This window comes from Hibiscus syriacus, unplaced genomic scaffold (assembly GCF_006381635.1).
Source record: "Hibiscus syriacus cultivar Baekdansim isolate YM2019G1 unplaced genomic scaffold, ASM638163v2 tig00110253_pilon, whole genome shotgun sequence".
NCBI classification, from domain to species: domain Eukaryota; kingdom Viridiplantae; phylum Streptophyta; class Magnoliopsida; order Malvales; family Malvaceae; genus Hibiscus; species Hibiscus syriacus.
Window position 1 is genome coordinate 452289 of NW_024062646.1, and position 144179 is coordinate 596467.

Below are 144179 nucleotides of genomic sequence, written 5' to 3' on the forward strand. Positions count from 1 at the left end.
TATCTTCACATCTGATATAATCAGATTTTTGCTTGAAGACGTAGGATCCACTTGTTGATTTTCATTTGGTTTGGTCTCTTGAAGTGCCGATGTGCGAGCATGGATTTACACAGGTGTGATGCTAGAATGATAAACTGGTTCCGGCGTGAAACCTAAAGGATACATAGTTCCTGGTCGAAAGGTACAGATTTTCATGAATTTTCCAATGGTAGCTTGCTTCCTGAGCATATCCTCTATTTTCTGCATCATACTCTCTTGTGAATTAACAATGCTGGATTTAATTTTCTCTAACTTCATTCTCATTTCTGCTTGTTCTTTATTATGTTGTTCCTCGAGACGTTGTATTTTATCCTCCATTTTCTTAGTAGCTTTTCTAGTACCGTAGTGATGTTGAATTTCTCATTTGGCCAGAGTAAATGCGATTGAAAATCCTTTTCATATTATTTTTCAAATTTTATTTAATGAATGTTTATCGTAATGTAAAATAAAAATTATACATAAAGAAAATAATGTAATGAATAATGAATATATGCAAAATGTATGTATACAAAAGGTATTGATCCAAAAAAGTTAACTGTCATAGAACAACTTCCATTGGCATACAAAAGTTTCTTTATAATAGTTCATAACTACAGATACGTCTTAGCTTTCCTATTAAGCTCTATGATTTCTTTCATCAGCCTTGTCATCTTCTTTCCATACTTAGAAACTGGATCGATGTGATGCTCAATAATCTTTGCTTCACAGCTAACTCCCCAACACATCTGGCAACTTTGCTTATTTGTACCATGGCCTCGAATACCATACTACCTCTTTCTTCAAAAAAAATAATAGATTTTTTCTATTGTTCATTAGTTCCTTCGAGAGTCTGCTCTAATTCAGTGATTCTGACTTGACAACATGCAGAGTTTTTTCAAGATCTCAGATTTGTCTTCGTAGTGAAGCGTTCTCCTCATAACTCTCTTTAAGATCACTAGGTCCTAGAAGAACCTTCTCTTGGAATAATGATTTTTAAGTTATAAGATGTAAGCATTAAACTCTGAGTTTTTGTTTCTAGATTGATCTAGATCCTCTTCAAGTTTTGTTCTTGCTTATTGTGTTCTTTGACTGTTTTTTTGGATTTGTACATTCTTGTTTCTACATCGTTGCATCCAAGTGTTGGCCACTTCTTGCTCTACTTCAAGTCTGGTGTTGAAATTCTTCCTCTCCAACTCCCATATTTCCTTTTCAACATCGAACTCTTCAATCCTTTGGCCCCTGACTTCAAGTTCGACAATCAGATTGTTCATTTCAGATTCAAATCCCTTGAACATGGTATTTTTCTCATCCTCAAATCTCTCAAACATACCGTTCTTCATCTCTTCTAATTCTTTAGCTCGATCTCTTTCTTTCTGAATTTCATTCATAATCTCGCGATTTTTAGCTTTGTGCTTTATAATTCGCTCCCTTTTGTCAACCTCGAGATCTTCCATTTTCTGTTTTTCTTTCTCAAGGCTTTTGAGCAAGCGACTATTTTTTCCTTTCAAATCTTTAACTCGGCCTTTCTCGATGTTCAACTCTTTGGTCATTGATCCTGATGCTCTTCAGGATTTGTGTAGTTCATGGTAATTCTTCTTTAACGTTCTGAACTCATCATCAACTTTTTCTTTGTTTTCCCTCAGCATTGCACATTGTGCTGAATGAAAGTCAACGTCGACGCCCACCATAGCTTTATCTCATCTCATTTGTTCTAACTCTTTTGACCAACCTTCTTTTTCTGCTTCAAACTCAGCTTTTAGGGTTTCGATCTCTGATGGAACTACCCGAATGCAATCTTTCATAGAGATATCCTCATTTTGATCTGGTAGAGGAATATTTTTATTTTTCCTGACAGACCTCCATTCCTCATAATCAGGAGTTAACATTACCTTCACTGCTTTAGCTCAAATACAGAAAGTTATTTTCCAAGCTGTAACGACATCCATGATGTTTCTTTTGTAATTTTTTCTATGAAAAGCAAACTCAGACGAATGTAATCCAATAGTAACAGGAACAAATTGACGACCCTCGTACTACCTTATAACCAGAAGTGGTGCATATCCAATTCCTCCCCACAAACCAAGCAACATCACCCAGTTGTAATCACCACATTTGTAAAAGAATTCCCTTTGAATTTGTCTTGGGGCACGCCAAACGATATCATCGATTTGTAGATTTTGAAGAGCATTGATCCATATCTTTCGTGACTTCTTTTAGCCATTCTTGCTCCAGAAACTCTTTCAACGGTGAGTAGTCCGTACTAAAACGATGGTATGAAACCTTTTCTGTCCTCCAAAAATGGCTACAGATCCATACATAAAACAAGGGTGCACATCCCGAAAATCGTCCACCTCCTAGCCTTCTGCAAGCGCTTAACGATCGAAAAGTCTCTGCTAGAATTGCAGAAGCAGGATTGACCCTTTTTGGTAGCTGCTCGAACAAATCTGGTACTGCAGCCTCAATGTATCCCAATACTTTTGGGAAGATGACCATACCATATATACTCAGGGCAAAAAGATCAAATCTTACTTTATCATTGGATGACTCTGAATAATTTCTTTGATGTTGGTCCAAGCAATGCCTTCACCTTCACCCTTTTGTTTCGTGCGGGCTACTACCCATTCCTCTCGTACTCCTGCAATCTTTGCTAATTTAACTTGGAAAGGTTGAGTTTTAACTGACCTTGAATAAATTCGATTCTCCAAAGCCCCTTCTATATGTAGAAAGTTGTATACTCTTCAATAGTAGGAACCAAATCCTCCTTATTGAAAGTGAAGCAATTATAACCGGGATTCCAGAATTGAATCAGGGCTCGAAGAAGTCATCATCAACTTCGACATAAGCAAATATGGGATGTCCCCGTAAGACTGGTAGAACTGCAGCTTTCTATTTGAATCCCAACTCTCCCAAATGCCTCGTAAATCTTGCATATCATTTCTTTTTAGCGAATCCGGAGCATAACTTGTCAACTCGGGTACATAATCATCCTGCAGATTGTCTCCCCCTTGTCTCTGTAAGTCCTCAGCCCACTGTCTTACTTCTGAGTTTGGAAATATTTGATTTGAACACTTTTTATCCATAGATGAGGTTTTCCAATGAGACGATTAACTCAAAGATCAATACCTTTAATCTTGTATGATGCTATGCAAATAGAAAAAATAAAAGAAAACATAAAAAGAAATGAATTAGTTCAAATAATGAAGAAGGAAAAAAATTAATTTAATAATATCTACGCAAATATTTTTATTTAAACATGCTTTCTACATAGCATACTTTAAATATTTAAATTCACATGTAATTTATTTAACAGAGAAATAAATAAATAAAGGAAAAAGTTAGAATTCATTTCTCCTTTGTGTACACCTATTTTGGACAAAATTTCGGCATGGCTTCAGATTGGAAGAGTTTCTAGGGTTTACTATATGCAGAGTTTCAGTTCTAAGAGTAAAGGTACACATTTCTCTATGCCTGACACGAAGAATAAATTCTCACGAAGACATAGAGCATATAAACCCCGAAAATTAATTGCTAGGTCTAACACGGAGAATAAATTCTCACGAAGACGTCGCTTTCACTCCCACTTAAAAGGGACAAACTTGATTATAAAGCTTATGTTATGCAATGCACGTATTGTGTGTGAGGAGAAATGTTCAAACCTCTGACAAACAAATAAATAATGAAATTTAATACTTGAAAATAAGATAATATACATATAAATATTTTGAAAATAATAAGTATATATAAAAAGTTTGAAAATAAAGAATTATAAATTAAATATATGAATTTTAATTTTAATTAATAGAGACAATTTATAATTGATTTTAAAGTTTGACCAGGTCCCCAGCGGAGTCGCCAAGCTGTCGTAACCGGTTTTCGCTCGGGCACGAAATTTTTACTTGGCGGGAAAAGTGATGTGTGAATAAATGGTTTTTTAAAAATGTTTTGGGAGTTGCCATCGGCCTTTTGGATCAGGTATGTCGAATACTTAAAAATTATCTTTTAAAAGAGTTTTAAGAAAACATCAGTTAAAAAATAAACTGGTCTGCGTTTTAACCAAAAATTCATTCTTTTTAATAATAAAAAGGGATTCGTGGTCGATTACGTTTGGGGAAGGATTAGCACCCCCACAACGCCCAAAATTGGTACTTATTAATTATAAATTGTCTCTATTATTAGAAATTTAAATATTCAAAGATGTATTTAATTTATAATCTGTTATTTCAAAATAATTTTATTTTTATAAATAAGATATTTATTTAGAAATACCAGAAAAAGACTTCTAGGTGCTTTAAGACAGCTCTTTTCTTAGTATTAAAAAATAAATAAATATTAATAAAACATTTATCTAAAAATAAAAAATAGATTAATATATATAATTTATAAAAGTATAATATTTATTTATTTAAAAATATAAAAAAATGGACATCCAGTTGCTTTAAGACTGTCCTTTCTTAATATTGAAAAATAAATATATATTAAAATATTTTTAAAAAAAAGTAATTTATAAAATTAAATTTATAAGTAGAATTTTAATAAAAAAATAAAATAAATAAATGAATATGACTAAATAATAATAATAACAATAATGATTAAAGTAATAATTTAAACATATTGAAATTGAAATGATAATAATATAAATTAAATTGCAATTAAACATATAAATAAATAAAACAATGACAAAATAAAGAAAACTAAAATTATAGGATTAAAATATAAGATATATAAATTAATAGACAAAATGAAAATTATAAAAAAAACATTGACAAATATATAAAATATAAAACCTAAAGATCCTAGTTTGAATTATTAAAAAAGATATGTACTAACAGTGTAATTTAGCCTCAATATTAATTATCCGGGTTAAAATAAATTTTATTAAAATTACCAGGGACTAAATAAAGTATTTACCATAAATATGTAAGTATAATAATAGTGACTAAATTATAAATTAAATAAAACTATAAAGCCAAATTGAAATAATTAGAAGTTGATTTTAGTGATTGAAATAGAAAGTTACAAAACTAGGATGGTTACACGCGTGATTCTTCCCAGGTGGAAATTACACAGAAATCCCTCCCCAAAACGATAGTTTTAGGAGGGTATAATAGACCTTAAATAGCCTAAAATTTTCAAAATTCCTCATTTCTTCATTTTCCTTCTCTCTAAAGAGAGAGAAGCTCTCAATTCTCTCTAAACTTAGCCACCGGTCGGCCACCGGCCGGTCACTATTCGATATCGTCGATCACTATTCTGGCCATCGGCCACTATTCACGGTGGCCGAAAAATATAAAAATACCCCCAAATCGTAGATCGAAACACCCTAAAGCCGAATCCGGCCTCCGTAAACTCCTAGAATTTTCTAGATCTAAATTTATACCTTCGATATTTTGGTTTTCCGATGACGTGGTAAGCTCTCTCATTTTTTTCCTTTCGGATTTTTACTGCTGGTAGTAGATTGGTTCTCTTGCTTCTTTTTTTTTATTTGCATGTTAAATGGCCTTTTATAGGCCTTCAAAACCCTGTTTGTTCGGTGAGTCACCGGATCTACGATGGTGACTCACTTTAGCTTCAATATGTGTGCGACCTTCTTCATCTCTTCTGGAATCTTCATTGCAGCTGTGGTAATGTGGCAACAACTGATTGGGGAACATGACGGCGGAGCAGTTGGAGTAGAGGCGATGGAGCAGTTGGAGTAGAGGCGGCGGAGAAGATGCTAAAAATCCTAGATGGATGTTGGGTCGGGTCTAGATCTGGGCTTTCGGGTTTTGGATCTGGGCCTTCGGGTTCTAGATCTGAGCCTATAAAATTAATTGTAATTTTTATTATTTTTTAATAATAATAATAATAAATGGGACAAAAACTTAGTGTTTACACCTAATTTTTGTCATGTTTATTTTTTTTCAAAGTCAGAATATTTTTATTAAAGTTGATTTTGAAGCTCAATACATCAGTCAATTTACAACGATTTTTTGGACAAGATCCAAACATTTTTAAGGCATGAAATCTTCTTGAAATTGAATTGTCTTTCAATTAGTTTTATAACACATTTTGAAACGCATCAATCAAATATCGAAAACTCAAGATATACTTATTTGAGCGAATACAACGCATGTATAAAATTGGATATAGGCGCAATAGGAGGATTTTAATTTATTACGAATTTTTAGTTATTTTATTGAATATTTATAATTAAATTTAACTTTATATTTTTCATAGTTTATTTAGGGTAATTTAGGATTTTTTTTATAATTACTTTTATTTTATTTAAGATATCTAACATTAATGAAGAGAGATTAAGGTTTTTTGTTTTTAGGGTTTTTGGGAGCCTATAAATAGACCTTCTTATTTTATAATTAGACATATAGAGATACAGAAAAAGAAAGAGAGGAAAAAAGGAGGAAAGAATAGATAAAAGAATCACTTATTGTAGTTCGAAGAACAAATACAATAAAGGTGAGTTTTTTTAAGTTTATTTATGGTTATTCTTTTTTTAATTTTATTATTATCTTCATTGTTTTGATTGACTTTGTTCTTTTTTTCCCTTAAAAACTCATCGAATGAGAGAAAACCGATAAACAAGGAAAAGACTCTTGAATAGATTTCCCTAAATATAGTATTCCTTGAGGTTTCTCAGTGAAAATCGATGATTTTCCCTTTTATATTTTTTATTACTTTTATGTTTATTGCTTCGACCTTAATTTTGTTTGAAAATCTCATCAAATGAGAGAACCAATGAATAAGGAAAAACTTTCAATTAGATCTTCATAAATCAAGCATTCCTTGAGGTTTCTTAATGAAAATCGGTAGTGTGTCTTGAATGAAAATTTTTTATATTTATTTTGATTTAATTTTAGAATTTTTTAAATTTTATATTTGAATTAATGATGTAATGACCCGATTTGAATCCCTATGTGTTCCACATATTTTATGCGGATATGAGATAATTACAATTGTCATTCTTATTATTCTTTTTAAATTTATTTTATTCTCTATCCTATACTTTCATTCTTAATTTATTAGTTTTTTTCATTTCATATTTAATTTTTCTTTTAAATTTGATTTCCGTTAATTGCTCTTTAATATTATTATTTTTAGACTAACATGTTATTTTCTCATTAAATTTAATTTCATATTTTCATTTTATTTGGATTTTTTACCTTATATTTTCTTAGTTTTTCTTTCCTTTTTTTCTTTTAATTTACTTGATATGGGTACTTAACCTTTTCTTTTGAATTTTTTATTTACTTCTAAATTTTTGGATATTCTTTCTTTTTATTTAATGTAATAAAAATTCTTTTTTATTTTAAATTAATTTTATTTTATTCATTTGCTTTTTCAAATCATTGTATTTATTTTTATTGTTTATATTTATTGTATGCATCTTTTAAGTTTTGTACATTAATACTAATTCTATTTAATTTTTTATGTATGTTTCTTTTATATTAGTATTCGTGATCCTTTTTATTTCATGTTTACAAATTAAACCAAATTTTTATTTTTTTCTTAAACCCTAATTTATTATGTTTTATGGTATCAAATCTCAATGGTAAATAATTTGGATATTTTCTTTAAGTTTTGGCTCTAACTTCAATTTTCACTATTAAGACAACTTGTAACCGTGTTGGTATTGAAAGGGCAATATGAGGTGCTCATCTTCTTACATATAATCGACTCCCGAACCATTCCAAGTGAATCTCTGGTAAAACGTAAATCTAGTAAAAAGGTAACTCTAAGTATCCGAAAACCCAAAAGATTGATGACGACTCTAAACAACTGAATATACACTTTAAGTCGAAATATGATCTTTGGAAAGGACCGTTGCGACACTTGTCAGCAACACTATTTACTTATTGCAAAACATGCTGGAATCGGACCTCCCAATGATGATTAATTAAACCATAAATATGGTCCATAATAGTTAACGACCTGCTTATCTTTTGATGATCACGAATTAAGCGAATAGCGTATAAGTTATCCGTCTCAACAATCACTTTTCGCATACCCGTATTCCAGGCACAGTGGACCAACGTAAACTCCCAAAGCTCTGCTTCCAGAACCGAACAAATACCAAGGAGTTTTTTAAATCCATCATCCATACTCCTTCATGATCCCAACAACACCTCCACAAGAAGCCATGCTAGAACTCCCTTCTTGATCGTCTATGTTAACCTTAACCCACAACTCCGGCGGTGGACTCCAACCAGTAGCTCCCATTGTCGTTCTAGGTTGCCTTGCATGAGGACTGTTCCCTTGCTCAATAATTCCAATGTTGTCTTCCAATGGATTACCAAAAGCAATGGCATTCCGATAGCGCCAAATATTCCATTAGATCGAACCAAAACAGGGATCCAATCTTACTCTCCTTTGCAAAGTAGTACATGTTCATTAGATTGACATGAATCCAATTCCTAATATCCAACGACATAAATTCAACAAATTTATCTTCTTTAATCAGAAGCACCCAAATTGGAAAAACAACCAAACATTTGCGAAGCACATGATCAACATCTTCCATTGGATCAGCACATAACGGACAGCTTCCATTATCTGTAAAATGACGTTTAACACGCTCAGCATTCGTTATAATTTACCCCAGCAGACCAACCAAAGAAAATTCTTCACACGTTGAAGCCCCTTGTACTTATCTATCGCTTTCCAAACTGGGTCTTTCACATCAGTTTTAGAAATTGTTCGAACCTCATACGCCGTTTTAATGGTAAATCGTAAGTCATCACACCTCGCCCAGCCAAAAGTATCATCCGCTCCGCCTTGGCATGGACCTTTAGTAGCAGCCAGCCTTAGGAGCACATGCATAGGCAAAAGATTTTCAAACAGCGGCCACTTCCAATTACCAGCAGTATCGACCAATATCCATCGAAACGTTCATGCACCTTCTCACATTGTGTGTATTAATGTAATTGATCAACGACTCCAAATCTGGAATCCATTAGTCCCTCCAAAAATCAACATCATTCCATGCCCCACAACAAGAGTAAGATTATTATAAACATCTTGCCACACAATACTAAGTCCTTTCCAGAATCTCGAACAATTATGAGCACGAAGGTTCATCAGTAACTCATCATGCCATTTATACTTTACTCGGAGAAATCGAACCCTAACGCATCATTCTTAGTAATCATATTGAAAGCCATCTTCATAAAAAAGCCTCGTTTGACAATTCCTAAATTCGAGCCCCCATAGTCCACGGCTGACACACGTCCCAACGGGACTAACGGGATACTCCTTCCAAAATCTCTACCCATACGAAAGATCTAATCAATCGTTCCAACTCTAAACAAATATTCTTAGGGAGGACCGTTGTTTGCATAGTATAAGTAGGGATAGCTGCAGGAACAGTTTTAGCGAGGGTGACATGCCCAGTAGTAGAAAGAGTCTTCGCCTTCCATCCACTCAACTTATTCTGAACCATTTGCCAGATAATGATAGGAAGCAGAAGTAACTCGAGTATGCTACAAAGGAACTCCCTCACTAATATTATTATTATGAAGATTCACAGGGACATTCTTTGAAAAGAAAATTGTAGATTTGGCCAAGCTAATTTTATGCCCTAACACATTGCAAAAACGATCATGGACATTTCGAATAACATCAAGCTACTTGAGAGAAGCCTCCGCAAAAAGAATCATATCATCCGCAAAAAAACAAACATGAGAAATTCCGAGACTACCTCTACCAGTCTGAAAGGGTATCTAACGGCCATTCTCAATTTCAATCTGGATCACTTGAGCGAGCCGCTCCATGCAAAGCACAAAAATATAAGGAGAAAAGGAGTCCGTCATAGACCCATTGCAAAGAATTTGAGTCGAAACAGAAGAAATACATTGTATAAAAAGATGCGAAAGATTATAGGAATACCACAATCCAAGTATCATCAATAAAGTCCCACTCCAATCTGTCTAAGCTTTTTTCAAGGTAAATTTAATCGTCATCCATCCATGTTTATCATACTTTTTTACGCATAGAGTGAATCACATCCTGGGTAATAATAATGTCATTAGTTATACACCGACCAGGAACAAAACTAGTCTGGTTATCAGAGACCAAGGCAGATAACAAAGGCTTTAATCGATTCACAATAATTTTATATAAAATAGTACATAGACTGATAGGACGAAATTGATGCATCCCCTTAGGATTGGGAACTTTAGGTAATAAAACCAGAAGAGTGCGATCGATATACTCAGGTAACTGCCCTTGCACTAATATCTGTCGAATTAACGAACAGACTGAATCACCGAAAATACTCCAATTTCGTTGATAAAAGATCGCATGAAGTCCATTAACACCCGACGCCTTTAAAGCTCCCATATCAAAGATCGCCTTATGAATTTCTTCATTCGACACCATAAGAAAGAGACTATTAATAACATGAATGTCCTATGTGGAAACTTCCCACGAACCTCATAACTCTATGATTTGTTCCCTGCTTCGTAAATAAATTCATAAAAACCGAGAGAGCCAAATCCATAAACTCTTTTTGATCCGTGGTCCAAGCACCATCAGTGTAAAACCCCTAACCCGTATCCGACCCAAATATGAGTCCGATGTCTCACATTGACTTTTCAAACTTTGACAATTAAAGAAAAACAGGAAAATTTTAAACTTTCATTAAAACCAAATATGTTAATTTACATAAGAGAGATCACGAAATACAAATTGATCAGAGCATCGTAATTTCATATAAACACAATCATTCCATTATTCCACATACCTGGATTGTTTCTCTTGTAATGGCGTTCGTTCATAATATCAAATTAAAGAATAATAAATTATGCATGATATCACTATAACAATAATATATGTATGCATGTACATGAGTATAAAATCATGAATTCAACTATCAGAGATAGACTTATCACAAGTCTTGTCTATATACACTTTAACTATAAAATACACTCACCTTAGCCTTGTTTTGATTCAATTCTAGTCCTTTGATTGTTCCGGAACAAGATTATGTTCTATATACATAGTAATACATTGATACATATCAGAATACTAATTGATATATTATAAACTATTACTCCTTAGGCTAAAAAGGAAGTTATTTTCATCTTTTAATGAAGGTATGCATCGATGCACTCTACAGTGTATCGATGCATCCCTTAACGGGTGCATCGATGCACTACCTGTGCATCGGTACACAAATCCCATTCGATGTTTGAATATTAAGGGGTGCATCGATGCACTACTTGTGTATCGATACACTAATGACATTCGATGTTTTTATTTTAAAGGAGTGCACAATTTCTGTAATTTTATCCTTGATGTATCGGTACACAATGGATGTGTATCGATGCACTATGCCCAGAATTAACTTCTTGAACCCGAAAACTTATCCATTTTATCTTAAATCCTTCATCTTTTATTCCCTTTATATTCTTAAATCCAGTACACATACTTAAACCAATCTATACTCATTTATTCATCTTAAACTTAAAATCTATCCTCCTTATGAAATTCAAGAATTATACCAACTTTGCAACATGATTTAATTCCACTTCTAACACTTAATATGTCTTAACTAGATTGATGACAAGTCAAATTTAACTTCCAATTCTAGATATGAACTATATTCCAAGATTTCATTCAAGAACCTTTAATCTTTAATCTCTTCTAACTTTATCATCCTTTGATTTTAAGATAACTTAAGCTTTCCTTAAGCTTAGTTATCATCTAATAATCAAAACTCAATCTTAAATTTAACAAGAAACTCAATAATCAGAAAACTCACCTTTGTTTTGCTTTACTCGTATAAGGAAGAAAGAAGAAGAAAAAAACTCTGGAAGCCTTTGTGTTCCCCTCTTCAACCCACGTGGATTATAACCTTCCTTCTTATTTCTTGTAAATGACTCTTTGCCCTTCCATTTCTTCTTTCAATTCAATTCTATACAATAATTTACAAATAAATCTTTATACTATTCAATCATTCTATTTTAAATCACCAAATTATAAGACTTTACAATTTACTCACTAACCTGGTATTGAGGATGTTACAAATCTTTCTCCTTTAAGAAAATTTGTCCTCGAATTTTCATTACGCAAATAGGTGGGGGTACTTAATCCTCACGTCCTCTTCATGCTTCCATGTTGCTTCCTCTACTTTGTGATTCCTCCACAAGACTTTAACCAATGGAATCGTCTTGTTCCTTAGTTGTTTAACCTCATGAGCTAAGATTTTAATCAGTTCCTCTTCATAAGTCAGATCTGGTTGAATATCTCTCTTCTGGAGTCATAATGTGGGAAGGATCAGATTTATACTTTTGAAGCATTGAAACATGAAAGACATTGTGAATTTTCTCCATTTCAGATGGCAAAGCTAACTGATATGCTACTGGTCCTACTCTCTTAATAATCTCGTAGGGTCCAATGAACCGAGGACTCAATTTTCCTTTACGTCTAAACCTCATAACCTTCTTCCAAGAAGAAACTTTAAGAAACACTTTGTCTCCAACTTGATATTCTATTTCCTTTCTCTTTAAATCTGCATACGATTTCTGTCTATCAGCTGCTGTTTTGATGTTACTCTGAATCACTTGAACTTTTTCTTCCATTTCCTGAATCAACTCGGGACCAATAACTTCTCTATCATTAATCTCAAACCAATTTAAGGGCGTATAACATCTTCTCCCGTATAAAGCTTTATAGGGAGCCATTTGAGCTTGACTGATAACTTATTATATGCAAATTCAGCAAGTGGCAAATACCTTTCTTATGATCCTTTGAATTCAATTACACAAGCTCTAAGCATATCCTCCAGAATTTGGATAGTTCGCTCGGATTTTCCATCTGTCTGAGGATGAAATGATGTACTAAAGTTCAACCGAGTTCCCAATGCTCCATGTAATGATTTCCAAAATCGTGATGTGAATCTAGGATCCCGATCAGAATTATAGAAATAGGTAACCTGCAAGCGTATAATTTCTAACATATTGCTCGACATACTTATCCAGGAGAAATCAGTTTGCACCGGTATAAAATGGCTGATTTAATCAAAATATCTATAATCACCCAGATTAAATCCCTTTTGTTCGGAGTTAAAGAAAACCCAATCATAAAAAAATGGGCTGATTTAATCAAAATATCTATAATCACCCAGATTAAATCCCTTTTGTTCGGAGTTAAAGAAAACCCAATCATAAAATCCATTGTTACATTCTCCATTCCACTGAGGAATTGATACTGATTGTAACAATCCCGACGGAACTGATGCTCAGCTTGACTTGTTGACAAGTCAACACTTTGCTTCTTCCAAGAAGAAACTTTAAGAAACACTTTGTCTCCAACTTGATATTCTACTTCCTTCTCTTTAAATCTGCATACGATTTCTGTCTATCAGCTGTTGTTTTGATGTTTCTCTGAATCACTTAAACCTTTTCTTCCATTTCCTGAATCAACTCGGGACCAATAACTTCTCTATCATTAATCTCAAACCAATTTAAGGGCGTACAACTCTTCTCCCGTATAAAGCTTCATAGGGAGCCATTTGATGCTTGACTGATAACTATTATTATATGCAAATTCAGCAAGTGACAAATACCTTTCTTATGATCCTTTGAATTCAATTACACAAGATCTAAGCATATCCTCCAGAATTTGGATAGTTCGCTCGGATTTTCCATCTGTCTGAGGATGAAATGATGTACTAAAGTTCAACCGAGTTCCCAATGCTCCATGTAATGATTTCCAAAATCGTGATGTGAATCTAGGATCCCGATTAGAAATTATAGAATAGGTATACCATGCAAGCATATAATTTCTCTAACATATTGCTCGACATACTTATCCATGGAGAAATCAGTTTGCACCGGTATAAAATGGGCTGATTTAATCAAAATATCTATAATCACCCAGATTAATCCCTTTGTTCGGAGTTAAAGGAAACCCAGTCATAAAATCCATTGTTACATTCTCCCATTTCCACTGAGGAATTGATACTGATTGTAACAATCCCGACGGAACCTGTTGCTCAGCTTTGACTTGTTGACAAGTCAAACACTTTGATACAAATACCGTAATGTCTTTCTTTATTCCAGGCCACCAATATTAACTCTTGAGGTCTATATACATTTTGTTTCCTCCTGGGTGCATCGTTAATGGACTACAATGAGCTTCCATTAATAAATCATTCTTTAACTCATCATCATTTGGAATCACCAATCTCCCTTGATAATACAAGTTCCCATCCAACTTGATTTCATAATCATTTAGCTCTTCATTCTAAATTGTTGCAATTTCTTCAAACACATTTAATCTTTTCTTTGCAATTCCTTAATTCGATCCAGCCATGATGGCTTGATAGTCAATTCCGCACAAATTGCATCATCTCTGCCAAATGATAGTTTTGCATCCAAAGCTCATAAGGCTGCAAATGTCTCTCTACTTAAGGCATCCACTACCACATTTGCTTTTCTGGGATGAAAATCAATCACAACATCATAATCCTTGAGAAATTCCACCCATCTTCTCTGTCTTAAATTCAACTCTTCTGAGTCATCAAGTACTTTAAACGCTTATGATCTGTATACAAGTAGCACTTTTCACCATACAATAGTGACACCAAATCTTAAGAGCAAACACTACGGCCGCCATCTCCAAATCGTTGTAGGATAGTTCTTTTCGTGTTGTTTTAGTTGCCTCGAAGCATAGGCCACTACTTTGCCCTCTTGCATTAAACACGCATCCTAAATCGTTATGAGAAACATCACTATACACTACAAAGCTGGAGCTTCTGTCAAAATCTTCTTTAATTTTTCTAAACTCTCTTGGCATTCCTGAGTCCAAGCAAATTTTACTTCTTTTCTTAATAACTTAGTTAGAGGTAAAGTTATAATCGAAAAGTTTTTAACGAACCTTCGATAATAACTAGCTAACCCCATAAAACTTTGAACTTCTGACACATTCTTTGGAACTTTCCACTCCAGAATAGCTTAATCTTTTGAGGATCCACTCGAATTCCTTCTGCAGAAAATTACATGTCCAATGAATGCCACTTCATTCAACCAAAATTCACATTTAGAGAATTTAGCATAAAGCCTTTCGTCTAGTAAAATTTGAAAAACCATATTTAAGTGTGAATTATGCTCTTCTTTTGACTTTGAATACACTAAAATATCATCAATGAACACCACCACGAACTGATCCAAATATGATTGGAATATTTAGTTCATTAAATCCATGAAAGCATCTGCGCATTCGTAACTCCAAATGGCATCACGATAAATTCATAGCGACCATACCTAGTTCTAAACGCCGTCTTTGGAATATCTTTCTCTTGAATCTTCAATTGATGGTAACCCGAACATAAATCAATCTTCGAGAAAACTGAAGCTCCCTTTAATTGATCAAATAAATTGTCAATTCGGGGGAGAGGATACTTGTTCTGATGGTCACTTATTGAGCTGTCTGTAGTCGATATAGAGACGTATTGAACCATCTTTATTCTTAACAATATAACTGGAGCTCCCCAAGGTGATACACTTGGTCTAACAAACCCTTTGTCCAGTAGCTCCTGTAATTGAATCTTTAATTCTGCAACTCTTTTGGAGCCATTCTGTATGGTGCCATTGCAATGGGTGTTGTTCCCGGCATTATCTCAATCTGGAATTCTACCTCTCTATCCTGAGGTAAACCTGGCAACTCTACAGGAAAAACATCGAAGAACTCTCTCACTATAGGAATTTCTTCAATTTCTTTGGATCTCTCCAGTAGTGCAGATTCACCGGCTCCCCTGGGACAATCCCGAACAAAATGTCTGGTCTCCCCACATCTAAAGCAAGCTCCTGAAATTATCCTACATATCCCTGAATGTTTCTTTCCATAATATGGGCATTGTCTAACTTGACTCTGATTAGATCTCCCAGCTCTAGATCCCACTAACTGAGTTTGTCTACCTCTCATCTGATTTGATCCTCTTGCGGAGGATGCCACTGACTCTGATCTAGCTTGAGGTTGAGAACCAGCATCTTTGCTCTTTTTTTATGGTGCAGAACTCGAAGAAGCACTCATTCTTTTGACTGTCTGAGCTCTTAAATTTTCAAATCTCTCATTCTGAGCTCTTTACAAAGCTTTAGCACGATTGACTACCTCTTGAAACGAGGATAGATTCAATACAATCATCATTTCCTTCAACTGAGGACGTAATCCTTCTACGCTCACTCATTGAATTCACACTCGTACTCATACAGTGTGATTCATTGCTTCAAATTCATGAACTCTGTTTTATTTTGTCAAACAAATTGATCTCCGATGTACTTATGCTTGAATTCTTCTAAAAATAATGACCAAGTTACTTGATTACTAGACATCCTCAATGTAACATTGGTCCACCAAATCCTTGCTTGTCTTCTTAACAAGGAAATTACTCCATCTAGCTTCTCAACATCGGAACAATGAAGTCCCTCAATCATGACTTTCACGTCATTAAGCCAAAGGTCCGCAGTAACAGGACCTTCCTCAGCTTCCCCTCTAAACTCGGAAGATCCTAAACCCTTTAACTCTTTCACAACATTCATTTTCGAAGTTAAAGTAGTAGAAGATTGGAAACGCGTCAATATCGCATCCAACGTTCTAAAGAATACATCTTGATCATTCACAGGCACTCCAGAGGGTGCCTGTTCTTCACTCTGCCTGGCCAGGGTAGGTGAATTGCTACTTTCAGTGGGTCTATCATCTCCCGCTTCATTTCTAGAACTACCATGTCCGGACATCTATTAAGACACAATAATATCATTCTATTAGCAAAACAACATACTTACTATTCTATCATATAAGAAGTTTTCACTATTTTGTTGGCATGTATACATTATAAGATACTTTAAACTTCAGTTTATACGAGAATCGACTAAACCGTAACTCTGATACCATTAAATGTAACACCCCTAACCCGTATCTGACCCGAATATGAGTCCGAGGTGTCACATTGACTTTTCAAACTTTGACATTTCAAGAAAAACAGGGAAATTTTGAAATTTCATTAAAACAAAATATGTTAATTTACATAAGAGAGACCACAAAATACAAAATTGATCAGAACATTCGTAATTAACAATTTATTACATGCCAACACTCTATGCATAACCCAAAATACCTACTTTGTCAATTACTTCTGATTTGATCTTTTAGTAGTGATGATGTTCTTGTCACTTCTAGTACTGCTCTTCTTGTTTCTTGGTACCTACGTGTAAATCACTTACACGCTAAGTCATAGACTTAGTGAGGCAATAAATGAACATGTAACAATAGATTCATGAATATGCATTATTACCATTTGATCATGACATTTCAATATGCATGTATATATTTCACTATAACATATACAATCATGTCATGCACATATGAAACTTACCTCTTGTATCACTTTCACTTTAATTTATCTTTCAATTACCCATGTACATTATTGAGAACAAAGGTACGTGAGTACATTGAGGTTGTGCACTAACGCTGTCACCACAGCTCGATAAATTCCCACTAGGGGCAGTGAATATTTGTCCCGAAGGACCATTACGTCCCTAAGGACCACTAGATATGTCCCGAAGGACCACTACGTCTTGAAGGACCACTGGATATGTCCCGAAGGACCACTAGATACGTCCTGAAGGACCTCTAGATACATCTCGAAGGATCACTGGATATGTCCCAAAGGATCACTATAAACCTTCGACTCTTGGCATGCCAACTATACCTATAGCTCTCATATCATATAACATGGGCTTAAACATGAATACATTTCTCATTTCATATCTCTTTCATCACTTTTCATATAAACACATATAATCATTTCCATTATTCCACATACCTGGATTGTTTCTCTTGTAATGACGTTCGTTCACATAATACCATATTAAAGCATAATAAATTATGCATGATATCACTATAACAATAATATATGTATGCATGTACATGAGTATAAAATCATGAATTCAACTATCAGAGATTGATTTATCACAAGTCTTGTCTCTATACACTTTAACTATAAAATACACTCACCTTAGCCTTGTTTTGATTCGATTCTAGTCCTTTGATTGTTCCAGAACAAGATTATGTTCTATATCTACATAGTAATACATTGATACATATCAGAATACTAATTTATATATTCTAAACTATTACTCCTTAGGCTAAAAAGGAAGTTATTTTCACCTTTTAATGAAGGTATGCATCGATGCACTATCTGTGCATCGGTACACAAATCTCATTCGATATTTGAATATTAAAGGGTGCATCAATGCACTTTCAACAATTTCTAGAATTTTATCCTTGATGCATCGGTACACAATGGATGTGTATCGATGCACTCTGCCCAGAATTCACTTCTTGAACCCGAAAACTTATCCATTTTAGCTTAAATCCTTCATCTTTCATTCCCTTTATATTCTTAACTCCAATACGCATACTTAAACCAATCTATACTCATTTATTTCATCTTAAACTTCAAAATCCTATCCTCCTCATGAAATTCAAGAATTATACCAACTTTGCAACATGATTTAATTCCAATTCTAACACTTAATATGTCTTAACTAGATTGATGACAAGTCAAATTTAACTTCCAATTCTAGATATGAACTATATTCCAAGACTTCATTCAAGAACCTCTAATCTTTAATCTCTTCTAACTTTATCATCCTTTGATTTTAAGATAACTTAAGCTTTCCTTAAGCTTAGTTATCATCTAATAATCAAAACCCAATCTTAAATTTAACAAGAAACTCAATAATCAGAGAACTCACCTTTGTTTTGCTTCATTCGTACAAGGGAGAAAGAAGAAGAACAAAAACTCTGGAAGCCTTTGTGTTCTCCCCTCTTCAACCCACGTGGATTAATATATAACCCTTCATTTCTTATTTCCTTGTAAATGACCTCTTTGCCCTTCCATTCCTTCTTCTTTTCAATTCAATTCTATACAATAATTTACAAATAAATATTTATACTATTCAATCATTCTATTTTAAATCACCAAATTATAAGACTTTACAATTTAGTCACTAACCCGGTATTGAGGATGTTACAATCAGGTTTCTTCAAAGAATAAATTATATTCGCACGCTGACAAGTAAGGGTTGAAGCCTCTTCTTCTTAGTACCAATGTGCCCAAAAATCTTTGTTTTCCAACTCACAACTTTTCTTTTAAACAAATCAATATTCTTGTCAATATCAACCCTATATTCCCAAACATAATAAAGGAAATCCTGGAACTTTGGGTGCTCTTGCCAAGCATCGAAGAACTTAAAAAGACGGTTGTGGTAGCTATGTTTTCCTTCCCCAACTTAAGAATAATGGGTCTATGATCCGAAGCCTAACCGATCCAAATGTATCACTCGAGAATCATCAAAAACATAAGACCGAGTATTATTCATCAACCAACGATCAAGTCTCTGATGCAGGTTACCCCGAGTCCAAGTAAAAGTCGAGCCAGAGAAACCTAAATCCAATAGACCCGTAGAATGAATGAAGTTTACAAAAGGGTGATTACCATTGAAATTACCATGAGAACCCTCTTACATTCATCCGAATTCATAATCATATTAAAATCACCACCAAGAGCCCAAGAAATAGCATATATCAGATTAAGGGCTTCTAATTGATTCCAAAGTTATTTTCGTTTACTACCATCGGGCTCGCATAAACCATCGTAACGTGTACCCATCACTTAGTCGCCTTATTCCAAATTCTAGCATGAATAAACTGATTTGATATATGAGTGACCTCAAGATCAATCGAATCATCCTATAGGAGCCAAATATCACCACTGAAACCATGAGCTTCCACCCGATAAGAATGTGAAAAACCAAGCTTGGAAATAACTCTATCCACCTTACCACCACTAAGCCAAGCTTCAAATAAAGCCAACAGTCGGCTTATGATCACAAATGAAAGAATGAAAAAAGGTATAAACGTCAGGCTGGCAGCTCCCTGACAATTCCAACACATAAAATAAGTCATTTAAAAACGAAATTAAAGAAGAAAACATAATCTTACTGTTCGGTCTCCGTTGGAGATCCTCCAAACCTCCAACTGTTGCAAAATACAGCTATCGGATAGAGCAAAATCGCAACTGATAATTTGAGAAAATAAAAATAAAGATAAAGAAGACACAAATTTTACGTGAAAACCCCTAAATAATATAGGGTAAAAACCACGAGTAACGATAGAAGAATTTCACTATGAGAAAATAGGAATTACAACTTCTCTCAATCTAACAAGGAGAAAACAATGACAATTCTCTCTTAATAAAAAGGAGAAAACAACTCTCAAGAAACTCTATAAATTTCACTAGTATTGGGAGAAAGCTATAATGATTTGGGATGGTTTTGAAGCTAAATGGGATAGGGTATTTATAGTTAAAGCTTAAGGACTAATCTTGTAAATGCCTTAAATTTTAGGGACTAATTTTTGGTAATTATCCCTAAGCAAATTCAACAAAAATGTCTAAATTTGACCATTTAGCCGCCCTACTTGTTGATTCAGCAACCCATTCCTTGAATTTTCAACAATCTCCCACTTGAAGATTTGATTGGAACAATCATATCCTCATACCACTCTTTCTACCTTGTACCTTCATGTTGCTTACGTCTTTGATAGGCCACAAGAGGATCTACACCAGGTAAATTTATCAGCATTGATTGCTTTCGCCATGAAATCTGCTATGTTGTCTTTGGCAAGGATCTTATGTGTATCTACCGTCAATTATTCCACATTTTCCCGAATGAAGTGGTACTGAACTCATATATGTTTTGTCCTTGAATGAAATTTTGGATTCCTTGCTAGATGCAAGGCACTTTGACTGTCACAAAACAAAGAGACATACTCTTGATTGTGCCCAAGCTCCTCCAATAGCATCTTCAACCAAATTGCTTCTTTACTGGCTTGTGTAGCTGCTACATATTCTACCTCTGTTGTGGATGTAGCCACAACTAACTGTAATTTTGAAACCCAGTTTACAGCTATAACAACAACTTTAAACACATATCTTGTAGTAGATTTGTTTTTATCCAAATCCCCTACATAGTCAGAATCAACATACCCATTGATAAGTAAATTTGATCCTCTGTAATATAATGCAACACTTGAGGTCCCTTTGATGTATCTCAGGATTCTTTTTACTGTATTTCAATGCTCTTTGCCTGGATTTTCCAAATACCAACTAACCACTCCCACTGCTTGTGCAATGTCTGGTCTTGTTCATATCATAACGAATATTAAACTTCCCACTGTTGATGCATACGATACTCGAGACATCTTCATCATCTCTTCTTCACTGCTAGGACTCAAACTGGGGGATAATTTTAAGTTAATAGGAAGAGGTGTAGAAATTGGCTTACAATCTTGCATGTTGAATCGTGACAAGATTTTCTTCAAGTAATTCTTTTGTGAAAGCCAAATCTTCTTATTACTTCTGTCTCATTGAATTTGCATCCCTAGAATCTTGTTTGTTGATCCCAAGTCCTTCATTTCAAATTTCCTAGCCAGTTGTGCCTTCAATTCTTTAATATGATCTTTGTTGGGTCCTGCAACCGACATGTCATCCACATACAACAGCAATATAACAAAATTGTTATCACCAAACCTCTTAAAATAAACACAAGGGTTTGCATTAAGTCTGTTGTATCCAAAGCATATAATGAGTGAATAAAATCTCTTATACCAACACCTCAGTGCCTGCTTTAGACCGTACAGAGATTTGTTCAGCATGCAAACCAAGTTCTTCTTTTATTTTTCTTCAAAACCTTCAGGTTGGAGCATATAAATCTCTTCTTCAAGATTTCTATGAAGAAAAACTGTTTTAACATCTAGTTGCTCTAGATGTAAGTTCAATGTAGCACACATTTCCAAGACTACTCGAACTGTTATTAGTCGAACCACATGAGAAAAGATTTCATTGAAATCAATACCTTCTTTTTGAGCATATCCTTTGACCACCAGTCTTACATGATACCTCTCAACTTGATCGTCATCATTTCGCTTGATTTTGAAGACCCATTTGTTACCAATTGTCTTCCTTCCTTGTGGTAGTGGCACAAGGTCCCATGTATTATTTTTTATGAAGGGCTTCAATTTCTTCTTGCATTGTCATCATCCACAGTGAAGCATCTGAGTTGTTTTTTGCTTCATGGTATGTTGATGGCTCACCGTCCTCTGTTAAAAGGCAGTTTGCAATATTTTCTTCTATAACATAATCTAAGTGCCAATTGGGACGTCTTTTCACACGATCTGATTGACGAGTATTTGGAGCTTCAGAACTCTCTAGTTCTTGTTCATCATGTGATGGTTCTACTTCAGAAGAATCTCCTTGTTCAAACTCCTTTTCCACATGTATATGCGTAGTCTCTAATTTTTCAACGCTATCATCGTCTTCTTTTCTTTGTAGTTTATCTTCTATAAAGATAACATCCCTGGTGATAATCACTTTGTGGGCAGTGGGATTCCATAAGCGATACCCCTTTACACCATCAGCATACCCCAAGAATTTGCATTTCCTAGATTTTGGATCCAACTTTGAAATTTCTTGGGAGTTGTACATTACATACATTCTGCTTCCAAAAATATAGAGGTTTGAATAATCAGCTGATTTACCAGTCTACATCTCAATTGGTATCTTCAGCTCTATTATAGTTGATGGAGCTCGATTCACCAAATAACAGGCGGTATTGATTGCTTCTTCCCATAATGATTTTTCTATGCCTGCATCCCTCAACATTGTTCTTTTTCTTTCTAACAAGGTTCTGTTCATCCGCTCTGCCACTCCATTTTGTTGAGGAGTGTTCGCCATTGTGAACTATCTTTTGATGCCTTCTTTCCTACAAAAGTCATCAAATTCTTCACTTGTGTATTCTCATCCGTTATCTGTTCTGAAATACTTGATCTTATTTCCAAAATCAAGTTCCACCCGCGCTTTGAAGTTTTTGAAAGTTGAAAACACATCTGACTTCTTCTTAATAGGGTACACCAACATCTCCTAGAGTAGTCATCAATAAATGAGACAAAGTATTTTGCTCCACCTAGGGATGTAACTGGTGCTTGTCATACGTCAGAATGAACCAATTCTAGAACACTTTTACCTCTAGAATTTAACGTGTTGAATTTCAACCGGTGCTGCTTACTTGTTATGCAATGCTCACACAAAGTAAGTGATACATTTGTTAAGCCTGGAAGCGGTTTTTGCTCCACAAAGACTTTCATTCCTTGTTCTGACATGTGTCCAAGTTTCTGATGCCATAACATTACAGAATCTGAACTACATGAGGCAACAGAGGCTTCTGCTTCTAGCAAAGTCTCTCCCTTCAGTATTACCAGTTTGCAGCATCGTTTCGCCTTTCATCACCACAAGCGCTCCATTGAACACCTTCATGATTCCTTTCCGTGTTTCAATCTTGCTAGCATTAATATCCAACATTCCGTAGGATAATAAATTTTTCTTCAGGCCTTTCACGTGCCGCACATCTTAAACATATTTAATTTGATGGTCCTCACGCCAACGATCTCTAAGGCATGATCATTGCAACTATACACATATCCTCCTGAGATAGATTCATAATGATGGAACCATTCTCTTCTTGAGGTCATGTGATATGTTGCTCCCGAATAAATGAGTCATATATCTACAAATCATTTTATACCTTCCACGGTTGTTGACGCTTTACAACATAGAGCATCTCCATCATCTGAAGTGTTTGCGGTATTGCCTTATGGATTGGAGTTTTTATTTAGACTCCAACAATCATTCTTCAAGTGACCCTTCTTTCCACAGTTGTAGCACTTTAAATTCTTTTTTCTTCTCAACTTTGATCTACTATGTTTGTGACTGTTGTTTTGGCCACGTTATGTTGATTTCACTCTCATCGTTGTCAACTCTTCTTCTTATTACAAATTTACTTGTCTGTCTTCCTTTTTCTTGCGCCGATTTTTTCTTGTAGAACAGCAGCTGCAACGTCATCGAAGACTAGACTTGTGACATTAAATTTGATGATTAGTTGATCATACGAATCAGGTAGACTTTGAAGTAGAAGTTCTGCACGTTCTTGTTATCCTATTGTACAACTTAAGGATGTAAGCTGAGAAAATAAAGTGTTTAGTGTGTTTAAGTGCTCTGTCACTGAAGTATATTCTGGCATCCGTAGAGTGTATAATTTCCTCTTAAGAAAAATTTTATTGTGCAATGATGTGGCCTTGTACAATTTGGTGAGATGATCCCATATCTCCTTAGCTGTCTTCTTCTCCTCGATGCTTGACAATACTTCATCTGCTAATGCTAGATGAAAGTTTGCCATAACATTCCCGTCTATCTCGTTCCATTTGCTTTCATCTGTGAAATCTATCGGCCTTTCACTGATAGCTGCTAGACAACCGTCTTTCCTTAGGATCGCCTTTATCTTCAATTTCCACAATGAGAAATTTCTCCCATTGAACTTTTCAATATAAAATTTCGTTGCCATAGCTTCTATTACAGATAGCTCTCACTATTTCACTATCGTGAATAGTTCTCTGAAACCTTCAAAGAATGGGTAATACCTTCTTACTTTCTTATGTTGGAGGATCAACCTTTTGGTGGCAACCACAAAGATAATAAGTAACTCTAATATGACTCTTGATACCAATTGTTACGGAATACGACTATCAAATAGAGCAAAATTGCAATTGATAATTTAAAAATGAAGATAAAGAAGACACAAATTTTACGTGGAAAACCCCTAAATAATATAGGGTAAAAACCACGGGCAACGGTAAAAGAATTTCACTATGAGAAAATAGGAATTACAATTTCTCTTGATCTAACAAGGAGAAAATAATTACAATTCTCTCTTGATAAAAAGGAGAAAACAACTCTCAAGAAACTCTCTAAATTCTCTAGTATTGGGATAAAGCTATAATGATTTGGGATGGTTTTAAAGCTAAATGGGATAGGGTATTTATAATTGAAGCTTAAAGACTAATCTTACAAATACCCTAAATTTTGATAATTATCCTTAACCAAATTCAACAAAAATGTCTAAATTTGACCATTTAGCCGCCCCGTTTGTTGATTCAGCCGCTCATGCCTTGAATTTTCAACACCAACCCCATTATCAATAACCATATCCCAAACCACTGTAATATTTCTAACCTTTTGCAGGGACTTAGATGTGCTAGGTTGCCCTACAAACTGCGGTTCCCCATCCGCTTCCAAAGTTAATTGATAAGTGACATTTTGTACCCAATTATTCATCATCGGTCGGTTGAACATTTGAGATTCAGTTTGCTTATTATTTTTAAAGCCCTTAAGAATGTTTTCCTTCCCAAGTTTAACCCCACTCTCACGAGCTTTGGTTACTTTACTACCATGCATATTCTTATCCCCCATATTCGGTTCCTTAATAGATAAAGCAGTGTGCTTCCCACCTCCAGTTCTCATAGCATGTTCCACAACTTCCACAGTTTTTACATTCATCATAGTTCTCACCTACCTTTTTAGTCGTTTTATTTTTCTTTTCCGGATTAAACGCCATGTAGGTCGCATTACGATTAACCACACGTTTTTGAACACCTTGGACTAAATGGCTCGTCTGCTCTACCATTTTAACCTTTTGTGGAACTTATTCATCACTCGATATCAGGGTTTCAAGTCGCGGTCGCGTTTTCGGTTATTTCGAATTTACTGTGATTGCGGCCATCGCAGACGCTATTGCGGCCATCGCGGGTAACTCAGACAGCGGCAAAACCGCTATATCGCGGCCGAAATCGCGGTCGCGGACCGTTTTTTAAAACCCAGCTCAATATAACAACACAAACACTCTTTTCCCTTACTGCCTAGTTCGTATCCCCTACTTCTTCCAAAATAGTAAAACGAGATCCTTTATTACCATTCCTGACTCCCTCGTTGGTTGTCCTTTGCTTAGGTTTTTCAACAATTCTCTTCTTACGACTATCCACCACCATCCAAGGGCCGTATAAACCTTGCTCCACTTCAACAGTCATACTAGACGCCACATGATCTTCGACCACATTATGATTATCGGTCTCTTTTAGATCCTGACCTTCCTTACAATAATTCTTTGTATGACCATAAACACCACAGTGAACACATACCTACTGCAAATTACATTCCTTACAATAATTCTTTGTATGACCATAAACACCACATTGAACACATACCTACTGCAAACCTTCATATTCTATTTTTTGCTTGAAACCATCAATTACACGATTTAAGAGTTTTGTTTAAGTCCACCAAAACCACAAGCCTCGCAAATTTTCCCCTCTCACCCACTTGTGTGTTATAGTCTATCTTAACCACATTACCAACGACAGTAGTAATCAATCTAAATAAAGCCTTTATGTAGTATCTATACGGTAATCCCGGCAAACTGACCCAAACAATAACCTGAGAAGGATGTCACTCAGACGTGGAAAACGCTCTATTCCAAGGTTGGACCATTAAGTAACTCCCATAGATAGTCCATGGCCCTTCAATTAACACCTTGGTGTAATCTCGTTCATCTGCAAATTTAACCAGGAAATAGATATTGTCAAGGTCTGTCAAGTGAATTTCTCCGAGAGGCTTCCAAACCGCACTAATACGGTTCCACAAAGCCTTATATCCTATCATACGACCAAGAAGCCTAACATTATAATGTTCCTCATGTTTTTATCAATCTGCTCATGCACTCTTTCAGAGAATTTAATCGTAGGATAAGCACCAGATCGATCAATAACAAAATCCTAGTCAAGCACAATCACTTCATCATCGTTAATACCACTCTTTAACGTCTTTTGCATCTTGGAAGGATCAACCACCAAACTAGCATATGTAGCCTTTCCACTAGACCCAATTATAGCAGGCTACTTATTTCCTTCCTCTTCCACCGCATCCACATCAATGTCTACCTCACCAGATTCCTCTTCCATGGCTTCAGTATCCATCTCCTCTACTACCGAGGCACTCCTTCCATTACCATCAACCGTGGTATTCTTCACCTTTTCAAAATGCGTTGAGAACCAGGCTTCTTCAAAGTAGACGATAGGTTGAATTGGGTTACCCCCTTACAGTGGTCTGCCGCCGGGATAATAAACGATATTGGGCGGCACATTAGTGTTTTTGTTAGGGTTTTCACGAGCATTATTTTAGTTTATATTACTTTCTCATTTTATTAACTCTACAAAAATTATAATTAAATTATTATAATTAAATTATTATGTGATATAATAAGTTCTTTATTCTTATATGATTTTTAACATATTCGCTTCTTTTTGAAATATTTTTTGAAAACATTAAGAATAAGAAGATAAAATCTTGAATATTTTACAAAAATATTTTTTTTAAAAATATATAATAATTAATTATGAGGGTTTTGATTGATCACATAACATAATTAAGAGATTATTAAATATTTTATTAATCCTTTATGCACACAATATATGGTTTTTAGTAAGAAAGCTTTCTTAGTTATATCTTTACATCATCGAGGGATGAAAGAATATTCGTGCTATAGAAAATTCGGGATGATAAAAATATGTTAATTGCTTCTTATACGTGTGTAGTAACCAATTTTTGGTCCCTACATAGCTTCCATACATTGATGTCCCCCATGCACAACCCATGCCCTGTTGTTCCCCACTAAGTGTCATTTCCAAACCCAACACCTTCCCATACCGTGCAAGTCCCATACCTACCCATCCATCAAACAGTGACATAAACAGATATCAATCAGAAAAATCCCAATAAAATATAAGAGCAAATCAAGTCTAAAATCCCGAGGGATTTATCAAATCTATCAAGCATGCAATAAAAGAAAGGGAATGAGGAGATATCAAGGACATTCGGTGATGGTTAAAAAAAAAGGGAGAAAGAGACGAGGGAGAGCATTCGAAGAGAAAAAAAATACCCATTCGAAAAAGCAGAGAGATTCATAAAAAATCAGAGAGTATAACCATCAAAAATAAAAAGAGTGAGAGGAGACTTACCTTTCCTTCATCGGACAGCAGTTGCGGTTTCCTTGGTCCATCGGAGTCATCCTCGTCAGTTACTGTGTGGGTATGATTCTTTCTCTCTTTCTTTCTTACCTTCATGTCTTGAAAATGGGGAGGTATAGGGAGAGTGAGAGAGCACGGCAGTGGAGGGAAGAGAGAAAGTAAACAGGGAAAAGAGAGAGTTTAAGGTTTTAGAAAAGTTAAATGAAATTTGGGGGGAACCAATTCAGTTTCATTTTAGGGCCATGTGTTTGGTGTGAAATGACACCGTTTTGGGTGTTATGTTTCTCTGGGTCCATCTTGTGGTGTAATCATGAGAATGGGGTTGTATCTTTGTAAAGTTTGTATTTCAGTGCTTTCTTTTGTAAAGCTTTCATTTAGGTCATTGAATGAAATTTATTTCCTTTTATTTCGAGTAGTTATTTATTTGTACTCTTATTTTAATCCTCTTTTATGATAGATACATTATGAAATTATTTAACTTTGGTTATTACATTATATGTGTTTATATTTTAGCCTATGATTGCTTGCATTCATACATATATGGTGTTTGGATTTTGGCCATGGTATTTGCGAGACTTTCATTTTAGTTCTTGAGGTTTGTTTAAAAGATGTGTTTAATTGGTGTTGTAGATCCTAGATTTTAAATTAAATTTGTTTTATACCCTGCTTTTTAATTTCGAACATTAGTGCCATTGAATTTACTGCACATTTTGTTACTTTCTTAGTCAGGTTATTTGACTTTAACTTATTCCTTAATTTAAGCCTTTTATAATTTATTTATTTCATGATTTTTTTTTTTATTTTTTCTTCTGCTTTTTATATATTTAGACTTCTTATTATTGGTTATATATATATGTAAGATGTTATATATATGCAGGTGTATTCGACCCCAATATATATACGTTACAAATTGTGTTTAATTTCATTTTTATTTTAGGTACAAAATATATGTTTGTCAATATTTTTATTACTTGTATCAGATTCCAATATCTTGTAAGTATATTATCTGAATAATTTCAAGAATCGATTTGTAGAATGGACGTGGAAAGTATCACTTGATCGAAGTGGTATAATCCGATACGACGTTCGAACGAAATGGAAACTCGAAATAAATTTAGTTTGTTTTACTAATTAAATTTTATTATTCAAATGATCCAATACGTTTTTTATGTGTAAGTTATTTTATGCAAATATTGATTTTCATTTCAAGTTCGATGCACATATTTATCAATGAGGAGAGAATATTCTTTTACTGATAAGAAATAATCGAATTGGCTTTCCCAACGGAGGATTGTTAATTTGGATATTTCATTTCGAGTTAAAGAATTTTTCCTAATTAATTAATTTAAAGTAAATTAATCAATGTTCAATAAGCGGATCATTTTTTAATTTTATATTTGATTCATCATTTCCATCATTTACGACAACGTGTACGCGACACAGTACCAATTTTGGGCGTTGTGGGGTGCTTCTCCTTCCCTATGCGTAACCGACTCCCGAACCCGTTAAATATGATTTCTGGTAAATGCAGACCATTTTTCTTTAAAATGATTTTTCTTTAAAATTGTTTTAAAAAGGCGTTTTTAGGTATTCGACCTACCTAACCCAAAGGTCGATGGCGACTCCCTTTTCCATTTTATTTCAATCAATTCAAAATCACCGATTTTTCCAAAATAAAGTCATAATCGTTTTTTAAAATAATATTTAATTGTTTTATGAAAAAAAATGGTTATGACAGGTTGGCGACTCCGCTGGGGACTTTTTTTAGAGAGTCAGGCTGTATGTCGTTTACACATTGTCGTCTTAGTGGAAATTATAAGTTTGAGTACATAGTTAACTTATGATCCGTTTATTGAAATTTTTAATTGCTTCATTTTTAATTATCATACTAACATTTTATCTTTTTGCTTTCAGCTCTGTCCAAGTTTTTGTCGAGTTTTTTCTTTTCATTTTGAGTCAAAGGTAGGTATGTTCCTCCTCACACACATCACTCGCATTGGCATAACATAAGCTCTAGACACGAGCTTCGATCCAAATTAGTTGGGGTGAATGCTTCACTCTCGTAAGAATTTATTCTTCGTATGAGTTTTAGCAAATAACCCATGGGATACATACTTTATACCTTCGTAGGGATTTATTCCTCGTACGGGTATAAGACAGTGAATCCCCTCGAATTGAACTCGTTCCGTTTGAAACCTGTAATGGGTGAGGATCGAGGGTCTGGCAGCCCAAGGGGGCACCGACATCAAGGACAATTCGAGTCCCTTTTTTCCGTTAGAGCCGAAACCAAGCATATAGTGAACCGTCGAACGATCACCCTAGGTATAGTCATACCGAACCTTTGTCCGTCAGTAGGTACCCAAAATAGGTGTACACGAAGGAGGAACGACTCTAAACCTTAACCTTTTAAATTTGTAGAATTTTTTTTTCCCGAATAAAGCATGCGAACTAGACACCATGCGGTTAGGACCAATTTCTTGAATGAAAATAGATCATTTTGGGTAGATAGCATGTCCGGGTAGGATTGTTATTTAATTGAAAGCATGTTTGGGTAGATATCATGTCGGGTAGGTGTTATATTCATCTTTGAATAACATTTTTATCCGTATCAATTATTTTACATGTACTAACTTATTTTTCTCTTTTGTTTGTGTATACTAACTTATTTCTTCTCTTTTGTTTGTGTCATTTTGTCATTTGCATTGCATTGCATTGCATCATCATAATGTAAAAGTGTTGATCCGTAAGGGGATATTCGAGAGAAAATTTTCACAAGAAGAGATAAAAGTTTTCAATCAAGCGATCGCATATACAGACATGCATCGAGGGCTAAAAAGAAGTCCAGAGTACAAGAATGAGATTTTCTCGAAGATCGTGCATCATTCGAGACTGATATGATAATCCACTGATCTACGGAGTAATCCAGCAGTAGATTCTCATCCACAATTATTCCATCGTTAACCATCAGGGAGTGAAGCACAAACTTCAGCATAGACGAGGTATTAATGGAGTTAGTTTACAGAGCATTGAGGGGCATCGGTTCCAAGTACAAAGATCCGAGACGAAGCAGTGAGCTCGAAGATCGTGCATCATTCGGTACTGAGATGATGATCCACTGATTCAAGGAGTAATCTAGCAGTGGAGTCTTATCTACAATCATTTCATCGTTAGTTATCAAAGAGCGACACGCCGACCTCACTACCACCGAGGCATTAACGGAGTCAGATTACAGAGCGCTTGAGGGGCATCATTATTGAGGACGAAGATCCGATATGAAGCAGTGATCCATTCCAGGCTCACCATCTAAGCGAAGACATGTCTGTAAAGTGGACTGTCTTGTAATGTGAAATTTTTTATCTCTGGTGGGAATTGTTCTACGGTATTTATCGTTGGGATCAATATTTTTGCATCCGCATTTGTATCATTGCATTTTATTCAACATTCATTTAAGCATTGTTACGTGCATTAATCATACCTTGTGGGAAACGTTGAGGAAGCGCTTCTAACTGTGCAACTGCATTCACACAATATTGAAAATGGATGCAAAATTTGAGGAATTGAAGAAAGAGCTGAACGAGAGTTTGCAAAAGTTGCAAGCAGAGTGGGAGGTTAAAATGGAGCAGATGCAAAAGACCACCGTGGATCGTATCTTGCAAAACCAAAAAGACCTAGTTGACCAAATGGTAGCAAAGATGGCTGAGCTCAACCAAGAAAAAGGCAAAGAAAAGATTTCATTGACCCGTGAAACAGTTAAATGTGTGAAAGCACAGGCTAGTTCGCAACCAATTATCTCGCCCAACAGGATTCCTAGTCACCTAGCGACGAGAAGAGCCAAGAACGAGATCCCAGATAATTTGAAACAGTGGTGCAGAGACATTTTCCATGGAATGAGAGGACAAAACTCTCACAACGGGATGGATGCAACAGAACTAGTACTAGTTCCTAACCTGGTGCTTCCGCCCAAATTCAAGATGCCCGAGTTTGAAAAGTATAGTGGAACCAGTTGCCTTAATGCCCACCTCACGATGTTTATTCGAAGGATGACTGGATACACTAACAATGATCCGATGTTGATCCACTGTTTCCAAGATAGTTTGATTGGACCCGCTTCTAGGGGTATAATCAACTGAGTCATACTCAAGTCCGCTCCTGGAGGGATTTGGCTAGTGCTTTTCTGGGCCAATACAAGCACATGATTGATGTGGCCCCCGATCGAACAATGCTTCAGAATATGAAGATGAAGAATTATGAGAGTTTCCGACAATATGCTCAACGATGGAGGGATGTCGCATCTCAAGTGCATCCACCAATGACTGAAAGAGAGTTCATCACTCTATTCATCGATACATTGAAGTCTCCATATATCGACTACATGATAGGGGTTGCCACTAAGAGTTTTTCTGACATTGTCATGTGTGGAGAAATGATCGAAAGAGCAGTCAAGAATGGCCAGATAGGAGGCACTAGTCATTCCGACAATGAGGAAAGAGATGATATTAACATTGAAGGATCTTATCTAGCTAATCTGGGGACCAAACCTCATAAGGCATTCTGTCGCATCAATCCAATCCCAATGACATATGAGGAATTGCTCCCAATGCTAGTTGAGAGGAACCTTGTGACTCCAGTTCAATCCAAACCAAGAGAGACCCCATATCCTGAAGGCCATGATATTAACACCATATGCAGCTATCATGTTGGGAGCTCGGGGCATACCACTGACAACGGCAAGACACTAAAGCACAAAATCCATAATATGATTTATTCAGGGGTATCCTAATACTAAGCCAGAGAAGTCATTGCATCAACCACTTGCATCCATAGAGATTGTTTTGTTTGAACTCGTTTTTGTTCTTTCTTCAATGTTTGCTTAAATATTTTTAATCTTTGATGACTGAAATGATGCTACCTTCTAAGGTTAAATAATTGAACAAATTTTAATCTTTAGTTCTTTGAATATCGAATGAATTACATATTCTTTTAATTCTTCAAGAATTATAGATTTTTGACATATGGCAAGATTAGACCTATTTTATCCTGTCTAAAACCCAAAATAAAATCTCTCAATTTTTACCCGAAATAATTCCTGGTCACTACCAAATAACCAATTTTTGACATTCTATTTCTTTGAGACCTTGAAATATTCTTTTCGACCTTGAAACATTCCCTCTCTTTGAGACCTTGAAATATTCTTTCTACCTTGAAACATTGCATTTTTTTTTTGAGACACAAAAGTCATACCCATACCTTTCTTTGAGCCAATAAAGTCATCATTGTCTTCTTAGACGTAAAACCAACATTTTCTACCAATAAAACCTACAGACATTGAGTACAAGATGTTCACTTGAACATAAACCTTCCTACAAAGAAGACACAGTGTGGGGCATTTCGCATCAATTTTCTGAAGACGAGTATGAGCAATTGAGACATGTTGAGAGCAAGAAGCGAAGAAAAAATAGAATTCACTCAAAATAATTCTATCATGCATTAATTACTGTTTTCATTTAAATAAAAATTAATCTTGAAAATTAATCCCCTGGGGATACCTCTTCTGCAAGGACTTCTGTGTATGAGATGATGAACGGCTTTCTTTCTTTATCCCTTCACAAAAGGAGAAAATATATCCCTTGTGTCCCCTTTGAGCCTGAATGATATTTTCTTTTGATTCAACCCTAACCAAGGATCACCCTCCACACTGGGGGGCAATGTGAAGGAAATCTAAGTGAAGAAAATTGATCCAAATGAGATACCGAAAGGTGAACCAGACGCAGAGTGCAAAGATCAAACCAAAGAAAAAAACAAAGAGCAAAGAGAAAAATCAAAGCAAAAATCAAAGAAAAAGCAAAGAACAAAAGAGGACAAAGAACACAGACAAAGAGTCTCCTGACTTAAATGACGCATCAAGCTGTAAACTATGAGATGGATTAAGCACAATCATTTCAGAATCACTTCATTTGAAGATCATAGAACATTAAGAGAAAAACACATGTGAGCAGATTCAAATTGAGCAAGACAAAATCGAAGGCATCAGAATGAATTGATCATTGGTTTCAATTACCCGTAAACACTTGTTTGGGCCTTTTATCCATTTCTTTCATAACCCTGAACCATGACCTACATTACGTGCCTTACAAGTCCCTTCTAATCATACATGGATTTCTAAGCGGAAGAGACTATCCTCATATTTCATCCCGCCTATCAGGATTAATATTTTACTTATAAAGATTTTCTAAAATCTTTAATGCATGATAGATAAAAAATAGCAAAGGGGGGTTAAAGACGTAAAATTCTGAGTAACGTCTTGAAACCAAAGGAGGATTCGAGTTGAAAACCTGAAAGGGCGGCTCGAATATGAAGATTATTACATAGGAGACGATTGCTCAAATCCCTTGATGAGGCATCACACAACATGAATGAGAACATGAGAGTTGGGAGTCAGAGAACACTTCCAATAACTGAGTACAGAAGCTACTCCATCAGATCAGAGAACATCAAATAAATGAGAACACTATACTTTTGACCAAAATTAACCACTTGAGACTTTTTATCCTTCCTTACTTAACCATCTCTCAAAGATAGCACTGATCTTGACACTTGTCAAATAGCTATAATTTATTGAAGGATTAAAAGAGTAATTAATTCTTTGATATCCAATGAACTCTTGTTTTATGAGTTGTCAATTGAGAAACCTTGAAAGGAGCAATATTTTCAAAACTTTTGATTAAACATTTTTCAAAACTATTGATATTTTCAGACTTTTGAAAATGAAAGAAGAAGAAAAACATTTTTAAACAAGATAATCTCTCTGGAGGCGTATCTTGGAATTCAAAAAATATATATCTGAAGCTCAAGATCGAAGCTAGGGCAAGAGAAGCTAAATTTTAGGGCAAAATTTGATGGAATAAACAAATGGTCTCAGGTCAAGGTTTGTAAGAGTACACATTGGTGGAAATACAGACAAATTGAATCAATGATAGAGTGAAGACTGCTCTCGCAACAATTCTCCTTCCAGATTGAGAAAACATGCATCAACACATACATACATATATACATACATACACATACATACATGATACATAAATTTGCATCAAACATTTATCATCATGTGTATTAAAGACATTTTTCTCCTCGCTGGAGGACAAATTCAATAAAAAAAATCAAATAAATTTCATCTTGACATCCATCATAACATCCAAGATAGTCAGTCAAAAATACATCATTTTGATCTCTCAGGAAATCAAAGCTCAGAAATGACCAGAAATCCCTAACTTGAAGAAGCAATGATTTGACTTCTTGAAGTCAACAATCAAGACATTTCCTCAACATACAGGAACAAGAAGACTATCTATCATCTTTGAGGTTTTTTATTGAAGTAAAATTCAGTCTCTTGAGACATTTTTCCACAAACTTTGAGATTTTTCTAAAAACAAATTTTGTCTCGCTTGAGACAATTTATTTCAAAACAAATTTCGTCTCATTTGAGACATTTTTCCTTTGAAATCCAAATTTTGAATTTGTTTCACATTAAACAAAGTTGATCTCATTTGAGATCGTATCTATTTCAAAACAAAATTTTTGTCTCACTTGAGATATTTTTCCACAAATTTTGAGAATTTTAAAACAAATTTTTGTCTCGCTTGAGACAATTTCTTTCAAAGCAAATTTTGTCTCGCTTGAGACAGCTTTCTAAAAACAAATTTTGTCTCGTTTGAGACAATTTCTTGAAAAACAAATTCCGTCTCACTGGAGACATTTTTCCTTGAGATACAAATTTCGAATTTGATTCACATTAAACAAAGTTGATCTCACTTGAGATCGTTTTCTCAAATTTTGTTTTGCTTGAGACAATTTCTTTAAAAACAAAGTTTGTATCACTTAAGACAAATTCTCTTAAAACAAACTTCGTCTCGCTTGAGACATTTTTCCTTTGAGATACAAATTTTGAATTTGATTCACTTAAAACAAAATTAATCTCACCTTAGATTGTTGTTTCTTTCAAAACAAATTTCGTCTCGCTTGAGACCTTTTCCCTTTGAGATCCAAATTTCGAATTTGTTTCACATTAAACAAAGTTGATCTCACTTGAGATCGTTTTCTCAAAAACAAACTTTGTCTCGCTTGAGACAATTTCTCTAAAAACAAATTTTGTCTCATTTGAGACTATATCTTAAAGCAAATTTCGTCTCGCTTGAGACATTTTTCCTTTGAGATACTAATTTTGAATTTGTTTCACTTAAAACAAAATCTCACTTGATATTGTTGTTTATTTCGAAACAAATTTCGTTTCGCTTGAGACATTTTTCTCTGAGATACAAATTTAAATTTGTTGTACTTGAAACAAAATTAATATCACTTGAGTTTTTCAAAATCGATTCGTCTCGCGTGAGACAGTTTCCCTTTTAAAAATAAACACCTTTGAGATTGTTTCCCTAGAAACAATATCGACAATCTTTGAATCTTTTTCTCTTAAAACGAATTTTGTCTCTCTGGAGACAGTTTCTCTTGAGATAAATCTTTGAGTCTGTTCCTTTTGAATAAAAATCTTGGAGTTTGTTCCTTTTGAATAAATATCTTTGAGTTGTTTCTTTTGAAAAAATCTTTGAGTCTATTTATTTTGAAACAAAGTTTTGTCTCTCTTGAGACAATTTCGTGAAAAATCTTTGAGTCTGAAACAAAGTGTTGTCTCTCTTGAGACAATTTTGTGAAAAAATCTTTGAGAGTGTTTCTTTTGAAACAAAAATCTTTGAGTTTGTTTCTTTGGAAACAAAATTTTGTCTCTCTTAAGATAATTTCTTTTGAAACAAAAATCTTTGAATCTGTTTCTCTTAAAATGAATTTTGTATCTCTTGAGACCGTTTCTCTTGAAGTAAATCTTTGAATATGTTCATTTTGAAAATCTTTGAGTTTGTTTCTCTTAACAAAATCATCTTTGAGTCTATTTCTTTAAAAACAAATGTTGTCTCTCTTGAGACAGTTTCTAATTAAAAACTAACTTTTGAGATTGTTTCATTTGAAACAATTTGGTCTTACTTAAGATGTAATCCATCTTTGAGTCTATTCTTTTGAAACAAAATTTTATCTCTTAAAGACAATTTCTTTTGAGAAGAAAATCTTTGAGTTTGTTTCCTTTGAAAAAAATTTCTCGAGACAACTTCTTTTGAAAATACCCACCTTTGAGATCGTTTCTATTAAAACAAATTTTGTCTCGCATGAGACAATTTCCTTTCAATGTCATCTTTGAGTCGTTTCCCTTGAAACGAATTTTGTCTCTTGAAACATTTTCTCTTAAAACAAGATCATCTTTGAGTTTGTTTCTCTGGAAACAAGGTTTTATCCCTTAAAACAGTTTTCTTTTGAAGAAAATCTGAGTCTGTTTCTTTGGAAACAAAATTTTGTCTCACTAAGATACAATTTTCTGAAAAACAAAGTTTTGTCTCTTATGACAATGTCTTAAAAAAAATCATTGAATCTCTTTCTTTGGAAACAAAATTTTGTTTCTCTCGAGACAGTTTCTTTGAGAAAAATCTTTGAGTTTGTTTCTTTGGAAACAAATTTTACTATCATTTGAATCTGTTTCCCTTGAAACAAAACAAACAAAGTCTTTGAGTATGTTTTTCTTGAAACAAATCTTTGGGTTTGTTTCTTTTGAAACAAATCTTTAATTTGGTTTCTCTTGAAACCATAACTCCTAAAGATGGCCAGCCGTCCTCATCACGTAGGAACCGTGTTATCACCTTTAGATGGCCATAACTCTTCATCACGTATGAGCCGTGTCATTCCCCAGACCAGATCTCTTCATCACGTATGAGCCGTGTCAACCATAGATAACCAGCCGTCCTCATCACGTAGGAACCGTGTTATCACCTTTAGATGGCCAGAACTCTTCATCACGTATGAGCCGTGTCATTCCTCGACCAGACCTCTTCATCACGTAGGAGCCGTGTCACCCTTAGATAACCAGCCGTCCTCATCACGTAGGAACCGTGTTATCACCTTTAGATGGCCAAGAACTCTTCATCATGTATGAGTAATGTCATCCCCTGACCAGAACTCTTCATCACGTATGAACCGTGTCAACCTCAGATAACCAGCCGTCCGCAGCAGAGTGGAACCGTGTTAGCATCATTCCTAAAGATGGCCAGAACTCTTCATCGCGGATGAGAAGTGTCATCCCTCGGCCAGATGTCCCCAGCAGAGTGGAACCATGTTATCATCTTTCCTAAAGATGGCCAAGATTCTCTTCATCGCGGATGAGCAGTGTCGTCTTCAACATCAAACATACCAGATCTCTTCATCACAAAGGAGCAGTGTCACACTCAGACAATCTGACTTCCTCATCATGAAGGAACAACATCGTAATCGAAAACGACACGATCTAATCATCGCGGATGAGCAGTGTCGTCTTCAGCAACAAATTACCTCCAAAAAGAATGTGTCATCAATAAACAACGATTAATCGAAGAAATGAGAGCCGATCAAAGAAGAGCTTGAGACTTGTTGACAATCCAAAAATTGGTATTTTATGTCTTTGCTCTATTCCTGTTCTCACAGCAATGAGCAAAGAGGGGCAGCTGTAGTAACCAATTTTTGGTCCCTACATAGCTTCCATACATTGATGTCCCCCATGCACAACCCATGCCCTGTTGTTCCCCACTAAGTGTCATTTCCAAACCCAACACCTTCCCATACCGTGCAAGTCCCATACCTACCCATCCATCAAACAGTGACATAAACAGATATCAATCAGAAAAATCCCAATAAAATATAAGAGCAAATCAAGTCTAAAATCCCGAGGGATTTATCAAATCTATCAAGCATGCAATAAAAGAAAGGGAATGAGGAGATATCAAGGACATTCGGTGATGGTTAAAAAAAGGGAGAAAGAGACGAGGGAGAGCATTCGAAGAGAAAAAAAATACCCATTCGAAAAAGCAGAGAGATTCATAAAAAATCAGAGAGTATAACCATCAAAAATAAAAAGAGTGAGAGGAGACTTACCTTTCCTTCATCGGACAGCAGTTGCGGTTTCCTTGGTCCATCGGAGTCATCCTCGTCAGTTACTGTGTGGGTATGATTCTTTCTCTCTTTCTTTCTTACCTTCATGTCTTGAAAATGGGGAGGTATAGGGAGAGTGAGAGAGCACGGCAGTGGAGGGAAGAGAGAAAGTAAACAGGGAAAAGAGAGAGTTTAAGGTTTTAGAAAAGTTAAATGAAATTTGGGGGGAACCAATTCAGTTTCATTTTAGGGCCCTGTGTTTGGTGTGAAATGACACCGTTTTGGGTGTTATGTTTCTCTGGGTCCATCTTGTGGTGTAATCATGAGAATGGGGTTGTATCTTTGTAAAGTTTGTATTTCAGTGCTTTCTTTTGTAAAGCTTTCATTTAGGTCATTGAATGAAATTTATTTCCTTTTATTTCGAGTAGTTATTTATTTGTACTCTTATTTTAATCCTCTTTTATGATAGATACATTTATGAAATTATTTAACTTTGGTTATTACATTTATATGTGTTTATATTTTAGCCTATGATTGCTTGCATTCATACATATATGGTGTTTGGATTTTGGCCATGGTATTTGCGAGACTTTCATTTTAGTTCTTGAGGTTTGTTTAAAAGATGTGTTTAATTGGTGTTGTAGATCCTAGATTTTAAATTAAATTTGTTTTATACCCTGCTTTTTAATTTCGAACATTAGTGCCATTGAATTTACTGCACATTTTGTTACTTTCTTAGTCAGGTTATTTGTCTTTAACTTATTCCTTAATTTAAGCCTTTTATAATTTATTTATTTCATGATTTTTTTTTTATTTTTTCTTCTGCTTTTATATATTTAGACTTCTTATTATTGGTTGTATATAGGTAAGATGTTATATATGCAGGTGTATTCGACCCCAATATATACGTTACAAATTGTGTTTAATTTCATTTTTATTTTAGGTACAAAATATATGTTTGTCAATATTTTATTACTTGTATCAGATTCCAATATCTTGTAAGTATATTATCTGAATAATTTCAAGAATCGATTTGTAGAATGGACGTGGAAAGTATCACTTGATCGAAGTGGTATAATCCGATACGACGTTCGAACGAAATGGAAACTCGAAATAAATTTAGTTTGTTTTACTAATTAAATTTTATTATTCAAATGATCCAATACGTTTTTTATGTGTAAGTTATTTTATGCAAATATTGATTTTCATTTCAAGTTCGATGCACATATTTATCATGAGGAGAGAATATTCTTTTATGATAAGAAATAATCGAATTGGCTTTCCCAACGGAGGATTGTTAATTTGGATATTTCATTTCGAGTTAAAGAATTTTCCTAATTAATTAATTTAAAGTAAATTAATCAATGTTCAATAAGCGGATCATTTTTTAATTTTATATTTGATTCATCATTTCCATCATTTACGACAACGTGTACGCGACACAGTACCAATTTTGGGCGTTGTGGGGTGCTTCTCCTTCCCTATGCGTAACCGACTCCCGAACCCGTTAAATATGATTTCTGGTAAATGCAGACCATTTTTCTTTAAAATGATTTTTCTTTAAAATTGTTTTAAAAAGGCGTTTTTAGGTATTCGACCTACCTAACCCAAAGGTCGATGGCGACTCCCTTTTCCATTTTATTTCAATCAATTCAAAATCACCGATTTTTCCAAAATAAAGTCATAATCGTTTTTTAAAATAATATTTAATTGTTTTATGAAAAAAAATGGTTATGACAACGTGTATTGTATTATTTTGTGTTATGATTGTATTTAAGGGATTATAAATATAAGTTTTGATGTGCAAATAACTTTTATATGTTCATATATATATATATATTAGGTTGATTAATTAAAATTAAGTATCATAGATGTTTATTGTAGGAATGATTCTCTTATTCTAATTTTTTTTAACAATTTTAGAATTTGAACTTTAATATTATTTATGGATTCTAACATTTTAACTGTTAAATTAACTACAATAACTAATTTAAATTAATTGATTAATAGATTAAATATTGATTATTAAAAGAATATATGTTCATATAGGCTAGTTTGAGAATGTGTTATATGATATAGATTACACGTTTCATACAATGATAGATTCAGAAATATTTTTCAAGACTAACACATATGTATTGGTAATAGATATTTTTTATGCAATAGATGGCAATAAAATCTTAGGATGGATACCATTAATAAAATAAATAACAAACATAAAAAGAAAAATTAAATTTCAAAACATGCACGTACTCACCTACACATGCATCCGCCACTAATTCCATACATAGAACATATTATTTTAAGCATGGGTGTACTCTCGTGGGGGCAGGAGTCGCTTTGGCCCAACTAATTTTTTAAGTATTAATTGATATTAATATATATATATATTATATATATATATATTTGAAAAATAAATAAAGAAATTTGTTTACATATAATTTTTTTTATTAAGTTAAAAATAATTATAAAATAATTACCATTACTGGTAATTAAATCCGTGACCTTAAAAAATAACAATAATTTCTTTATCTACTTAGTTAAATTAGTTCGTGCTAACATATAAACTTTAAATTATATACATAACGTATAAACTTGTTTCCAGCTTAAACAACTTTTGACTTTTAACCAGGGTGAAACAGAAAAGAAAAAAAAAAGAAAAATAATTATAAGGTGGCGTTTGGTTCGTTCGAATGTTTATGAGGAAATTAGAATCTGTGAAGAATTGTAATTTATAGGAATTGGAATCAAATTTCATATTATGTTTGGTTCGCAGACATGTCAGATGAATTTGATTTTAGTAATGTAAAATGACAGAATTACCCTTCTTATTTTTTTTGCTTTATTTTAGTTTATTTTACAACTTACATGTAGTAATATATTATAAAAAATAAAAAATATTAAAATTTTATTTTATTGATTAATTATTCGTTTCAATAAATTATAAAAATCATTCTAATAAACATTATAAGTTAAAATCATCTCAATCAAAATATGTTAATAAGTTACCAAAAGATAGAGCAATATTTTGATATATTCAAATCGGAGTATGTTAATTAGTTACCAAAAAATATACCAAAAACTATTTTTATTCAATATATGAATTAGAAACTCGACCCGACACGACTCAAAATAATAAAAAAATATTTTTATTCAATAAAAACATTGACTTAATTGAAGAAAAAAAATATATAGAGGGGTATTATTGTAATTATTCCTAAATATATAAAGTAAAATTATATATATTTTTCGGGTCGGTCCAGTTTTTTTCACCCTAAACCCGAACCCGACCCGACCTGACCCAAATATCACACTTAAAAAAACCCGACCCGACTCAACCCAAATATCACACTTAAAAAACTCGACCCGAACAAAATAAAGTTTCATCCGACCCGAATATATGAATTAGAAATCCGACCCGAAATAATAAAAAATATTTTTATTTAATAAAAACAGTGACTTAATCCGACCCGACCCGAATTATATATATTTTTGGGTCGGTCCGGTTTTTTTCACCGTAAACCCGAACCCGACTCGATCCGAACCGAATATCACATTTAAAAAAACCCGACCGACTCGACCCGAATATCACACTTAAAAAAACCTTACCCGACCCGAACAAAATAAAGTTTCATCCGACCCGACCGAATATATGAATTAGAAATCCGACCCGACCCGACCCGAAATAATAAAAAAATATTTTTATTTAATAAAAACAGTGACTTAATTCGACCCAAATTATATATATTTTCGGGTCGGTCTGATTTTTTTCACCCTAAACCCGAACCCGACCCGAATATCACACTTAAAAAAACTCGATCCGACCCGACCAAAATAAAGTTTCATCCGACCCGACCCTACCCGAATATATGAATTAGAAACCGACCCGACCCGAAATAAAAAAAAAAATTTATTCAATATATGAATAATTTACTAAATGATTGATGATGGTAGTATGGTCAAATTTCAATTCCCTCCAACAAGAGAATTGAATTCTATCCATTTTTTGGATGGAATTCACTTTCCTTCATTTGATGGAATTGAATTCCATCAGATATTCTAATTCACTTGAAAAACTTGAACCAAACATGGGAAAGTGGTGAAATTGGATTCTAATTTTCACCAATTTCAAGGGATTTCATCCGACCAAACGCCACCTAAGAGTCATGTGAATTGTTTTATATTGATGTAGAATTTTTTTTTACTAAACATCTATTGTCTTCTTAATTTTTTTCCTCATTTCATTATTTTTTCCAATATTTTTAAAAGTTTAATTTCATGTTATGCTTTTATTGAAATTATCGTTTCTCAGCTACTTCACACATCGACAAACTCATATTATCATCTTTTTTTTTATTAATTTAAGTTATCTTAAAATCTCTTTAAAACTCAAAAAATTCAACACAAAAATCATAGTAAAATGATTTTGATCTACAAATCTCATGTTTCATTTAATATGGAATCGAGATATATTCTTTATCTTCACCTTCTCTTTTTCCATGTATTCAGATTAGAAAGAATAGATTCAGACTTTGAGAATAAAGGTTTTAAGGACATTTTCACAAAATATAGAAAAAATTGAGGTATGTCAAATTTTAAAAGAATCTTTTGTTGTAATATCGTAAAATAATTTATTAAAAATGATTAAAAGATGAATAATTTTAAAATTAAATAATAAGATTTAAAAATTTAAAAATAAGTGATTATAATAAAAAATAATTAAAATTGAGTGATGAAAGATGTGATTTACCTAATTTTAAAGACTCGAATTTGAGCTCAATCTTTTTTTTTTTTGAGTAATCTAAGGAAAGTAGAAGGTAATATATGTTGAAAGATAATTTTTAACTATATGACATTGAAAGCTCGTATCTTTGGTATTATCGATGCTCGAACCTAAAACCTCAAAAATAATAATAATTTTTTATCACTGAGATCACCTTGGATTAACGTTATTCAAAGGTTAAAAGAAATTCTTACATTTAATTTTTTTTAATTGAGTTCAAATTAATATTTTTGATATAAAAAGTAGTGAAATTTAAGCTTACACAGATGAATTCTAAAAGATTCAACCCAACTCCAATCATTTACAAGCATAAATTATGTTATTTACACGTTAATTAGTACTGAAATCTGCGTTTAATTTATTGGGAAACGAACACGCAAAATTATGCAGTTCGTCCCAAATAACCAAAAAAGAAAAAGAAAAAACAAGAATTCCGTCGTTTTCATTATGCCGAGGGATCTGCCTTCCCTAGGCCATGTCTCTCTCCACCTACAGTCCCTAAATCTCTCTTAAATTAAGCGATTTGACATAATTAATACCCTATAAATTTATAATTCCCTATATAATATTGTTTGATCAATATTTTTTTAACTAACACCTTTTCAGCTAAGTTGGCATAAAGATGCATTTCCGGAATGCAGATTTATTTATGTGGAAATAAGACGCGTTTTTAGGGATGCATTTTTCAATCACGTGTAAAAATCAGGTGTTAATATTATAAATATTTTTAAAATTATGCCTAATATGTAATTAAATTATATTAGGGTGATATTTATGTAAAAACGTCAACTTTATTTATTTATTTTTTTGTTGTGAAAAAAAAAACTTTTTATGTTAAAATCTTTAAATATTCTATTGAAAATTATTTTATAACTCGATAAATTTAAATTTTTACTTGAAATAATATAATACGTGTAATCTATTATAGGAAAACTTTAATGGTAAGTAATTTAAAATATAAATAATTTTATAAAAGTTTTATAACTATTACTTTTTTTACAAAACGATGACAATGAGAAATATTTTATAATTTAAAAAAAATTATAAATTTTATATATTTTAAAAAAATTTATTGACTTTTAAAATTAATTGTTTAAAAATATAAAAAATATTAAAATAAATTTTTAATAATAATTGAGGGATCAAATGAATTATTATTCATTAATTATTAATATTTATTTAATATTTTTTAAAATTAATATTAAAAAGAATATTTTAAATAAAGAAGTGATATTTTAATAATTAATGAATAATAATTCACCTGATCCCTCAATTGTAATTAAAAGTTTATTTTTATATTTTTATATTTTTAAACAATTAATTTTAAAAATCAATAAATTTTTTAAAAATATATAAAATTTATAATTTTTAAATTATAAAATATTTATCGTCATTATTATCATTTTGTAAAAAGAATACTAATTATAAAACTTTTATAAAAATATTCATATTTTAAATTACTTAACCTCAAAATTTTCATATACTAGATTATATGTATTGTGTAATTTTATGCAAAAATCAAAATTTGTCGAGTTATAAAATAATTTGCAATAGAATATTTAAAGATTTTAACGTAAAAAAAATCACAACAAAAAATAAATAAATAAAATTGACGTTTTTACATAAATATTATCCTAATAGAATTTAACTACATATTAAATATCATTTTAAAAATATTTATAATATTAACATTTGATTTTTACATGTAATTGTAAAGCACAATGTGCCTTATGTACTTTGTGCCACCTCAATTAAAAAGATGTTAGTTAGGGAAATATTGTTAAAAAGATGTTATATCATGCATATTAAGTGGTGTTAATTAGCCTCTCTGTTTCGTATAACTTTGTTAATTGATTACACCAGCAACAGAAAAAACCCCATCCCTTTTCCCTTTGATCTCTTGTTTTGAATAACTTCACTCGCAATCTTCAAAGCAATTTCATTTCCCCTTTCTTCCACAAATTCGTTTTTTTTCTGTTCTTAAAGCTTCTCGAATCTGAGAACGGTATAAGAATTTTGGTTTGTTTGTATTTTTATATGCACTGTGGGACTTGAACGTGTGTTTATTTACTTTGCCCGATTTATCAACAGCTACATCGAGAAGCTGGTCAAGTTCGTTGACGAACGAGCCGGGGCTTTGATCGAAGGTACGAAGGTGCTGAAGCTCAACCAGGCTGGGCTCCACTACGTGCAATCGCGGCTCGAGGCGTTGCAGGAGCTCGAGAGACTTCTAGCTGGAACTCCAGTTGACTATCTACGTGCATACGTGTCGGACCTCGGGGATCACCGGGCGCTCGAGCTATTTCTCCGGATTCTGCGGCTCCTGACGACTCTTAAAGTGGTGTCTGCCTTGTCTCCGCCTGCGCGTGACCCAACGCCTCTATCTTTGCTGCCGTTTGTGAGACTGAAGGTTCTTGAACTCAGAGGCTGCGATTTGTCTACTTCAGCATCCAAAGGATTGCTTGAGTTGAGGCATACTTTAGAGAAGATTATTTGTCATAATTCAACTGTGAGTCTCTTTGGATGTTTTGCATTTATTCTAAACTCAGATGAATTAATTACCCTCTTTTAGTAATATTACCAATGGACTCTGCAGAAAAAATCTTCTCCTTAATTTTTATTTGATTAATAGTAGGTGAATCAGTGTTGGAACTTTACAACAATTCCTGAATTATGTTTATCCTTTTAAATTATGTAGGATGCTTTGCGTCATGTGTTTGCCAGTAGAATTGTTGAGATAAAGGGCTCTCCACAGTGGAACCGTTTGTCCTTTGTTTCGTGTGCATGCAATGGCTTGTTGCTAATGGATGAGTCTTTGCAACTTCTTCCTGCTGTTGAAACTCTTGATTTAAGTCGAAACAAGTTTGCAAAGGTGGATAATCTTCTGAAATGTGCCAAGTTGAAGCACTTGGATCTTGGATTCAATCATTTGCGATCCATCTCATCATTTAGTGAGGTAAGTCACTAGGATTATTACTATCAAATTATGATTTTTGGTTTTTATTTGCTGCTGAAAAATTAATAAACGGAGATATATATTTGTCATGGTATTTTCAATTGCCTCTACTGTCTAGTCTTTTTTCACATAGTACAAAAGATGGTGTTATTCAGGGAGTTGCTAATGATAGTATGAAAACAATGTGACCCTAAATGTCAAGTAGTTAACTTTTTCATTTGTTCAGAAAATGATGTTTGCTGCAATGAGATTGTTAAGTTGGATACGTGTGTATGTGAGAAAACATATTAGATCGAAAAAGGTGAGGGTAGTTGTATCACCAATTAAAGTAATGGACTTATCTAAGATGTTTTTTTACATATGAGACAATGGAATAACGGAGATTCTGTTAAGATTAATTTCCCACGTCTAAAGGAAGAGAGAATAAATAAGATGTGGGAGGAAAATTTAAAAAGAGATCTGGTTCTATATAGAAGAGAATGGTCTAATTTGATCCTTGTAGCTGACTTGACAGTTTTGGATTTTTAAATGTTTGTTTACTCGTTTTCTTGTCTACTCCTCCTCCTTGAGAACTTTGGTTGTCCTCTCTTTATTCTTTTCCGTTAACACTTTCTTTCTTTCTCTCTCTTTTTCTTTTTCTTTTTTACTTTTCGCAAGAACAAGTCCTGCATAAAAGAAAGGGGGCTTTTCATTTAGCTAAGGTTCTGTTTAAACATTTACTGGTTTGACATTTATTTAGTTGTTTTGGGCTAACTATTTTTCATTGTTGATGAAAATTGCAGGTCTCCTGTCATGTTGTTAAACTTGTTTTGAGGAACAATGCTCTAACTACATTGCGTGGAATTGAGAATCTGAAGTCTCTTGAAGGGCTTGATGTTTCCTACAATATTATTTCCAACTTTTTAGAGTTAGAGTTCCTTGAGGGGATCCCATCTCTTCGAAGTTTGTCGCTTGAAGGGAATCTGCTATGTTGTGCCCGATGGTACCGTGCACATGTATTCCGCTACTTCAGTCGTCCTGAAAATGTAAGTCTGATAAGTATCTATTTGCAAATGGAGTTTTGGTTATTGAACTTCTATGCTCCTTTGCTAAAACATTTCGTAATTTTAGTTTCTATCTTGTAATCCTGCTAATGGTACAGCTTTCTTTTGTTCTATTATATGGTTTGGTTAGTTGAAATTAGATGACAAAGAAATCAGCACAAAAGAGTACTGGAAGAGGATGATCATTGTTGCCAGCAGACAGAAGCGACCTTCCAGCTTTGGGTTCTACTATCCTGCAAAATATGATGCTGAAGGAGAGGGGTTATCAACAAAAAGAGGGTGCGTAAAGTTTTACCAATTCTCAGTTTTGTATGTGATTTTAACTTTACAGTCATGCATCTTCCCTCTCTCCTTGTGGTGAAATTTTGGCACCCTGGTTAGTCTTTTGGATGCATTTGATGAATTTTGGTTGTTCATGTACTTCATAATATATTATACCCTTGTAGCAGTGCTAATTGGTGATTATCATTTTAACTTCTTGCAGATAAAGGCGTCTCGACAAGAAAGAACACACATTTATTCTGATCTAGATTTTGTGTCATGCGATAATGAAATGCGAAGCAGAGAGGAGAACATCATATCTGAGGATGAAGCTGAAATAGTTGATTTGATGAAAAGAGTAGAACAATTGAAGAAAGAACGTTCTATTCTTTGGTTACGGGAATTCAAGGACTGGATGGATCATCCTTCTGAGAATTTTGCCGATGGTGGGTTTAGTACATCTATGTTACATCATGGGAAAGACAATTATAAGAAAGGTGGGGAAAGTGTGAGGCATCTTAGTGAAAGTTCTAGATATGTTTCAGACTCGGATCAAGCTTCAGGAGATGAAAGTAGCATGAATGTTTTGGAATCTGATAATTCTTTTGCAGATGTGAATGCCAACAGATATTTTGATCATATTTTTCCTCAGGAATTACTGGTGGATTGTCTCTACCAGGCTTGAGGACAATGGATGTGAAACAGGAGCATCAGAAATCTTACTTGCATGATGAGACTTGTAATGGATCCATTTTAGCTGAGAGTTCTCATAGTAATATTTTTTCCCTTGAGGAAACTAATAGAATGGTTGAAAATGCCAGTGTATCACATTTTAATACAATTGATAATATAACAGAGTCTAATTCTTCATCTGCTAACCCTGGATCACCGCCTCATTATAAGGACCTTTTGCATCGTCGCCAGAATTTGGTGGAAGAAATTCTGCAGTTATCAGCAGAGTCTTATTCAGCGGCATCATCTGACAGTGATACAAGCTGCAGTGAAGATGATTACAGTGAAGCTGGGATACCTGCAGAGGAATATCTCAATAGGAGCACCAAAGGGTATTCTCTGGCAAATTTTTTGAGCGTGCTTATTATGAAAATGGAAATAACACTTCACATGGGAGCGAAAATGGCATCTGCATCATGGATTCACACGCTGAACAAGCCCCTAGGACCAACAAATCTGTAAATATGAAACAATCCCTGCAACTGTCCAGTGAGTTGGATACATGTTCTAATGATCTAGAGACATCTTTTGTGAACCAAGAGGTCGATTGGTTTGAAAAGAGAAAGAGAGGAAGTAAACCAAAAAGAAGAGTGATTTCACTGTTGGAAGAGAACAGCTGTTAACAGGTACCACAAGAATCAAACGGTGGCCCAGGGGTTAGTGGGTCTTATGTTAAAGAAATGAAAGGAAAAATCTCTTCAAACGAGAGTGATCTTCAGAATGATTTTGATAGAAACCAGATTAAAAATGCAATTCCAATGCTGACACTTGATGATGGTGTGAGATATTCTCATGCCGAGTTCTCTTCTCAGGGGAAGAATGATTTTATTGAGGACTAATTAAATAAAAATGTTGCGGATTTGAGAGTTCATGAAACTTGTAGATTATATATGTGTTGCAGTTGTATGGTTGGCCAACCTTTTTACAAAGAAAGGTAAGCACTGCAAAAAATTTAGGGAAAAAATGTCCTAATATTTGTTTTGATGAAGTCTTTTCAGTCTCCTGCTAGTGAATCCAAAATCACATTACTGGTAAACATTGACGCTACTTTCGCAATGAGTTTCAATTCACAATAGAATCTAATGTTACTATCTTAATCAGAAATTTTTCATGTGAAGTTGTACCAAATAATTACTGTTTATATTCTTTATGCGTTTGTATTTACCCTTAACATATTTAAATTAATTTATTTCTCTGGGAGAAAATATCTCTTTTTCATATTAATCTTCATGATTTTCTAATGTGTTTTAGGCTAGATGATCACGTTGGGCATTTCTGAAAATCCTTGATCTTGTTTGCTTGATATGGTTTTGTAGTGTTTCATTCTGTGTTTGTAATGATTTGTCATAAACCTGCTCTAACCAGGCTTTTGTTATAAATTGCGGACTTGGTATTTTAAATAATTTCATTTTTCTTGCTTTCCTTACATCTGCAGAGAAGTAGCTCTGGTATTAAGCAGTGAGGAAAAGATGTATGTACTACTTGTTGGCATCACATTTGATGGATCAGGTTGGATAATGAAGTAGCTTTTGCATAAGGCATGAATTTGTTGATAGTCTTTTCAGTGCTGATTTGTTGACAAAATTTCTTGAGTTGGTTATCAAGTTTCGTTAAGGCTTGCACTTTACTGTCTCTGCAGAGAGTACCTTGGATTTATTAGGTTCTCATAGGGTTGAAGATATAAGAGCAGTTTTAGTTGGTCTGAGCCTTCAGGTTGTGAGGTTAGTGATTTGTAACTTCTATTATATTTTAGATACTAATCATTCCTCTTAACTGTTTCTATCTTCTATTGTTGGTTAGGGTGAATGTTGACAGGAGTGTAACGTACTTGTTCATAACAAGGAGCTTCAAGAAATCAATTCAACTACTTTACACGTTGAAACTTTCTGATTTATCTGCACCGATTAATAAATGTTCTTTAAGGAGGTGATTTCAATACCCTTTTATTTAACCACGAAACTTGATGCTTAACATACCATATGTAATTGTCTCTATTTATGTGATATAGACTTATCTGAACATCATAAAATGAATTTCATAATATGAAGCATAAAAACTTGTCAGCGGAGTATCCAAGTGTCGAACACATTGTTCGACACAAACATTGCTCCGATGCGGCAAAATACACTGGAGACGCAATGGTAAGTCGGGAAAAATATCAGACATGGTCAAGACAGAAATGTCTGATCATACTTGGAAGCATGATAATTTTGTGAATACAATAAAGAATAGGAGTAGAAATCAAAGTATTAACCTAAATGTATGGATTGAAAAGCTGGGAAAGAAGTATGAGGTGGTACTAAATGATACAGGTATTAGAGTACGATAATTTAGGACCTTTTGGCCATTTTTTGTTATTTAGTCCTAATGATATTTTAAGGTTCAAGTGGTGTTTTTATTGTAGATTATCTTGTAAAAGTATTTTTTTATTGTTGTCTTGCTGTATTCGTGTCCTAATTTTTCAAAATTTCCCGTGTTACCACTTACCATGTGCGTTCTGTGTTCTACTCGTATTACACATCGTTGTTGCTACTTCCTAGATTTAATATGGTATTGGTTTATTTATCTGTGTTTTCTTTTTCTTCCCTATGTCTCAGTGAATGTGGTTAAAGTTGCATGCACTGACGTCAAATGTAAATTTCTATGTCAAAAAACCACTCTAGATCAACAACTTACATCAAATGGGATGAGGAATTTAATAATAATTAGTTTTGACGTCAATAACTGCCATACAAAGTACATTTCTTTTTCATGATAGGTTGAGGTTTGGAAATTTAAATGGCAGTTTGGAGCAGGTGTGGAGGTTTAAAATTGAGCATTTCCCAATACTCGATGGTGCTTTTTCAGAAAGGCAATGAAGGTATGTTCACTGAATTTTATCTCGTCATGATTTGTTATATTTAATATGTTTGTCATCTATTAGCATGTTTCCTATAATTTTGTGTGCAATGGGGAGGGTGGATACTGTTCCAAGCAAAGTAATGAAAATTGAAAGGCAGAGAAACAAGTGGTGGTGTATTTTAGAGTCAGTTTTGATATGTTCTTGTTCTTTGAAAAGTTTTCCTTTCAGTCCTGATAAATTTTGGTTGTTCTTAATATGCAACTTTAGATGAACATAATTGATTTTTGTAATGGCGCAACTTCTACGTTGTATAAAACTTATTTGCTATTTGTGCTTCTCGGATTGTTTAAAGGGTGCAGAAACAGGTGGTATTTGCCGATGATATTGTTTGTTGCAGAGACTGTTTTTAGCATCTTTTTTTTTTGTCTAGAATCCTTGACTAGTTTGTAGGACATGTCATAATTTTCCTTTTCAGAGGTCTAAAAACTAAAATCGTTCTAGCTTGTCCAGAATATCTTTCAGTTATGCTTCATGAATATCATTAATTTTCTTGCTTGCATGGTATCGTGGTTGTGGATGCTGATGCTTTTGTTCTTGTGCATACATGGATTCAGAGAAAAAGGTGGTCGTATGATATTATATTTAGCAGTTCATATTCTCACTGTAGATTCTATGAAAGCATCTGATTGTTAACAATTCATTCTTGCATTCTTGCACTCCTGCTCGCATGTTAATGCTGAAGCATAGACACATAAACCTTAGACTTGATAATGCTTAATCTTCATGTGAAAACAGAGGAATCATGGCTTTCATGATCACTGTTTGTAATTGGAGGACAAGTGATCGTGTGTGTTGAAGACATTATTGAGTTAAGTTCGATCCTAAATGATGCATGTTCACCTCCATATTTCTCCCTGGATTCATGCTGCAACATTGCAGATATATCTGAGATGGTAACTTTTATGGTGCTTTTGTTTTGCATTCTGCAACTAATATGTTATGTTGTTGGTGAAATCGGTTGCTGTAACAGTCAGAATAGCAGTATATGGCCATATTTTTTAGTTTCTACTTGTTATCCTTGATTTACTTGCTATCAATGTCAAGTTCAAGAAAGATAATTACTGATCTGATTTCCACTCTAGGTTATCGATAACAGAGGGAGACATTGTGTGACATTATCTCTTGAGTGCAGCACATCAAAGGCCTGTTCCTCAACGAAAATGCAAAAGAAGGAAAATAATGTAGCAAGGTTTCGGACGTGGAAACTGAGGTGGTTCTCGGAAAAGAGTCTATCCCAGTTTGTGGCATTGGTGAAGACAATCCATCTAGGGACTACTTCATCTCCTTTGCATGTAAGATTTGAATCATGAGAGGTTTCAGTTTTCGGGTTTGCATGTTTCCATAGTATAGTCATTTCATCCTTTTGATTGGGTGCTTTCTTGTGGTATCCTTTTCCCTTTTTTCAAAATTATTGGATTTTGTTTGGTTATGGTGTGCCGAGTACATAACTTTGTGTCAGTATTCTTTGATTTGTATTCTTTTAGAAGTTAAATTTTAACATGTACAGATCGTACAGTATATAGAATAGCAAAGCAAGTAAGATGTATGGATGTCCAGTCTTTAGTGATCATAAAACTTCTGCAGCTTTTGATCAGAGTAGTCAGATGTATGCATGTCATCCAGATTTTCATGTGTTTAGTGTTAGACTTGATTATCTGTGCATTCATATCATTTTTGTATTATTTTCATGTAACATAATCAATTAAGGTATTTTATTTTTTTATATTAAATTTTACTTGTTAGAAGTCAATGTTACGTAGATTTTGACAGGTGTATCATATCCATATATATTTTCACTTTGTGACGTATTTTGAGTAATTTTTTAAGGGATAATGTCACATATGATACTTGTAGTTTGATAATATGTTTAATGTGATATTTGTATTTTTAAAATATTTAATATGGTAATTGAATTTTAGATGAGATTATAATGTGGTATTTGTATTTTGACTAAATGTTTCATGTTGGGACAATTCATACTTTTAAAATGTCTAATTTAGTACCTTTTTTTGTATAAATGTTTAATGTGGTATTTAGTGGCAAATCCATTGGCGGCTTAGAGTGGGCACGTGCCCTTTCTGAAATATAATTTTATTTGATTAATTATCTATTTTAATTATGATGTCCATTTTGAAATTCAAAATTTCTTCGGTTAATTAAATATTTTACTGACGATGTTTACCTTGAAATTTTATTTGTGTCTATCCCGTTTAAAATGTTGTGTTATTAACATATATGTGACTATCTTCAAAAATATTTTTGGATCTGTCATTGTGGTAGTATTTGAGTTATTATTTCACATAATTATGGTACTTGGAATTAACACCATTAGTTAATGTAAAATTAATAAATGAAGATTGGATAAATTGTTTTGGATATTATTATATTTTAACTTGATATGAATGTACTATTAAAGTTTAATGATCATATTGCTCTATAACTTATTGAGTGGGATTTTAAAGTCTTGAATTCGAGTTATTTTGTGTGTAAAATATATATGCATTGTTAATAGTTAATTTTTTAAAAAAATAAATATTACCATATAATCATCTAGATTATTAAAAAAATATATCCTATTACTCTGTTGAATTATCTACCGACTACATCCTTCATTAAACTTTAAGGTAATGGAAAGATTTGACATACAAAACAATTGCTATTTCGTTTAAACAATTCTGATTAAATGTTGTTTGTTAAAAATAGTATACAAATCTTATAAACTAACTACCATATTTATATACAGAAGAGTTTGCAAGCTAGCAAATACCATATAAAGATTTGACACAACAATTGCTGTCTAAATATTCTCAATTTCTTGTCAGCTTGTGTACCTAAAAATGGAGGATTTATTAATGGTAAATGATTAAGCAATATAATGAACAAGGTTAGGCGAAGAGCCGCAGAGATTCCTATCCAAGACCATGTCCAATCATAGGGTTTGGTGGTGTCGTTTTGTGATGCCTACTTACATTACTCCATCCCTCGCCATGTGCTCACTCATTCAACAATTTGCTATTTTTCCACATTCAACAAAATTACAATCCATATTCTAAACAAACTTGTGAGGGTAAAATGCTAGCTTAAACTTGACATAAAGCATATTTAAAAATATAGTTTAAGTTTTAGATATGTTTGATTATCTGATTAATATATAGTTTGAATTTAATATGTTTAGAAAATTAAGTATATAAAATTTTGTTACGAAATTGAAAAGAAAACGAAGAGTAATAAATAAAATTGTATAGCAAGAACAATAAATTTAATCCACATGTTTCAAATATGTTCAACGTCTCATTCGAATCAAAGGCTATGCTGACAAGAAAACCTAATTTGATAAGTTATTGATACTTTGATGACTTAATTGAAATCAATGTTACAAAGCGATAAATTGATTATAATATTTTAATGATTATTTTGTAATAGTTTGATAAGTTTAATGATTATTTTATAATTATTAAAACTTTAATGGCTAAAAAGATTCTTTTATCATAGTTAAGTGACCTCTTTTATAGCTTTCCACAAAAGAAAAAAAGAAGGCAAAAAGGCCAAAGAGACAAAGGGGCAGTAAAGTATGTTGATGACACTTGTCCCATCAGGTCTCTCAACTCATGAAAATTTGCTTGCATCTTGTTGTCCGATAGTGATATATGTGAGGGAGCTCTAAAAGCAAAAGCAAACATAAATAAATAAATAAATACATATATCCTCCCTTTGATCGCTCAACCACCATCTTTGCATGCTCATATATCATCAATCCCACCATCCCCATTCATTAACTCATGCCAAGCAACGAAGGGAGTCTCTGTTTGATAATGGGGAATGCAGTTTCTTGTGCGCCGTTGATTACTTCAAGTGGCGGAGCAGTAAAAGTGGTGTTCCCAGATGGGAGTTTGCAGATATACACGAAACCAGCGAAAGCAGCCGATGTAATGGTGGAGAATCCAGGCCAATTCGTGTGCGATTCGAGCAGTTTAAAAGTCGGTTCCAGGGTTCATGGATTAACGGCAGATGATGAATTAGAGCGACGCCAGGTTTATTTTCTTCTTCCCATGGACCTGCTTTACTCCGTGTTGACTCAAGAGGAGATGAGTTGGCTCAGTTGCAACGCTAACAAGGCGTTGAAACATGCCAGCTTTAACATCGGGAGGATCTTTCCCGTCGTCTTTACCCATTTTTGTATTTTCCCTTTCGACGCGAAGACGCCGCCGCCGAAGAACTCGGTCGGAAACGGTGCGAAGGATTCCGTCGAGAGGTTCTCGAAGCAGAGATCGTGGAAGCCAGCGTTGGATACCATTCTTGAAACACCCTCCTCGTAGGCAATGTCGACCAACCAATTTTTATATTATTATTATATCTTTGCCTTTGTATATTGTTTTCCTTTTTACATTGTTTGAAATCTTCTCCTAATCATATTAAAAAATCTAATAAATTTAAATTAATGACAGACTGTATGATAGGTCGGCCTCCCTGTTTGCATGATATAATGAGTATTGTTTACATAAATTAATAACAGCTTTCACGGTTTCACCTACTCAAACTTGGCACCTAACTTGTGTGAAATTGTAGTTTAGTAGTATGGTGAATTTCCACTCTGATCCCTGCCTTCGTGTATATCTACAAATTTATTACGAAGATAATGACGAGCAAACAAATAAGATCTTAAAATAAGAATACGGTATACATTTTAAGAAAACACGTAGAAAATTAAATCAAATTATGATCATCCACGCTTGTACATATTTTGTTGATCTTGAAACTGGGAATCAGGGCCACGTTCATTTGTTTCACACAATCAGACACATTTTTTTTAAGACATGATGTAATATCTTAGTATTTGAGATGGACAGTGATCCTCAGCAATGTCTCGACACCATCAGTGACATGTTGACCAGGTGGTATAAGTGGTCGAACCTCGGCAATCCCACAAGCATTCTTAAACTTCCCTGTTCCACTCGTCACAGATACATGCGATACCGTGCTTCCAACTTTGTACACCCCGTAGAAGTTGAGGTTGTCGTTGTATTCCCCGCCTTCGATCATGGCCGTAAACGCCATCATTTGGGTTGTTCCGTCAGCAGAGCTAGCCACATAAACTCCCTGAGCTTTCCCTATCACCTGTGACCCCAAATCAGGGCTAGCAGTGATTATGTCATCGATAACAGTGATCGTCCCGAAGCCTAGTCCCAACCCGTCCGGTCCAAGAGGGACTTGAGGCTGATTGTTTTGGGACGGGTTGCCGGCGAAAGCCGTGCCAGCTAATCCGGTCCCCAACGGGAGACCACTGATGCCATTGATAGTTGGAATAGCACCATTTGCATTGGGTATTGCAACACCACCGGCAGGGGGCAGGAATCCAATTGGCTTAGCAAATGGTACCTGGCCACTATAGATGTTTCCAAGTAAGCCAGTTATTGGCCTTGCTGTGGGACTACTTCCCCCTAGGATATCATGCATGTAGAACTCTAAAATTGGTTCTTCTGCCGCCGCCGCCGAGTTTCCGGCTGCCAAGCATTGGCCCATGTAGACTGTTGCAATTAGCAATGGAATAGTGAAAAATGGAGAGTGCTGCACCAACATTTTTGTAGTTTTTGGTTCTGTGATTAGGGTTTTTGATCAGTATGCCAGACATCATGAAACTTGCTCTTTAAATAGAAAGTATAACATCAGCCTATATATTGGAGTTGTTGAAAGATTATTGGATGGTGAAGTTGTTGGGGTCAACAGTACTTACGTGCACATTTATCTTCTTCGTGCATTAGTTAATATTTTCAATAAGGAGAGGAGAAAATAATATATTTTATTCATTTAATAATATAAACTTAAAATAAAATATTACATGTTAACTATATATATACATCAAAATCTAATCAACAATATATAAATAAAAAATATTTTCATAATTATCTCAAATTAAGTTCAAATTTAAGGGGGGGGGGGAATGACTAAATTTAAATTTTATCGTTAAAACCCGTAGGATATGGATATTTTTGGCATCCCTAGTTTGAGATGTTCCATTTTGGTATAATTTTTCTTGCAGTGAAGCTTTCATGCTATGGGGAGCACTTCGATGATTATGTATTATTTAGTAGGACAATGTTTGAGTCGAAGGAAATGCTTTGGTGTTCCACTAGAGATTGGTTGTCAGTATAGCTAGCATGAAAGCTTCAATGCATGGATTTGGTGGGAATTCAAATGGTGTGGAGTAGTTGGGTGTCGTTAAACCAGTGGAGTGGAGAAGAAAACAGTCACAAACACTGTGTGATAACAATTACTTGCATCAACTGTAAAATTAAAATGCAGTCATGGATTTTGGAATGGAATGGGTTTTCGGATTTATTTGTGAAATGGACCAAGTGATGGATCAGTTTATAAATTATACATTGAGAGAGTAATAAAAAAATGTACGGTGAGCAGAGGAGTCAAAAGGTGTAGGCTTCATCCAACGCCACCGCTACATATCCCCGTGAGCGACACCGGGAATCTACAAAGAGCCCCCGCCGTCGGTGCCTTTTCATCTTCATCATCATCATCACCGGCCGGGGGAATAGCTGCCGAAACAGGAGGCAACACCCTCCCATCGGCAAACAATGACCGTCCATTCCTTGCCTCGTGATGCTGCTCGTCATGCGCTGTCCCCATCACTCCCTCAAGCTCCGCCGCCTCCGCACCGTAAAATGCCCCGTCTCCGAACCTTCTCTCCACCTCTAGAAACTCTCCGAGAGAAGCCGCTTGGAATCCACGTCCCTGCATATCTGCCACCACTTCCTCCGCCTCCTCACTAAACGCTCCGCGCCGAACGCAGCCGTCAGCGCTCTCCTCTTCTTGGGTTTAGATAAGGAAGCCGAACCAGCGTTCGCGGGTTGTGTCTCGAGGTGGTGTCGGGAAGGAGCTCGGAAAGTAACAGCTGGGAAACTCACTCCCATTAAAGTACCCAATGTGGTGCTTCTATCATGGAAAAACGAACCTGTCGACTTCATTCACACACACACACACACAAAGAACAAGGAAAATGCCAAACTGAACATCAAAAGAAAACATGGGGAATTCTTTTATATAATGCATGGTGCAACAAGATTCAACCAGTACAATTATTTAAAAGAAAACTGAAAATGGGTAATGAAAACTTACCTCAGTATCGAGATCGGAGGAGGAGACAGATGAGATGGTGGGGGAGGACGGAGGCAGTGGCAGATCAGAGATCGGATCTAGCATTTTTGTTGTTGAAGATGGGATTTGGATTTTTTAAGAGAAAAGACATTGGTTATGGATCGGCTAAATTGGAGCTAGAACAAGAAGATAGGGCTGAAATGGTGGTGTGATACCGACACATAAAGTGTTGTTTTTTTTTCTCTTTAGCTTTTGAATTTGTGAATTACATCATTATTGTCCACCTATCTTTTGCTTTTCTTTTTTTGTTCCACTTTATTTTAAATTCTCTGAATGGTTTCTATTGTGACCTATCCCTATCAATTTGTCTGAATAGATTGATATCAAACTTTGAATCTATTAAGGCTGTTCATCAAGTCTGGCAGCAATGGGTTATTATCTTCTTCCTAATTGTATTATTGGGAGTTATTATCTTCTTTCAAAAAGATATGTCGGATAGGATATACAGCGTCACCGTTTAATGATTAATTAATATATGTAATCAGCTTATATAACAGGTAATTGCTTCTCTAGATGTTAAGAGTAGCTTTCCCTGGTATTTTTGCTAGTGAGCGATATCAAGCAATATAAATTATCCAATCAATTATAATTGGGTGTGTATATATCCTCTGATTGAGATATAATGAACAGAAATCAGAACATAAAAGGATTTCAACTCCTGAGAACATTATATTCCTTCCCGTGTTGTTATGAATCAGGTAAAAATTGCACAGAAATATATCTAAGATCCAATCAATTTATAATTAAAATACAAGTTTAGAAAACCATACATACAAGTTTCAAACTCAATATAAAAATCAAATATGACCTACATGCCCCCTAATTACACATTATACCGTACTCTGCAAACACAACCGAAGTAACTCCCCAAACTGAAGTTGATATATGCACTGGATCGATTCTTTTAGCCTGAAATGGTGAGTAAAGAATGAGTTTTGGGAAGCTCAGTAATACAAAACTACCACAACAACAACAATAGGCCATCATGATTAGTAAAGCATAAATTTCCTTAGCGGGACAGTCATCATCAGATTCTAACAGTAAATTCAGATTCCAATAGCTAAGTCTTCAGCTACAAACAAGAATTTATGATCTGAAGTAAGTATTCAGAGAGAGACATATTCAGAAGATTGAATTGGGGAGTCTAGTGTGTTCCAACAAAACAAAGAAATGTGTACATAACCTTTAAAAATATTAGTAGTTTAAAATATATTTTAAAACCACAGTAATACCCTCTAACCGAACACCGATATACAGTTCCCCATAACTGCATTCAGAAAGGACTTACCCTAGGCCCATTAGGTGTAGGTGTCAACCTAAGGGAGCACCTTGGGTCCATAAGGTCTTACCCTAGCCGAAGCATAGGTTCCCACCTGAGGGGTATGCCCTCAGGCTCATAAGAACTTACCCAATGCATACAGCAAATAAGCCACCCTAAGGGAGTACCTTAGAGTCCATAAAGTCTTACCTCTAGGCCCATTGGGCCCAGGAGCCCACCCAATGGTCGCCTTAGGTCCATAAGAAATTACCAATTGATCGGTGTTGAACATATATAAGGAATTATCAGCTTGATCATAAATGAACCTGCAATAAGGAATTACCAACTGATCGGTGTTAAACCTATATAAGAAATTACCAGCTTGATCAAAACTGAACCTGTAGAGACTTCATACCAGATCCCAGAGTACCCCGAAGAAAACATTTTTCAGACAGTAACCAGTGGTAGAAAGAAATCAGAGTTCATATATATTTATTTATCAGTAAAACAGTAACCATAGAACACATATCATATAGTCATAGTTCATAAACAGTACATCAATACTTCAGTAAATATGTAATTTTGAAAAAACACATTCTAAAACAGGTAAAACAATTATATGGCACATAAGGAACACACTAGAGGATACAGTTATTTTCCGGAGGTACTTAGCAATTATCAAGCGGGGGAAACACGAAACTTCTGCAAATTGATTGAATTTCATAATGATATCCTTATAGAAAGGAAGTTTAATAGCAAGCGGATTCATCAGTCAATAGGGAAGTGATTTATCAAGATCATATCGTATTCATATATTTTTCGGAGGCACTAAGTGATCAGAAAGGCATTCAGAATCTTTTACATCCGAGTTATTGAAGATCTAGATATAACATGAGTGTTTCTATTATTCAGGCAAATAGGAGTATTTCTGACATTTTAATTTCTGATGGATTATTAGTAACTTAATCCAATAAGGGTAAAACGATAGTTTGCATTATTCCGAATTTATACCGAATTATCTTGATTTCGAGTCAAACCGTACTAATTGATCTCCACCCTGTAAAACTTGTCAATATTTCGAACTGATATACTTCATGAATAATCACTTCTTAATATTTATTACACTGGTTGAACTGGTCACTTTCAGAATCACCACTGAACGGAACTAGAGGAGACGATCATGTATTCTATGGTATTATACATTTTTGTGATGTATTAGTATCAAGAATACTCATCACACTCGAGTTATGCTCTATAACCTTCAAGAACGATACAACTTAAGTTTGTTTCTAGAATTTATCCAAAGACATTCACTTATTCCAAGTTGTTAGAATATTTGGGTCGCTACAACACTCGAGGTTAGTTCGGTCATCTTAGAGTTTAAGGTATTCTAATCCTTTTGGGGTTTAGGGGTATTTCAATCATTTGAATATCGGCTGTTATTTTAGTTATTTCACAACTCGAAGGCATTTCAGTAATTCTTTTCAATCCAAACATATGCACTTTTACCGGTAATTGGTCAAGTATGTCATTTCTAGATTATTTTTCACCTTCAAGGGCAATCTTGGTCTTTTTACAGTGCAAAGACATTTTTATAATTTTACTTCATAGAGCTATTTTTGTAATCTCTTAATCAAGTATTCACCGCATTTAACCTTTAAAGAAATTAATCAGAATTTTGGATCCTGAGGTCAATTTATTTACTACATAATCCATGAACTTAGAATTATTTCCGATCGATTTACCAATTTTTTTTCGAGTTGTCTGAGTTTTCTACAGTGTTCTGCCTTTATTCCATATTCAGTTTGAGTCAAATGATAATTAAATACACCTAATTGACCAATAATTTTCATTCATGCATTTACCAATTATCAATGAGTTTTAAAAAGCATACAAAAAATAGTAGTAGAGTATTACCTCAATTTTTGAGCATCCTCGATTAACCAATTAAACTACATTTGATCACCCTCGAACTTAAATTCTACGTCCCATAATATCTCGGATACATAGACAAACCAATTACATTAGAAACAGAACTTAAACGTAATAAATCGTATTGAATTGGGAGATAAAATACCGAAAAATAGCTTACAAAGTTCGAATTTGGCAAAACATACTTTGGATTCGGACTCAGGACGTCGAAAAACATAACATATTACTTTTAAAAAAATTTAACTTTTTGGTCAAAGTTAACAGTCAAATTCAAAGCCAACGGTCAGGTCAAACTAAACGAGCTGATTCGCCCGAGTTGACTCAGCTTGACCGGTTCGGGTTGACTCGGTTCTGTCCGAGTTGATCAGACATATTCAAATCGGTTCGGGAGCAGGCTTCTTGGAGCGAGGACAAGCCCCACGCGCACGTAGCGATGCGTGAGACGACGAAAACGATTGGGGTGATCGGTAGATTATTCTACGGTCTTCAAAACACCATAACATTGCACTTCAACGCATTAATAGCCAAAACTCACTGAAAAAATAACCGAATAAAATAATTGAAAGCTTACCCACGGCGGACGGCGAGAACGACGACAGTGGACGACGAACCTGAAAAAATTTTGAGAAGAATTTCTTGGGGAACACAACGGTGGCTGTCATGAGGCTAACCGATAGCTGGAGCGATCAAAAAATGAGGGAAACTAAACAGAGAGTTTGGGTTATCGACGAATCATTCAAAAGCTCCTCAATGGCGGACGACGGGGTATTACAATGGGTTACCGACTGGGCTTGCTTCACGACGGCCCAATGCTTCAAATGGTACCGGCGGTGCACCACGACGTCGACCGTGGCAAGTGAATTGTGGTGGCCAGAGTTTGGGGGTTAAGGTAAATATTTTGAGGTTTTTGGGGTTCTATCAAAAACACACTGGGGGGATTTTGTTTTGGGTATATAACCTGAGCCAAAATATAATAAAACATATATTTTATTAATTACATCACATATAGGAACCTAGCCCCCTCAACCACCTTATTCCCATTTTTTAAATTTTCTTCTGACAAAAAAATTAGGTAAATTCAAGACGTTTTTACGCAAAAATCACCCTGACAATAATTAATTATCTGTCAGACACTGTTTCAGAAACTTTTACCGATCTAGCAACCTTTGCAGAAAGGCACGGATCATCATCTGCGTCTTTTCCTGTTGTGGCGCCACATAAGGGATGATCTGTGTCTTTCTGGGAATCTGACACGCGCCTGAAAGGCACAGATCACCATCTGTGCCTTTCAATTAATTTTCAACCATTCACACCTCTCCCATTTATTACTCCATCCGGCCAAACTCATCCCCCCATCCTTATAAATACTCATTTATTTCTTCATTCAAACACACCAAATTCTCAAATCATCTCAAACCATCTCAAAGGCCAAACCCTCTTAAAGCTCAAACTCGGTCAAATTTTATTTAAAAGGTAAAATATTTTAGTGTATTATAATAAATGAATAGTTTAGTATTTTATTAAATTGTATTATATTTACTTTTTATTATTTTTTGTAGTTATAAAATAGAAGGCGGTATGCTTCGTTTAGACGAACATCACATCTCCAGGCATTTTGCTGATATAGTAATAATTTAAATTTTATTTTAATTTTAATTATTGTTAATATTTTATTTATTTAATATTTTAGTATTAGTTAAATATTAATTTCTATAATATTTATTAATAAAGAGACCGAATCTTAGATCCCTTTATCCATAATTTTAAGTTAGAGATATCAACCCGTGTCTGGTCGTATTTAGTCGAGGCTGGATTCGGTTACGTAGCCAGATACGAAGGGCATTATAATGTAGAATCGAACCTGATTTCTGCATTGGTCGAGAGGTGGAGACCAGAGACACATATTTCATCTTCTGTACGAAGAGTGCACAATTACGCTGGAGGATGTTTCTATGCACTTGGGGCTTCCGGTAGATGGAGATGTGTTTTCTGGGGTGGTGCATGGTGATTGGTATTCATTGTGTCATGAGTATCTTGGAGGTGTCCCGCCTAATTTTAACGATGGTTGGATTCCGTTAAATTGGTTGGATGCAACTTTCAAGCGTTTGAGCAGCGACGCCTCGGAGGAGCATGTTAAAATGTATGCATGGGCTTACATACTACAGCTAATAGGAGAGCTCCTAATGTCGGACAAATCGTACAACCAAGTTCATTGTATGTGGTTACGTCACCTCACCGATTTTTATCTGGCTGGCACACTAAGTTGAAACTCGACAGTTTTGACATTTCTCTATAGGGAAATGTGTCGAGCTACTAACTATAGAAAAAATGCTATCGTCGGATGTCTCTTTTTGCTGCAGTCTTGGGCGTGGTATCGCATGCCCTTTTTATGACTGGTTGTAAAGAACTTGTTGGTCTTCCCGCTATTATTGAGGTAATTATAATATTGATTTCATAGATTAATAATTTTATATAGTATATAATTAAATTTATTTCATTGAATAGGTAATCTATTGCAAGGAAAGATCATCGGGGTTTACCTGATGACTTATAATCAATTAGGCTACTCATTGATCAGAAGGTTGGTACATAGATATGTATTTAAATAACAAAATCTATTTTTAATTATCGTTATATAATTATATTATTATTTTGATAAGAATTATATATATTTGTTTTAGTTTGAATGTGTTCCTTATTGTACTAAAGAGATAAGGATTTGTATCCCACACGACTTAATAGATCCATTAGATGTTTGGATGGTGATAGTCCCTCTAATCTGTTATGTGATTGACGAGTGACATCCCATTGATCGCGTGCTCTGCCAATTTGATTTTGTACAATTAATTCCGGAAGCACCTAAAAATCTCGACGATTTGCATAACACCGATCAACGCAACAAAAAAGAAGTGAACTGGCTGCTAAAACATTATGAGTGGGTCATGATATGAGAGGGCCAAAGTGGGCTCCTTCCCCGTACAGAACTCATTTATGTGGACCATTTGACGGTTGCAGATAGTTATTACGAGTGGTTCAACAGGAACGGGAAATCGTTCCTATTTTTCGAGGAAGCACGAGGTGGGAGCATTCATCGACGTCGACAAAGACGTCCACCATCACAACCACATCATCCCCCGACTTGTGGACGGAGAGCAGGCGCTTCCGGTTCGTCCTCAGCTACATCACCGAAACATTCATAGCAGTCACCTTCTACACCGTTTACACTCCGTAACCGTTTCATATTACTCCACAGCCATATCAGATACTGCCACCGTCGCAGAGTTATATGACCCCTCTTGGAGGATATTATGGTTCAATGTTTACATATCCAACTTGGGGTTCATATGCTGGTTTTTTGGCGAGTCCAGCTTCATCACCGATGGCCACCACACAGACATCTCCTGTATAGTTTTCTGACTCATCGATATCGGTCTTCTCTCAGTTTTCCCAGTTTTCTATGAGCGGTGGGATAGTCAGTCATATACCTCTAGGGTCCTTATTCTATAGAGGTGCTACATCGTCATTCGTCCCTCATCAGCAAAATGTATCTACTCCTGATGATGATGATGATGGTGATGATGATGATGATGGCGATGATGATGACAGTGAAGAGTCAGAACAAGTTATACGAAGAAATCTTCCTCGAGACAGACAACTACCGCCCTGCGGAACACATTCAAGATGCAAACATCTATATATTCATATATTAATTTTTTGTATTTATTTTTTTATTTATAAACATTTGTAATTTTTTAATTATTTACCTTTTATTACTTAATTTATTTTATTTATTACTTAATTCAAGCAAATGGTTTTATTATTTTGTTTTTTTCTTCATTACTTAATTCAAGCGAATAGTTTTATTATTTAGTGATTTTTAATCCATTGTTTTGTATCGTTTTATTGTTTTATTAATATGTGATGATCAAATGACATTAACTTAAAATAAATGTAAATTAAATTACAAAAGCATATCTTTCATAAACAACAACTACATTAAGCACAACATCAATGGTTACTTGATGAGAAAAGAGATGAATATTTTTTCTACTGTGTTCTGGGTTTCTACAATGCTCATATCTTTTGTTTTCTCTAGATGTTTCTCGAATATCTATATCACAATGAATTCGAGTGGATTTTGGACGACCACGGTCCCTCAATAAGAACGAATCTAGAATAATCAGAAGTCAATTCTGAACCTCATTTTGGTCTTTGTCATTACCTATGGGGGGAACTCAAATTCATATACCTTAAATACTTGATAGTAGGTATACAAGATCCACAAAACGGTTATAGTCTTGACAGGTATGCGAGCAAACTACTATGACATGAGAGCAATGATACTTCAGAGCTTGAAAAACCCTACAGTCGCACCATCTGTCTCGTAGATTAACTCTTAACGAGTTAGCTTGAATCCCTTAAAGAGGTCGCGGGATCTCTGTCACACAAAACAATTCATGGGTTTTAGAGAAGCTTGTTACAAACATTCCATTGGATGCAACAATTCTTTTTTGTAGATCTATAATTAATCTAGGGTGATAGAAATGACCGTTTTGCATCCATGTTTGAACTTATCCCCCGAACTTGGCGAAATGCGCTCCCAAACGAAAATATGTCATTTTTACCAAAGTCATTACTAGTAAAAGGTGTGTCTTCTTTAAGGTCGAATTGATTGTCTCAGCCAAGTTGGTCGTCATATGTCCATATCGATATTTACCATCATATGCATTTGTACACATTTCTTTATTGATGAGGATGATGTAATTGTATCATTCCTCGTTCTTTCCCGCAACTCTTGAAGCATGGACTCATATATTTGAGGTAGTAGTTCGTAACCTGAGCATCAAATGTATAACTTACTAAATTTGTTTCCATAAAAAATAAAAATGATTGACAAAAAAATAACATTATGACATACCCATGCGCACAAGTAATTGACGTTCATAATTCTTCTTGAACTTTCCATGATAGTTTGCAACAATGTGTCGGATACAGTACCTATGTTGGACATAGGTTGGTTGCCACATTGGACCCAAAAAATTCATTGCTACTTTGATCACAGCTCCGCGATCCGAAATGATATAAATTTTTCCCTCGTGATAACATTTAAGCATAAATTTTGGAGGAAAAAAGACCAAGAATCTATATATTCTCCAACAAGAGCAAAGAAACTGGAAGAATGTTGCGATTATCATCTTGGACAATTGCAAATAGTAAAACTTGCTTATATTTTCCATACAAGTATGTCCCGTCGATTTGGACCACAAGCTTACAGTATTTCATAGCATTAATGCATTATGGGTAAGTAAAAAAAAACGGTATAATTGACATAGATCACGAAGCAGTCGATCATTGTGATATGCATGGCAAGTTTCGAAATCCATAATTATCCCAAGATTCAACATGTGCACCACCCTAAACCAACTTGATAGTTCGTTGCAAGATGCATCACATTCGCCGTGAAGTTTTTTAATGGCATTCTGCTTTGCTTTCCGTGCTTTCTTGTATGAGACAATATACTCATACTGTGATTATATAGCTGAAATCAACACAGCAGTAGTTATATGAGAGTTTGCTTTTACCATGGACATGATGGCTTGACAAATCATGTCGGAGTCCAAGTTGGGATGATCCTGGTTGATACCTCCAGCACAGCATGTGTGAGGACCGTTGTATATCATTAATTCTCATATATTGTTTTTCATCTTCCTCTTTGATACGCGAACCATCCAATTGCATCCGTTATCACGTTGGACACAATGGAATACATACTTTTCGGTAGTAGAGCGATCGACTTTGGACGGAACAAAATTACGAATATTGTAATTCTTAATTGTCATCATCACTTCTTCTTTGCATGAAAACATCATTTTTTATATAACTTACCATCATTAACTGATGAGTTAAATCCATAATCACCAAAATTAGGCATATCCACAAATTTTGGCCCGTATATTGTACCATAATCAGCTTCATACATGTATGTTAGAGGTTCAGTGTGTACCACATTTTTAGGAACTTCATCTACATCATCATCATTATCGGAGTCTATGTTGAACTACGGTGATTCTGGGTGAACGAATAGTCCAGTCTCAGTACCATCCGCACCTGACTCACGAAGAGGTTCTTCTGGTGGAGATGAGGGTTCCTCCACTCTGTTGACATTTAGGTCGAACAAGTTGGTAGTTGCATGCATTCCCCTTGAACTTTAAGGCATCTCGACATTGAGGTCGAAGAAGCTCGCAGTTGAATGTCTCCCCCTGGAGCTTGAAGACATCGTGTCAAATGGGTACTGCACAGATTGTTGCGTCGAAGGTCTCCATATTTAGGTCAAAGAAATTGACAGATAAATGCATTCCCCTTAAACAGAACGCGATGTTGCCATACATATTGTTTGTGAACCCACCTCGGTACAAATAGTAAGGAGATGCTGATGAATGTCTCTCTATTGAACTTGATGAGATGGCACCATGATGCAGATTTCCCATTATAACGTTAAAATCATTACACATTACTATAGTTGGGCTGTCAACTTAATCAACTTGTTGAGCCAGCCCATAGTGGGAGCATAATGACATACCACGAACAGCACACACTTCAACAAATTTCGCATATATCTCTGTATCGACGTCTGAATAATGATTTTGAGAATCAACCATCATTGCAACATCGTCATCGTTCAATAGTTCGAATATTGTATAAGTTAACGGAAGCATCGATGTTGGAAATCTGTACTGAAGCGAGACCAGTCTTCTAGTACTTCCAACATGAATCTTCCTTGAAATCTTCGTTATCAGCTCCTCAAGAGTTATGTTTCTCTTGAAGGATATTTTGACAGAATAATTTGATATGAACACAACGTCGGTTTCATCTTCCCGAATTTCTCTATCATAGTAAACAATAGCTGAAATACGCGTCATTCTGAGAGTTTGGAAGATTGAGAGTCTTATATATGCAAAAAAATAGCTGAAATACGCCTAATTAAATAAATAGTATATGAATTAAAATGTAACCTAATAAAAATATTAAAAATATTAACAATAATTTAAATAATATAATTTTATATTATTACTGTAATGACAATAATGTCTCGATGTATGATCGCAATTTCCAATTTTACAACCGCAAAAAATAATAGAAAATAATTAGTACAATATTTTTTTTTCAAATAATCATATATAAAATAAATATAATATATTAAAAAATTACCTTAAAACGAAATATCGAATGAACTGGTGAAGCAAATATATGAAGAATTGATGGGGTGATGTTTACGATTGAAGGGAGTCTTATTTATAGGCGAGGGGAGAGTTTAAAGACCGAGAAATTTGAAACCAATAATGAAATGTGCGGATGGTGATTCCCAGAAAGTACGTGGCGCCAGCTCGGATAAGACACAAATGATGATCCGCGCCTTTGCTTACGTGGCGCCACATCAAGGATGATCCGCGCCTTTTTGCAAAGAGTTCTAGATCGATAAAATTTTCTGAAACGGTGCCTGAAAGGTAATTAATTCCTGTCAGGGTGATTTTTAGGTAAAAATACTTAAATTCAGGGTTAAGTCCCTAAACTTCCTAGATTTTCAAAACTAGCCCAAAAAGTTCCAAAAACTTATAGTTAAGTCCTTAAAATTAATAAATTTTAATTTGAAAATTGGGGGTGTGACACATACAACCACCTTTTTCTCTGAATGCATGCATACACAAGAACAAAGGCATCAGCGATTCAGCATCCACAACCTTGATACTATGGGAGAAAGAAAACGAATGAAATTCATGCAAGCATAATCAAAAGATGTTGTAACATTGTAAACTATGGACATACTTTCTCACAAAATTAAGGATTTTACTTTTAGCCATCGAGAAAGGAAAATCAAGACATGTCCTACAAAGAAGTCAAGGATTCTGGACAAACAAACATGCACAGAGACTGCAACAAACAATATCATTGGCAAATACAACCTGTTTCTGCATCCTTTAAACATGCCAACAAGCATAAGTGGTAAATGAATTGTGCACTACATAGAAGTCAACTCATCACAAAGATCAATCCCATTTATCTAAAGTTTCAAGCTAAGAACAACCAAAATTTACCAGGAATTGAAAGAACAGAACTTTTCAAAGAATAAGCACAAAAATTGCCACTTGTTTTCCTATGCTAAATAATATATGAACACCAAACCTAACAAGCATTTACGGAGATCATAGAGACATTATAAGCGGTATAAAAACAGTAAGAAAGTAGATACCTTTCGCTGACATAGTTCCTCCAGTTACACAACCAGCAATCACAGTATTTGTGGTGTAATGTTTCGCCCGAGCCTTTAATAACAACAATGAATACACGAGTTCAGTTTCCAATTCCATTTCAATGTGTACGTGTATGCGTGTGAATGTAGTGTGTTTGAATTCTGACTTCTAGCTTCTGTATACTACCTTCTCAACAACACATTCAACAGCAGAAAAACAACGCCCATAACTGCAAATGTTTTTGCAGAACTCCAGCTTCTTGTCCCCATTTGCTTTAAGTTATAAATTAACTGTTGCCTTCCACTCATTTGTTCTTGCATTATAGGATTATCCAATGCACCCAAAAACATCCCCATCATGAATCCCAACCCACCTCCTGCAAATATCATCAAATATATTAAAACCCTAAAACCTTACTTAAACCTCCCAATAAAACCAAGAGAGATTAATGCAAAAGGTAAAATATTTACTACTTTATTCCAATAATTCCACATAAAAACAATTTGAAATCCATCAAATTCAAATATTTAATAAACTGTTCAATTCTTTTCCTCTCTTTTTCTTGATTACCAAACAAATTATCAATCATAAAGATTCTATTTTTTTGCTGAATCAATAAGAACAATTTTATTTTAGCATAGAAACACAAATACAAGCATAGATAAAGATTCTACAACATCAGCACAAAAACATAGAAACCACTATGCCTAAAGCAACTCGTCTGTAAAACTCAGCTAAAGAATTAGCTCCCCTAATCCAATCAAACAACCCTACAGCTGCACTTTGATCGATCAACGCAAAGCTATAAACATCATCCTTTGATTCAATGGCAATTAGCCACTTTATCGCGGCAAATTAAATGAAATAAACCAAAAAAAAGTAAAGATACTAAAGGAATTAAATGAAACCAGAATTTGGGACTTACCCATGACTACACTAGCGACGCTACGAACAGCACAGTTATTCCAAACTTCTTGAGCACGAATCTCCTCCATGTTTGGCATACGAATAGCTTGAATCTGAGACTGCTCTGCTTCATTTGAGCTTGGAACTTGGGTTTTCAAATCGTTTTCAGAATTGGAAGCCGCCATTTTTAAACAAAACTCCAACTCCACAGAATAATACTGAAGAAAAGGAAATGGTGGTGGGTTGAGCCGCCGAACTTGGATGGAAGTTCTCTTCTAATTGTTGAAAAAGGCAACTCCTAGGCCTGGGCTGGAATAACTGTATCGCCAGAAACGTATTTTAGCAGACTTAATTGGACTGGTCCCTTTTCTCTTGGGTTGGTTAACTAACTTTTGGCATCTCTGTCTTGTTGGTAAGAGCGCAAGTTCTTAATCTTGTGGTCGTGAGAGCGAGTCTCATGATGGATAATTCATAATTTGATTGATGGAGGTCTCCCACGAAAGTTGATCTCAACTGATGTTGGGGCATTTACTATCCTACCTCCCCTTATCCCATTACATATGAAATAGGATCAGCTAATTTTCTCTTGTACTCTTGAGATGATCGATTGAAAATCTAGTCCCAAAAAAAATAGTTTATACATTTAAACAAACAAAAAAAACAACAATGCCGAACAATTTACACAATTTTATATAGAGAAAATAACCTCAGTGACCAAAATCCCATATAATATACGATTTTAACCAATTTTTTCCGGATTTGCCAAAATGACCAACAAAATCGCAATGCGATCACTAATTCGCAATGCGATCTCCATTATCGCAAATCAGTTTCTAGATTCGCAATGCGATTTTCCAATTTTGCGTTGCGATTTTCCCAATTCGCAATGCGAATAAGTAAATCGCAATGCGAATTTGGAAAATCGCAATGCGAATTTGGAAAATCGCAATGCGATACTGATTATCGCAACGCATTTTCTAATTCGCATTGCGATTACTAATCGCAATGCGAATTAGGAAAATCGCAATGCGAATACGTAAATCGCAATGCGAATATGACTATCGCAATGCGATTTACATAGCGCCATTCGTATTAACGCGTATTTTTTTTTAAATTCCAAACACGAATGTTTTCTTAATATATTGAAACTGAACCGTCCACAGTAATCGCAACTCATAACCTCAAACCTAAAATCACAACACTCAGTCCATCTCCATCTCTCACTCTCTACGGCGAAATCCATCCCCATCTCCGAAGATTTCCGTCCCCATCGCCGGTGAAATCCCTCACAACCATTCACGGTCAGAAATCCCTCACAATCATTCAGAAATGGAAAATCAACCTCCGAAGGTTAGTTTTTTTAATTATTTTTATTTTGAAATTTTTGCATTATTTTAGGTTTTTCATACTGAAATTGATGATAAGTTTACTGGTAATTTCAATAATAGATTAACCATTTCACTTAGATTTCTTATTAAATTCATTCGATTGCTGCCAATACTGCTAAACTGTTTAGTATTTAACCCTGTGAAGTTAGTATTTGTCTTTGTTTTGTCTTTTGGTTGAAGTAATGCAGAAGAAGAATAGTTTCGAGAATGACAATCGCGGAAATGACTATCGCAACGAGAGAATCGCAACGAGATAATCGCAACGCGAAACCAAAATCGCATTGCGATTTTCATTCCACGTTGCGATTCTCTCGTTGCGATTTTCATTTCGCGTTGCGATTCTCTCGTTGCGATAGTCATTTTTGCGTTGCGATTTTCATTCTCTCGTTGCGGTTTTCATTTCAACCAAAAGACAAAACAGTGTTGCAAATTTTAGTTTCAAGAATAAACTACTATTTATGTTTATTGTTTTTGGTATATCTTCACAGTGTAGTTTTTGGTATATCTAACTTGGTATGTTTATTGTTTTTGTAGAAATTTTTTTCGGCTTCATTGACATTAAGGAATAAAGTTAGCCTAGCCACTACAATTGCTTCGAAGCTTTCACCTGCACAAAGAAAATTGTTTGAGGAAACCTGCTTCGGGCCATGGCTGAGAGTACATCATCCGGATGGAGATGCTAATTTGACCCATTTGTGGCTTCAGACCATGACTAGCGATCTACCCGACAGTATACAACGTGGTGAGGAAGAGATATGGTTTCATTTTCCACCGGCGTATACTTGTTTTGGGCGGAAGGAGTTTTGCTTAATCACTGGTCTACGATTCGAACACGATGATGTAGGCCGTTACACTCGTCATATCACCCGCCCATCATGGTTATCCAGGGTTTTTCTTGATGAGTCAATAGAGAAGCCGAACTTACACGTCGACGACATGAAGAAATTGTTTAATAAGAAAGATGGTTTTACTCAGATGAATGACGTCGATGTTGTCCGAGTATGCCTTCTACTACTTTTGTATGCCGGCTTTTTAGGTAGAGAGGCCAGACAACATATTCCTCAGGAGCTAATATTTTTGGTAGAGGACCTAAATGCATGGAATCTGTTTCCGAGGGGTTCGTATATATGGAAAGCTACCTGGACTAAGTTTTCGTCTGCCTTTGATGACCGCAAAAGTTTGCGGGGCGATGGGTCGAAATACACTTTGTCAGGCTTTGTTTGGGCCTTTAAGGTAAGAATTTCTATATAATGTTTTCAAAATTATAATTAATTATTTAACAATTACTAATATTTGTTATTATATTGTTTATAGATTTGGATATTCGAGGCTTTCCCCAGCATGTGAACATATGCATTAAAAACCTCAAATGATATTCCTAGGGCTATTTCCTGGAAGAGGAAACGTCTATTGGATTGGGAAGACTTAATACCATATGCGACAATAAATAATGTAAGTTAACACAAATACTATCATATATAAATAAGTTATTAATAGTAGACGTTTAACTTTGTTTGAGTTTTTATATTTTTAGGAGGCCAACACTCCATTAATGAGATTGACACCCACGGAGGCTGAGCTTGCCACTGATTGGTGGCAAGCTAGTCAGCGTTTTCTTGATGGCACAAATGATGAGCAGCCTCCACTTCCTCCACTTCAAGAGCCATCACCTCACCCAGAGCCATCACCTGATCGACCCGACTATACACCTCTACAACGAGAGCCATCACCTATCCCGTCACATCATCGAGCCTCTTCTCCACCATTACCTCATGATAGGCAACCGGCAAAGATGCCACGACTTCTATCTCCCTGTTCTCCACCTCCACCTCCACTGGATGAGTCAAGAGAGTTACGTGATGAGGTCAATGCCTTGCATGAGGAGATCGGTACTCTACGCGATAACGATGGTGCATGGCGTGTGGAGGTGTCTACTTTACGTGGTGAGGTTGCCGCTTGAGATGGTAGTATCGTTGCAGAATGAGGTTCATACTCTACGCAACGAGGTAAGTTTAAGATTTTCCATATTTAACTTGATGATAAATTTACTCGTAATTTCACTTAGATTAACCATTTCACTTAGATTGCTTAGTAAATTTATTCGGTTGCTGCCAATACTGCTAAACTGTTTATTAACACTGTGAAGTTAGTATTTGTCTTTTGTTTTGTCTTTTGGTTAAAGTAAATTTATTCGGTTGCTGCCAATTCTGCTAAATTTGTGTATTCTTTAACACTGTAAGTTAGTATTTGTCTTTGTTTTGTCTTTTGGTTGAAAGTAAATTTGTTCGGTTGCTGCCAATTCTGCTAAACTGTGTATTCTTTAACACTGTGAAGTTAGTATTTGTCTTTGTTTTGTCTTTTGGTTGAAAGTAAATTTGTTCGTTTGCTGCCAATTGAAACTATTCTTCTTCTGCAAATTGAAACTTGAATGAATTGCATTACTTCAACCAATAGACAAAGACAAATACTAAGTTGACAGTGTTGCAAGTTTGAAACATATTTGTCTTTGTTATCTGATGCATTTTGTGAACTATGATAGAATAATGACTTGGGTGAATTCAATGCAAGTTTGAATCATATTTGTCTTTGTTTTCACTGTTTAAATATCATGTCTGTTTATTTACTGATATTTGTATTTAATTATTTAGCGAACCGATAAGGTGAATGCTTTACGTCGGGTTTTTCTTGCACGACAGAGTTCACGCATCAGACGGCGTGCACGTGCTATTAAGTCTTCGTACACCCCAATAGTGCGAAGACACCGCAAGAAGAAGCCCGACTCGCCTATCATCCCTCAAGAGTCCACTCCTATCGTTGAAGAGGCCCCTATCATTCCTCGAAAGTCCCTTCCCACCGTTCAAGAGGCCACTGTCATCGCTGAAGAGGTCCCTCTCACCATTCAAGAGCCCGATTCACATGGCATCATATGTAGGATTCTTGAGAAACCCTCTGACGTGCCGGACATGATGGATTCAAGTTGGCTCTCGTATGAGTTACCGGCCAGTACCATACCGGTATCTGAAGTTGAGAGGAGATAACTACCGGACACAATTCTGGATAACACCCTTTAGGCTAAGACCGCAGTTGATTTTTATCTACATGAGCGGAGCCAGGGGTGTTTCACTGACATATGCAAGCTCAACGATGATATCTATTTGTTGCTTGATCGGTCTTGGTGGGGCGTATTATTAGGGGTCGAAGACAATGGCTATTTCGATGGAGGGGTAAGTCTTATATTTTTCTTATATTTTAATTTGATTATTTTTTTTAAATTTATGTAAGTTACTAATATATGTCTTTTTTTGTAAAACAACATATCAATGCGTGGGTGTCACGTCTTCTAATAATTAGGAAACTTAAGGAAAATAAAAGAAATACACGATATACAATTATGCCGACGTCTTTTAACGCCGTTCACTTGAAGAATCAACGAGATGAATCATTTGCGTTGGGCAATGGACAAGCTAAACTTTATCCTGCATGGTGGGAGGTCGATAAGGTTAGTATTTATTTTAGATTGAGTTTAAAGGTATTCATAAATAAATGCGCAAATGAATGAATTATTACTTATGATTGCAGGTGTTTATCCCTGTTTTGGAAAGTAAATATTGGCTTCTCGTCGAGCTTCAGCTCCCATCCCTTAAGGCAATAGTATATGACAGCATGATAAATTACATATCATTGGTTGATTTAAGAGATATTATTAAGGGATGGAGCTCTCATTTGGCTAAATTCTTGGATGCGATAAATTATTAGACTCGTTCTGGAAACAAGAAGCCAAAGAAGCTCAATATTACAGTTAGAAGAGACGAGACCGCACCACAATAAACGAAAGGACCCATAGGGGATTGTGGTCCTCTCATATGCTTGGCGTTGGAGCGCTTGATCACAGGAAGTATAAAGTATCTATCTCCCACCGATAGAGATAGAGCTGCAGTAGGCTTGTGGTTTCGACATTATATGGCTAGATCGATATATACGAGACGCTGCCTACCTGCATCCGCGTTATAAAAATGTCCATAAACAATTAGTAAGTTTATAGGCTTGTGGTTTGAAAATGTTTGGTTAACTACCTAGAATTCAATAATTTGCTGTTTGTAGGTTTTAGATGTGTAGAAAGTGTTGTTTGAGCAAATGTTTGGTTTATGCAGGTTAATCTCAGAAGTGAGCTGCGTGAAAATGATGTATGGCTGCAAAAGTTGATTCAATAGTAGATGAGGAAATAAGAATTATTACTTATTTTTTTATTGTTTAATTGATTTGTAAAAGATGATTTGTAAAAGTTGATTTGTTTAATTGATGTGAACATAATACTTATTTGTGCTTGTTTAATTGATTGAAATGTAATGGTTGATTTTGTTGATTTCAATCTGCATTATGTTGAAGGCAAAAATGACTATCGCAATGCGAAATGAAAATCGCAACGAGAGAATCGCAACGCGAAATGAAAATCACAACGAGAGAATCGCAACGCGAAATGAAAAGCACAACGACAAAATCGCAACGCGAAACTAAAATCGGAACGCGAAACTAAATTCGCGTTGCGATTTTCATTTCGCTTTGCGATTCCCTCGTTGCGATTTTCATTTCGCGTTGCGATTTTCATTTCGCATTGCGATTCTCTCGTTGCGATTTTCATTTCGTATTGCGATAGTCATTTCCGCGTTGCGATAGACATTAAGATGATTGCGAACGTCATTTCCGTGTTGCGATAGTCAAATGATTGCCTAATAAGTGATAACAACTGAACATATCATAGCAATTTTCAAACTCAAGTTACTAATACATGCCTAACTGAAAATGTTAAAAGTTCACACATAAAATCTACATAATACAACGTTTGCATTTAAAAATCACCTAAGTTAACAGTCCCAAAAGGTGAAGCCAGTTGTGATTGGGATTTTAAAGATGATTACGATTTTGATTGCCTTTTTCTTGACACCATATGAGCTTTGGATTTTGATGAGGATCCATATTTTGGTAGAGGAAAAGATGATTGTGATGGCACTGGTGATCCACATGTCAACCTTGTATGACCACTTTCCTTGCACCGACTACACGTCGATCTCTTCTTCTCTTCACCCTTAGACGGTATACGATCTTGACTTTTTGTTCAGCCAGGTAGCCTTCTGTCCATGGCTGGTGGCAAAACTGTTTGTAAGTCATCTGGTATGTCCCACTCAGAAGGATGTGGAATAGGGTATACAATCTCGCCATAAGTCTGTCGATATACTTTTGTAGTGTAGCAATCCATAGCGTATGCGCTTGAATCATCTTGGTTTAGATGAAGAGAAGCTTTTATAACATGGCCACACGGATAACCAGATGTTTGTCATTTCATACAACTACACGTCTTTGCATTTAGATCGACAAGCCCATTTAAGTTATTATCCAGTACTTCAAACAAAGTGTTTGAACATGGTTCAACTCTCCATGACGTTGACTTCACAACACGTTTCGTTATCTTTTTTTCTGTCCATGGTGTAACACGATGTTCCAATGTTCCTGTAAATTTAAATAATAATACTTAGTAAATATATGATAAGTTACGAATTTAAAGAAATAATACATGCATGGTTTCTTTTCTTGTAGTACCACTGTTGAATAGAGGCTCGGAAAAACTCCATTAACATAGTAATGGGTAATTTCCGGGAATGACGGCTTAGAGCGTTGATTGATTCTGCACTATTAGACGTCATGAAACCATATCTTGCTCCAAGTTGATGTACTCTGTACCATCTTTCAAACCCGACATCTTCTAGTGTTTGAGCACACTGAGGCAAAACACGTCTTAAACAGTTTATATGCTTATTAAAATCCACTTCCCGATAAGCTTTTACAGCCTTCAAGTATGTCCATTTGTGATTTTTTATACCAACAGACCTTGATTTTAGATTTCTATACAAATGAACACCACAAAGTCCATGAAAAGCATCTGGGAAACACCTTCTAACAACGTTGTCAATTGAGTTTGCCCTATCGGATATGATTGTCAGATTGCTAATAGGACCTATGCAATCCCTAAGATGCCCCATAAACCATGTCCATGAATTAGAGGTTTCAAATTTGCCAACCCCGTAAGCTATTGACAATATCCCATTGTTAGCATCCATGGCTACTGCTAATAAGTTTACTCCAAGGTATCGACCTTTCAAATGTGCTCCGTCAACTATAATAACTGGGCGCATGCAAGTAATAAACGAACGAAATTAAAAAATAATATACACAAGAAATATAATCATTTAAATGTGAAATGCATGTAACTAACAAAAATGAGTCAACAGAATTATATTGATTTACTAACCGCAGCACCAATGGCGATAAACAACAACTCAAAGCTTCCATCTCTATCTATTTTGATATGAGTTACCGACCCAGGATTTTTCAGCTTTAAATTGTGACAATAAGCCGGCAGTTAGGCAAACGATGCTTCTAGCGACCCCCTCAACAATTCCAAGGCATAACATTTGGCTCTCCAAGCTTGAGAATATGATATACTAATCTTGAACCGAGCATTCATGTCAGTCATAATTTCATGTCCCCGATATACCCTGCCATTCAAAAACATTAACTCAGCCAGAAAACCACCCAACACCTTTTTGTTTGCCTGTCTATGGTGAGGAAAAACTTGGGTTATTGAACATGTATGTTTATCAATAAAAGTCCTAACTTGAAACATTTCACAATCTTTTATCCTCTTTGCAATCATACGCCACGTACAGTTTTTGTCAATCATACACCTTGTTTCGAAACGATCTTTGCTTGATTTGTTAACTTTTAGTTGATAGCCATCTTCCACACATTTCGTATACAAAGCTATCTTCAGTCTTCCTTTGTATGAAAACAATCATCTTTCTTGATACGAATAACTTTTGTGTAACAATCAACTGCTTTCTTTACCAACTCTTCTTCCAGTAGCTGAAGTAATTCTGGCATATTCCAGTTATACTCCCGTGGCATTTTCTTTTCTTCGGAGACTTTTTCTTCTTTTTCTTCTTCAGGATTATATGAATTACAGAATAGATGTTCAACATGTTCATTCACAGTCGTAACTTCCTCCTTATTATCATCAACAACATCTTCCTCGGCAACGGCTGTTTCATCATCAAAATTCAGGTATTGACCAATATCAAAATCATTACACGCAAGGTCTGTTTCTTCTTCTGAAACATCATCAAAATCTGAGTATTGACCAATATCAAAGTCCGGGTATTGACCAAGATCAAATTTCGAATACTGACTAGTACTCACAATTTTTTCTCTTGGCTCATCATCGTCTAATTGGTCAATACGAAAACCAGAATTTGGTGCTGAAAGTTGATTGGGATTTGGATTAGAGAAAGGTTGTGGGTTTTGAGAAAAACTTAGTTGATTACTACCCACTACTGACCCAACAATACTACTTCTAGGTTCAACAACATACAATGTAACATCATCACTTGAAACACTAATATAAGCAATGAATCGTTCAACATCTTCATTGTCGGTTAACAAATAAACTTTACCATTTCTCTGATAAGATAGCCTAAATCCACTTAGGGGCTCTAAATTCAATTTCTTTGAAACACGTAACATTAGAGTTTCATAAGTTAACTTTTTTAATGACAGTTTTAGTTGAAGATTCATGGGTAAAGGCATATATTGTAAAACACCATGAACATTCTACCATGACCCTCCAAAACACAAATCTATCCAAACATGATCAACATTAGATGATTTCATGGTTGTAAATTAATTTACTAAACAAACGAGCTACGAAACTAAGACATGTTGCCGGATGGGGAAGGATGTTGTTGGATATAGGAACGGATGTCGTCGGAGAGAGTGATAGATGGAGATGGAATGAGTTGCGATTTAGGGATTTAGGTTATGAGTTGTTGCTGCTGCGTAGATATATACACAACAAATTTGTGTTGCGAAACTAAAACATGTTGCGAACTTTGAAAATCGCATTGCAATTCTGTATTATCTCGTTGCGATAGTCAGAATCTCGTTGCGAAAGTCAGAATCGCGTTGCGAAAGTCAATATCGCGTTGCGAAAGTCAGTATCGCGTTGCGATTTTGTATTATCGCGTTGCGATAGTCAGTATCGCATTGCGATTTTCCAAATTCGCATTGCGATTTTGTATTATCGCGTTGCGATAGTCAGTATCGCATTGCGATTTTCCAAATTCGCATTGCGATTTTCCAAATTCGCATTGCGATTTACTTATTCGCATTGCGAATTGGGAAAATCGCAACGCGAAATTGGGAAAATCGCATTGCGATAGTAATAATCGCGTTGCGAATCTGGAAATTGATTTGCGATAATGGAGATCGCGTTGCGAATTAGCGATCGCATTGCGATTTTGTTGGTCATTTTGGCAAATCCGAAAAAAGTTGATTAAAATCGTATATTATATGGGATTTTTGGTCACTGAGGTTATTTTCTCTTTTATATATCATTGGGCTGCAACAATTCCCATTCATAAGTAATATTCCTTTCTACTTTTTTAATCGTAGCCTCGTATGAGTATGTGAACGACCATGGCTAATCATGTGGGGAATTGTCGATCCTTGGCTCAAATTTAAAGATGAATCAGACTTCAACCCAAATTGCCAGAGCAACAGAAGCATCCGCAACATCTGGAAATGCAGTCCTTGGCATCGGAGTGTCATGCTCGGCTAATTTGCCAAGTGTTGTAAAATCAGGTAATCGTTCAGGTTTTAGTCGAATCTTGTTAAGGCATGTCAAATCAATACATGTTGAGTCAGATCAATTTAATGGTTCGACTCGGATCAAGTTGAGTCCAGGTCAAATCAGTACGTGTCATTTTTAGGTTAATTTGACATCAAATTCAGTTCGGATCGATGTCAGTTCATGTCAAAACAGTTTAGGTCCGAAGCAGTTAAATATCGGTTAATTCAGGTTCGGATGGACTTCAGTCAAATCTCGTTTAAATCAGGAGACTTTATTGACAAACAAAATTCAGGTTGGATCTTACCGAATACGGATTGACTTTAGGTTGGTCTTACCAATACAAATTGATTTCAGGTCGATCATTTTTTGGTTAATTATTTTTTGCATTTCAATGTTTAATGAACGTGAGTGAGAATGTCGAATTGTAATTCGTAATTATATATGATTTAGAATAAATTACAATAATTATTAATAATTATGGATCAATTTTGATAAAAATATAATTTGAAGTACCAAATTGAACAAACGTGAAATTGGAAATAAAAAATTAAACAACGCACATTGATTAGGGATAAAATTGAATTAATTATAAAATGTGAAGCTCATATTAATATAACAATGGACTATATTGTATACATTTAAAAAGTTGGTGACATAATTGAAATGAAATTTATTATGTTATTACATTTTATAGGGTTTGAAGTAAATTAAAAATATATAAATAAGTATGGGTCAATTTCAGATACAAATATAAATTGAGGACTAAATTGAACAAATATGAAATTACAAATTAAAATTAAAATACAATAAACACATAAAGGATCAAATAAAAAATTGTGAAATGTGATAAAAAATTGTAAAATGGACTGAATTGCATTAATTTTAAAAGTTGGAGGGAAAATTAAAACAATTATATATATGTATATATGTGTTATAATGAATGTTATGATAATATGATGCATGTATATATAATGTACATTATACTTATGCATAAATTAATACATAATACATTACAAGTATATATATATATAAAGTATAAGTATCTATATATATATATATATATATATAAATATAATATAATAAGAATTAAAGTATATAATATAAAGAATTAAGTATATAATATAAAGTATTAAGTATAAACTATAAAGTATAAGTATATATATATATATATATAAACTATAAAGTATATAATATAAAGTATTAAATATATAATAAAAAGTAATAAATGTTTGGATATAAGTATTAAGTATATAATATAAGTATTAAATATAAGTATTAACATAAGTATTAAAGTATATAAAAAGTAATAAAGTGTTTGGATAAGTATTAAATATATAAATATAAGTATTAAAGTATATATATAAAGTTTTGGTATAAATATATACATATATAATATAAAGTATATAAGTATATATATAAACTATAAAGTTTAGTATAAAGTATATACATAAAAATAAAGTGTTTGGATATAAGTATTAAGTATATAAATATAAAGTATTAAAGTATATAAATTAAGTATTAAATATATATATAATATTATATAAGTATATATAAAGTTTTAACTATATAATATAAAGTATATAAGTATGTTGAATCATTTTTATAATGTTTTGATATAACAAATTAAGGCAAAATATTTTTGGACTTGAATTGAATTTATTCGAAGTTTTAAAAAATAATTCAAAGTCCATTTAACTTGGAATTGAGCACAAAATGATTTTCTAGACAAGAAGTATCGACATTGTTCTTACAGTATTGTCAACACACCTTTTCGTCCTAGTAGGATTCAAACTCCTAAAAATAGGATAGAATTTTGTTAGGATTCAAACTCCTAAAATAGGATAGAGTTCTACTATGATTTAAACTCTTAAAGATAGGATCCATAAGCACTATAAATAGCCATTGTCACTCACTATTGTAACACACGGTTTACACACAAAACACAGAGGAAAGCACGAAAAATACAAAAGCAAAGCTATTGTAAACGATTCGAAAAGGAAATAAAAGGTAGCATTTTTTTACATTGGTTCGTTCATTTCTCGCATGTGCACGTTATTTTTCTTGAGATTTGGTTCGAATAACCCAAAACGTGGGTTGCACATATAACCAAAAAGGGTGGAGTTTCGAAGTTTCGAACCTAGATCTACCCCCGAGGCTTGTTCATTTTTTTTAAATATTTAATTCACCCCCCTAAATCATTTTTTCCTACTTTATTATTCTTGTTATATATGCATGTTACTTTCTATTAATTTTATTATATCTGTATATGTTTTTTAGTGTTATTATATATATATATATATTATATTTTCCTATTTTACATGTATAAATACGTATATTACTTTTGATTTTTTTTATTATTATTTTACTTATATATATATGCTTTTACTTTTTTATATATTTTACTCATTTATTTATCTATTTTCTTTTTATCTTTATCCTATATTTTATGTTTTATATTCTTTTACTTGTTTTATTTATTTGCATTATCATTTTATTTTTATTAGTTGTTTGCTATGTATATATTAGTGTTATTGTATTTTTTATTTATATATTCTATTCATTTTATATTTACTTTATTATTTCTTAATCTCTTTATTTTATTGTTTTACTTTATTTATCATTTATTCATCTCTTCTAACCTATATTTGACTTTTAAAGGGTATATTTGTAAATCCGTCAAAGGTAAGTATTTTGGATCATTATTTATCTTTTAATTTAAACTTATAATTTTCTTAATCAAAGACAACTGGAAATTACATAGTACCGAAAGGGCAGTTCAGGGTGCTAATCCTTCCTTAACTGTAACCGATCCCGAACCCGACACATCTTTGGAAAGACGCAGATCAGGTAAGAAATAAGGTATCCGATCAACCTATTTATTCTTAAATAAATGATCGGTGGCGACTCCAATCCACATTTTTTAAGTCGAAGCCCAATTCCGGGGCCCAACCGAAAGACGGTTGCGATAGCTTGGCGACTCCACTGGGAACTTTCAAGTGAGTCAGGCTAAGGTAATTTTCAGTTGTCTTTTTAATGAAAAGGGTAAGTTTAAATTTTAAGGTAACATTTCGATCCTTATTGCTTGCTTTTGATTATATTTTTTCGAGTAAATAGTTGTACTAACCGTTTTCTCAATGATTTCAGCCCTTAAAGTCTTTTTTCATCTAAGGCTCTAAACCCGTGCTCAGAACCCGTTTTAAGTGGGGGTGAAAGCGATGCATTCGTGTGAATTTATTCACCGCATATGCCTAGCAAGTAGCCTTCGAGATTCATATACCTTATATCTTCGTGTGAATTTATTCTCCGTATAGACATAAGGGAATGTGTCCTCTCGAGTTTAACTTAGTCCACACGAGCCTGTGATGGGTTTAGGACTAAGGGTCTGGCAAGCCCAAGGGGGCACCAGCAAGGAGAACTCGGGTACCATTTTTTAGCACCTAAACCGGGAGACTTTTAAGAATTAGAGCCTACCCCAAAACCTCATTTCAAACCCTAGGATGGCAGAATTATTTCATGCTTTACTTTATGTTCAAAGCATGCGAACTAGATAAATATGCGGTTAGGATTTGTTTGAAATTAGCATGTGGGATAGATATCATCTCCGAGTAGGAATACTAAGCATGTTCGGGTATATATCATGTGGGGTAGGATTTTTCATTTTATTATTTTGATTTACCTCACTAATTTTTTTTTTATTTTGTCCTCTTTTATTTTGTTTTCATCATTTGCATCATAACAAGAGGCCATTGATCCCTAAAAAGGTGTTTGTTACACAAAATAATCTGAATTAATGGATAAAGGTGTTGTAATACAAGAGATTAAAAACCCCGAGGTACGACTATGGTCCGAGAAGATTCAGAAGGAAAAGGGAGATAGTCTTCAAGGAAGCTATGTGTCAGAACTGGTTAGCTACGCCTCTATTAGCCTAAAGCAGAACGACGTACAAGTGCTTCGGGACATCTGGGGCAGTTGAAAGAATAATTGGAAACAGAAGTTCAGTCAGTGATATGGTGACATTGCACTTTTGCTTCATGTTAAGACCGATGAGCCCTTAATCAGAGCCTTGGTTCGATTCTGGAACCCGGGATACAGTTGCTTCACTTTTAACCAGGAGGACATGGTACCTACCATCAAGGAGTATACTACAGTATTGCACTGTGAAAGCATTAAACTGGAGCGAGCCTACATCAAACACATCAAGAGTCAGCCTTTCAAGAAAAGACTGGCTAAAATTACAGGAGTTGATGAAAAGTGGGTGATTGACCGACTCCGAAACAAAGGTAACGGGCAGGGAATTGAGTGGATCCTCATAAGGAAACTAATGAATGACCACCCTGATGAATGGAAGACTATAGACCTTTTTTGCACTAGGTCTGTATGGCTTGATCATCTTTCCGAAGATTTTGGGATGCATTGACGCAGCCGTGTTGGAACTGTTTGAGCAACTTCCGAAACGGGTCAACCCAGCACCAATCATCTTAGTAGAGACCTTTCGGTCTCTCAACCATTGCCGAAGAGCTGGTGGAGATAGATTCATTGGATGTGTTCGGCTCCTTCAAGTCTGGATTCACAACCACTTCTGAAAGACTAATGGGGTTGCCTACCGCCGATTTAGCACTACATATTCACCTTTGAGAGAGTTCATCACCATGAAATGGCATGAAGAAACTTCAAAAGAGAAGTGGATGAGAGTCTTCACTCATCTATAAAGACCGAGATATTACTTGGAGAGCCCCCTGGTTGTTCCTCAGTGATGTTCTTTTCCAATGTGGGGACTCTGACACTGTGACCTTACCTGAACTTTGGGATGCAGTTGAGTATGCTCCATTGTTAGCACTTAGACATTATGGGGCACGTCAGTTTATCCCAGCAACATGTAGACTAGCTAAATCAGAGTTTAAGTATCATGGTGACAGTTATAAGAAGAGGATCAAAGAGATTGTCGATTCATGGAAGAAAGTGTTACGGATGGATATTGTGGTTGCTAAAGACATGCTTACCCTAGACTATTTAGAGTGGCGAAGATTGCGAAAAAATGACAACACCCCAGTGCCAAACTGTGAGGACACACGAACCATGGAGGAGTATCTCAGGCATGTCCCTTCTGGACTTGAGATAGCCAAAACAGAGTTTGAAGCTGTGAACAATGAGCTGGGGAAGAGGATAAAGGAACTTGAGGCTAAGCGCTATCAGTGGAATCTAGATGCCGACTCTTAGAAAGATCGAGCAGACAAACTATAAAGAGAACAAAAAGAGTCTGTTTAGAGCTCGAAGACTTGAGAAAGGGGTATCAAGATAAATTCAAGGATAACTCCAAGTTCAAAGTTGCTTGGAAGGAACAGATGAAGACTGTCCAGAGGCGCTTAGCAGGCAGTCAGCATCAAAACCAATGCTTGAGAATCCGGACGGCTGATCTGGAGAAACAACATGAGAGAGATGGCAAAACAATAGCTGAGTTAGAAGCTATTGTAGATGGGTTCAAGAAGCAAGCAAGCTTCAGATAATGCCCTTCGACGGATGTTTACAGTGGCGTTTTCGTTGGGAGCAAGAACAACAAAGGGTGAAGGCCAGAGACGCAGTACAGAAGGCAACTCGCCATCTACACGGCCTGGCAAGGGAAGCTGGAGTGGTCTAACAAGGCATACAACCAGTGACAGATGAAAACAGAAGACTTGTTAACCTGCTGGAAGCTATTCAGGGTCTAGAGGATTTAGTCCGAATGTACCTTTGATTGTTTTTATGTCTCTTACAAGATAAAACATTTTTGTCGAAATAAGGTTTATTTATAATAATGGACATTTTTCTGGATCAATGCCCCGAACATTTCATGCATTTTTTTTCATTTTGCGTTGTGCATCTACATTTCATTTTTAAGTATTTTCATAAACATGAAATTTCTTCATGGAGGATTCGATGAAGTGGTTTTAACCACATGACACCACATGGAAGTAGGATTGTAACATCAAAAGGAAAAAAAACTGAAAACAATACAGTGGGAGCCTGATCAGCTGATTGTAGGACAAAGCCTGCCAGGATGATCTAAGAAAAGAATTCCCATATCCTAAGGGCACGATGTTGAAGCTGTTAGCTGTTACCACATAAGAAGCCCCAAACATTCCTCTGAAAACTGTAAGGCGCTTGCCGAAGAAGGGGGCATGGCATATACCATTTGCACTTAGAGGATTGTTTTGTTTGAACACATCTTTGATCTTTCATGTTTGCTTAATCTTTTAAATGATTGAATGGTTCTTTCTAAGGTGGAGCAATTGAACAAATTTTAATCTTTAGTTCTTCGAATATTAAATGAATTAATGATTCTTTTAATTCTTCAAGAATTATAGATTTTTGACATATGGAAAGATTAGACCTTTCTTACCCTGTCTCAAACCCAGAATAAAATACCTTGATTCTTTTCCCAAAATAACTCGTGGTCATAACCAAAAGACAAAATTTTGACATTATCTCCTTTTGAAATTCTTGAACATTGCCTTTATCTTTTTTATACACTCATACCTTTCTTTGAGTCAATAAGATCATACCACTGTCTTTTTTAGACTCAAAAATAACCTTTCTTACCATTAAAACTCAAGGCATTGAGTTGTTCATTTTAACATGAGCATTCTTCTAAAGAACCAACTTGGGGCATCTCGCGGTGAGCCTGAACATTGAGACATCTGGGGGGAAAAAGAAGAAAAATTCATTCGAAATAATTCTATCATGCATTAATTACACTGTTTTCATGTGAATAAAATTAATCTTGAAAATCTATCCCCCTGGGGATACCTTTTCTGTGAAGATTTACATGTATGAAATGATGAACGACTTTCTTTCTTTATCCCTTCACAACAGGAGAAAAAATATATCCCTTGTGTCCCCTTTTGAGCCTGTAGTATTTTTTTTCTGATTCAACCCTAACCAAGGATCACCCTCCACACTGGGGGCAAGGTGGAAGAAATATGCTCACATGAGCGAAGACATTGATTCAGATGAGATACCAAAAGGTGAACCAAATGCCAAGTGCGAAGATTGAATCAGAACAAAAAAAAAAAAAAAGAAGCAAAAAAAAAAAAGAACAAAAATCAAAAAGAAAAAGGGACAAAAAAGCACATGCAAAGATTCCCTGAAGACAAATGGCGCATCAAGCTTCAAATTATGAGATTGATCAAGTACAAACATTCCCAAATCACTCAATCACTTCACTCGAAGATCATAGAGCATCAAGAGAGAGACATTTTGAGCAAGACATGATTGAAGGCATCAGAATGAATTGATCCTTGGTTCAACACCCTGAAACACTTGTTTGGGCCTATTTATCATTTTATTTCATAACCATGAACCCTGGTCTACATTACGTGCCTTAAAAGTCCCTTCTAATCATACATGGATTTCTAAACAGAAGAGATTATCTTCAGATTTCATCCCGCCCATTAGGATTAATCTTTGTTTGCAAAAAACAATGTAATTAATGCATGGTAGAGAAAAATAACAAAGGGGGGTTCAAGACGTAAATCCTGAATAATGTCTTGAAACCAAAGGAGGGTTCGAGTTGAAAACCTGAAAAGGCGGCTCGAATATAAAAATTGTGCAACTGAGGTGGTCACACACATTCCTTGATACGGCATCACACAACCCGAGTGTGACCACGAAGGTTGGGAGTCAGAGAACACTTCCAGTAGAGGAGAATGCAAGCTACCCCATCAAACCATTGAGCATCAAATGCCAAACCTATGAGCATCAAATGCCAAACCTTTGAGCATCAAATGCCAAACCTTTGACCAAACATAATAACCTGAGATTTTTTTTATCCTTTCCTTACTTAACCATTTCCCAAAGATAGCTTTGATCTTAACACTTGTCAAATAACTATAATTTATTGAAGGATTAACATTGTAATTAATTCTTTGATATCCGATGAACTCTAGTTTTATGATTCGTCTTAATTGTAAAACCGTGAAAGGGACAATATTTTCAAAACTTTTAATTAAACATCTTTCAAAACACTTGATTAAATATCTTTCGAAACTCTTTATTGATATTTTCAGAACTTTGAAAATAAAAGAGAAAGAAAAACATTTTTTTCAAACAAGACAGTCTCTCTAGAGTGGATCTTGGTAAATGACATGTGACTTTTAGACACAAAACTCATGCTCAGAATCAATACTGAAGCAAGAAATGAGGAACATTTGGGGCATCTTTGAAGATTCAACATCAAATATTGGGGAATTTTTGGATTCAACATCCTAATGCAAATTATCAGACCTTTTTTAGGAGATAAAATATAACCAATTCATGTTACATGCATCTTATGCATACATTTTAGAGCATCATATTTATCATTTTCCACATACATAATTTTTTGCAGCTTTTAGAGTCAAGTTTCGACTTCAAGACGAAGGATACTCGATTCAAAAGCACCTTTAAAGATTCATGTTGGTTGCTTAACTCAGCAGCAAGAAGCTAAACTTCAACCAACTCGACAGATTGAAAATTTTTCTCGAACTCACAATTTGCTCCAGAGTAGATTTCAACTTCACAACGAATGATATCTAGCTCAAAGCCAAACATCCACGATTTCAAATCCACGACGGAGGATATCGTGCCACTCAAGACAACGCAAGTTCAACTTCACGACGAAGGGACCGCTGGTTGTCAACAAACAATTTCCCAATTTTAGAGCCAATTTCAACTTCACAGCGAAGGATATTGGACTCAAGACAACGTAAGTTCAACTTCACGACGAAGGGCCCGCTGGTTGTCAATAAATAACTTCCCAATTTCAGAGCCAATTTCAACTTCACAGCGAAGGATATTGGATTCCAGACAACACAAGTTCAACTTCACGACGAAGGGACCGCTGGTTGTCAACAAACAACTTCTCAATTTTAGACCCAATTTCAACTTCACAACGAAGGATATTGGACTCCAGACAACGCAAGTTCAACTTCACGACGAAGGGACTGCTGGTTGTCAATAAATAATTTCCCAATTTTAGAGCCAATTTCAACTTCACAGCGAAGGATATTGGACTCCAGACAACGCAAGTTCAACTTCACGACGAAGGGACCGCTGGTTGTCAATAAACAATTTCCCAATTTCAGAGCCAATTTCAACTCCACAGCGAAGGATATTGGACTCCAGACAACGCAAGTTCAACTTCACGACGAAGGGACCGCTGGTTGTAATTAAATAATTTCCCAATTTCAGAGCCAATTTCAACTTCACAGCGAAGGATATGGACTCTAGACAACGCAAGTTCAACTTCATGATGAAGGGACCGCTGGTTGTCAATAAACAACTTCCCATTTTAACTTCACAGCGAAGGATATTGGACTCCAGACAACGCAAGTTCAACTTCACGACGAAGGGACCGCTGGTTGTCAATAAACAATTCCCAATTTCAGAGCCAATTTCAACTTCACATCAAAGGATATTGGACTCCAGACAACGCAAGTTCAACTTCACGATGAATGGACCGCTGGTTGTCAATAAACAATTTCCCAATTTCAGAGCCAATTTCAACTTCACAGTGAAGGATATTGAACTCGAGACAATACAAGTTCAACTTCACAACGAAGGGACGGCTAGTTGTCAACAAACAATTTCCCAGTTCCAGAGCCAATTTCAACTTCACGACGGAGGATATTGGACTCGGAACAATGCTACTTACTTGGACTTCAACTTCACGACGAAGGATATCCAATTTCAGGCTCAACTTCACGAAGAAGGGAATCGTGCACACAAGCATCATCCATCTTTAGATTGGATTTCAACTTCACGACGAAGGATATCCAACTCAAAGAAGGAGTATATGTCAACAAAGACCTTCGAGTTCGACTACGCTCAGCTCCAAGGCACATCATTTACAGCATAACTCAAGGCTAGAAGGGTTATCTGCCATCAAAATTGTCGAGTTTAATTCCATTCAGCTCGATGACATATCAATCACACTACTTTCTGGTTGCAGTCGAGGTTTTCAAGTCGAGAAGAGAACCTGGGTTAACTGTGCCTTAGTGACAAGCAACCATTTTCAAGCAAAAGCTATTTGTCAATGAAGATTTATGAGTTCGATTCCGATCCAAGGTCTTTAAACCGAGAAGAAGACCGAAGGGCAACGAGAAGCCACGTGCTGATTCAAATTCCGAACTATAGCTTCAATTTCATATCATTTCAAGATGAACTCGGCTTCACGACGGAGGAGTCATCCGTAACTCAATTCGACAGGGAGTTATTGAAACATCAGAGTCAATTTTCAACTCCACCGAACGAAAAGTGTGTCTTTTAATCTTTGCCCTATCCTCGTTATATGACTATAGGCAAAGAGGGGCAGCTGTCAACACACCTTTTCGTCCTACTAGGATTCAAACTCCTAAAAATAGGATAGAATTTTGTTAGGATTCAAACTCCTAAAATAGGATAGAATTTTGTTAGGATTCAAACTCCTAAAATAGGATAGAGTTCTACTATGATTTAAACTCTTAAAGATAGAATCCACAAGCACTATAAATAGCCATTGTCACTCACTATTGTAACACACGATTTACATACAAAACACAGAGGAAAGCACGGAAAATACAAAGGCAAAGCTATTGTAAACGATTCGAAAAGGAAATAAAAGGTAGCATTTTTTTACATTGGTTCGTTCATTTCTCGCATGTGCACGTTATTTTTCTTGAGATTTGGTTCGAATAACCCAAAACGTGGGTTGCGCATATAACCAAAAAGGGTGAAGTTTCGAAGTTCCGAACCTAGATCTACCCCCGAGGCTTGTTCATTTTTTTTAAATATTTAATTCACCCCCCTAAATCATTTTTTTCCTACTTTATTATTCCTGTTATATATGCATTTTACTTTCTATTAATTTTATTATATATGTATATATGTTTTTTAGTGTTATTATATATATATATATTTATATATTTCCTATTTTACATGTATAAATACGTATATTACTTTTGATTTTTTTATTATTATTATTTTACTTATATATATGCTTTTACTTTTTTATATATTTACTCATTTATTTATCTATTTTCTTTTTATCTTTATCCTATATTTTATGTTTTTATATTCTTTTACTTGTTTTATTATTTGCATTATCATTTTATTTTTATTAGTTGTTTGCTATGTATATATAGTGTTATTGTATTTTTTATTTTATATATTCTATTCATTTTATATTTACTTTATTTCTTTCTTAATCTCCTTATTTTATTTGTTTTACTTTATTTATCCTTTATTCATCTCTTCTAACCCATATTTTGCCTTTTAAAGGGTATATTTGTAAATCCGTCAAAGGTAAGTAATTTTGGATCATTATTTTATCTTTTAATTTAAACTTATAATTTTCTTAATCAAAGACAACTGGAAATTACGTAGTACCGAAAGGGCAGTTCAAGGGTGCTAATCATTCCTTAACTGTGACTGACTCCCGAACCCGACACATCTTTGGAAAGACGCAGATCAGATAAGAAATAAGATATCCAATCAACCTATTTATTCTTAAATAAATGATCGGTGGCGACTCCAATCCACATTTTTTAAGTCGAAGCCCAATTCCGGGGCCCAACCGAAAGACAGTTGCGACAAGTATCAATATCTCATGAACAATACCGATATTGTTCATATGGTAATGATACCAAAGGTAAGGAAAGTATCGATACTCACTAGGTAGTATCGATACTACCAACATTGCTCAAATTCTAGAATGCAAAAATGGTACTGATACCCAAAGGGGTACCAATATTACTTTACATAGTAGTATCGGTTCCATAGGCTTAGTATCGATACCGTCAGGCCCAACAGCTAGTAACAGCTAGTTTTATTTAAAAATAATAAAGGTAATACCGATACTCCCTACAGGAGTACTGATACCCTTTCTACTAGGCAGTTTTATTTTGCAGAGAAAAACATCCCCAACGGCTCCAAATTACTCCCAACGGCTAAAAACGACCACAAACTCATTCCAACATATAAATACAAGTTCAAGATACTTGAAGAAGGGTTACAAAACTTATCCAAGCAATCAAACACAAGAGAAGAGTTTTTCACACTTTATTCTTATTCTTTTGTAAATATTTTGTTATTGTGAGCTTTAAATTCTTTGTAAACAACTTCCTTTTTAGAGGTTTTCTTTGTTTACATATTTTTCCTTGTAAAAGGGTTTTGGTTCTAGCTGAGCTTGTTAAAAGCTAGGGATGTAATACCCCAAAAATTTAGACAATGACCAAAATGAAAATTTTGAAAGTTTGATGGTCAAAGTATAAAACTTGGGAAAAGTTTAGGGAATTAAGTGATAAATTTCCTAAAAAGAACTTTATTCCATAAACAGATGGTTTACTCTTGAGAGTGGATTTTTATAGAAATTATATTTTTGGATTGGAATTTTAGTAAAGAAAAACGAGAAAGGGTTAAAGTCGGTAAGGAAATCGATATTTCAGATCGAATTGGAATGTTACAAAAATTTGAAGGATGTTATAAAATGGTTGGAAATATTATTTTAATATTTTGGATCAGAGAAATTAGGCTTGGAAATATGCAATTTTTCAGATTTAACCGAAATAGTGAAATTTAGTGACTAAAACGCAAGTTTTGAAAATTTCAGGGCATTTTCGTAGGTCAAAGTCAAATTAAATTATATTTGACTTTGTAATATCAGATTGCTAGGTTATATGGTGAATATGGAAATTCATTAAGGGCAAAAATGGAATTTCATATTGAATTGAATAAAATAATTCTATTATAAGACATGTGCTAGACTTATTTAATATTAGAGTATTATGATGGGGAAGCATTTTTCAGCTCATCTTCTTCTCCAAGCCGTGGGTTTCTCTTAAGGTAAGAGAAAATTTTCAACTCAATTTTCAAGCAATTTACTTGGGATTTTGAGTATGTTGTAAGTAGAAAATCGTTATATGCGAAAAACGCTATCTTTTGGTACTAATATTGCATGATAATCTTGCTTGATTCAAATATCCCCAAATCTGGAAATTTGGGTTTATACAATGGTTTTTGAAATTGATGATGATTATTGATGATTTTGAGGTTGTATGAATTGATGAAGAACATAAGGATGAGATTAAAGAAAAACAGTTTAGATTTTGAGAATTACAGTGGATTCGAAAATTCACCAGAAAATATATAAAAATAATTTGGAGGTTATTTTTTTAAATTGTGTTCATAAATGGATATAGTTTTGTTTAAAACAAATGGGGATCAATTTCAAGTTGTATACAGATAGATATGAATTTTTAACCAAGGAAGGGTTAGAAAAAAATCGGACAGCAGAATTCGGCAGAAAACAGATTCTGTTGGTGAACTTTGAAAATTCACCATAAATTGTACAGAATGAATTAGAATGATTTCTTTATATGGATAGATTTGTATTCGAGTCTAGTTTTCAATGGAAAAAACATAATTAAATTCAAATGTGTGTAACAATACATTTTAATGATTCTTTAAAGGTAGTACGAGTTGTCTGAATTCTGGAAAATTAATGGGTTGTTGTGTAAGTGTTATATAATTGATGTACTATGCTGGAATTGTTGTTTGAGAATTGAAATGAGTGTTAAATGTGAAATTGATTATTTTGGGAAGATTGAAATGATTGGTGATTTAGGTACAACAATTGCATAGTTGGGATACGTAAAAGTATTTATGCTTTTGTAAAAGCATTTGAATGGAAATAATTTCAATGTTGGAATTATTGGTATTAAGAATTTAAGTGGTAAAATGGTGAAGACCATTTTGAGTAAATTGGAAAAGTGGGTTCCAATGTTATAAGAAATTATTATGAGTTAAATATGTTGATAGATGATGAATTTCAAATATAGTATGGAGATATGGTGGAATGTATTTATGTTAGTAAAATACTAATATATGGATTATTATGAATTGATGATTTATACAGATCATGGTTGATTTGCAATTGAAGCAAGTCAAGTATAAAAAGGGTATATTGTGGAAAATAGTGAGGCACAAATATTTTGAAAGACATAAAGTGTCAAGGTGAGTGCAATACATGCATGAAATTATACATGGATGTTTTATACATAAGGAAGACTTGCGATAAGACGACCTTGTTTATATCGACATGATTTTATATCATTTTTTATAAATTGACATTGAGATGTCAGAGTATGAAATTAAAATGCATTGATCATGAAAACAAATTGTGATATTTTACCATGATTGTTTTCGGGTATGAACTGCCCAATGTTAAATTTGATAATATACTTTGCCATGGATGGATCGAATAAAATAGACTATATGCCCAAAGTAAGTCATTGAGGGACAGTGTATAGTTGGCATGCCATAGAGTATAGCAGCTGCAGGTTTATATTAGCACTATAGTGTGTAAGGACACTAAGTGCAGGTTTATGTCCGGATTAGCACTATAGCGTAAGCTTAGTGTAGGTGGTGGGCACGACCTTATGTGTATTGTCCGGATTAGCACAATGGCGTAAGCTTAGTGCAGGTTTAGCACTACGGTGCAGGTATTTTACTCGTATACCCAGGGTCCTCAGGGTGTTATATTGGTCTATTGTCTACGGTTTATTGGCTATGGATTATGTTTTATTGGTTAATAAATGGTAACCATGCAAATAAGCTTATGAGCTTACGGAATAATGGCAAGTATATAGGAAAATAAGCTTACAAGCTTATGGAATTTAAATGGTAAGTATTTTGGTAAAATAAGCTTACGAGCTTATGGGATAAATGGTAAGAGATTTTATATTATTTTGATCATGGTAAAATATTGGATATGTTAGTAAAATGATTTTATGGAAATTTGATATTTGATATTGAAAATCATGCATGAATTGTATTGCACTATTAAATGTTTTAAATTGCCTCACTAAGTTTATACTTAGCGTGTGATGATTTTCACGCGTAGGTAAAAAGGAAAGAATAAAAATAAAGAGTTCAGAACGACATCAAGCATCAGGAGGTATATTTAAATATCAGTAAGACATCCTACGATGGATTTTGATTTAGATAGTGGCATGTAATTTGATAATGTTAAATTTATTTTGTTGAATAAATTTTAAAAATTGTTATAGTGATGAAAGGTTAATTTTTATTAGATTTATATATGAAATTTTCGAAAGTTACTGTAGCATGAACAGTAACCCCGTTTTAAACCAAATTTTCCAGATTGTAAAAGGATACCGATTCCCCTGCTACAGGGAATCGATTCCCCCACTGTTCACTGTTCACTATTCGGGTACTATTCACTATTCATAATTAAAAATATTTTGAATTAAATTATTATAATGAAACATAATTTTATATGGTATGATATTTTTATAATATCATTTACTATTTTAAGAAAATAAATTTTAAATCGCTTTTGAATTTTGAAATGGTTTTAGAAAATACGGGTGACATCTGTAATCTGTATAGGTATAAATATACGGGTTACGGGTGTTATATTTATTGGCATCAGAGCTACAGGTTTAGCCGATTCTAGGACTAAACCGAGGTTGTTTTTGAGTTAAAAAGTGTATACATGCCACTAGGATGTCAAAAGTTACTGATATTTGTATATATATTGTGATGATGTTTATTGGGAGTAAAGTTATTCTTTACTAATGTATGATGATTCTGACTATGTTCAGATTTTGGAATTAAAGATAAAGGTAGAAAATCGAAAAAGTTAAAAAGAAAGTCGAGATTGAAATCGACCAAAAAGGAACTGACATGGCTTATGTAAAACACCTTAGAAGGGTGGAGGATGTTTTAAGGGATTTTTCTTCATTCTGTGGAAGAATTGTCACAGTGTTTAACAAAGTTTATGAATTAGAAGAATTGATTAAAAAGTTTGAACGACTTACAAGAAAAGTCGAATCGGATGAGGATCCAGAGGAGATATCTGAATCTAGTGAATGATTTTGAGGTTCTTCAGGTAAGCTTAAATAAGTGAGAAATATTTAAGCTAAGCATTAAATTGTTTAAATCATTGATGATTTGAGTAAGAGAAATTGAGTAAGCGGTAAATATGATTTCCGCTAAAAGTTTAAAGAAAGTTGAATTATTAGGGAATCAATGAGAACAAAAATCAAGTCCATAAAATTGGATAGAGTTACCTTGTGAAGGTAAATATGTGAAAATGGATTGTCCAACTTTCCATGCTACAATGAATTATTGTTTAGATTGAGATGGATTCTCAAGAACTTTAAAAGTGTCAAGTTCCTAATGATAAGAAAAGGAGTAAATTTGTTTACTAGTGTGATTTTAGCATTAACTGCTATGAAGTTATTGCTACAAATTTATCAAGTTTTCTTATTGAACGATGTGAACATTATGACTTTCCTTGGAGATGGAAAAGGTTTTAATTATTCAAGAATAATTCCTATGGATCTGGAAAAGTTATAAATATTTCCTTAAGAATGAAATAAGGAATTCTAAAGTAGAAATATTCAATTCTACTTGATATCGAGTGATATTATAAACCCATAGGTCATGGTCATGGTCATGGTCACGGTCATGATACAAGTGTTAAACGGACAAATCATAAAGATTCAATAAATATTCAGGAGCTTATGTTAGTGATGAATCTGATGGGATTATCATTAACCATTTTGATCATAAGTTGGTGGTCTCTGTAATAAGTTTGAGTTAATGGTCGCAAGAAGTGAAAAAAATGCAGAGAAATTAAAAATTTTAATGATTGATGAAAAAGTGAAATCATCAATAAGTGATATCAGCAATGGTTACGATTAAGATGATGTAAAAAGGATGCATAGCTTTTCTAGCTAAGGTAATAGATACTTAAGTATCTGAAGTAAGATCAAATGATATTTCCATAACTTGGGAATTTCCATAAGTCTTTTTAGATTTATTATTATGGGTTACCTCCAAATTGAGAGGTGGAATTCAATATTAAGGGTTATTAAGGCATTGATCTTGTATCTATGGATTCATATCGAATGATTGTGATTGAGCTAAAAGAATAAATAAACAAATGCAAGAGTTGATAAATGGAGAATGCATTAGACTGAATATTTTATACCTTGGGTAAATCGGTATTGGTTATAAAAGAAAAATGGATATATGCAACTATGCATAGATTATTGAAAAGATTATTGATAGTTAAACAAAGTAACTATCAGAAACAAATATCCTATTTTGAGGATTGATGACTTGTTTTATCAGCTTAAAAGGAGCAGCAATGTTTCTAAAATTGATATTCGAATGGGATATCACCGGTTAAATTTTAAAGAGGAAGATGTTCCAAATATAGTTTTCAAGAAATGGTATAGTCACTACGAGTTCGTAGTAAAGCCGTTTGGTTTGAAAAATGCTCAGGTAGCATTCATAAACTTGATGAATCAAGTATTTTAATTTTACTTGGATTAATTTGAGGTGGTTGTATTGATGACATTCGGGTATACTTGAATACAAAGATAGAGCATGATGCTTATATTCGTACTGTATTCGAAATACTTAAGGATAAAAAGGTATATACTAAACTGTCAAAGAGTGAGTTTTGGCTATCAGAAGTTGATTTTCTTAGTCATGTTGTCTCGGTATATGGCATAAGAGCTAAAAAATATATATTATAAGAAGAAGAAAAAAATAGAAGAAAAAAATAGAAGAAAAAAAATAGAAAAAGAAAAAGAAAACGAAGAAGAAAAAAATGAAAACGAGAAAGAAAAGAAAAAGAGAAAAAAATGAGAGATGAAAAAAAATATATTTCACTTGTGGAAAAAAATGCGAGACTAAAGACTTTGAAGTCAACTTTGATGGAAATTATTGAGGAATAATTTGTATTCCTGATAATGATGAGTTGAAGAAAGATATTCTTTCTAAGGCACATTATAGTCTACTGACTATGCATACAAGTGGGAACGAAATGTATCAGGATGTAAAGAGTTATTTTGGTGGCAAGGTATGAAAAGAAACATTACTGAGTTTGTTGTTACATGTTTGACATGTCAACAAATAAAAGCTGAGAATCAAGTGCTTTCGGAATTATTACAACTGATTTCTATTCCAGAGTGGAAGTAGTAAAGAGTCACTATGGATTTTGTTAAAAGACTACCTTTGACATCAAATAAAAAGGATTTCATTTGAGTAATAGTGACTGGTTAATTAGATCGGCACATTTCATTCCGATGTGAATGGACTATGCATTGGATAAATATACACAGAGTTGTATATCAAGGAGATAGTTCGATTACAAGAAGTATCAGTATCCATTATATCTGACAGGGATCCAAAGTTTACTTTAAGATTTTGGAAATATTTGCATAAAGTTTGGGTACTTGATTGAATTTCAGTGCGATCTTTCATCCACAGACGGATGGTAAGTCATAAAGTATTATTCATATATTTGAAGATATGATGAGCGCATGTGTGATTTATTCCAAAGAATCATGGGAAATGAAAAGTATTTAATTTTAGTAGAAATTTTCTACAATAACAGTTATTAATTGAGTAACAAGATGGCTCTGTATGAAACTTTATATGGGAGAAAATACCGAACACCAATGAATGGGTTTGAGTTAAAAGATCATAATCTTGTTCGCTCAGATTTATTGAATTAAGTTGAAGATAAAGTAAAGATAATCTCAAGATGATATTGGATCGACAAAAGTCTTATGTAGACTTGAATTGAAAAAAAAGATTGAATTTTTATGAAGGTGATAAAGTATTTCTCAATGTATCATCTTGAAAAAAATATTTTGCGCCCAAAACGCAAAGGAAAAATAATTCTAAGATTTATTGGAATTTATGAGATATTAAAAAGAGTTTTGACTGATGGATTATCAGTTAGCATTAACTATGGAGGTAATTGAGAACCAGAGTTGGACAAAGTATAAAATATTTTTTTTTCATGTGATGATGCTTAGAAAGTATCGATTGGATATTTCATATGTCATTTCATCAGACGAAATTAAGATCCGACTAGATTTGATTATAAAGAAAAACTAGTTCGGATATTAGCTCGAGAAATCAAAGAACTACGTAACAAGATGATTTCTCTAGTTAAAGTGATTCAGAAAAATCATAATGTAGAGGACGTTACTTGGGATAAAGAGGGTGATATGAAAATGTTTAGATATTTTTAAATCAAATTGAAGAATTTGATTAAACAAGTTCAAAATATAATGGTGTGCATGATCTTTACAAAATTCTCAAAGTAAAGTGGAAAAAATTTTGAAATTCAAGAAGTTGACAGAAGAGGTTTTTGTATGAGACGAGATTATGTCTTACCAGTTCGTATAACCCTAAATTAGGGTTATAAATCTACAATAGAAAGTGCAATTCTCATAAAAGAGAAGTTATGGTTTTCATAGAAAGTTTTAAAATTCAAGGACGAATTTTCTTAAGAATGGGAGAATTGTAATACCCCAAAAATTTAGACAATGACCAAAATGAAAATTTTGAAAGTTTGATGGTCAAAGTATAAAACTTGGGAAAAGTTTAGGGAATTAAGTGATAAATTTCCTAAAAAGAACTTTATTCCATAAATAGATGGTTTACTCTTGAGAGTGGATTTTTATAGAAATTATATTTTTGGATTGGAATTTTAGTAAAGAAAAACGAGAAAGGGTTAAAGCCGGTAAGGAAATCGGTATTTCAGATCGAATTGGAATATTACAAAAATTTGAAGGATTTTATAAAATGGTTGGAAATATTATTTTAATATTTTGGATCAGAGAAATTTGGTTGGGAAATATGCAATTTTTTAGATTTAACATAAACAGTGAAATTTAGTGACTAAAACGCAAGTTTTGAAAATTTCAGGATATTTTCGTAGGTCAAAGTCAAATTAAATTATATTTGACTTTGTAATATCATATTGCTAGGTTATATGGTGAATATGGAAATTCATTAAGGGCAAAAATGGAATTTCCTATTGAATTGAATAAAATAATTCTATTATAAGACATGTGCTAGACTTATTTAATATTAGAGTATTATGATGGGGAAGCATTTTTCAGCTCATCTTCTTCTCCAAGCCGTGGGTTTCTCTTAAGGTAAGAGAAAATTTTCAACTCAATTTTTCAAGTAATTTACTTGGGATTTTGAGTATGTTGCAAGTAGAAAATCGTTATATGCGAAAAACGCTATCTTTTGGTACTAATATTGCATGATAATCTTGCTTGATTCAAATATCCCCAAATCTGGAGATTTGGGTTTATACAATGGTTTTTGAAATTGATGATGATTATTGATGATTTTGAGGTTGTATGAATTGATGAAGAACATAAGGATGAGATTAAAGAAAAACAGTTTAGATTTTGGGAATTACAGTGGGTTCGCAAATTCACCAGAAAATATATAAAAATAATTTGGAGGTTATTTTTATATATTGTGTTCATAAATGGATCTAGTTTTGTTTAAAACAAACGGGAATCAATTTCAAGTTGTATACAAATAGATATGAATTTTTAACCAAGGAAGGGTTAGAAAAAAATCGGACAGCAGAATTCGGCAGAAAATAGATTCTGTTGGTGAACTTTGAAAATTCACCATAAATTGTACAGAATGAATTAGAATGATTTCTTTATATGGATAGATTTTTATTCGAGTCTAGTTTTCAATGGAAAAACGGAATTAAATTCAAATGTGTGTAACAATATAGTTTAATGATTCTTTAAAGGTAGTACGAGTTGTCTGAATTCTGGAAAATTAATGGGTTGTTGTGTAAGTGTTATATAATTGATGTACTATGCTGGAATTCTTGTTTGAGAATTGAAATGAGTGTTAAATGTGAAATTGATTATTTTGGGAAGATTGAAATGATTGGTGATTTAAGTACAACAATTGCATAGTTGGGATACGTAAAAGTATTTATGCTTTTGTAAAAGCATTTGAATGGAAATAATTTCAATGTTGGAATTATTGGTATTAAGAATTTAAGTGGTAAAATGGTGAAGACCATTTTGAGTAAATTGGAAAAGTAGGTTCCAATGTTATAAGAAAATTATTAAGAGTTAAATATGTTGATAGATGATGAATTTCAAATATAGTATGGAGATATGGTGGAATGTATTTATGTTAGTAAAATACTAACATATGGATTATTATGAATTGATGATTTATACAGATCATGGTTGATTTGCAATTGAAGCAAGTCAAGTATAAAAAGGGTATATTGTGGAAAATAGTGAGGCACAAATATTTTGAAAGACATAAAGTGTCAAGGTGAGTGCAATACATGCATGAAATTATACATGGATGTTTTATACATCATAAGGAAGACTTGCGATAAGTCGACCTTGTTTATATCGACATGATTTTATATCATTTTTTTATAAATTGACATTGAGATGTCAGAGTATGAAATTAAAATGCATTGATCATGAAAACAAAATGTGATATTTTACCATGAATGTTTTCGGGTATGAATTGCCCAATGTTAAATTTGATAATATACTTTGTCATGGATGGATCGAATAAAAATAGACTATATGCCCAAAGTAAGTCATTGAGGGACATGGTATAGTTGGCATGCCATAGAGTATAACAGCTGCAGGTTTATATTAGCACTATAGTGTGTAAGGACACTAAGTGCATGTTTATGTCCGGATTAGCACTATAGCGTAAGCTTAGTGTAGGTGGTGGGCACGACCTTATGTGTATTGTCCGGATTAGCACTATGGCGTAAGCTTAGTGCAGGTTTAGCCCTACGGTGCAGGTATTTTACTCGTATACCCAGGGTCCTCAGGGTGTTATATTGGGCTATTGTCTACGGTTTATTGGCTATGGATTATGTTTTATTGGTTAATAAATGGTAACCATGCAAATAAGCTTATGAGCTTACGGAATAATGACAAGTATATAGGAAAAATAAGCTTACAAGCTTATGGAATTTAAATGGTAAGTATTTTTGGTAAAATAAGCTTACGAGCTTATGGGATAAATGGTAAGAGATTTTATATTATTTTGATCATGGTAAAATATTGGATATGTTAGTAAATGATTTTATGGAAATTTGATATTTGATATTGAAAATCATGCATGAATTGTATTGCACTATGAAATGTTTTAAATTGCCTCACTAAGTTTATACTTAGCGTGTGACGATTTTCACGCGTAGGTAAAAAGGAAAGAATAAAAATAAAGAGTTCAGAACGACAGCAAGCATCAAGAGGTATATTTAAATATCAGTAAGACATCCTACGATGGATTTTGATTTAGATAGTGGCATGTAATTTGATAATGTTAAATTTATTTTGTTGAATAAATTTTGAAAATTTTTATAGTGATGAAAGGTTAATTTTTATTAGATTTATATATGAAATTTTCGAAAGTTACTGTAGCATGAATAGTAACCCCGTTTTAAACCAAATTTTCCAGATTGTAAAAGGATACCGATTCCCCTGCTACAGGGAATCGATTCCCCCACTGTTCACTGTTCACTATTCGGGTACTATTCACTATTCATAATTAAAAATATTTGAATTAAATTATTATAATGAAACGTAATTTTATATGATATGATATTTTTATAATATCATTTACTATTTTAAGAAAATAAATTTTAAATCGCTTTTGAATTTTGAAATGGTTTTAGAAAATACGGGTGACATCTGTAATCTGTATATGTATAAATATACGGGTTACGGGTGTTATAAGGGAGTTGTGTAAATGTTATCTATTTTTCATTGAAAAAAAAAAGAATAAATAAGTGAATTTGTTAGAAAATCCTTAGTGAGGTGCTAAGGTAGTGGATGTAGACTTAGTTGAGAAGCCGAACTACTATAAATCAATATGCCAATTTTTCTATATTTTCTTTCTCTTTACTCCCTAAACACAATTTACCATTTCACCCCCTTGTACAATTTTCGGTTGTCTAAATTGAGTTTCGAAATCCTAACAATTGGTATCAGAGCTTAACTCTTTAGAATGCTTCACATCCTTGAGACGATCCTAGAAGAGGCTCTACCGATTCTCGATATAATCGACAAGAATATTGCTTCGACCTCTGGCTCTTACAATTTTGAACATTCTCAATCGGTCAACAAGCCACTGTATTTTAATGGAGAAAACTACGCCTATTGGAAGAATAAGATTATGCTCTTCATTCAAGCCAATGATCTAGGAGCTTGGAACTCTATCTTGAAGGGTTATTCCACTCCACCCGGTGAGATATATGATTGGAGTGATCGAGAAAAGAAGAAGTTCCAACTCAATGCTAAGGCTATGCACATCCTCTTTTTTACATTAGGCATTGATGAATATGGAAGAGTCTCTTTTTGTTCCAATGCCAACGAGATATGGGACAAGCTCCAAGTCACTCATGAAGGAATCGATGAAGTGAGGGAAACAAATATAAGTCTTCTCAACCATAGCTACAAAAATTTCAAGATGAAACCGGATGAAGATATCAAAGCTATGACAAATATATTTTTCGTGATAGTCAACGGTCTAAAAGGATTTTGAGAAGTAATCTCTAATGAGAAGCTTGTGAGGAAGATGATATACTCTCTTCCAAAGTCTTGGCAATCAAAGAAGACAATTATCATTGAGGCCAATAATCTAAAGTCTCTCACTCTTGATGAACTTATTGGTCCTCTTCTCACTCATGAGTTGATGGTGAAGGAAGAGAAAAAGATGAATATAAGCAAAACAAAAGAAGAATGAGGTAGGCATTGCCTTCAAATCCACCAATGAGAGCAATAAAGATTCAAGCGAAGAGGTAGATGAAGACGATGATGAAGAAGAAGAGATGGTCAAGCTCTTCAAAAGATTCAAGAGATTCATGACTTCTAAGGAAGTGAAGCATGAATCGAGCAAGAAGAAGAGTGCCCCGGTGTTATTTAATTGTCAAAGAACGGGACATATCAAATATGAATGTCCCATCCTAAAGAAAAATGGATCAAGCAAGAAAAATGCATTCATGATTTTATTTTTAATTTTGTAGGGTGTTTTACAATAAGTCAAAACATTGGATTTGGTTTGTGAATGATTTTGTCTTGTTCCCATCCCTTTAAAGGTAATTTATTTTTTTTGTATTTATTATGTTTATTAAATTAATTTTTCAAATTATTTATTAACACTTTTTTTTTTTGTAAGGTGCCTTACAAGTTACTACAAGCATCATGCTAAATGCTTCTTGAATGATTATGTCTTGATTCTGCTTGATTTAGAAATGTTTGTTGAATGTTTGATTCTGTAAGGGTTTGATAAAGTCAAAAATAAATTGATGTAATGATGTTTATTGCTGCTTGTTGTTGGCTTGTAAATTATTATTGGTTTGATTGGAATAAATTGTTGTAACTTGTAAATTTTTTGTCAAAATGTTGCTCGTGTTAAATTCTGTTGGTGGCATTTCGGCTTTTAAAGCTGAAAAGTTTCCCGTAATTTAATAATGTTGGCATCATTTATATCTTTTGAGATAAAAGCTCGATGAAGAAATTTATGATAGCAAAGTAAGACTTTTAACCTTATAAAACTTTTGTTATAAGATCTGATAGCTTAGATTTTAATACATTTGTTTTTGTTCATTTTATTGTATTTAACTGTTATAGGTTTTATGTTATTCAAATTTTTAATCTCATGTTATTCAAATTTTCAATATTAAGTAAATTCATCTTTTATATTATCTTTTATATATATGTTCAAATTTTATGATAATTTGTCTTTACGTTATTAATTAATCATTACATAAAACATAAATTAAACTAATAAATATTTAAGTTAATTAAATTAATCATGTTCAATACATAAAATACTTAATAAAATTAATTTTATGATAATGATTAAAATTTATAATAATAGAATCATAATTAATATAATAAGTAAATTTATTAATTTAATTATATTATTAATAATTTATTATAGCATTGAAAAATTAATCATATTAATTAACATTATTTATTATAAACTCAAAATCTCACAACTTCCTCAAAATCTTATAATTTCATCAATGATAATTTATAAGTCAGATAAATATCATATCAGTTCAATAACAAGTCGGATCATTTACATGTTGAGTCAATTACAGGTCAAGTTCAAAACATGTCATGTTAAAAACAGGTCGGGTAATACCAATTATTTACCAGGTTAATATTGAGTTGGTTTCATATCAGTCGGATGCAGGTCGGGTTCGATTATCATATTTTTGGTTCAATTCAGGTTCAGATAATTATCATATCGAGTGTAGGTCGAGTTCAGATCCATAATTTTCATGTTCAATTTGTATTCAGGTCAACATCAGTTCCGACCCTCTAATTAATTTCTGTCAATTTTACATATTGGATTAGCTTTTACCATCCCTATACATGTGTTGAGAAATGTGCTTCATATGGCAGGCTTCATTGCATCAAACGAGACCTATGATAAATTCGATATGGGGATGCAATCCAATGCTACACATTTCCATAGTATTTTAATGGCTAAATATGATTTTAGTCCCTTTAGTATGCTAACATTTGGACTATAATTCTTTTGATTTGACATAACTTGATTATTTACTTTTATAATATTACTAATAAATCCAAATCGATAATATTGATATTTATTTTAGTTAAAATGGTTGGGTAATATTTATAAAGAAAAATGTATTTAACACATTCAATTAACATTTAAATTATTGTTATTTTTATATATAATTAATAAAAATTTCATATTATGCTAATTGTATAATCAAATAATGATTGCATTCACCATAAATTTTTCTTTAGTAAATTAGATGCTTACAAGTGATAGTATATTTTCTAAATACTTTCAATCATTTGACAACCTCTGACGTCTGAGAATAACAACTATTTATTTAATCACCGAGGATGCTTAATTCGTGCCATTCGTTATAAGTTATTTAAACACTCTTTCATGTCGATCAATACATGTTACCATGCCTATTAGGTTTTCACAATATGTTACACAAACGAAATTAAATATAATTTTTCTTATTATCATCAAAATTTTTCCACCCCTCAATCCATCTCAACCAGCTAAAAGAATTGCAACTTATTTGTCATTGTAATGACTTGACTTGAACAATGCGGTTGAACATTAATTTCATGCAATAATGATTAGGCATAAGCGTTGACATTTGCTTACATGTGGCAAAATAGTCCAAAATTTTCTTAACCTATTGACATATAAATTTTAATTCACTTCAATTTCATCCTTAAATTATTAGTATATCGATTTATTATCTTTGTTAATAAAACTGCTTATAAATTTGTTAAGTGTCTTGAAATCATCCATGTGGAGTATTTAAATAGTTTTTTTTAATAGTCTAGGGAATTACAAGGTAGTACATGTTCAAAACTTTCTTAACCTATAGACAACGCTCACATACCTTGCAGACGCAGCTACTTGAATTCAGGATCTCTAAGGAGAATAACCTTCTCATTTACCACAGAGGTCATTTTATGAGTATAGAGTATTTAAATAATTAAATAAATAGTTTTAACAAAAGTAAAATAATAACAAAAGCATCAAAATTGAGCATCTCACCTTTTCTGTTTGTTCTCTCCGGTTGAATTTGCTGATATTTATGTAAAAAAATATTATTAATTTTTTTAGTCTCCTTTTTATAACAAAAGAGCTTTTGAATCTTGAAGGATAAATTATATAAGGAAATGTCTTTAAAGATCTTGTTTTGTACATGCCTCAAGTTATTCTTCTGGTATCTTGATTCATCGATTTAGTATAAAATTTCTCATGATTAACAGTTTTTAAGGAAAGGGATTTGATTGGCATATACAAAAAATTTGGGGATGAAACTGAAATGATTTAAAATTTAAATCAATTTAAATTAAAAATTATAATTTAAGGATATGATACAATTAACTCTTAAAATATTAAAATTTCTAAATTTGAAAAGTCAAAGAAAAGAACTTGAATGTGCAACCTACTCAACGTCCAATAATATTTCTTTTCTTTATTTTTTATATTAAATATTTTCTTAAATTTGTGTTGACATATGTTTTCAAATGAAAAGAATTTTATTACTGGAAACAGAATTAAAATTTATCAGTTGAAAGATATGTTTATTTCTTAAGATGTATTTTTATCGAGTTATTCCAAAAATATTTATTTTGAAATATTATGTACATTCAACTTTAAAATATTATCTCGGTTGTCGAATTTTTAAGATTAGTTAAAAAGTTAATGAATGAGAACGTGATACATGATAATTTTGACTGATTGATTTTAATGAAAAGTGTAAATGAGATCATATATCTTTTAAATTTTATTTTTATTCAGTTTAATTCCTTAAAATTATTTAATCTAAAAATGATCCTATTTGCTTTTATTTTTATAATTTAATTAAATATTCAATACCATCCAATAAAATTTTCCTATTAATGAATGACGACTTTGCTGCAGATTTCTGGTATGTCTTGAAATATTTACAGGCACTGTAATTGCCTTTAAAATGGAACCAAATACTGATGGATGGGCATTGGTTTTTGAATTTCCCTACTAATTCCATGATATCAAAGCTACTAATTTGCTCTCTTTTCCTCTCTTGCATTCTTTGTAAGTTGGATCATGTTGAATCCAGGACATCAAGGAATGAGACTGAATTACAAGTATTGCTTGCCTTCAAGGCTCGAATACCAGTTGATCCTTATGGGGTCTTCACCTCCTGGAATGGTTCTCAACATTTCTGCAACTGGCAAGGAGTAACATGCGGTCGTCGGCATCGAAGGGTGACCGCCTTGCGGATATCATCACTCAAGTTGGCAGGTGACCTTTCTCCTCGCATAGCCAACCTCACCTTCCTTAGGGTGATTGATCTCGGGTCCCCCGACAAGTTACTCGATTGCATCGTCTAGAGGAATTGAGTTTGGTCAACAACTCCTTCCAAGGTGAACTTCCGAGAAACCTTTCACGTTGTTCAAACTTAAAGGTTATCAACTTAAACGGAAATGCACTCGGAGGGGAAATACAAGATGAGCTAGGTTCTTTGTCTAGGATCCAAATTCTTCTACTAGCAGCAAACAACTTCATAGGAACAATTCCCACTTCATTAGGGAATATCTTCTCTCCTATATCTTTCCATGGTACGGAATCACCTCGAAGGAAACATTCCTACGGAGCTCGGGCAACTCTCAATCTTGAAATTTCTTCAGTTGTCTATAAACAAGCTCTCTGGTACAGTTCCTAAGCGACTGTATAATATCTCATCCATTTATCTCTTTTCTTTAGCTGATAACCAGTTACAAGGCCAGATCCCTCCTTACATAGGCTTGACCCTTCCTAATCTTTAAGGCATTTATCTTGGGGGAAACAAGTTTTCAGGACCAATTCCGACCTCAATAGTCAGTTCCTCAGGGCTCATAGACCTTGATATGGGTTTGAATTCTTTGTCAGGACCAATACCAAAAAATTTGGGAAGCCTTTAAAATCTAGAAAACATCAACTTTGGCCAGAACTTCCTTGAGAGTTCCAATGATTTAAGTTTTCTCACTTCATTGATTAATGGCACCAATCTTAATCAATTATGGTTATCCAAAAACAACCTCACAGGTGTTTCTCCAGATTCAATTGGAAATCTCTCTACAAATCTCAATCAATTACTGATTGGAGCCAACTACATATCAGGTGTCATACCGAAAGAGATAGAAAACCTTGTAGGCTTGGAGTTCCTTGCATTATATGAAAACATGCTGACAGGCAGCATCCCTGATTCTATTGGAAAACTTTCCAAGTTGAAATATTTATATGCTTACAGAAACAATATCATAGGGGAAATTCCTCATTCTTTGGGAAATCTATCTCAACTGATTGTTCTCAGCCTATTTGATAATTTGTTAGGAGAAATACATGCATTTTTGGGTAACTGCAGTTATTTGGTAGCATTGGATCTTTCAGGGAATCGTCTTAATGGCACAATACCAAAGGAAACTATCGGTCTATGCTCCTTCTCAAGAGAACTCAACTTTGCTTCAAATAGTTTAACGGGAACTTAACCCCAAGAGGTTGGAAACTGCAAAAATCTCAATACGTTGCATGTATCATGTAACAAACTTCATGGCGAAATTCCAAGCTCTCTTGAAAACTGTGTGATGCTAGAATCACTTTACCTGCAGGGTAACTCTTTTGAAGGAACTATTCCCTCTTCATTCCAAATATTACGAAGCATACAAGTTCTTGATGTTTCCCACAATAATCTGTCAGGCCTAATACCAGAGTTTCTGGGGTGAACTTCCTCTTTTCATCAATCTCAACCTATCTCTTGATAGCTTTGAAGGCAAAGTGCCGACAAAAGGAGTGTTCAACAACATCAGTGCATTCTCGGTCATTGGAAACAGCGAGTTATGCGGAGGGATTAGGCTGCTTCGATTACCTGATTGTCCAACAAAAATTGCAAAGGAAGTGAAGAACTTTTCACTTAGAGTGATAATTGCGACTGGTATTGTCCTCTTTGTTGTTTAATTCTTAATTTCTCTCTTTGCAATCAAACGACGGGTCAGCTTTTCGAAAAGGAAAGAGGGAATTGCCATCCCATTGGAGAATAAACATCTGAAACTTTCCTACGCCGAGCTACTCCATGCAACAGACAGTTTCTCTTCAGCCAACTTAATTGGTAAAGGAAGATATGGTTCAGTGTATAAAGGGATTCTAAGTTCTGATGATCAAACAGCAGTTGCTGTGAAAGTACTTAACCGATCAGACTTTCAAGGCTGAATGTGAAGCTCTTAGGAAGCTTAGACAATGGAATCTTGTCAAGGTTATTACTTCTTGCTCGAGCATTGATTTTCAAGGTAACAATTTCAAAGCTTTGGTGTTCGAGCTCATGGAGCTTAGAAACTTGGTTACATCCAAGTTCAACCGATTTACACAACTCACCAAGCTTAAATCTAATTCAGTGGCTCAACATAGGCATTGATGTTGCCTTAGCATTAGATTATCTTCATTCCCAATTCGACAAGCCAGTCGTCCATTGTGATCTAAAGTCGAAAAATGTTCTTCTCGATGCTGACCTTACTGCCCACATTAGTGATTTTGGCCTAACAAGGTTTCTTTCGGAGACAACCAAGCAAACCATTACATAGCAAAGCAGTTCAATGGGAATAAGAGGAACCACGGGATATATTCCTCCAGGTAATTCCATTAGTAAAGTACTTGATGCATTTTTGTATTGATATAATGATATTCATCCTAATGACATATCTACACACGGTGATGTGTACAGCTATGGCATAGTTTTAATGGAGTTGTTTACAGGCAAAAGACCCACCGATAGCATGTTTACGGGAGAGTTGAGCCTACGTATGTTAAAACAGCCATGCCTGATCATGTGGCGGAGATAGTTGATACTCGGCTCAATTTTGAAGATGAAGCAGCCGTCAATCAAAATGGTCAAAGCAGCAGAGGCATCGACAACATCTGGAAATGCTTGGTCTCGGTTCTTAGCATAGGAGTGTCATGCTCGGCTGATTCGCAAAATGAAGAATGAACATGTTCATCACAGATGTGCTGAGAGAACTTCAAAAGGTTACAAATATTCTTCTCGGAGATCAAAGGAGAAGAGTGCACGCGTCAGTGCATCAAAGAAGATAGAAAGTTGCACCAAAAAATGCTATAAATATGATATGGGGATGCAATGCTGCTAGGCATTCCCATAGTTTGTATTTTCTCAAATTAGATTAAATAAAGGGCTAAATAATGTTTTAGTCCCTCTACTATGCTGAAATATGAAATATAATTCCTCTAATTTGACAAAATTTGATTATCTTTTTCTATAATATTATATAGATCTAAAATGATAACATTGGCAGTTGCTTTAGCTAAATTGATGATATGGAATATTTTTTAGAAAAAAAAATACCTCAAAGCATACAATTCAACCAAAGCCGTTATATGAATTGGCTAATCGAATAATAAACGATGATGTGAAATTTTAGCACTAATCCTTAGGGTGAGCAAAACTCGACTCGACTCGAAAAATCGATTTTTTCGACTCGACTTGAATTGACTTCAAGTTGTAATTTAATAAATTCGACTCAGTTCGAAAAAATTTTAAGTTCAAATCGAGTTATAAAATACAACTCAAATAACTCAAAATTTTAATGATTAGTGGATTGGTTTTCAAATTTGAGTCAAGTTATTCGACTCTGTATGTATATCACATACGAAAAATATATGATGAAATATATATGTATTGTATATGGTTATAAAAAAATCATTTAAATTGAAAATAAATAGTATCATAATATTATAAATATTTACAATTAAATTTAAACAGAAATTAGAAAAAATTTCAAATCAAGTTCGAGTTATAAAATATGACTTGTCAACTCCAATAACTCAAAAAATTTTGACTCGACTCGATAGAACGCTCACCCCTACTAATCCTTAATATTTATTTATGGATTTAGGTTTGATCGAAAAATAGTAAAAGAAGTCTATATTCATTACTTTAACCCCAAAAAAGAACTAACGTTGTGACCTATTAGTAACAAAATCAATTTTTTTGGCTCTAGTTCATGTGTTGAAAAAAATGAAATATCTAATATGTTAAACTCGAATTACTCATATGGTAAGTATAAATATATTATAATCTCAGTATGTATTATATATATCAAATCGAATTTATATCTAATGTCTGAAAAAATATAACTAAATTGATACTGAAATAATCATTCTTCCATGTCAAAATCTGAAAGCAATGGGGCAAAAGTCCACTGCCGTTGGTGCTTGACGATGGAACTTGGCATTAGTTTAGTCTTAGGTAAGTTGAAGACTTGAAGTTGGATATGTTAATATGAATAACGTTTTACGTCAGTCTGCAAAATTTCCTACTACGTATGACTTTGGTGGATATTTTTAGTATACCTTGAAATATTTGGACACTTTAATATCCTATAAAAACGAAGCAATGCTGATGGAGGAGCATTGGTGTTTGAATTTGCCTACTAACACTATGATCGTAAAGCTACTAAGTTTCTCTTCTTTCTTCTTTTGCATTCTTTGTAAGCTGGATCAAGTTGGATAATAACGAGGAATGAGATTGAAATACAAGCATTGCTTGCCTTCAAGGCTCGAATACCGGTTGATCCTTACGGGGTGTTAAGTTCTTGGAATGATTTTCAAGATTTCTGCAATTGGAGAGGAGTAACATGCGGTTGACGGCATCAAAGAGTGACTGCCCTGCATATATCATCACTTAGGTTGGGAGGTGACCTTTCTCCTTACATAGCCAACCTTACGTTCCTTAGGGTGATCAATATCGGGAACAATAGCTTCTGTGGTCCGATACGCCAAGAAGTTACTCGATTGCATCGTCTAGAGAAATTGGTTTTGGCTAACAACTCCTTCCGAGGTGAACTTTCGAGAAACATTTCTCGTTGTTCTAAACTGAAAGTCGTCCACTTAACCAGTAATGAACTCGGAGGGGAAATACATGCTGAGCTTGGTTCGTTGTCTTCTACTATCCGGGAACTTCATAAGAAAAATTCCCACTTCATTAGGGAACATCTCTTCTCTCATTTCTCTTTCTCTCCAGCAGAACCAACTCGAAGGAAACATTCCTACAGAGCTCGGCAGCTCTCCAACTTGAAATTTCTTCAGTTGGCTATAAACAAGCTCAATGGTACTGAAGATACTCATTTTTTCATTTAAATATTATTTATATTATTATTATTATTATTATAATTATTATTATTATTATTATAATTATAATTACTAATATTATTATTTATTATTAATATTATTATTAAATATTATTACAAGCCCAAATCCAACAGTAACCGGCCCAAATCCAGAAATCCAATGGAAACCCTAAACTAGATTAGAGTTTCCCTCTTCCCAGTCGCCTCAGCTTGCTGCCGTTGGATCTGGCAAGATCCAACGGTCCAGAGATGCCCAACAAGGAAGCCCTAGGGTATCATAACCCTAGGGACACGTCCCAGCTGCCAGTGCCACGCCGCGACGCCGCCGCCTTGCTGAAGAATCCAGAAGCTTTGTTGCTTCAACACTAACCGCACACGTCTCCCCAAATGGTGAGTCACCACTGGAAGTCCGGTGACTCACCGAAGAGCCCTTTTGGGACCGGTCCGATGGCCACACTGGTGATGGCTATAAAGCCATCACCCCATCTGCAATCAAAAACAGAGAAGAACGGGGAGAGACGAGGAAACAACAGAGACAGAGAGAGATACAAAAACTACCAACGATCCCAGTCAACAACAACATAGCAACAACAACAACAAAAAAAGAGTAAAGAAGCTTACCAAAGAAGCCTTGACCATCGCCGGAAACACTAAACATCGCTGGAGAACATAAAATACCGAAGGTATTTTCATAGATTTACTCCGATTAGGAGTCTTTTTGGAGAAACAAAGGCCGGATTCGGTCTTAGGGTGTTTAGATCTACATTTTAGGTGAATTTGGAGAATTTCCGACCACCGGAGGCGGTGGTCGGCGGGGGAATTTACGGCGGCAGACGACTGCCGGATTCCCTCCGATGAGGGAATATAGAGAGAGGCCAGAGAGAATTCTGGCTCTCTCTCTGCTTGAGAGAAAAAAAAAAGGAAATGAAGGCTGGCCCTTCGGGCCAGCCGTTTTGGACCTTAAATAGGCCTTCCCGAACGGCGTCGTGTCGGGAAGGACTATTTGTGCAATTTTAAATTGTTAAATCCCGTCCGCAGCCATCAAGATTTGTAAACTTTACATTTTAGTCATTAAATCAAGTTTATAATCTTTTTAATTCAGATCTTTAATTTTAATTTCATTTATTTTAGTCCTTTATATTAAAATAATATATTTAGGATAAATAACAGATTTAATCCCTTAATTTTAATAAATAATATTTTAATCCCTAGTTTATATTTTTAATTTATTTTAATCTTATATTCAAATTTTAGATAAGTTTATTTTAGTCACTAAATTAATAAAATAAGAAAATAGCATGTTTAATCACTATAATTTTGATTAATTATGAATTAGGTTTTTAATTTTAATTTTACTATAATTTAGTCACTTATTTTAAATGTTTTTTTTATTTCTTTTATTGCTTTTAAATACATAGTTCTAATTGTATTTATTATTGTAATTTTACTTGTCTAAATATTTTTATTATTATTATGTAGTCATAAATATATATATAATAAATAAATATTTATTTTTTTTAAATAAATTATTTTTAACATTTTTCAATATCAAAGGAAAGGGCAGTCTTAATACAACTGGATGTCCTATTCTGGTATTTTAAAATTAAATATTATAAAAAATTTATTATTTTTATTCAGATTAATATTTATCAATATCAAAGAAAAGAGCTGTCTTAAGGCACCTAGAAGTCCTTTTCCGATATTTTTAAATATATTTTGAATTTTTTTAATTTTTAATAATAGAGACAATTTATAATTAAAAAGTACCAATTTTGGGCGTTGTAGGGGTGCTAATCCTTCCCTAAACGTAATCGACCACGAATCCCTTTTTACTATTAAAAAGAACGAATTTTTGGTTATAAACGCAGATCAGTTCATTTTTTTATTGGTGTTTTCTTAAAACTCTTTTAAAAAAAATAATTTTTAGGTATTCGACCTACCTGACCCAAAAGGCCGATGGCGACTCCCAAATTATTTTCAAAACCATTTATTCACATCAATTTTCCCGCCAAATTTAAAATTTCGTGCCCGGACGAAAACCGGTTACGACAGTTTGGCGACTCCGCTGGGGACTGGTCAAACTTTAAAATCAATTATAAATTGTCTCTATTAATTATTAATTAAAAGTTCATATATTTAATTTTTAATTCTTTCTTTTCAAAATTTTATATTTACTTATTATATGTTTCATTTTACTTGTAAGTATTTTATTTCTTTATGTATTTATCTGTCAAAGGTTTGAACATTTCTCCTCACACACTACACTTGCATTGCATAACATAAAGCTCTATAATTGAGTTGTCCTTTTTAAGTGGGAGTGAAAGCGACGTCTTCGTGAGAATTATTCTTCGTGTCAGACCTAGCAAGTAACTTTCGGGGTTCATATGCTCTATGTCTTCGTGAGAATTTATTCTTCGTGTCAGACATAGAGAAATGTATCCCCTCGAATTGAACTCGATCCATTTTAGTCTGTGATGGACTAGGATTGAGGGTTAGCAACCTAAGGGGGCACTAACAAGGACAATTCGGGTACCTTTATTCTTAGATCTGAAACCCTGTATATAATAAACCCTAGAAACTCTTCCGATCCGAAGTCATGCCGAAATTTTGTCCAAAATAGGTGTACACACAGGAGAAATGAATTCTAACTTTCCTGTTAATTTATTTATTTTCTTTACTGATTAAATTACATGTACATTTAAATTATTTAAATTATGAAAAAGCATGTTTAAATAAAAATATTTAGGTAAATGTTATTATTAAATTTCTTTATTATGTAAACTAATTCATTTCTTTTTGTGTGTTCTTTATTTTTCTGTTTGCATAGCATCATACAGGATAAAAGGCATTGATCCTTGTGTTAATTGTCTCATTGGAAAGCCTTCATCCATGGATAAAAAGTGTTCAAATCAAGTAATTCTAAACTCAGAAGTAAGACAGTGGGCTGAGGACTTACAAAGACAAGAAGGAGACAGTCTGCAGGATGATTATGTATCTGACTTAGCCAGTTATGCTCCAGTTTCGCTAAAAAGAAATGATATGCAAGATTTGCGAAGTATTTGGGAAAGTTGGGATTCAAACAAAAAATTGCAGTTTTATCAGACTTACGGAGACATCTCATATTTGCTCTATGTCGAAGTTGATGATGAATTACTCAGAGCCCTAGTTCAATTCTGGAATCCAGGGTACAATTGCTTCACTATCAATAAAGAGGATTTGGTCCCTACTATTGAAGAGTACACAACTTTGCTACATATAGATGGGGCTTTGGAGAATCGAATCTATTCAAAGTCAATTAAAACTCAACCCTTTCGAGTTAAATTAGCAAAGATTGACGGGGTACGAGAAGAATGGGTGGCATCCCGTACAAAACAAAAAGGCGAAAGCGAAGGCATTGCTTGGACCAACATTAAAGAACTTATTCAGAGTCATCCAGATACTAAAGTACGATTCGATCTATTTGCTCTGGGTATGTATGGTATGGTCATCTTCCCAAAAGTATTGGGATATGTTGAAGCTGCAGTGGTAGATTTGTTTGAACAACTACCGAAAAAGATTAATCCTGCTTCTGCAATCCTAGCAGAGACCTTCAAATCGTTAAATGTTTGTAGAAAACTAGGAGGTGGACGATTCTCAGGGTGTACCCAGTTGTTATATGTTTGGATCCGTAGTCATTTCTGGAGGATAGAAAAGGTTTCATACCGACGCTTTAATACGGATTATTCACCATTAAAAGAATTTCTGGAGCAGGAATGGCCGAAAGAAATTAAGAAAGATATGTGGATTAATGCCTTTCGAAATCTGCAAAGCAATGACATTGTTTGGCGAGCCCCGTGGCAAATCAAAAGGGAATTCTTTTACAAATGTGGAGATTACAACTGGATAATGCTGCTCGGATTATGGGGAGGAATTGGATATGCACCACTTCTGGTCATAAGACAGTATGAAGGTCGTCAATTTGTACCTGTCACTGCTGGATTACAGTCATCTGAGTTCGCATTCCACAGCAAAAATTATAAAAGAAATATCATGGAAGCCGTTATAGCTTGGAAAACAACTTTTTGTATACGAGCTAAAGCAACAAAAGAAATGCTAACTCCTGATTATGAAGAATGGAGATCAGCCAGGAAAAATGAAAATATTCCTCTACCAGATCAAAATGAGGATATCTCTATGGAAGATCGCATTAAGGTGGTTCCATCAGAGATTGAAATCCTGAGAGCTGAGTTTGAAGCAGAAAGAGAAGGTTGGTCGAAAGAATTAGAGCAAATGAGACAAGATAAAGCTATGTTGGGTGTTGACATTGACTTTCATTCATCACAATGTGCAATGTTGAGAAAAGATAAAGAAAAAGTTGATGATGAATTCAGAGCATTACAGAAAAATTACCAGGAGTTATATAAATCCCGGAAAGCATCAGGATCAAGCTAGGCAACAATACAGATGACCAGAGAATTGAACATCGAGAAAAGACGAGTTGAAGATTTGAAAGGAAAGAATAGTCGTCTACTCAAAAGCCTTGAGAAAGGAAAGCAAAAAATGGAAGATTTTGAGGTTGACAGAAGAGAGCGAATTATAAAAAGCAAGGCTGAACACCGCGAGATCATGAATGAAATGCAAAGAGAAAGGGATCGAGCCAAAGATTTAGAAGAGATAAAGAATGACATCTTTGATAAATTTGAAGGTGAGAAAAATATTATGTTCAGGGGATTTGAATCTGAAATGAACCAGTTGATTGCTGAACTTGAAGTCAGAGGCCAAAAGATGGAAGAATACAATATTGAAAAAGAAAAATGGGAGCTAGAAAGAAAAAATTTCAACACCAGACTTGAGGTAGAGCAGGAAGTGGCTAGCAATTGGATGCAAAGATGCAGAAACAAGGATGTTCAAATCCATAAGCTTAATCAAAGAACGCAAGAAGCACGAACAAAACTTGAAGAAGATCTGGATCAGTCTAGAAATAAAAACTCAGAGTTTAATGCTTACATTTTACAACTTGAAGAATCGTTGTTTCAAGAAAAGGTTCGTCTAGGACCTAATGATCTCAAAGAAAGTAATGAGGAAAGTGCTTCACTGCGAAGACGCATTAGAGATCTTGAAAAAATTCTGCACAATTGTCAAGTCAGAATCACTGAGTTAGAGCAAACTCTTGAAGGAACGAATGAACAATGGCAAAAGTCAACTAATTTCTATGTTGAAAGAAGCGAAGAAAGAAGTAATATGGTGTTCGAGGCCATGGTTCAAATGAGCGAAGTTGCTAGATATGTTGGGGAACTAGCTGTTGAAGCCAAAATAATTGAGCATCACGTTGATCCAGTTTCTAAGTGCGGAAAGAAGGTGTCATGGTTAATGAAAGAAATTATAGAGCTTAATAGGAAAGCTACGCCTTATCTGTAGTTATGAACTATTATAAGAAACTTTTGTATGCCGATGAAAGTTGTTCTATGACAGTTAACTTTTTGGGATCAATACCTTTTTTGCATACATACATTTTGCATACATTCATCATTCATTTCATAATTTTCTTTATGAATAATTTTATTATTTATTTATTAGGATAAAATTCATTAATTAAAATTTGGAAAAAATAATATTAAAAGATTTTTCAATCGCAGTTATTCTGGCAAAAAGAGAAATACAACATCACTACGGTACTAGACAAGCTACTAAGAGAATTATGGAGGATAAAATACAACGTATTGAGGAACAACATAATAAAGAACAAGCAGAAATGAGAATGAAGCTGGAGAAAATTGAAGCCAATATTGCAAATTCACAAGACAGTATGATGCAGAAAATAGAGGACATGTTTAAAAGGCAGGCTATCATTGGAAAAATGCATGAAAATCCTGTATCTTTCGACCAAGAACCTATGTATCCTCTAGGTTTTCCACCAGAACCAATTTATCATTCTGGTACTACACCTATACAAATCAATGCTCGTACATCTGCATTACAAGAAGCCAAACCACATGAAAATCAACAAGTGGATCTTGCATCTTCAAGCAAAAATCCGCTTATATCATATTTGAAAATAGGGGATTGAATACTGAGCATTTAATCCCAGATTTGAATGAGCTGAATGAGAAACAAAAAGTAAATGAAGAATTGACCAGACAGATCAAGAGCTTAGAAGAACGAATGAAATCCGTGGAAATAACTGAATCATTCTATGGATTTGACGCTAGTGAGTTGAGTTTGGTTCCAGACTTAATCCTCCCCATCAAGTTCAAAGCTCCTGAATTTGATAAATATGACGGTACTACATGCCCTTCATCCCACATTACTATGTTTTGTCGAAGAATGGCAGGATATGTGAAGGACGAGAAATTGTTAATTCACTGCTTTCAGGATAGTTTGACAGGACCAGCTTTAAAATGGTATACTCAATTGACCAAAGCCAACATTAGATCCTGGAAAGATTTGGCTAAAGCATTCCTAGAGCAGTACCGTCATGTAACAGACATGGTTCCTGATAGATGGACTCTCCAAAATTTGGAGAAAAAGAATAATGAAACGTTCAGACAGTATGCCCAGAGATGGCGTGATACAGTACCCAAGTTCAACCACTTTGTCAGAAAAAGAGGCCACAGTAATATTTGTCCATACATTGAAGGCTCCTTATTTAAATCATCTAATGGGGAATGCAACCAGAAATTTTGCAGATTTGGTCATTTCTGGAGAACTCATAGAAAATGTCTTGAAAAGTGGCAAAATTGAATCAAATGAAGGGTCTAATTCCAAAAGACATATGTACCAGAAAAAAGAGAACGAAGTCAACAATGCAAATTCTTACAACAAGGATTCATCGAAAAGTGTTACAATAACCAGCCAAGGGTTAAGAAAGAGGAAACAAACACTAATCGAACAGAGTCCAGAGGATCTCGAAAAGAAAATGAAAGGTTGTCTTTTACACCTTTACCAGTACCATATGCGGAGATCTATGATTCGGTGTTAAAAGCAGATGTCATACGACCCTATCCTTTGGTTCCCATGCAACCACCATTCCCTCCTTGGTATGATACAAAGGCACACTGTGTTTACCATGAAGGAATTACGGGTCATTCTATTGAAAACTGTTTGGCATTCAAAAGGGTGGTTCAAAATTTGATCAACACTGGAAAGTTGGAATTCAATACACCATCTGCATCAAATCATCCATTGCCAAATCATAGAGATAAAAACAAGAATGCAATTCAGGAAGAGAACAGAAAGAAAGCAAAAATTGATATTTCTGAAATTAAATCTCCTTTTGTTTGGGTATTCCAACAACTCTCTTTAGCCGGTATAATTCCACAACAATTCAGGCCAAAGCAGAATGAAGGGAAGAATTATTGTGAATATCATCAAGAGAAAGGGCATAAAATTCAACTATGTCCTGAGTTTAGGGATTTGGTGCAAAAATTGATGAACAACAGAGAAATAGAATTCTTTGAAGAAAAACCAGGGAAAAAAAAGATGATGTTTGCTCATCAGAGGATTCTAAACCTAATCAAAGAATAAATGATCCTGTGATCATTAATGTGAAATCATCTACGGCGATTCCTGCACCAATAAAGCCGAAAGTAGTTATCACCACTCCTCTACCATTTCATACAAAGATACCCGTAGGGTACCTTGGAATTATACTACCAATGTTTCAATGGTAGGATGATCTGTTTCTCTAGAAAAAACAGAAGAGAAATACAGAGTTTGGATACAACATCGAAGTCTGAAGCAGTGAGCGAAGTTGGGTTCTTTACAAGAAGTGGGAGATGTTATTCTCCCGAAACATCCAATGCTTCAGAACAAGTGAAAGTAAAAGGAAAAGCCATGGTAATACCTCAAAAGGTATTTGATGATGAATTCCCTCCAGCATTCAATGAGCCTGTGACAGAAAAATAAGCCCAAGAATTTTTGAAATTCCTGAAACATAGTGAATATAGTGTGGTTGAACAACTACACAAACAACAAGCGAGAATTTCTATTCTTGATCTATTGATGAATTCGGAAGCACATAGAAATGCTTTGATGAAAATTCTTAATCAAACATTTATCCCTGAAGATATATCCCTCAATAAACTTGACAGAATTGTGGGACATATAGCCGCTGACAATTACATAACGTTCACGGATGATGAAATACCGGAAGGCGGAATGGGGTCAGTAAAAGCTTTGAATATCACGACACATTGTCATGGTCATGTGTTGCCAGGAGTATTGATTGACAATGGATCCGCTCTCAACTTGATGCCTCTAGTCACACTTCAAAGAATGCCTGTGGATCAATCACACATGAAGATCTATCAGAATGTAGTACGAGCCTTTGATGGTACTCAAAAAGAGGTGCTTGGGAAAATGGAAATACCGTTGTTAATTGGCCCAGTCGTGTACAATATTGACTTTGTGGTGATGGACATCCACCCTACATATAATTGTTTATTAGGGAGGCCATGGATTCATTCAGCAGGAGCCGTTCCTTCTTCATTACATCAGAAATTGAAATTTGTTGTTGATGGACAACTAATATGCGTCGGAGCTGAAGAAGAAATCATTGCATCTGTAACAAGCGATGTTCCATATATCGAAACCAATGATGATGCTCTTGAATGCTCTTTCCGAGCTCTTGAATTTGTCAATGCAACCTTTATTGCAGAAGGAAGCAAAATTCCATATCCCAGATTATCTGATTGCACCAAAATGACGGTACAACAAACTTTAGGCATCGGAGCTAAAGCTAGGAAAGGTTTAGGAAAGAATCTTCAAGGGATTTCAGTTCCTGTCAGTATAAAGATGAAGAAAGATCGTTTTGGGCTTGGATTTAAGCCCAATTTTCAGCAAAAGAACAAAGAGATGAAAAGAAGATGTGAAGACAGAAAGGCAAAATTGAAAGGGGGAGAAATCCTTTGGAAACACATGTCTTTCCCACAGTTGAAGAACATATTCAGATCAGGGGAACAATTAATGTAGAACAGCAGCTTGTTGAAGCCTTTAAAGAAGAAAAGTTGACGAAAGATCAAGACATAGTTGAAGAAGCTATGAATGGATTATTTATCAACATGATCATGAATGACAACAAGACTGACAAATACTTGGATAGGATTCGCCCATGTTTTCCTGGAGAAACACTCAACAATTGGACCACTGAAGATCTTCCTATAGTTTTTAATATTAACACAGAGTAATATTCAGAACTAATCTTTATGTTTAGCTCAAAAATATGAAAACTTTTTGTTATCTTGTAAAGGAAATTATGTTAAATATAATAAATTTTCTTTAAAATTTTCAGATGGCAATCATTCTTTACATTTTCTTACATTTTTACATTTATTTATTTCATAAATTTACTATATTCTTTCGGAAAAATGTCCGACTTAAATTTGCAGGTGTCACCATGTTAATAGCATGTTTATTCCTAAATTTAATCAAGTGATAAATTTAGAGCAGCCTATATGTCTGGAAGAAATCAATGGGTGTGAGGATGAACTGGAATGTGATGTTCCTACTGAACTATTAAGATTGGTAGAAAAAGAAGACAAACAAATTCTACCCCACAAAGAAGAGATTGAGACTGTGAATCTGGGAACAAAAAGAAGAAATGAAAGAGGTGAAAATTGGTACTACTCTGACAATCCAGATAAAACAAGAATTGATAAATCTCCTTCAAGAATTCAAAGATATCTTTTCCTGGTCTTATCAAGATATGCCTGGTTTAAGCACATATAGTGATACACAAGCTTCCAATCAATCCAGAATATAAACCGGTCCAACAAAAGCTCAGACGAATGAGGCCAGAAATGTTGTTGCAAATCAAAGAAGAAGTAATGAAACAGATCAATGCAGGTTTCCTACAGGCATCTAAATATCCAGAATGGGTAGCCAACATTGTGCCCGTACCAAAGAAGAATGGGAAAGTTTGAATGTGTGTGGATTACAGAGATCTCAACAAAGCTAGTCCGAAAGATAGCTTTCCATTACCCCACATAGACACATTGGTGGACAATACTGCAGGACATGCATGGTTTTCATTCATGGATGGTTTTTCAGGAGATAATCAATAAAAATGAATCCTGAAGACATGGAAAAAACAACATTTGTAACCATGTGGGGCACATTCTGTTATAAAGTGATGCCATTTGGATTGAAAAATGCAGGGGCAACATATCAAAGAGCCATGGTAACTTTGTTTCATGACATGATGCACAAAAAGATTGAAGTATATGTAGATGACATGATTGCCAAATCCCGAACTGAAGAAGAACATGTTCAAAATCTGAGAAAGCTTTTCCAGAGATTGAGGAAGTATCAATTAAAGCTCAATCCCGCAAAATGCACTTTCGGGGTAACTTCCGGGAAACTTTTGGGATTTGTGGTCAGCAAAAAAGGAATCGAGATTGATCCAGATAAAGTAAAAGCAATTCAAGATCTTCCACCACCCAATACAAAAAAAGAAGTTCGAGGCTTTTTGGGAAGATTAAATTATATATCTCGGTTCATTTCTCAATTAACTGACAAATGTGATCCAGTGTTCAAATTACTTCGAAAGAACAATCCTGAAGTCTGGAATGAAGAATGTCAAGAAACTTTGGATATTATTAAGAAATATTTATCCAATGCCCCAATTTTAGTATCACCAAAGCCTGATAGACCATTAATTCTCTACTTGACGGTCTTCGAAAATTCGATGGGATGTGTACTAGGACAGCATGATGAATCTGGAAAAAAAGAAAAAGCTATTTATTATCTGAGTAAGAAATTTACTGATTGTGAAATTCGATATCCATCAATACAAAAATTATGTTGTGCCTTGGTGTGGGCTACTCGAAGACTCAGACAATATATGTTATACCATACTACTTGGTTGATATCAAAACTTGATCCTTTGAAATTCTTAATGGAATCACCAGCTTTGACAGGCAGAATGGCTAGATGGCACATGTTATTATCTGAGTTTGATATTGTATATGTCAACCAAAAAGCAATAAAAGGAAGTGTAATAGCTGATTTTCTGGCCAGTCGTGTATCAAATGATTATCAGCCTTTGAGTTTCAATTTTCCCGATGAAGATTTATTATGCATATCCATGAATGAAGAAGTCAGAACAAATGATGCATTTGCAACTTGGAAGCTTTACTTTGACGGAGCATCTAATGCTTTGGGACGAGGAATTGGGGCAGTGTTAATTTCTCCAGAAAATATTTATTATCCCTTTACAAGTAGACTGGAGTTCTTTTGCACCAATAATATGGCGGAATACGAAGCTTGTATTATGGGATTGAAAGCAGCTATAGAAAGAAAAATCAAATGTCTCAAAATATATGGAGATTCATCGTTAGTGGTGTATCAATTGCGAGGAGAATGGGAAACAAAAGATCCCAAATTGTTGGAATATCGAAATTTTACCCTCGAATTAGTGAAAGAATTTGAGAAAGTTACCTTCAATTATCTCCCTCGAGAAGAAAATCAAATGGCAGATGCTTTGGCTACATTAGCTGCTATGTTTCAAGCAACTAAGAAAGTTGATATGATGCCAATCAAAATGCAAGTATATGAAATTCCTGCACATTGTTATAGTGTGGAAGAAGAAGTAGATGGTAAACCATGGTATCATGATATTCTGCAATATATCAAAAATCAAAGTTATCCACCAAATGCATCGGAAATTGATAAAAGAACCTTGAGAAGAATGGCTGCTGGATATTTTCTTGATGGCGAGATTATGTATAGAAGAAGCAATGATCAAATGCTATTGAGATGTTTAAATACCAGCGAAGCTAAAAGCATCATTGAAGAAGTACACAGTGGAATATGTGGAACACATGCAAATGGTCTTTCCATGGCCAGAAAAATAAGAGATATGGATACTATTGGGCTACCATGCACACAGATTGCATTGATTATGCAAGGAAATGTCATAAATGCCAGATATATGCAGACAGATTCATGTACCCCCATCTCCTTTACATGTAATGACAGCACCCTGCCATTTTCTATGTGGGGAATAGATGTCATTGGTGCAATCACACTAAAGCATCGAATGGAATTGTTTCATTCTTGTGGCAATTGATTATTTTACCAAATGGGTTGAAGCTGCTTCATATGCCAATATTAAGAGGTCCACAGTCTATAAATTCATAAAGAAAGAGATAGTTTGCCGATATGGTCTACCAGAAAGGATCATTACAGATAATGCTCTGAACCTGAACAACAAAATGATGACCGAACTTTGTGCACAGTTTAAAATCAAACATGCAAACTCAGTGGCGTATCGTCCAAAGATAATGGGCAGTTGAAGCAGCAAACAAGAACATCAAGAGAATCATTACAAAGACCACTGAAACTTATAAAGATTGGCACGAGAAGTTACCTTTTGCTTTATATGCATACCGAACTACTGTTAGAACATCTACTGGGGCAACACCGTTTTCTTTAGTCTACGGGATGGAAGCAGTCTTACCAATTGAAGTTGAGATTCCATCGCTTCGAATATTGAGAGAAACAAAATTGGATGAATCTGAATGGATCCAAGCTAGAGTGATCAATTGAACCTTGTTGAGAGAAAAGATTGAAAGCTATTTGCCATGGACAATGTATCAAAAACGGATGATGAAGTCTCATGATAAAAAAGTACATCCAAGAGAATTCCAAGAGGGTGATCTAGTACTAAAAAAGATCTTGCCTATACATAAAGATTTCCGTGGGAAATGGATGCCTAATTGGGAAGGGCCATACGTTGTAAAAAAGGCCTTTTCCGGAGAGCATTGATCTTGGCAGAAATGGATGGAAAAATTCTAGAAACCCAATAAACTCGGATTCTGTCAAGAAATATTATGCTTGAAGAAAAAAAAAAGAGAAAGAGAAAAAAAAAAGAAAAAAAAGAAAAAAAAAGAAAAAAGAAGAAAATGGGGGGTCAAGGTGAAAACTCGCAAAGGGCATCTTGTAACCAAAGGAAGGATTTGAGTTGAAAACCTGAAAAGGCGGCTCAAATGCAGGTTGATATTAGGCATCTGGCAATTGAATCCTCTTAAGATTTTGACAGTTTGGGAGAAACTTCACATCTACAAGCATTTTGACAACGTTTGAGATCTTCCAGACAAAAGCTTACATCATTTCTCTAAATTGTGTCAACTTGATTAATTTAGAAATACTTATGCTAATAATTTGTTGAGACATTTGAATTTTTATCATTCTTATGCTTGCCATAACTTTGAATACAATTTTATCTATTTCAAGTTCAATTTATTTGAGATTCAATTTATTTTCGAAAATTCAATTTATTCTTTTATTGAATTAACATAATTTTGAAATAATTTAAAGATTTCTGAATATCACTTTATGTTAATACCTTTTAAAAGCATGGAATATAAAGTAAGCAAATCATCACCATCTTAAAGCCATGAACAACAAGATTGTTACACGAGATGCTACCGACAACAAAGTCGAATCCGCCAAATCTACTTATCAATTGCTCCAACCGATCACCATTCAGTTCTTGCACATCTGTCTTCAAAGATATACTAAGACAGTAGAAGGCGACTTTACAGCACTGATTCCAGTAAAAAAAACAAGACATTGATATCACTGGGAAACATGTCTCTATACAGATCCTTGTGTATGGTTTTTAAGGAAACCTAGAAGCATTTCCACCTCATCAGGTTCAAGTGGAGCAACTTTATTCCTTCCAACCCATACTAGATTCCATTTTCAGCACTCATCAAGAACATACTTCTGGACACTCGAATGTGGCTCTTTGTCATAAGCTTCAAGAGCCTTACAGATCCTTTCTGTCAATTTGGCACTTCCTGTACATTTTTATAAACAGTTCAACTTTGTTCTTAGATTCCAAGAAAGCCATCATTTCTTTGCCAATGGAAAAGTATCAGCACATGGAGGAAGCAGAATAAGAGAATATCTGTTCTTAATTGGCAGAATTATGAATATAGCCTTTTTTAGTGTAGTAGCATGAAGATGCTTCGAATCTACAAAATCTGGCTCTACATCTAATAAGTATTGTGATATCCCAGTCCAAACATTAACTGGAACAAATGAATGTGCTCATAGCACCTTCTGGAAGTGTTCTTTGAGTTATCTGATCTGGTTTGGCAGAACCAATCATTGAAATTGAAAGATGAATGTGCTCATAGCATCTTCTGGAAGTGTTCTTTGAGTTATCTGATCTGGTGTGGCAGAACCAATCATTGAAATTGAAAGATGAATGTGCTCATAGCATCTTCTGGAAGTGTTCTTTGAGTTATCTGATCTGGTTTGGTAAAACCAGTTATTGAATTTGAAAGATGAATGTGCTCATAGCATCTTCTGGAAGTGTTCTTTGAGTTATCTGATCTGGTTTGGCAGAACCAGTTATTGAATTTGAAAGATGAATGTGCTCATAGCATTTTCTGGAAGTGTTCTTTGAGTTATCTGATCTGGTTTGGCAGAACCAATTATTGAAATTGGAAGATGAATTTGCTCATAGCATCTTCTGGAAGTGTTCTTTGAGTTATCTGATCTGGTTTGGTATGAACCCCGAAACCAATCATTGAATTTAAAAGATGAATTTGCTCATAGTAAAAATAAGGAGACCCAATAGCATCTTCTGGAAGTGTTCTTTGAATTATCTGATCTGATTCGGTAGGAACCCTAGAACCGATCATTGGAATTGAAAGATGAACTGCATGATCATCTTCATTAAGAAGCTTCTTTTTAAAGCTTCCTCTGTTTTTTCCTTTTCCACAAATCATAGCCCAAGTTTCGCCTTTGCTTGTAATTGGGATCATTGCATAATAGCTTCCCATCTTTTACCGAAAAAAATGTGTTAGCAGCCTTAGCCATTTGAGCAGTACATATAAAATTTGTCAATTCTACAATTGATGAATCTGAACCACATCTCTCCATGGCTATTGAAGCTTCAGCCTCTGAGAATCCCATTTTTGTCAAGTATAACAGTTTATTCTCCTCATCAGAATCAGAATTCAAGATTTCTTGGTATTAAAAGAACTATCGATATCTGTGAAATCATCTTGAAAGGACATTTCATAATCAGATGAGTTGTTATCAGAATCAACATGTCACATGAAGGCAAGCTTTTCAAGAGCCTATACTATTGAGTTTTATTCTCAAGAAGTTGTGTATCTACATCTACATTTGTCAAAGATGATAGTTTCTCTGTTTTGAAGAAGAAAGATCTATTGGGTTTTTACAATTGAAGAAAGACTCAATTCACCAATCTGAAATCAAATAAACTGAACATTCATGCATCATATTTAGTTGTTTGCAAAAATAGGTGCATTTTCATTCTTTTTCATCCATACTGAATTTTTAACAGGAATTTCAAAGATTTTGGCAAAGATTTAAATCCATCATTCAATGGATCAACTTTTCCAGTTCGAGTTCATAATGAGAAGAACTCATCTGAAGAAGGAAGAAGAAATTCATAATGAGAAGAATTTGTTCAACCTTTCGCTCAAATCCATCATTTGATGGATTAGCTTTGCCAGAGAAAGTTCATAATGAGAAGAACTCATCTGAAGAAGGAAGAATAAGTTCATAATAAGAAGAATTTGTTTAACCCTTTGGCTTGAATTCATCATTTGATGGATCATCAGCTTTTCCAGAGAGAGTTCATAATGAGAAGAACTCGTCATCTGAAGAAAGAAAAAGAAATTCATAATGAGAAGAATTTGCTCAATCTTTTGCTCAAATCCATCATTTGATGGATCAGCTTTTCCAGAGAAAGTTCATAATGAGAAGAACTCATCTGAAGAAGGAAGAATAAGTTCATAATAAGAAGAATTTGTTTAACCCTTTGGCTTGAATTCATCATTTGATGGATCATCAGCTTTTCCAGAGAGAGTTCATAATGAGAAGAACTCGCCATCTGAAGAAAGAAAAAGAAATTCATAATGAGAAGAATTTGCTCAATCTTTTGCTCAAATCCATCATTTGATGGATCAGCTTTTCTAGAAAGTTCATAATGAGAAGAACTCATCTGAAGAAGGAAGAATAAGTTCATAATGAGAAGAATTTGTTCAACCTTTTGTTTAAATTCATCATTTGATGGATTAACATTGCCAGGTAGAGTTCATAATGAGAAGAACTCATCTGAAGAATGAAGAAGAAGTTCATAATGAGAAGAACTTGTTCAACTTTTTGTTTGAATTCATCATTTGATGGATCAACATTGCCAGGTAGAGTTCATAATGAGAAGAACTCGTCATCTAAAGAAGGAAGAAGAAGTTCATAATGAGAAGAACTTGTTCAACTTTTTGTTTGAATTCATCATTTGATGGATCAACATTGCCAGGTAGAGTTCATAATGAGAAGAACTCGTCATCTGAAGAAGGAAGAAGAAGTTCATAATGAGAAGAACTAATCTGAAAAAAAGAAGTTCACAATGAAAGAGCTTGTTCAACCTTTTGAATGACTCTATTACAGAAGGAAATAGGTCAACATAGGTCAACATCATCCCCAGCGGAAAGTTCATAATGAGAAGAACTCATCTGAAGAATGAGAAGAATTTATTCAACATTTCCATATTAATCAAGTGAAGTCAAATGAAAAAACTTATTATCTTTTCGTCTTTGCTCTATTCTTGTTAACACAAGAAAAAGCAAAGAGGGGCAGCTGAAGATACTCATTTTTCATTTAAATATTATTTATATTATTATTATTATATATAATTATTATTATTATAATTATAATTACTAATATTATTATTTATTATTAATATTATTATTAAATATTATTACAAGCCCAAATCCAACAGTAACCGACCCAAATCCAGAAACCCAATGGAAACCCTAAACCAGATTAGGGTTTCCCTCTTCCCAGCCGCCTCAGCTTGCTGCCGTTGGATCTGGCAAGATCCAACGGTCCAGAGATGCCCAACAAGGAAGCCCTAGGGTATCATAACCCTAGGGACACGTCCCAGCTGCCAGTGCCACGCCGCGACGCCGCCGCCTTGCTGAAGAATCCAGAAGCTTTGTTGCTTCAACACTAACCGCACACGTCTCCCCAAATGGTGAGTCACCACTGGAAGTCCGGTGACTCACCGAAGAGCCCTTTTGGGACCGGTCCGATGGCCATCACCCCATTTGCAAGCAAAAACAGAGAAGAACGGGGAGAGACGAGGAAACAACAGAGACAGAGAGAGATACAAAAACTACCAACGATCCCAGTCAACAACAACACAGCAACAACAACAAAAAAAAAAGAGGAAAGAAGCTTACCAAAGAAGCCTTGACCATCGCCGGAAACACTAAACATCGCCGGAGAACAGAAAATACCGAAGGTATTTTCATAGATTTACTCCGATTAGGAGTCTTTTTGGAGAAACAAAGGCCGGATTCGTCTTAGGGTGTTTAGATCTACATTTTAGGTGAATTTGGAGAATTTTCGACCACCGGAGGCGATGGTCGGCGGGGGAATTTACGGCGGCAGACGGCTGCCGGATTCCCTCCGATGAGGGAATATAGAGAGAGGCCAGAGAGAATTCTGGCTCTCTCTGCTTGAGAGGAAAAAAAAGGAAATGAAGGCTGGCCCTTCGGGCCAGCCGTTTTGGACCTTAAATAGGCCTTCCCGAACGGCGTCGTTTCGGGAAGGACTATTTGTGCAATTTTAAATTGTTAAATCCCGTCCGCAGCCATCAAGATTTGTAAACTTTACATTTTAGTCATTAAATCAAGTTTATAATCTTTTTAATTCAGATCTTTAATTTTAATTTCATTTATTTTAGTCCTTTATATTAAAATAATATATTTAGGATAAATAACAGATTTAATCCCTTAATTTTAATAAATAATATTTTAATCCCTAGTTTATATTTTTAATTTATTTTAATCTTATATTCAAATTTTAGATAAGTTTATTTTAGTCACTAAATTAATAAAATAAGAAAATAGCATGTTTAATCACTATAATTTTGATTAATTATGAATTAGGTTTTTAATTTTAATTTTACTATAATTTAGTCACTTATTTTAAATGTTTTTTTATTTCTTTTATTGCTTTTAAATACATAGTTCTAATTGTATTTATTATTGTAATTTTACTTGTCTAAATATTTTTATTATTATTATGTAGTCATAAATATATATATAATAAATAAATATTTATTTTTTTAAATAAATTATTTTTAACATTTTTCAATATCAAAGGAAAGGGCAGTCTTAATACAACTGGATGTCCTATTCTGGTATTTTAAAATTAAATATTATAAAAAAATTTATTATTTTTATTCAGATTAATATTTATCAATATCAAATAAAAGAGCTGTCTTAAGGCACCTAGAAGTCCTTTTCCGATATTTTTAAATATTTTTTATATAATTTTGAAATAATAGGATTATAAATTAAATATATTTTGAATTTTTTTAATTTTTAATAATAGAGACAATTTATAATTAAAAAGTACCAATTTTGGGCATTGTAGGGGTGCTAATCCTTCCCTAAACGTAATCGACCACGAATCCCTTTTTACTATTAAAAAGAACGAATTTTTGGTTATAAACGCAGATCAGTTCATTTTTTTTATTGGTGTTTTCTTAAAACTCTTTTAAAAAAAAATAATTTTTAGGTATTCGACCTACCTGACCCAAAAGGCCGATGGCGACTCCCAAATTATTTTCAAAACCATTTATTCACATCAATTTTCCCGCCAAATTTAAAATTTCGTGCCCGGACGAAAACCGGTTACGACAGGTACAGTTCCAAAACAACTATATAATATTTCAACCATATATCTCTTTTCTTTAGCTGGTAACAAGTTACATGGCCAGATCCCTCCTTATTTAGGCTTGAGCCTTCCTAATCTTGAGTTCATTTATCTTGGGGGAAAACAAATTCAGGGCCAATTCCAACATCAATAGTCAATTCTCAGAGCTCTTAGACCTTGATAGGGTGAGAATGCTTTGTCAGGACCAATACCAAAGAAACATAGGGGAAATTCCATGTTCTTTGGGAAATATAACCGAACTAATTGATCTCTGCCTATTTGATAATTTTTTAAGAGAAGAAATACTTGCATCTTTGGGTAACTGTAGTTACTTGGAAGGATTGGATCTTTCATGGAATCATCTTAATGGCACCATACCTGAGGAAGCTATCGGTCTATGTTCCTTCTCAAGAGACCTCAACTTCGTTTCAAATAGATTAACATGAACTTTACCACCAGAGGTTGGAAACTGCAGAAATCTGAACATGTTGGATGTATTAAGTAACAAACTACATGGGAAAATTTCAAGCTCTCTCGAAAACTGTGTGATGTTAGAATCACTTTACCTGAAGAGGAACTCTTTTGAAGGAACTATTCATTCTTCGTTTTGAAAATTAAGAAGCATGCAAGTTCTTGATGTTTCCCACAATAATCTGTCAGCCTAATACCAGAGTTTCTAGCTGAACTTCCCATTTTCACCTATCTCAACTTGTCTTTCAATAGCTTTGAAGGGAAAGTGCCAACAAAAGGAGTGTTCAACAACATCAGTGCATTCTCGGTTGTTAGAAACGAGTTCGGAGGAGCCACTCTTATTGCCTACTTGTCCTACAGAAATTACAAAGAAAGGGAAGAACTTTCCACGTAAAGCGATAATTGCGACTGGTATTATCCTCTTCGTTGTTTTGTTTTTAATTTCTCTCTTTGCAATCAAAGGACGGGTCAGCTTTTCAAAAAAGAAAGAGGACATTGCCACACCTGATAAAAAAACATCTGAAACTTTCCTACGCTGAGCTCCTTTATACAACCAACAGTTTCTCTTCTGCCAACTTAATTGGCAAGGGAACATATGGTTCAGTCTATAAAGTGATTCTAAGTTCTGATGATCAAAATGATGTTTCTGTGAAAGTACTCAATCTTCAACAGTAGGGTATCGATCGGACTTTCAAGGCTGAATGTGAAGCCCTCGGGAAGCTTAGGCATTGAAATCTCATCAAGGTCATTACTTCTTGCTCAAACATAGATTTTCAAGGTAACAACTTCAAAGCCTTGGTGTTCAAGCTCATGCCAAATGGGTAGAAACTTGGCTACATCCAAGTTCAACCGAGTTACACAATTCACCAACCTTAAATCTAATTTAGAGGCTCAACATAGCCATTAATATTGCCTCATCATTAGATTATCTTCATTCCCAATTCAACCAGTCAGTCTCCATTCTGATCTAAAGCCGAGCAATGTTCGTCTCGATGCCGACCTTACAGCCCATATTAGTGATTTTGGCCTAACAAGATTTCTTTCAGAGGCAACTGAGCAATCCATTACCGAGCAAAGCAGTTCGATGGGAATAAGAGGAACCGTGGGATATATTCCTCCAGGTGATTCCGTTAGTAAACTTGATGCATTTTTGTATTTGATATAATGATATTCATCATAATGACCAATGTTTGGAGTTGCAGAATATGGAATGGGAAAGGAAATATCGATACATGGAGAGTTGAGCCACTGATAGCATGTTTACCGGAGAGTTGAGCCTACGTGAGTATGTTAAGAAGGCCATGCCTGTATTAACGTTAAACCAAGAAAACAAGCTTGAAAGCAAAAAGGAGAGGTGCAGCAGAAAAACAAAAGAGAAGAGAATGCAAATGGCCTAAACAAAGAGAGGTTTTCACTACACTCTCATCATTCTAACCGTTTCATTTAATAGGATTACAAAACACAATAATCTGAAATGTAGAGCTGTCGAGCATTACTTTAAAAGAAACACTTAACTTAAAACAGACTCAACACAACTAATAGACATCATTACAGCTGACATACATGACAAAACCAGTTGCAACCTAATTTCTCATTTCCGGCTGCAACCTAATATCTGATTTCCAGCTTAAGGTTCTGGGTTGCAACCTAATATCTGATTTCCATAGTCAAACTCAAATCATCAACAGCCTGATCATGTGGCAGAGATAGTTGATACTTGGCTCAGTTTTGAAGATGAAGCAGCCGACAATCAAAATGGTCAAAGCAACAGAGGCATCGACAACATCTTGATATATGTTTTCGTCCGATTTTTTTATTTTATATATTATAATTTGCAAATGTTTTTAACATACATGATATATGTAGTTTTAAAAATGGTTTTTCTAAAATATATATATAGTATATAATTTTAAAAAAATAATTTTAAAAATATATAATATATGGTTTTTAAAACATTTTGAAAACTTATATAATATATAGTTTTGAAATCATTTCGAAAAAATATATAATATATAATTTCTTTAAAACCTTTTGAAAAAACGTATATAAAATATAGTTTTAAATTTTTTTTTGAAAAATTATATAATATAATGTTTAAAATCATTTAAAAAAAACTAATATAATGTTTTTAAATCATTTTTTTGAAAAACTATAATATATAGTTTGGAAAACTTGTTTTAAAAAATATAATATATGGTTTAAAGATGTTTTTGAAATATATATTATATAGTTTATTAGTATACTATTATTATTATTATTTTAGTTATTCGTTTTATTAATTCTTTTTATTTTCCTTTTTCTATTTTCGGTCCAGGTTATGGTCCAAACGGTCAGTAAGAGTCTGAAGAATGGGTCTGACCCAGCCCAGAGTACAGATTAAGGTTTCCACGTTCAGTCAAGGCACCACAAGTCAGGGAAACCAAGTCACGCCAACAGTCACAAACGGCGCGAGATTTTCGGCCGAGATCCCCGGGATTGACCCATCCCGGGGTGGCCGGTCACAACAGCCACGAGCGCCCCTATTTCGGAACCAACAGGCCACCGGTGGGGGTATTTATACCCCCACCAAACCACTGCCAAGGAGGAGGGACAGAAATCACAAACAAAACAGTACACCGAGAGAACTCACAGAGGATTCAAACCACGGGACAACGATCAACACGAGGCCAAGAGACAGTGAGTCCACAACCACCATCGAGCAACATAACATATTCGAAAAACCAAACAAAATAGCAACCATAAAACCATATCGAAACCCACTACAAATCACAAACCACATCAGTATAAACCATAACCCAAAGGAAAGAAATACAAAAAATCGAAAGACCAGCAATACAAAAAGCAAACACGCCGAAAGCCACCCGGAGCATCGTCGGAAAAAGAGAACGGTCGCCGGAGAAGGTAAAAAGCCGAAGCTTGTTTCCTAGATCTACGCCGATCTATAGGGTGTTTGGTGATTTAGGCTACGGTTTTGGTTTCACGGTGTCGAGAGGAGCATTTTGAGTCTATTTGGATTTTTCTAGCCACCATCGTCGGCGGCCAACGCGATGGTCGGCGTGGCGGGTAAGCCATCGGAGCTGCAATCTGATATCGCTCTTTGGGGAGAATCTGAGAGAAGAGAGAGGGTTCTAGTTTGTGAGAAGGGAGAAAATGAGGATGAGGGCTAATTTTGAGCCTTTTACACCTATATTGTCCCTCCCAAAATGATGTCGTTTTGGGGAGGGACTGTTGTGCAATTTTGAGAGTGGATTAACCTCGTTTGAAGTCCTCAGGTTTTGTAATACTTATATTTTCATAACTGAATTTAATTTTCATCATTTTAATTTGGATCCCGAATTTAATATATTTGCATTTTAATCCTTAATTGATGTTTTATTCGAAAACAGCCTAGGAGTTTCTGCATGTTTTAATTTAGTCATTTTTTTCTGATTTAGCCACTGTCATTTTAAGTTTTTGCATCTTGATCATTTTTTGTTTATTTATTTTTCATTTTTTTCCGGCTAATATTTATTTCCTTAACATTTTTATTTTTATTTATTTTTATTATTCTTTTTTTAGTAAATTTCATTTATTTTTCACCTATATATTTTCTTTATATCATTATGTTGATATATTTTTTCTCACATTTATTTCTATTTTGTCATCTAACACATTTTTTAGTGATTCCAACCAATTAAAGGTAAGTAATTCGAATTGAATGTTTTAAAATTTAATTTTAATTTTCTAATTTTCGTAATTTAAGACAACCGACAAATTAATTGGTACCGAAAGGGCGATTCAAGTGTGCTAATCTTTCATTGACTGTAACCGACTCTCAAACCCAACACGTTTCAGGAAAAAAAACAGATCAGGTAAGATGGTGTCCGACCCACCAAAATTCGTTTTAAAATGGTCGGTGGCGACTCTAACTACATTAATCCGAGTCAAAGCGCAATTTCGGGCCCAACTGAAAGACGGTTGTGACAGCTTGGCGACTCTGTTGGGCCAGGTAAATGAGTCAGGTCGAAATTAATTTTTGGTTGTCTTTTTTTTAGCAAAAATTTCAATTTTAAAGTTTAATTTATTTATTCGATTCTAATTATTTATCTTTGATTATTTTTTCAAGTAAATAGTTGTACTGACTTTTTTCAATGATTTCAGATCTTTAACTTTTTTTCATCTAAGGCTCTATACCCGAACTCTGAACCCTATTTAATTGGGGGTGAAAACGACGCCTTCGTGAGAATTTATTCTCCATGCGGGCCTAGTAAGTAGCCTTCGGGATTCATATACCTTATGTCTTCGTGTGAATTTATTCACCGTGCGGGCATAAAGGAATGTTTCCTCTCGAGTTTAACTTAGTCCACATAAGCTTTTAATATGCTTAGGATTAAGGTTCTGCCAAGCCTAAGGGAGCAGTAACAAGGAGAACTCGGGTACCCTTTTTTTAGAACCTAAACCGAAAGAGTACAAAGAATTAGAGCCCACCCCAAAACCTCATTACAAACCCTAGATTGCTGTTAAAAACATTTTTGATATTTCGATATAACAAATTAAGTTAAATGAATTTTAAGATTTTTACAAATGATTTTACAATTTATATTCGATTCAATTTATCGAATATCAAATTATTACTCCAAGTCTTTGAAGATCAATTTTAATCCTTACTAAATGTGTAAAATTGTGATTTGTACTTAAACTATTTTTGAAACAATTTTCACAAAGTATTTTGAACCAAAATCAAGCCTTAAAACTATTATTCAAGGTGATGCACCGATGCATCAAACCATGCATCGATGCACCTATGATTTAATTGAACATCAAATGCATTTCATGCACCGATGCACTCTCCATGCACCGATGCACTCTCCATGCATCGATGCACTCGGAATATTTTCAAACATCGAATGCATTTTATGCATCGATGCATCCTTAGTGCACCGATGCACTAAGTGTCCCAACGGTCAAAATATTTGAATTTTACACTGATGCACCGATGCATCCTTGATCATGCATCGATGCATGAGACGCTCCCACCCAGAAAATTAATTGTTTTCACACAATAACGGCTCTATTGACTCCACTAATTATCACCAACGTTCAGAATTGATTCAAGGAGTATTTAAACAAGTTTAGAAGCCATTGATCAATAACAAGAAACATCAAGAAATTAGAATCAAGAGATAATCAAAGAGAAAGCATCAAACCTCAAGTTTGAGCATTTCAAGCCTATTTTTCATTCAATATTCATTTTGCTTTCAAGAACACTTATTGTGCTCAATTGTATTTATCCTTGAGTGTTCTTTCTTTGTTCTAGAATTGTGCAAACACATTTGCCTTGTGAGGTTTTTCTTGTAAGTTTGCAAATTTGTATTTCTCTTTGAGAAAAGAGTGTTCTCAAGAATTGGGGTATATTCTTGAGGGAGTTGTAAGGTTATCTCTTTGGCCTCAAAAGAAAGAACAAATTAGTGAATTTGTTGGAAAATCCTTAGTGTGGATAGCTAAGGTAGTGGACGTAGACTTTGGTTGATAAAGTCGAACCACTCTAAATCGCTGTGCAATTTCTTTCAATTTTCTACAAAAGCTTCCACCAAAATTTTTATTGCCAATTCACCCCCCTCTTGGCCGATTCAGTCAATCGATTAACTCAACAATTGGCATTAGAGCCTAAATCATTTGAAGGTTTAATCGCCTCTTGAGTCGATTCGGGAAGAGTTATATCGATAATCAAAGTCATCAATGGCCTCCGCTTCAAACTTCGACTCCGGTCTCGACTCGATGCCCGTAAATAAGCCTCCTTTCTTCAATGGAGCTAACTAACTATGCCTATTGGAAGAATAGAATGATGTACTTCATTCAAGCAAGTGACATGGGAGCATGGAATGCTGTAGAAGAAGGATACATCAAACCTCTCACTCATCCAAGGTTGTGGAGTGAAGGAGAGACAAGAATGTTCCAGCTCAACTCCAAAGCCATCCATATCATTTTTTGTGCTCTTGGACCAAAAATATGGAAGAGTTTCATCGTGTACAACCGCCAAAGAAATATGGGATAAACTTCAAGTCACTCATGAAGGTACCGATGAGGTAAAGAAATCTAAAATTAGTATTCTAACGCATAGCTATGAAAATTTTAGGATGAAACCAAATGAAGATATCAAAGCTATGACGGATAGATTTTCAACGATTGTCAATGGTCTCAAATCATATGGAGAGATCATTTCAAATGAAAAGCTTGTGAGGAAGTTAGTCTACTCCCTCCCAAAATCATGGCATTCAAAGAAGACGGCAATCATCGAGTCTAAGGACTTAACGTCCTTAACTCTTGAAGAGCTAATTGGGTCACTCCTCACTCATGAAATGATGCTTGAAGATGAGGTGGACCTCGACAAGATTGACGAGACACCAAAGGAGAAGGAGAGTTGCTCTCAAATCCACAAAAGATGAGAGTGATTCGAATAACGATGACGATGACGAGGAAATGGCATTGTTTGCCAAACGGTTCAGAAAAATGATGAGACCTTATCGAGGAAGAAAATTCAAACGAAATGAAGGCCTAAAAAATGAACCGAAAGAGAAGGACCCAATCATTTGCTACGAATGCAAAAAGCCAGGGCATGTCAAATATGATTGCCCACAGTTGAAGAAAAAGGGTCAATCAAAGAATAAGCACAAGGCTCATGTGGCTACATGGAGCGATGAAGAAAGTTCCGATGAAGAGGAAAAAGAAGTATCTAACTTGTGCTTGATGGCATTTGGGGAAGATTCCAAGGTAACCTCTAACTCATCCGATTTTGATGATTTATCCTATGATGAGTTATTAGAGGAATATAATGGGTTGGCTTCGGATTATGAGAAATTATTTTTAAAATATAAAAGTGATGTTTCAAAATTGAAAAATGAAAACAAACTCATATCCAAAACCAACAACGATCTTGAAAGTAAAATCAAAGATTTGCAAATCAGACTAGAAGAGTTTGAAAAGAAAAATTTAGATTTGCAAAATTTACTTTCAAAGATCAATGATGATCATCAAAAGAAAATTGATGATCTTAAAACTTCTTTTGATAAAGTTGGAACAAAACATTTTGAAAAAGGTGGAAATTAAAAATCCAACTTTGTTAGAAAAAGTTTTAGAAACTACAATCATAGAGGTCCCCAAAGAACCTCTAATGGAAAAATCGTTAGAAGTATGTGGGTTCCTAAAGAACTCATTACTACTAAAGATAAAAATATCCTACACAAATGTATACCTAAGGGGACTAGGATTTTGGAAACTAATGAATATGGACCCAAAAGAATTTGGGTACCAAAAATCAAAAATTAATTTATGTTTGTAGGGAAATGAGCATTGCTACAAGGCACGAGAAACAAATTCAAATTCATGGTACCTTGATAGTGGATTCTCAAGACACATGACCAGAGACAAAAGTCGGTTCATTGAGCTTAACGCCAAAAATGGAGGAGAAGTGACTTTTGGAGACAATTCAAAAGGTCACATTGAAGGTATTGGTACAATAGGTAATACCTCTTCCATACAAATTAAAAATGTTTTATATGTGAATGGATTAAAGCATAATCTATTGAGTATTAGTCAATTATGCGATAAAGGATTCAATGTCTTATTTGAAATTAATGGTTGTAAATTCATTGACATTGCATCTAATCGGATTATGCTTGTTGGTCATAGAATATGAAACATATACGTGGTGCATTTAGATTCTTTTGATATGACTAATTTATGCCTAGTTGCTAAGGATGAACATGATAGTTGGTTATGGCATAGGAGACTAGGACATGCTAGTATGAGTGTTTTGCAACGGTTAATTCAAGGAGACCTAGTAAGAGGGTTGCCTAAGCTTAAATTTGATAATGATAAAATCTGTGATGCTTGTGCTAAAGGAAAACAAAAGCGAGTTTCTTTTAAATCCATTAATGATGTATCAACTAGTAGAGTTTTACAATTGATCCATTTAGATCTTTTTGGGCCAACTAGAACTACTAGCTTGGGTGGAAAACAATATGCATTTGTCTTGGTAGATGACTATTCTAGATATAATTGGGTTCTATTTTTAAATACTAAAGATGAAACATTAGAACAATTCATCACGTTTTCAAAAGTAATCCAAAATAAAAAAGGTTACTCTATAACTAGTGTTAGGAGTGATCATGGAACTGAATTTGAAAATCTTGGATTTACTGAATTTTGTAACTCTAACGGTATTAGCCATAATTTTTCAGCACCTAGAACCCCTCAACAAAATGAAGTTGTTGAGAGGAAAAATTGAACTTTAGAAGAAATGGCTAGAACCATGCTTTGTGAAAATATTTTTGGGGGGAAGCCACAAATACCGCTTGTTATGTTGTAAATCGAGTAATGATTAGGCCAATTTTAAAGAAAACTCCATATGAAATTTTCAAAAATAAAAAGCCTAACATTAGTTATTTTCATCCTTTTGGATGTAAATGTTTTGTTTTAAACAACGGTAAAGAAAACCTTGGCAAATTTGATGCTAAAAGTGATGAAGGAATTTTTCTAGGTTATTCCTTAAATTCTAAAGCCTATCATGTATTTAATAAAAGAACTTTAGTTGTAGAAGAGTCTATACATGTTGTTTTCGATGATAATCCCCTTCCGAGGAAGGATTCTTGTGTGAATGATGATGTAGGTGTTATAAATACAAATGAAGTTAGACATGACGTTGGAGAACCATCATCAAAGGAAGAAACGAAAAATGAGGAAACTCATGATCCTCTTGAGAATCCAACCATTGAAGAAAGGGAAGTATCTTATCCAAGAGAGTACAACTATGTCAAGGATGGTGAAATTATAGGTGATCCATCAAAAGGGGTAACAACTCGATCTTCTCTTAGAAATATTTGTAATTATGTTGCATTTATCTCATGCATAGAGCCTAAGAATATTAAAGAAGCATTAAATGATGAAAATTGGATTATGGCTATTCAAGAAGAGTTAAATCAATTTGAGAGAAGTAAAGTATGGACATTAGTTGAAAGGCCTAGTAATAAATCTACTGTAGGTACTAGACGGGTATTTAGGAATAAGCTTGATGAGAGTGGTAATATAGTGAGAAACAAGGCTAGACTTGTTGCTCAAGGGTATACTCAAGAAGTGGGCATAGACTATGATGAAACATACGCTCCCGTAGCTAGGATGGAAGCAATTAGAATGTTATTAGCATTTCCATGTTTCAATGAATTTAAATTATATCAAATGGATGTTAAAAGTGCATTTTTAAATGGTTTTATAAAAGAAGAATTGTATGTAGAACAACCTCCAGGTTTTGAAGATTCAAATTTTCCGGATCATGTTTTAAAATTGAAAAAGCTCCTTATGGTTTGAAGCAAGCTCCTAGAGCTTGGTATGAAAGATTGTCAAATTTTTTAATTGAAAAAGGTTTTTCAAAAGGGAAGGTTGAGACTACATTGTTTTTGAAGCATAAAGGTAAAGATTTATTAGTAGTTCAAATTTATGTTGATGATATAATATTTGGTTCTACTAATGATGTTCTTTGCTAAGAATTTTCTAAGCTAATGCAAAGTGAGTTTGAGATGAGCATGATGGGAGAGCTCTCATTTTTCTTAGGACTCCAAAACAAGCAAAGAAAAGATGGCATCTTCAGCAATCAAGCTAAGTACGTCAAAGATATGCTCAAGAAGTTTGGACTGGAAAATGGGAAACCTCATGACACTCCAATGAGCTCTTCAACAAAGCTTGACTTAGATAAAGGAGGTAAATGTGTAGATGTTAAATTATATAGGTCAATGATTGGATCTCTACTTTATTTAACTGCAAGTAGACCGGACATTATGTTTAGTGTTTGCTTATGTGCTAGATTTCAATCATGTCCTAAGGAATCACATTTACTAGCTGTTAAGAGAATCTTTAGATACCTTAAAGACACTCCTTGTTTAGGACTTTGATATCCTAGAGACTCTAGCTTACATGTTTTTTCTGATGCGGATTATGGAGGATGCAAATTAGATAGGAAAAGCACCTCCGGTACTTGCCAATTCCTTGGAAATATGTTGATTTCTTGGTTTTCAAAGAAACAAAATTGTGTTGCATTATCTACTACTGAAGCCGAATACATTTCAGCTGGTAGTTGTTGTGCACAAGTTTTATGGATGAAACAACAACTTTTTGATTATGGAATTGAAGTTGGTACCATTCCTATCAAGTGTGACAATACTAGTTCTATTTGTCTCACTAAAAATCCCATCCAAGACTCTAGAACTAAGCACATTGAAATAAGACATCACTTCATTAAAGACCATGTCACTAAGGAAGATGTAGTTCTAGAATTTGTTGATACTTTGCACCAATTAGCGGATATCTTTACAAAACCTTTAGACAAAGAAATATTTTGGACACTTAGGAGAGAATTAGGTTTAGCCAACCTATCTTCACTTAGTGTTTAAAATAATTTTTAGCACTTTTAAGAATAAATGAAAAATGCTTATAATAATAATTTTTGATTGCATTCTTGCTATTAGTTAGGGGGAGTTTGTGATTCTTAGTGAAAATTAATTTTATGTTCAAATAAAGTTTGAAGATTAATTTGATTGATTGAACATAATTAATTTATGATATATGAGTAGCCAATACCATTAGAGCCAAATTATTTAGCATTTTAAGTGTTTAAAACGGATTTTTGACATTTTTGTGCTTCATGCACCGATGCATTTAACAATGCATCGATGCATCCCTTTGAATGTGCATCGATGCATCCGCATGATGCACCGATGCATGCCTTGAATATGCATCGATGCATAAGACCATGCACTGATGCATCCGTCGGGTTTTAGGTTAAATTGCTTCATCTTCTTCATTTTTCTAAAACCCCAAAACTCTCCAAACCGGCCCCTCTCTCCCTCAAATCTTTATTTTTGCTCGAAATCATCGAATTCTTCAAGATTTTCATCCTACAAACCTGCTACAATCATTAAATGCACAAAACAACTCCTCATTCCCCTCAATCCGAATTTTTCAAGGTATTTTTTCAAAAACTCTATTTTATTAATTTTTGAACTTAAGACTAGTTTAGATTAGTTCTAGTTTGAAATTATTATCGGGCATTGGTTATATGATGATTCTAAATTAGTTTTAACAATCAATTTCATCAAAAACACACAATTTCTCAATTTTTTTAAAATTTTGAATTAAAAAAAATTAAAATTAGTGAGTTTTTTATTCAATTGTGTTGTTTTCATGAAAACTATACATATTATGATATTATTTTAAAATA

General features: G+C 34.3%; 5 protein-coding genes and 1 pseudogene across 5 annotated transcripts; 3 read left to right on the top strand and 3 right to left on the bottom strand.

The window, feature by feature from the left end:
- Window positions 1-28092: 28092 nt before the first annotated feature.
- On the top strand, window positions 28093-53212 carry LOC120114913. Its single transcript, XM_039135687.1, has 15 exons — window positions 28093-28111; window positions 45778-46274; window positions 46464-46721; window positions 47504-47746; window positions 47895-48047; window positions 48249-48597; window positions 48678-49099; window positions 49384-49556; window positions 49623-49691; window positions 50193-50266; window positions 50397-50478; window positions 50558-50683; window positions 51516-51617; window positions 52395-52552; window positions 52742-53212. The coding sequence occupies exons 1-13, from the start codon at window positions 28093-28095 to the stop codon at window positions 51613-51615; spliced, it is 2565 nt and encodes an 854-aa protein (XP_038991618.1). The 3' UTR covers window positions 51616-51617; window positions 52395-52552; window positions 52742-53212.
- A 2165-nt stretch (window positions 53213-55377) lies between these two features.
- Window positions 55378-56111, top strand: LOC120114903. The gene has a single exon (XM_039135681.1). The coding sequence runs from the start codon at window positions 55439-55441 to the stop codon at window positions 55973-55975; it is 537 nt and encodes a 178-aa protein (XP_038991612.1). The 5' UTR covers window positions 55378-55438; the 3' UTR covers window positions 55976-56111.
- Window positions 56112-56443: 332 nt separating this feature from the next.
- On the bottom strand, window positions 56444-57257 carry LOC120114901 (dirigent protein 16-like). The gene has a single exon (XM_039135678.1). The coding sequence runs from the start codon at window positions 57234-57236 to the stop codon at window positions 56487-56489; it is 750 nt and encodes a 249-aa protein (XP_038991609.1). The 5' UTR covers window positions 57237-57257; the 3' UTR covers window positions 56444-56486.
- Window positions 57258-57985: 728 nt separating this feature from the next.
- On the bottom strand, window positions 57986-58981 carry LOC120114902 (uncharacterized protein At3g17950-like). Its single transcript, XM_039135679.1, is given in 3 exon segments — window positions 57986-58387; window positions 58390-58630; window positions 58788-58981. Coding segments are annotated over 3 exon segments (618 nt in total). The 5' UTR covers window positions 58872-58981; the 3' UTR covers window positions 57986-58094.
- An 11170-nt stretch (window positions 58982-70151) lies between these two features.
- LOC120114877 lies at window positions 70152-71443 on the bottom strand (annotated as a pseudogene).
- Window positions 71444-108514: 37071 nt separating this feature from the next.
- Window positions 108515-111615, top strand: LOC120114914 (LRR receptor-like serine/threonine-protein kinase EFR). Its single transcript, XM_039135689.1, has 8 exons — window positions 108515-108543; window positions 108715-108940; window positions 109063-109307; window positions 109615-110008; window positions 110246-110355; window positions 110399-110568; window positions 110716-110813; window positions 111403-111615. The coding sequence occupies exons 1-8, from the start codon at window positions 108515-108517 to the stop codon at window positions 111613-111615; spliced, it is 1485 nt and encodes a 494-aa protein (XP_038991620.1).
- Window positions 111616-144179: the final 32564 nt, after the last annotated feature.

What these genes read in the sequence shown, in the direction of transcription:
- LOC120114903 (XM_039135681.1), top strand. Translation starts at nt 55,439, where the DNA reads ATGCCAAGCAACGAAGGGAGTCTCTGTTTGATAATGGGGAATGCAGTT.
- LOC120114914 (XM_039135689.1), top strand. Translation starts at nt 108,515, where the DNA reads ATGAATGACGACTTTGCTGCAGATTTCTG. An exon ending in TAGAGTGATAATTGCGACTG is followed by an intron (nt 110,569 to 110,715) that starts GTATTGTCCTCT and finishes TCCATGCAACAG; the next exon opens with ACAGTTTCTCTTCAGCCAAC. An exon ending in AAACAGCAGTTGCTGTGAAA is followed by an intron (nt 110,814 to 111,402) that starts GTACTTAACCGA and finishes ACCCACCGATAG; the next exon opens with CATGTTTACGGGAGAGTTGA.
- LOC120114901 (XM_039135678.1), bottom strand. Translation starts at nt 57,236, where the DNA reads ATGTTGGTGCAGCACTCTCCATTTTTCACTATTCCATTGCTAATTGCA.
- LOC120114913 (XM_039135687.1), top strand. An exon ending in TTATTTGTCATAATTCAACT is followed by an intron (nt 46,275 to 46,463) that starts GTGAGTCTCTTT and finishes TAAATTATGTAG; the next exon opens with GATGCTTTGCGTCATGTGTT. An exon ending in TCAAGCTTCAGGAGATGAAA is followed by an intron (nt 48,598 to 48,677) that starts GTAGCATGAATG and finishes ATTTTTCCTCAG; the next exon opens with GAATTACTGGTGGATTGTCT.